This window comes from Budorcas taxicolor, chromosome 8 (assembly GCF_023091745.1).
Source record: "Budorcas taxicolor isolate Tak-1 chromosome 8, Takin1.1, whole genome shotgun sequence".
In the NCBI taxonomy this organism is placed as follows: Eukaryota; Metazoa; Chordata; class Mammalia; order Artiodactyla; family Bovidae; genus Budorcas; species Budorcas taxicolor.
The window spans coordinates 13361990-13505250 of NC_068917.1; the positions used below are offsets into that span (position 1 = coordinate 13361990).

The window sequence follows — 143261 nt, forward strand, 5'->3', positions numbered from 1 at the left end:
TCACGTGTGCGCCACGCACCCTCCCTCTGCCTGGGCTGGGGGCGCGCGGGAGGGCTGGCAGGCCGCAGGGTCCCCAGGGAGGAGGCTCCGGGGGCGGACTGGGGACTGGGCCCGCCGCCCGGACCCGGCTAGGGCCTGCGGACGCCGTGAGGGGAAGGGCCGACGGCCTGGGGCGGGGCCTGTCGCTAAGGGCGGGGCCTGTTGCTGAGGCTGGCGCAGGAAACGGGGCGAGGGGGCCGGTCCTACCGGCTGCCAGTCGGAGACTTGTTTACTCCTGGCGGGGGAGCTTTAACCCGAAGGGCGGGAGAGCGGCAGGGAAAACGCGGAGCTGGATCTGCGAGCCGCCGGAGCGGGAGTGGGGCGGAGGAGGGGCGGACGGCGGGGCTGACTGCGGCGAAGATGCCAAGGCTGCAGCGTTCCTGGAAGGGTCTAGTCAAAGACGCCCAGCACAGCTTTGTTTTTGTTGTTGGTTTGGGGAGGGTGTGTTTTTCCAATTTCCTAGCCTATATAGTTCTCTCCCCACCGCCCGTCCCCCCCCAACCCGCCACACACACACACACACACACACACACACAAACACACGCACACACACACACACACACACTCACATACACACTCCACTCGCCGGCAGTCTTTTCGGCCCTGAAATTCCTTAAACCTAGACTGGGCTCCCCTCCCCGGAGGAGAGGCTGTGCGGACGTGCTCCTAGGGATCGCTGCCTTAAGAGGTGGATGCCTGCGTGCGTTCTGTCCCGGAGCGGGTCTCTGCCACTTCTCAGTCCAGGAAATGATTCAGTTGCAGGATCGTCATGTATTTTGTGTGTCTGCGTGGGGCCGCAGTTACACAAATAAGTTAATTTCGGCTTATAGTCTACATTGCCGCCTCTTGAACTTCATTTTTGCAATTTGCACGGTAGATGAAAAAAGCCTTTGGTAAAATGTAAAGTGCTCTATAAATGTATCCATACAAAATTAAGAGGACGGAGGGCACCGTTTCAATGCCTTCCTCAACTAAGTCAGTTTTCCATTATCTGAAAGATCACCTGGTACCATACAGAGACATTAACATATCTTTTAATATTGTAACTAGTAACTGCCATGTAACCATTTTATACTTGAGGAACTGAGGCTCAGAAAGAAGTGGCAAGTCAAAAATCACCCAACTGATATACGAGCAGAGGAACATGAGTCCTTTGACTCCCAAATGCTGTCTTCCCCTCCCTCCCTCCCGTTTCTGTAGTGGAGACATGTAACGTCTCTCTCCAGCATTTATTCCTCTGGGGACGTCAGTCCTCTATTGCTTGTGGTTTGACTTAGCCTCAAAAGCCTAGTAAACCATCCCTCTGGCAGCAGTAGTCCAAAGTGGGGCATTTTAACTAAGCAGAATCAATTAGAGGCTCTCCCTGGAACGAATATGTGAATACTGAGTTACTTTTGTTTTCTGCTGGTGTTGCTGAATGGGGATGTCATAGTTAGTAGCTGCCAGCAACGGGATTCCCAAGTGTATGAAGGAAGCTGTTTTTATTGGAAGTGAGGGGCTATTTTGAGATAGGAAAGCAGGGGACTCCTAAGAAGGGGCAAGCAGAAAGGAGAGATTTAGAGTACACACCCTGACAATTTTGTTTAAACCTGAGGTCTGGCTGTGCCTGTGGCCAGTCCAAACTCCTGGATTTCCCAGTTCAGTGAGCCAACAAATTCTCTCTCTCTCTTTTTTTTTGCTTAAGTTAGCATGAATTGAGTTCCTGTCACTTGCCTCCAAAGAGAGGCTTGACTAACAAGTTTGGCACAATATTATTTCTTTATCCTTCAGAAAATAATGGAAGTTGGGTGCTGGCCACAACTATCACTTCTTCAGCATTCTAGTTCCCATGAGTCATACCAAATGTGAGTCCCATGGATATGGGTAAACAGAAGAAAATAGAATTCTTCTTCAATATTATTGTATGGTGAACAGGACACCAGCCAGCAAACCTGAATTCAGAGTTGGGTAGATAACATTTAACCTTGGGCTAGTGTGACAGTCTGAATCATGGAGAGGATAAGATTAAGGGTGTTTTTTTTTTTTTTTAATCTATATATTTATTTGGCTGCACCGGGTTTTAGTCCTGGCACTTGGGGTCATCAGTTTTCCTTGCAGCATGCCGTTCTTTTTTCAGTCATGGGTTCCACGTGGGGTATCTTTTAGTTGTGGCATTCGAACTCTTAGCTGCGACATGTGGGATCTAGTTCCCTGATCAGGTATCGAACCTGGGCTCCCTGCATTGGGAGCACGGGGTCTTAGCCACTGGACCACCAGGGAAGTCCCAAGATTGAGATTTTTGAGATGAGATTATTAGAAGGATTTTAGTGAAATGGAAAAGAAAGCTAGTGGGGCCGATAACAACTACTGTTTTAGTGGGTTCAAGCTGAAGTGTTGGAAGGGTAGTGGTCAGTTTTTGAGGAGCAACATAAAAGCTGGTCAGTGGTTCAAGGACAGCAGGGAAGAATCCTCCTTCCCATCCTCTGTCAGCTGCTCTACGGGTCTGGCGATAAAACTGTGGAGGCCCCAGAGAGCCTGGAACTGATCTGATACTAATACTGCTGTCAGATGAAGAAAAGAGAAACATTAAAATTTCAATGTATACAGTACCAATCCCTTGCCACTCCCTAATTTCAAGGGAGAGGATTCTTGGCTGGCTCAGTCAGCTGCCAGATCTCTGACAAAGTTAAGAGACCAAACTTAGGAGCAGCCTCTTTCTTCACTTGAGGAAGGAGAAGAAAGAGGAGAAGGGGTAATACGGAGACAAGAGAACAAGGGGAGGACAGCGGAAGGCAGAAGGAGGAGAAATTGGGGACAGAAGCTTGAAAAGAGGATTTTTGGAAGTTTCATTGTGTATGGTGAGATGAAATTCCTCCTTGGTTTCCTCCTAAAGAAAATGTCAACAAAGACTTGCATTATTTTTAAGGCTTTTTTGAACTGAATTGGTTTTTCTCCTGGCTGTGTCACCCAGGTTTCATAAGACTGTCCTCCGCATTTCATCACCTCTCTGGCTCACTGAGAGTAATATCGTGTCTCACCTCCTGCACCTTTCCCAGTAGCAAATCAGAGTGACAGTGAGAACTATCATTTATCAAGTGGTCGGTTAGCATGTTGGCCATGAGGCCAACGGATGCTAAAGTACATTATAGTAATGATTTTCCAGTCATTTTTGGCTCTTAGTACTCATGTCAAAGAAGCTTAGCAGATTATCAGCTAGTGAATTTCCAAACTTCTCTTTGGGTGGTTAGTTTGGATCAGGAGATCAGCCGTGAAGGAAGAAGAGAAATATCAGAGGGATGGCACTAGCTGGTTCAGAATCCAGTGGTTAAGAATCCAGGGGACATAGTTTCGATCCCTCCTCTGGAAAAGTTCCACATGCAGTGAAGCAGGTAAACTCGAGCATCACAACTGTTAAGCCTGTGCTCTAGGGCCTATGCACCACAATTACTGAGACCATAATTCAGTAGCTGCAGCTACTGAAAGCTATGCATCCCGGAGTCCGTGCTGCACAAGAGAGGCTACTGCAATGAGAGGTCAGCACAGCACAACTAGAGAGTAGCCCCAGTTCGCCGCAGCTACAGAAAAGTCCACACACAGCAACAAAGACCCAGGGCAGCCAAAAATTTAATTAATTAATTAGTTAAAAAAATAAAACAAAAACCCTAGGATGGTCTGGGAGTGGATAGAGGTCTGGTTCCTATATATGGCAGATCTTCACTCCCATGTTTGGATGCTAAATGGCTGAAAACCTAGGTGCTAGCCATTTCTCTTACCTTTGGGAATCGTTTCAGGCTTGTCACGGGTGATCTGAGAGGCAATCAATTACACTGTCAGATGGAGAAGGTTGAGATTTGGTGGTTCAACAATTTATAAATGAGAAGATTGTGAATGGCCATGTTGAAAACAAGTATTGGCAAGCTGGAGTGCTTCCAGGTGGATAACACAAAAGGGTAATTGAACAGGATTTTGTTAACTCACAGGATTTCTACTCTAATATATTAGGATTATTAAGGCAGGATGTGGCTTAAAGCTAGATGAATTGTAGGTTAAGAGAATCACTATGGTGATTATATGCATATATTATCAAGGTAAGATTATGGGTTTCACAGGCAAGTATTGGCTTGACTTTCTTCAGAAAACCAAAGATCAGGAAGGTTCACTATATTTCATCTGTATTAGTTTAGGCAGGTCTATGGAAAGAGGTCTATGATGAGAATTGGACCATAAAAAAGGCTGATGCTTTCAATTTATGGTGTTGGAGAAGACTCTTGAGAGGCCCTTGGACAGCAAGGAGATCAAACCAGTCAATCCTAAAGGAAATCAATCCTGAAAGGACTGATGCTGAAGCTGAAGGTCCAATACTTTGGCCACCTGATGCAAAGAACTGACTCATTGGAAGAGCCCTTGATGCTGGGAAAGATTGATGGCAGGAGGCGAAGGGGACCTCAGAGGATGAGATGATTGGATGGCATCGCCAACTCAATGGACATGAGTTTGAGCAAACTCCCGGAGATAGTAGAGGACAGGGGAGCCTGGCGTGCTGCAGTCCATGGGGTTGGAAAGAGTCAGACACAACTGAGTGACAATAACAACATGGAAAGACTAGAAACTTTCTGTCCGTATATGATTTCAACTTGAAAAAATTGAATTTGGAGGAGAATCTAAGTGTCAGATCTTGCAATCTATGCTGAAAACAAAAGGGAATTCAATAGTGTCTATCAATCTCCTTTAGCCTCTAAAGATTTAGAAACTGGTCTTATGAAGTTGAACATCCCACCAGGTCGTGATAGAGGCCAACCTGTGATAGCTGTACAAAACTGTGCTGACTGCAAATACAGTAAGATGTCTGGTACAAATAAGGAACAGTGTCTGCTGTTTAATTCAGAAGAGCCAGAAATTGTCACCCAGTGACTGGCAGCCTTTAAATTGCTTTTTAAAACTGGCTTTTATAGTTGGGGTTTTGTCTGATTGGTGTACGGATTTATGGACTGAAACAAACAAAAATTTTTCTTCTTTTCATTTTTGCTTGTTAAGAAGTCATTCAGTCCGTCACCCCCAGTCCTCGGCAGTGGTTAGTTAGCACGTCACTGGTGTGACCTTGGGAGGTCGCTCGCTGACTCAGTGCTCTGTGGTGCTGTCATCCCATGGCATGTATGTTGGGTTCAGATCTTCCTATGCCCTTTGCGTGTCACTTGTGCAAAACTGTGGTATTCCCAGATGATTATTCCGCCTTGGAGGAGGTAGCCAGGTTCTGAGTCATTTAATTAATTTATTTAGCTGAGCTCAGTCTCAGTGGCAGCATTCGAACTCTCAGTCTCAGCATGTAGGATCTAGGTCCCTGCTGCTGCTGCTGCTGCTGCTAAGTCGCTTCAGTCGTGTCCAACTCTGTGCGACCCTATAGACGGCAGCCCACCGGGCTCCCCCGTCCCTGGGATTCTCCAGGCAGGAACACTGGAGTGCGTTGCCATTTCCTTCTCCAATGCAGGAAAGTGAAAAGTGAAAGTGAAGTCGCTCAGTTGTGTCCGACTTGCAGCGACCCCATGGACTGCAGCCTACCAGGCTTCTCTGTCCATGGGATTTTCCAGGCAAGAGCACTGGAGTGGGTTGCCATTGCCTTCTCTGTGACTGGGGATCAAACCTGGGTTCATTGGGAGTTCAGAGTCTTAGCCACTGAACCACCAGGGGAATCCCTGAGCCATTCTTAACCATCTGGGTAGTCTGGGTTGCGGCAGACACACCTGTCTTGGGCAAGAGTTTGGTCTCACAGAAGAATAAGGAAGAGGGGCAGAATACTTATGTGGGGCTAGTGAAGAGAATGGTTGGTATTTGAGGGGATGAAGGTTAACAGCTTAACAAAATGAAACTCTGGTGAACTCTCCAGAGAAAAGGCCACTAACCCCTTCTCTGGGAGGCTGGGGAGGGGATGGAGTATTACTGCCATGGGAAAGAGAATAAAAATAGAAGGCTTGGGACTTCCCTGGTGGTCTGGTAGTTAAGACTCCAGGCATCCACTGCAGGGGACACAGGTTGGGTCTCTGGTCAGAGACCGAAGACCTCCCTTGCCGCGTGGCACAGAAAAAACTAACAAACGAAAGGCTTCAGAGCAACATGGGGCAAAAAAGTAACAATTGGTTTTTGTTTTGTTTTTAACCGCATCTGGCAGCTTGTAGAATCTTAGTTCTGCAACCAGGGATCGAACCCAGGCCCCCTGCTGTGGAAGTTTAGAGTCCTAACTCCCGGACCAGGGAATTTCCGAAAAGTAATTATCATTGATTGGAGCCTAAGGAACTAAAATGAGCAGTGGCCTCCGTGTGCATTCACAGTACACAGTTTTCTGGCACTTCTTGGCTTCTTACTGTTTGTTAGGCCTTTGCTTGATCTCTCTTTTCTCCCAATCTGCTTTTCTACTCATGTTTGTTACTGAGGGTGTGAGATAACTTCACCCCTAACCCCACTGGGGTGGGACCCAGTCCTCTTTTTCGCTTTCGGAGTCTAAGTTTTCCTGTCCTTTCCCACCTGATTTAATGTTGCTCCTCTCTTAAACAGCTCTGTGTTGTCTCATGGAGTGAGAAAGCTGGCTGCTTCTGCCCACTTTAAGAACTTTTTATGAGAAGACTCTCTCTATTTTTTTTTTACAAAGATTACACTGTGAAAGCCAAATGGAGAAGGGCTCCCAGTGAGACTGAGAATGGTTCCAATAGTATTAATGTTGGTTGAGTTGACTGGACTGCTTTCTTCACCACGTGGTATTTTCCTGTACTTGGTCTGCTTCAGAGCAAGAGCCATGCCTAGATAATCTTAAGCCTGTGCAGAATTTTTTTGCTTGGCCTCTCATTCCTCTGGTCTCAGTTACTTAGCATCTCCCTGGGGCACAGTGGAGAATGAAGCCGGAGTTGGTCCACCCCCAAATCGGTACTGTTCTGGATTTTATCTTCCTGCCCTCAACAGTGAGATAAACAGACTTTTAATCCTCATTTTTTATGTACTCACTAGAAAGCAGACAGGGTTGTTCCAGAGTGGATTTCCTGTGTCATAGAAATCACAGAAGCATAAAAGGGAAAACCAGATGTGCCTGGGCTTAAACATTCTTTCATACCCAGTCACAGGGCTTTCTGGTCTGTGTTCCTAAAGCCAGCTCATTTCTTCCCCACTTTGAATATGTACTCCTGCTCATATTCCTAGTTTCAGAGCTGGGAAGAGATAAGCAGGGATCTGGGTGTTTATGGACTGGGGTGTGTCTGTGGGTAGCTTCACACACGTGGGGGCTTGTTTGCTCAAAAATATGGCTGTGCAGGGGTTTCCCAGGTGGCTCAGTGGTTAAGAACACATCTGTTAATGTAGGAGACGTCCATGGGGTCACAAAGAGTTGGACACGGCTCAGCTACTAAACAACAACGTGGCTGTGTAGATCTAAGCAACTACTCCAGGTATATCCTTAAACTTTGAACAGCCTACTTGCAACCTATCAATCCTTTCTGTTCAATGAAATACAAAGCCCAGCTTCTCCAGGATAGCTTTACAAATTGGGTAGATTAGAGAGGAGATGCCAATTGCCACAGGCCTACCTACAAATGACTTTCTCTTTAGAGTTCCTAAGTCTTATACATTTTAACCTGAAAAGCTTAAAATAGGAGTTTTTGTCACTAGGAAACATTGTGACATTTTCTCAATCAAAAGAAAAGCATCAAGTCTGCTACAGTTGCAAAATTGGCAGTATTATGCTTTTCATTTGAAACTCATAGCTAGTTTGAGGTTGAGGTATGGAAGCTGAGTTCCAAACTGGGTAACATAGAGAGAACAGAAGTTCCTGGTCTGCGTGGGTGAGGAGCAGGGTGGCAGAGCAGTTGGGCAGCTGGTATCCTGATGGTATATAGCTGGTATTCCCAAGGGACTCAGTTCAGTTCAGACGCTCAGTCGTGTCCGACTCTTTGCAACCCCATGGACTGCAGCATACCAGGCCTCCCTGTCCATCACCAACTCCTAGAGCTGACTCAAACTTAAGTCCTTTGAGTCGGTGATGCCCTCCAGCTATCTCATCTCTGTTGTCCCCTCCTCCTCCTGTCCTCAATCTTTCCCAGCATTAGGGTCTTTTCAAATGAGTCAGATTAAAGTAGTGGATACCTGTCCTTGATTCATGATTCTTTCTTTTTTTAAACAAATCATTTATTGATGTATCTTATTTTTGGTTGTGCTGGGTCTTCGTTGCTGCGCTTGGACTTTTTAGTTGTGGTGAGCAGGGGCTACTCTCTAGTTGCTGAGCATGGGCTTCTCATTGTGGTGAGTGCTCTGTGCAAAGCACAGGCTCTAGGGTGCACAGCTTCAGTAGTTTTGACACAGGGTCTCATTAGTTGTGGCTCTCAGGCCCTGGAGCATGCAGACTTCAGTGATTGCAGCATGCCGGCTCAGTAGTTGCAGCTTGAGAGCTTTAGAGCACAGGCTCTGTAGTTGTGACTCATGGGCTTAACTGCTTCTCAGTATGTGGAATCTTCTAGGATCAGGGATCAAACCTATGTCCCCTGCCCTGGCAGACGGATTCTTTACCACTGTGCCACCAGGGAAGTCCTGTGATTATTTCCTGAATGCCTACAATATGGTAGACACTGTTCTAGAAGCTGGGGATACATAAACAAAACGACAGTCTCTACTATCCTTGAACTTACAGTCGATGAATGGAGACAGCCTGTCAGGTGGTGATAAGTGCTAAGGGGGAAAATAAAGCTAGGCCAAGGGATGGTTGGGTGGTGCTACTTTAGATAGGTGAGGGGGGGAATGTCTTTCCCATTAGAGTGCTTTTGAGCAGGGACCTGAGTCAAGTGCCAGCGCTGCCCATGTGGATACCTGGAGGAAGATCTGTCCAGCCCAAAGGAATAGCTTTGAAAAGGCTGAGTTGGAAGTCGGTCTAATGAAGGGCAAGGGGGCTAGTGTGGCTGGCATTGGGAGAGCCAGGGAAGCGTGCTAGGTTTTGGGGCCAGAGAGTTGACTGGAGACCTTGTAGTGAGGTAAGTGGGAAGCAGTTGGAGGTTCTGAGCAGAATAGTAATATGACTTAGGTTTTAAAAGGATCACTTTGGTTGCTGTGGTGCTGAGTAGAGCGTAGAGAGGCAACGTAAAAAGCAAGGAGAGGACTTCCCTGGTGATCCAGTGGTTGGGAATCTGCCTGCCAATGTGGATAGGAGTCTGTTTTGGAAATCCAGCTCAGGGAGATGGCGGTCCAGCTAGGGAAAGAGGGCTGGAAATGGAGAAATGTAATTGATTCTGGATATATTTCAGTGATTTTCTGGTGGGTTTGATGTGGAGTATAAGAAAATAAAAGGAGTTAAGGATTAAAGAACGGCCTCCAAGGTTTTGCTTGTCTCCTTGTTTCCTAAGCAACTAGAAGGATGGAATTGCCACTCACTGGAATGGGGAGAAGCCAATTGGGAGTGAAATTAGAAGTCTGACTTTGGACATGGACCTTTGAGATACTATCTGACATCCAAGTGGAGGTGTCAAGTAGATCACTGGTGTTCAAGAATCCAGGTTCAGTATCAACTGAGGCTCTGGTGGAACCCCAAAACTGAGTTCATTCCATAGGCTGCATCCTGTTCCAAATATTAATAAATGATTAGAAAGTCTTCACCAGCCCTGACATCTTCTGGGCATCTGAGGCATGCTTCCAACTAGTAATTGCCTGGACTATGGATGGAAAAGCTCTAGTCACTCCCCAAAGTTCAACAAGCAACTCATTATTCACCAGTGTTTATCAAGTACCCACCTCATGCCAGGTACTCTGCCAAATGCTGGGTGTGGCATGGAGACAAGACACACTCCTTGTCTGCATAGAATGTTCAGTACTTTAAAATATATATTTTATTTGGCTGTCCTGGGTCTTCGTTACGGTACATGGAACCGTCAATCTTTGTTGCAGCATGCAAACTCTTAGTCATGGCATGTGGGATCTAGTTCCCTGACCAGGGATCAAACTCAGGCTCCCTGCATTGGGAACATGGAGTCTTAGCCACTGCCAGAGAAGTCCCTAGAATGTTCAGACTTGTGGGAGATTAGGACAAGGGAATGGAGATTTTGGAATGATGCAGTGTTGACGGTAAGGTGGGATGAGTAGAGGTGCTACTGGAGTCAAAGGACAGGCAGGTAATCCAGCCTTGGGGAGGCCAGAGAAAGTGCTGTCTAAGCTGACTCCTGAAGAATGGGCAGGAATAGTAAGATAAAGAGATGAGAGAGACGGATGGAGAGTATTCGAGGCGGAGAAAACAGCTTGGGTCAAGCAACGAGAAAGTCTGTTCAGGCAGAGGACAGAAGTTCAGTTTAGTATGTATACAGTGCAGAGCGAAGGGGGTGGAGGCAGAGAGAGGCAACTAGTGGCTGGAGAACTAATTAAGAGCCCCACCAGGATGGATCTTAATGAGCAATGCTGGGACTTTATTATAAAAGCTACAGGAAGCCTTTGAGGAGTCTGGAGCAGAGGAAAGAGGCTGTTGTAAAAGCATGGACTGGAGGGAGGCAAGCCTGGAAACAGTCATCAGGTGATGGGAGACAGTGGCAATTTCAGATTCACCCTGAAAGTCTCCTATGAATGTGTCCATATAATATGAGAAATAAGAGACAAGTCCTGAGTCTGCTTTGCTGAACCTCAGCTTAAGGAGTGGTAAAGAATCCACTTGTCAATACAAGAGACTTGGGTTTGATCCCTGGGTCAGGAAGATCCCCTGGAGGAGGAAATGGCAACCCACTCCAGTGTTCTTGCCTGGGAAATCCCATGGGCAGAGGAGCCTGGAGGGCTACAGCCCACGGGGTCACAGAGAGTAGGACGTGGTTGAGCACAGGCACAGTTCTAACAGCTCTGAGAAGCTAATGACTTTGAAGGGGAGGAGCTACCAGATGACGTTTTTTTTTTTTTTAAGGTTTGCTTGTTGTGTTTGTTTAGTTTTGACTGCACTGGGTCTTAGTTGCTGTGAGTGGCTTTTCTCTAGTGGCGGTGAGTGGGACTGCTCTCCAGCTGCGGTGCTTGGGCTTCTCATTGTGGGGGCTTCTGATGTAGAGTACAGGCCTAGACCAGAGTTCAGTAGTTGTGGTGCTTGGGCTTAGTTGCCCCAAGGCATGTGGAAATGTCCCGGACCAGGTTCAAGGAATCAAACCATGTCTCCTGTATTGGCAGGTGGGTTCTGAACCACTGGACCTCCAGGGATGTCCCCAGGTGCCTACATTTTAATAGGGGGTCAGACTATGGGAGAAAGCAAGGTGAAGGGCAGTTCTCGGATGCGACAGCCTCCAGGGAGGGTAAGCTCTACTTTGGGGGTACCGCTGGTGGTTGGGGTTAGGGGAGGGAGCCAAGATTGGAAACCAACCAGTTATAATCTTTCTAAGCACATCCTGCTTTGCGTCTGGTATGCTATGGGGTGTGTTCAGGACTGGGCCAGGAGACCGAGTGCTGGGTATGTGTTTGGGAATGGATGTTTGTGAGGGAAAGTTCAGAGTCTGTATTAATGTGCAGAACTCTGGAATGCATACTGACAAGTACATACCTGCAGTCAAAGGGGATATTCATTCAGTATATGCAGTAAGAGAGCACATGCCTTTGGATGGCCTGTCTCAAACAGAACAAGTTCTGGGTTCTCTGCAAATTTTTGAGACTGGTGGCTCACACTGCACACAGCAGGCACTGACATGGCTGTCAAATGAATGATTGTTTCCGTTTTATTAAAGTTCAATCATTTTCAGAAATATATAGGTTGGGTTACAAGTTTGAACTGGATGTTTTAAGAAAAATAAACTCACAGCCAGGCACCGACATCCCTTTATAAAGGGTAGCAGTTTAAAAAGACTGGAATAGAATTTACTTGAAGTCCTATCTGGTGTCAAAAGTGTTCACTATTTCAGTTCATTCAACAAACATTGGCAGAACACCTCAGCCAGGTAGCACCTGGTGTTGCTGGACTCAGTTTCCTCACTACCTTGGTCTGGGTGCTGCAATTAAAGCTTAATTATATGCTATCTTGTATTTTTCCTTAATTATTGCAAGTGCATTCATTTACTTCCAACTACGCTGGATGTCCCTTGGGGGCAGGGACTATTTTATAAATGTCAGGATCGGTGAGGGACTTGGCAGAGAGGTGAATCTGCAGAAGCCAGTAAGCACCTATGGTCTGAAGAGAAAGGGAAACAGAACCGAAAGCTATTCATGAACTGTGTATGTGTGCTAAGTGGCTTCATGTCCAACTCTGGGTGACCCTATGAACTGTAGCCCGCCAGGCTCCTCTATCCAAGGGATTCTCCAGGCAAGAATACTAGAGTTGGTTGCCATGCCCTCCTCCAGGGGATCTTCCCGACCCAGGAATTGAACCTGAGTCTCCTACATTAGTAGGCGGGTTCTTTACCACAGGTGCCACCTGGAAAGTACATTCGTGAACTGTAGTAATACATAATACATCACAAGATACCTTAATAATAAGGGTGCACACATTGGTTGTTAATGAAGTAGAATATTCCTTTAATAATAAAAAGTAAAATTCAAATCTGCATTTTCCCATTAAGGGGAGGTTTTGCATATTCATATCATTGCTGTGATCCCCCAAATGCTTTGCTTTCTGTTCTTTTGAATGCAAAACAAGAATGTTTCCTTGAGGATAAGAGGGAAAAGGGGGAACCAGTCTTTGTTTGATGGCCGAATTAGCCTATAGCAGGATCTTTCAACAGTGTCACTATTGACAATTCAGACCAGGTAATTCTTTGTGGTGTGGGACCGTCCTGTGCCTTGCAGGATATTTAGCAGCACCATTGCCCTATACCTGTTTAGATGCTGGGAGCACAACTACTCCCAGTTGTGACAATCAAAAATACTTCCAGACATTGCCAAAATGTCTCTTGGGGGCAAAATCACCCCTAGTTGAGCACTGATATCCTTTAGGGACTTTGGAGTTTTTTAAAGGAGATTTTTCTTATGTTAACAAATGGTGGACCATGAGGGAATGGAAAGAATATTTAGTGTTTCTTTGGTGTGAGCTAGGCACTGTACCCATGTTTTTTATTTCATCTTACAGATAAAGAAACTGAGGTTCAGATAGAGAAAAGAACCTGCTGAAAAGCATAAAACTAGTTCGACAATAAAATCAGGATCGCAAACCAGGCCCGTCTGATTGCAAAGCCTCTAGTCCTTTCCTGCACACTCCCCACCGTCTCACTGCAAGAAAAACAGTACACTTCAAGTTGAAGGTGAACTGACTGCAAACTCAATAAGTAAGTCCAAAAATATTTTAAAACTTTTTGGGGGAGGGGATTGGTTTCTTCTACCCTTTAAATTTATTTGACTATGAATCTATATGCCCATGCATACAGGCACTAGGGCCCTTCACTACCGTTGTGGCTCTTGGTCTTATCTCTGAAAAACACAGAGCAACACAATGGAACAGCTTCAATTCTCCTCGTTACAAGTTATACAAAAGCCAGAGCCTAACGGTGCCAAAAGCAACTGGTATTGTTTACGTAAGGGCTGAAAGCTAATAGTTAACTTTCTCTCCTGTTAATTCCAGAAACAGTAAATAACGCCTCACTTTACAACTACAAACGAGTGAGCTCGAGTAAAATGTCATAAAATGGAGAAGAAAACATTAAAGCAAAGGAAGATGGAAAGGTTGGCTGCAATCTTCACTCCCTCCGGCCTTTCGTTCTCGCGCGGCGGGCCGGGGCTGCGCGGCCTGGGTCTCCATTGCCCCCGCCCAGCGTCCGTCGGTGGCGCCCGGAGCCCGATGGCGGTCTTTCCCGCCCTGGGGCAAGCTCGGCCTGTCTCGGTGAAGCCGGTCCCAGAGCCCGGCCTGGAAAAACAACAGCGAGAAACTTTGGCTCGGTTGGCGGTTCAAGTGAAAACAGGCAAACACTCAAGTTTGGTTCGGGGCTGCAGCCGCCGGGTCGGATTTGGGGGTGGTGGGGGGGGAGGCGGGGGCGTCACCACTCGGTCAGGTTCAAGGGCGCATGTGCGCGGAGTCGCTCGGGCACTTATTGAGCACCCACGGTCTACTGGCGGCCGGGGTGTGCACGCCGGGCGCGCGGCGTGGGTGTGGGGGCGCGGGGCGCGGGCGCGGGGGCGCGGGGCGCGGGCGCGGGGGCGCGGGGCGCGGGCGCCTGTGGCCGGCGAGAGGCGCGCGGGCGGCGGGCGCGCGCGGCGCCGGGCGCGGGGTGCGCGCGCGGGGAGGGCGGCTAGGGGGTGTGTCTCCAGCCTGGCCCCCGCGCTCGCTGGCTGGCGCGCGCCTCCGCTCCCTTCCCGGGCTGGGAATCCGGGCCGGGTTGTGGCCGCGGCCGCGTACGTGAGCGCAGTGTCCCGGAGAGGGAGGGCAGGCCGGCCAGGTGGGCGCGAACGGAGCCTCGGCGGGCGGGCGGCCGCAGCGGAGCGGGGCGGTGGGCCGCGCCGGGCGGGCGGGGGCCGCGGCAGCTGCAGCCGCGAACCGAGCCGAGCTGTCCGAGGGGGAGCTGCCCGGCCCGTGCCGCCACTCGTGGCGGGGCGAGGTGAGCTGCGCGAGGACCTCGCGGCGCTGCAGCCCGGGGACTGGGGGCGGCCCGGGAACTTCCCACGCTCTGCACGCCCGCGGGGGCCGGGCCGGAGGGCCGGGAGGCGGGCGCCGCCGGGGCAGCGGCCGGTCGGGGCACGGGGGCGCTGCGGCAGTGGCCGCGCCGGAGGGGGGTGGCTGCGCGCCCTCCCTCCCTCCCGTGAGCTGCCTTGTTTATCACGCTCGCCAAGGAATCCCCTCCCCAACTTTGAGCGCCGGTCCGGAGTCGCCTCTCCGCCGGAGGGTGACCTGCCCCCTCCCTGACCCTTTCCGGCTGGGCGGCCGGCCCAGTCGTTCCGGCGCCCCGCGCGTTCCTGCCCGCTCCGCCGAGCGGCCGGGCGGGCGAGTGCCGGGCTCCGGGACGCGCGGCGCGACACACCCTCCACCTCGGGGGCTGGCCCCCACCCTCCCGGTCCACTTCTGCCCTTCTGTCCACCCCCCCTACTTCCTTCTGCGCGCCTTCACCCTGTCTCTCCTCGCCGGCAGCCCCGGGCGCAGGCACTGTGGGCTTGTGGGGGCCTGGACGGGGAGTTTGTCATGTGCAAACAATTTCCAAGGCAGCGTTTTCTTCCCTGCCTGGGAGTTCGGGGCTCGGCGCCTTCACTTTAGGACGGACTCAGAAATCTAAAGACGCCCACCTGCCAGGGGACCAGGGGGCTCCGTTGCCTCTTGGTTTCAGGCGGCCTTGGCCAATGCCCGGTGACTTTGGAGAGCGTCCCGCAGGCGAGCGTTCTCCAGATGTCAGGCAGCCAGGTGCAGGGGTTACCTGCAGGCCACCGACCCCTTCTTTACACCCCGTATGGTGCACTTTGCCTGCAAGTGAGTGATCAACAGGTATCCAAGGCCTTTTTGACATCCTCCTAAGGTTTTGTGTAAACAGAGATTCCGGGTCTCAGGACTCTGGAAACACCAGAAAACAGCAATTAAGTTCAATTCCACAGGTACCTTTGGGGGACTGCACGCCTTCTCAGCACCATGCCAGGCTGTCGGGGAGAGAGCACCCAAGGAAAGGTGGAAGTGATTTGAGAGCTCAAGTTCAAATTAATGTACTCTGACTGCCTGAGTGACTAAATGCTAGGGGGCAGGGGGACTGTCAAAGGCAAGGTCAGAGCTGGGGACTGGACTTGGAGTCCTAAGTTATGAAATCAGTTATGCACATGGAAAATAACTCTGGCAAAGGCCAGAGGTAGGGGAGGAAGAAGTAACAGGTATGAGAGGTCAGAAAGGGGTTGCATATGGGAGGAGAAGAGGTTCAGACAGCTATTCAATGAGGAGGATGTAAGAGAGAGAGGAGATGATTTCCTCCAGAGTTTATCATCTCAGGGGAGAGACAGAAAGACTTGAGCATGGGAAATAAGGCCTCAATATAGGGCACCATTACCTGTCAAGCTACAAAGTGTAGAATAGGTGCCGTTGGAGTTCAGAGAAGGAATAGGGTAGGAATCACAGAACTGTTTTCCCGGAGACCCTTGAGGTGGGCCATAAGGTGCAAATGGACATGACTTCCTGAGAGACAGGAGATGTCCTTGGTCAGACCAGGGGATGTTTCTTGAGCAGTAGGAGTAAAGATGGGGAAGGACGATGATTGAGGTTGTGAACATCCTAGAAGGCCAGGCTGAGGGATTGCAGTTTACTGTGTGTACTGGGGAGACCGTCAAGGTTTCTGAGCCAGAGAGATGTCACGAGAGGGTCTTTGGAAAGATTTTGAAAAGTAATGTTGTTTAGCCTGACTCTTGGCGATCCTGTGGACTGTAGCCCTCCAGGCTCCTCGGTCCATGAGATTTTCCAGGCTAGAATACTAGAATAGGTTGCCATTTCCTCCTCCAGGGGACCTTCCTGACCCAGGGATCAAACCGGTGTTGACCCGAGTCTCCTGCATTGGCAGGCGGATTCTCTGCTGCTGAGCCACCAGGGAAGCCCTTTGAAAAGTTATGTTATGAGACAAATCAGTAGGCTGTTACAGTTGTGGAATGCCCAGGATTTGAACTGGGATAACTGGAAATGCAAAAGTGGATGAGTTTTAGAAGCATTACGGTTAAAATAATCTATTGACAGGGGCAGGGTGAAGGAGGAGATGAATGCAAATTAATTCTTTGTGGAAATTGATTACACGCCAGGGCCTTGGAGCTGCTGTGCTTGGTAACTCAAGAAATCGGAAATGTGTGTTTTGGAGAGAAGTAATTGATACTCTGCAGAGAAGTTTCTTTTGTTTGCTAAGTTGAAACATAGGTGTCCTGCTAGCAACTGCAGCCCTGAGATTGGTGGGAAACCAGGGTGTATAGGGTGGGAAAGGCTGCCGGAGCCGGGGGATGGAAGGCACCCTGATGAGTGTCTTCTTGGTCATAGGGGGTGCAGTAGAGGTTGTTGGTGAGGGGATCTGGGGTGTGAGTTGGAAGGCTTTGTTCTGTCTTGCCATCCAGATGACATCACCTGGTCCTGAACCTGAAGTGAGCAAAGCAGCTCGGAGGAATTGAGGCTCCAAAGAATATGGGACACTTTTTCTTCTAATTGGGAGGGAGGGATTGGAGAATGGCAGGAACTAGAATGGAATTCACTAAGCACATAAATTGCTGGACTTTGAAACATGCTGAGTTTTGCTCTCCACAGAGATCTTGTCTAGTCCTGGTGTCTCACTGCAGGTGAGCATGGGGGAAGCAACAAGACGAGGGGACAGCCAGACGATCTAAAAGAGGAAGGAGGAAATTTTGGGCCCAAATTTGGGATAGTGCCTTTTCCAGGGCCAGGTTCCTCCTAACCGGAGCCCTAGCCAGGTCCCAGGAAGCCAGCCACTTGCCTGTCTGTCTGCAGAGGGTGCTTCTCCTGAGCTCTGAATTCTGCTTTCCTGTTGCAAGGCTGAGCAAGGGTGATTTACTGAACAAATTCCCCAAGCCTCAACTTGCAACATCCCAGGGCTGGTGAATTTGAAGGATATGATTGCACAGAGTTGCAGAATGAGTGGCAATGTCATTGCAGCTACTTAGTCTCCCTCTTCCTCTGGATGCAGGATCAATGAATTAGCAGGGCAGACAGGCTCATATGGGGAGAGGTGGCCATCAGATTTTTTTTTTTTTCTTTTTAGGTAATATATGACTGTCAAAAAAAAAAAAAAAAGGTTGCATGGAGCCCTGGTGGAACTAATCTACTGATTACAGAACAGTGTTTTCTACACTGTTTCAACCATGACCTACATTAAGAAATAAAATTTATACCGTGAACTAGTACACCCAATCATGTATGTAAAAACCTAATTTAAGTTCATGAGTACTACCTCTTTGGCTTGGTGCAATCTCCTCTGATATTTTTATTTAATGAATTTTTATTGGAGTGTAGTTGATTTACAGTGTTGTGTTTCAGGTGTACAGCAGAGTGAATCAGTTATTCATGTACATACATCCACTCTGTTTTAGACCCTTTTCCCATATAGATCATTACAGTGTTGCGTAGAGGTTCCTGTGGTATACGGTAGCTCCTTGTTAGTTCCTGACGGCTCAGTGGCTAAAGAATCCACCTACAACGCAGGAGACAGAGGAAACACGAGTTTGATCCCTGGCTCGGGAAGATTCCCTGGAGGAGGAAATGGCAACCCACTCAAGTATTCTTGCCTGGGAAATCCTGTGGACAGTGGAGCCTGGTGGGCTGCAGTCCATGGGGTCGCAGAGAGTCGGACACGACTCAGCACAGCACAGCACAGTGTGTACATGTCAATCTCAATCCTGATACTTTTATTTTCTTTTCCATTATTTTTCATTTACAAATGTTTATTGTCTTCCACCAAGTCAACTTAATGAGCCCATAATGGATCATAACCCACAGTTAGGAAAACAGTGAAAGAGCATTTTCACATTGAAGAAGTATTGAGTAAACTGCTTCTGTGCAGAGCGCCCCTGATTAGTGCTGAAGGTGGAAGGAAGCATGAGGAAGGGACTGAACGTTTACAGGCTCCATGAGAGATAAGGTCCGCCTGTGATTAAGGAGCAAGGCAAGGTGATGAAATGCCAAGATGAAAAATAAGTAGCCACAGGGTACAAGGGAAGGAGCTATGCTTGTGTGACTTGGAAAAAACTTCTGAAATAGGGAAGGAAGTCTGGGGTGATTCCTTTGTGGTATCTCATGGTGCCTCACAGGTGGGGGGTTTATCACTATGATGCTGCACAGGTGGGGGCCCACGGCCAGGGGTTAGGGGTGTACACAGTGTGCAGAAGAGGTCCTTGTGAGAGAGGAGGGAGCAGTCAGACTGGAAAGGTTGGTTAGGATCAAAGGGTAGTGGAGGGGTTGTAAACAGGAGGCCTGAAGAATGTGTTCAGTTTGCAGACTGGGGTTGTCCCTGGGAGGTTTTCTGCCACACAGAGGTTTTCAAAAATCAGGAGCAGTCCAGAAAAACCTCTGAAGTTGGAACTCTCATAAAAAGTCAGATCAGGCCGGCCTGTGCAACTGAGTGGTGGCTGCCCCCTGGAGATGGGAGACAGCACCACCCTGGGGGGGTGGGTCCACAGATATTCAGGTTCCCCTGCTCTCCGCTGCTTTAATCCAGTTGATACCAGTTCCCTGCTCAGCTCTGCAGGCCTTTGGGTTTGTGACCTGAGTTTCCGAGACTCAGAGGCCAAGGAGGGAATTTGGGATTGCTGTCGGAGGATTCCGGTAGGAGTGTGACACTGAATTTGAGAGCTTTGTGTGCAGATGACTTGTTGGAGGCTTGTCAGTAGTCTTTTCTGAGTTGCTGCCTGCTGGCACTGTGAAATATTTTCTTGATGATTGGAATGGTACTAATCAGAGATGGCCTTGGACTGTATTCTCTGGTGAGGCCGGTTTCTAGTGACCCCCAGGATCTCTTAGTCCTCCCGCTTTCCACTTCTGGCTGGCCTGGTTAGATGGTGACTCCTGGCACGTACTTTCTGGGAACCATGTTGAGGTAATAATTTGGTGAGATGTGAGTCACAACTGCCAAGTGCCGTTTGACATTAGGTCCTCAGGGGCTTTGGTTCTGTGAGTGAATAATAAAGGAATGGCAAGGAGACGGTCTCATTTCTTCTCTTAGATCCTTCCTAGGGTGGTCTCGGAGGTGGGCTTCTGGGATCCAGAGACTGATAATCCAGAATGCGTAATGACCATGTCATAACTGGTTCAAGACCAGGTATGAATGCAAATGACTCCTAGAAAACTAGGGGGTCCATAACCACCCGTGATTGATAGTCCTTCCCCGGGGGAAGCTACAGGTGAAAGGCACTGAACAAGAACCACTCTGCTTTTTACAGATGTGCAGCCTGACTATTTTAAAATACAGTTTTTTTTAAAAGTTATTTATTTATTGGGGCTGTATTGAGTCTTTGTTGCTGGGCTTTCCTCTAGTTTGAGCGAGCGGGGGCTACTCTGTAGCCGTGGTGCTCAGGCTCCTCATTGTGGTGGCTTCTCTGGCTGGGGAGTGAGGGCCGTAGGACGAGTGGGCTTCAGTAGTTGCTGCGTGTGGTCTCAGCAGTCAAGGCTCCCAGGCTCCAGAGCGCAGGCTGAGTAGCTGCGGAGCATGGGCTTAGCTGCTCTGCCCCATGTGGGATCTTCCACACCCCGGGATTGAACCCGTGTTTCCTGCCTTAGCAGGTGGATTCTTTACCACTGAGCCACCAGGGAAGCCCCTAAAATATAGTCTTTGTAAAAAAAAACAAAGTTGGAACTGAAATACTTTTTGCCAAATTGCTTAAAAATATGTGACCATAGGATGCAAGGATAACCAGAAGTCAGCCGAATCATATCAAATTAAAACCCATTTCCTGCTTTTTTAAAAATAAGTGTCCAGTGCCCCTCTTTCACTTTATATCTGCATTTTATTTATTTACTGGCCACGTTAGATCTCAGTTGCAACACAGAGTCTTTCTTTGCATTGTGTGGGCTCCAGAACGCCTGTGGGCTCAGTAGCTGCAGTGGAGGGCTCCTCCAGTTACGGCATGTGGGGTCTTAGTTCCCCAAGCAGGGCTGGAACCCGAATTCCCTGTGTCAGAAGGCGGATTCTTAACCACTGGACCACCCGGGAAGTCCCCCATTTCCTGTTTTATATAACGGTTTGGTTACTACATCAGAGAAGCCATGCATTAGCTATGGTACACTTTGGCTTTAGTAAAGTATTTATCAGTTTCTTTACGTAGGATGGTCCATATTAAATAAGTGGTGGAATGTGGGCTGGGTGGTGGTATTAATTTAATTTGACAGTTGTATGCAAAAACTGTTAGTTAGTGGCACTGAGTCAGCCTGGAAAGGGGTCTAAAAATGAGTGCCATAGGGTTCTATTCTTGGTGTTGAGCTGTTCAACATTTTTTTTCCATCGTTGTGGATGAAGATACAGAAGGCATATTTGTCAGCATCGTTGACAGTGTATAAGTGGGAGGAATTGCTTAGTTAGTAGATAACCCAAGATTCAGAGATATACAGAATGAGGGCTCAAATTTTAAAAAGAAATTCCATAAGTGATAAATGTAAACCCTGATTTAGTTTTTAAAATTTGAATTGTAATGGTTATACATTCTAGTAAGATAATCCCCCTCCTGGAGACCACATCGCAAGTGTACATGATGCTTTGTACACAGAGATTATTTAGAGTTTTTTTTTCTTAAACTGTAATGAAAAATTGGAAACAATGTAAATATCCAGTAGAGTGACTGGGCAGGAAGTAATCCATAAGTGATTCTGATGGATGTGTCTTCATAATGGAATATTATGCTGTTAAAAATCATGGTTAGGAATATTTTAAAATAACATGGACAGATGTTTCTGCGAAAAGTTAGGGAGCATCTACAGTATGATTTCAAATCTTTTTGAGTTTTTGAAAATAGTTTTATTTATTCTGGGTGTGCTGGGTCTTCGTTGCTACTCGAGGGCTTTTCTCTCACTGCAACGAGCGGGGTCTCCTCTGCAGTTGTGGTGTGCGGGCTTCTCATTATGGCAGCTTCTCGTGTTGTGTAGCACGGGCTCTAAGGGTATGCAGGCTTCAGCAGGTGCAGAACGTAAGCTCAATAGTTGTGGCACACGGGTTTAGTTGCTACAAGGCATGTGGGATCCTCCTGGATCAGGGATCGAACCTGTGTTTCATGCATTGGCAGGCAGATTCTTTGCCACTGAGCCACCAGGAAGCCCCTATGATTTCAAATCTCAAAAAAGTGCATAGAAAATTACTGGAAGGAAATATTCCAATAATTCTAATACCAAAATATTAATATTGGTTACTTCTAGATAGATGAGCTGAGTGACTGTTTTTTTAATGTTTTAAGTTAGCTATTTATATTTTTTATAGGGTGTATGTATGTCACAGTGGGAAAAACACTACCATATATTTTTTAAAAAATACTTTATTTTCTCGAGCAGTTTTATATTCACAGCAAAATTGAGAGGAAGATACAGAAATTTCCCACATACTTCCTGCCCCTCACATGCACAGCCTCTCCAGCCATCAACATCCCCTACCAGATGGTACATTTGTCGTAACTGATGAACCTACGCTGACCATTACTAATCACCCCAAATCCATAGTTTATATTAGGATATTCTGATTTTGGACAAATGTATCCACTGTTACAGTATCATATAGAGTATTTTCACTGCCCTAAAATCCTCTGTGCTCTGCCTATTCATCCGTCCCTCTCCCTAACCCCAGGTAGCCCCTGTTATTTTTACTGGCTCCACAGTTTTGCTTTTTCTAGAATGTTATATCATCGGAATTGTACAGTGTGTTGTCTTTTCAGACTGGTTTGTGTCACTCGGTAATACGCATCTAATCTTCCTCCGTGTCCTTTCCTGGCTTGGTAGTATAATTCTTCTCAGCATTTCTTTTTAGCACTGAATAATATCCCATTATCTGGATGTAGCACAGTGTATTTATCCGTTCACCTTGGTTGCTTCCAAGTATGGGCGGTCATTATGAATGAAGCTGCTGTAAACATCTGTGTGCAAGTTTTTATGTGGATGTAATTTTTCAGCTCCTTTGGATAAATACCAAGGAATGTAACTGCTGAATCGTATGGTAAGAGAGTGTTTAGTTTTGGAAGAAACCACCAAACTTTTCCAAAGTGGCTGCACCGCTTTGCATTCCCACCAGCAATAAATGAGAGTTCCTGTTGCTCTATATCCTCACCAGCATTTGGCGTTGTCAGTTATCTGGATTTTCGCCACTCTCATTGGTGGGTAATGGTATCATTTTAATTTGCATTTCCCTAATGACTTGTGATCACATCTTTTCATGTGCTTTTTTGGTTGCCTGTGTGTCTTTGGTGAGGTATCTGTTAAGGTTTCTGGCTCGCTTTTTAAAATTGAGTTGTTTGCTTTCTTACTGTTGAGTTTTAAGGGTTCTTTGTATATTATGGATAATAGTCCTTTATCAGTTATGTCTTTTGCAAATATTTTCTCCCAGTCTGTGGTTTGTCTCTTCACTCTCCTGAACACGTGTATTTTTAAAAAACATTTCATCATTCGGGGACAGGATGGGGTAAAGGCAGATGATTCATTCAGTGACTAATCTTGAGTTATTTACCTGCTATGTGTCAAGCACTGACTGGAGACACAAACGAAGGCTCAGTCTCTGACCTGAATTTGATGATCTGATTGAAAGCAGGAGACCAACAGTCAAACAGACAAGCACAGCATAGCCCCAGTGGTCCTCCAGGTGCCAAGGATGGGACAGATCACGTGGGAAAAAGTTGGAGATTGTTCTGTTGTTCACAAGTTTAATGGGAGCCCTGAGTGACATAAGGTTTTTTTTAGAAGTTAGTGTTAGTTGCTCAGTCACATCTGACTCTTTGAGACCCCATGGACTGTAGCCCGTCAGGCTCCTCTGTCCATGGGATTCTCCAGGCAAGAATACTGGAGTGGGTAGCCATTCTCTTCTCCAGGGGATCTTCCAAACCCAGGAGTCGAACCCTGGTCTGCTGCCTTGGCAGGCAGATTCTTTACCATCTGAGCTACTGGGCGAGCCCTATTTTAGAATTCAAATCCCGTTCATAACCGGATCAGAAATTCATCAGTCCAATCCCAGGACCTGGTTTTAGTGACCTCTGCTGGTCTTGTGACATTTGGACCACTGTGGGGCTATGATTTTAAAGAAGCACAAACAAAGAAGGCTTCACCCACAGGAAGGAGCCTGGGATGCTGTGGGATTAGGGTTGACAGGCGCATACTCAGGGGCATGGGCACCCAGTAGTACTTTCCGATCTTTTCATGGTAATTGACTTTTTCATCTCTGCTCCTGGTGTTAGAATATGACCAGTGGACGGAACAATTACTTTCTCCTCTCCGGCTTCAGATTCTTCCTCTGTAGAATGATTGCTTTACATGATTCCTTACCTGTTGAATGATTACACTGAAGGTGATGAGCTTTAAGGTTCCTTTAAACCATAAAGACTGGGAGACCAGATTTCAGTTCTGTCAGAAAAGGAATTTTTTAAAAATTTGGTTTTTTTTATTTAGCTGTGCCAGACCTCAGTTGTGGCACACAGGATCTTTGGCCTTTGTTGCCATGAGGGATCTTTAGTTCCGACATTTGAACTCTTAGGGATGTGGGATCTAGTTTCCTGACCAGGGATGAAACCCCTGAACTGGGAGTGTGGAGTCTTAGCCACTGGGCCACCAGAGGAGTCCCGGGAAAGGAATTTTCCAGCTGGCAGGTCTGACCAACAGTGGAAATGTCTTCCCATGGAGTAGTGAGCTCCCCATCATTGGAGGTATTCAATGTGGGCTGAATGCTGTGGATTAAGGGTGCCGTAGAAGAGAACAAGAATTAGGCTGGCTTCCAAAGTCCTTTCCAATTCTTAGGTTATTGTGTGACTTGTCAAAGCTGAAAGATAATGTGAAATATGGGATATACCTCTAATTGTACAGTACTAGGGTCAACATCATCATTGTAGGCTTTTTAGAAAATGTTAATAAGTGGGTCCCAACATTTTCAAGAAATCTGCTGGGGTCATTTTAGAAAGGAGGAAGAGAACTATTCAATGGTGGCTCAGGAGTCAGTTTGTGGCCAGGACTGCTGAAAATTAAATTTTGTCTTTAGGAAAAGCAAGAAGACAGAGGTGGAGTGGAGATGGCAAATAATAATAAAGCAGGTTGACATATGGAAGACTAACGTGTTTATTGGGCAGTTGTGTTCAGTATAATGAATGAATCAAGCTGGGGGCCTTTAATTGACTCCTGAGGTCCTCTGCTTGGCTGTGGAGGACCTAAAAGTGTCCTTGGCTACCTCCTTCCTCATGTTTTCCAGGCAGATTTATATTACCAGGTTATTGTTGTTATTGAGCTCAGTCACTCAGTCGTATCCGACTCTGTGACCCCATGGACTGTAGCCTTCCAGGCTCTTCTGTCCATGGGAATTCGCCAAGGAAGAATACTGGAGTGGGTTGCCATTTCCTTCTAGGGATCTTCTGGACCCAGAGATCAAACCTCGAACCCAAGTCACCTGCATCGCAGGCTGATTCTTTACCATCTGAGTCACCTGGGAGGCCCTCAGCACATTAAATGCCATCCTGACATCAGGGACGAGTCTGAACCTTGTGGCTGCTCTGTGGATTTAGTGATAGTGACGACAAGGAAGATAAACTTTTGGGTGGGATTTTCCAGAGATGCATATGTTAATGTTATTTTATATTGGACAGTAAATTTGTGATTTGAATAAAAATGTTTTTGTTTTCACATTTTTATTTGTTGCTTCCATGTGGAAGTTTAATTTTGCCTAAATTTTACTTAAATATGTGGTTTATTTAGAATCCACTCTGGTTAAACATTTTAGATTTTCTTGCTGATATTTTTGGATTCCTTCTTTTTTTTTTTGTTTTTTTGTTTTTTTTTTTTTTGGATTCCTTCTTTTGTTGGGAGCACTATCAGGGCTAACTCACATAGCAAATGTTTCTCAGAAATTCCGCAAGGAGAATAGAGGTTTATCTCATCTTTTGGAGAAGAACGCAAGATTTATGTCACCAGGCCATTCATGCCGGCCTTTTGGCATTTGAAAGAATCAGTATTAGGCAAGAGAGTGGTTTTTTGGTGTTTTTAAATTTAATTTTATTTTTTGGCTGGACTGGGTCTCCGTGGCTGTGCAGGCTTTTCCCTTGTCGAGACGAGCAGGCACGCTCTCTGGTCGAGGTCCGCGGGCTTCTCACCGCAGTGGCTTCTTTTGTTGCTGAGCACGGGCTCTGTGGTTCAGGGGCTTCAGCAGCTGCGGCTCCCGGGCTCTAGAGCACAGGCTCTGTAGTTGTGGGGCACGGGCTTAGTTGCTCCCAGGCGTGTGGAATCCCCCTGGACCGGGGATTGAACCTGTGTCCCCTGCATTGGCAGGCAAACGCTTTACCTTTGAGCTGCCAGGGAAGCCCGGAAGTGCTTTCTTCATGTGAAGCAGTTTCGGGGTGCTTACCTAGGGGGCGTCAGTTTTAGATGTATGTAAAAAGCACAGACAGAACTCTGTAATTGAGAACTAAAGTGGGAAATCTTTGTGCATTTGATGATGAAGGGCTCAGGCCGCCTTTATCCCAGCATCATTTGGGTCTCACACAGTATATGGCACATCGACTGTGCTTGTTGAGTTGCTTGGAATCAGTTCCCTGGGCCACATAACAGTGAGTATGGGAAAAACTTAGGCTATCAGATTTTTTTTTTTTTTTTAAGGCAAAAACACGATAAGAAATAACAGCTCTCAGCCGTTTTTGTCCTTTGAGTATTAGGAAGCCATAAAACTCTTTTAGTAAAAACAACCACACTGGGTGGCTGTTTTTCAAAGTGCAAGGGGGCGGGGGAGTTGTTGGTGGTGGTGGAATGAAAACCTCCCTGTCCTCTATTTTTCTTCTTCAGCCGCACACGAATTGCTCCTGGTGTGCCATTCTTAAATTCCTGTGTCCTCTATCCATTTTAATCTTGTTATCTATTTTTATGGTGACTGTCGCCATGGTACTTGTGCACTTTACATAGCACAACAGAGATTTCAGATATCTCATAGGACAGCTCAAAGTTCTGCTGCAGCCAGGGAGAAAGGCTGCTGGGGTAGTTTTCTTTTTAAATTGAGGTGTAATTTGCATACAGTGGAATGCTCAGATCTGAACTGTGCCGTTTGATCAGTTTTGACAAATGCATCCGAGACAGAACCTTTCTATCACCTCCGAAGCGTTCCCTGTGACCTTTTTGAGTGAATCCTCACCGCAACCAGAAGGACCACAACTCTGATTTCTAAGACCCTAGCTAGGCTAGTTTTGGTGACCCTAGGACTTCAATAATAGACTTTTGTGTTTCTATGGGCTTTTCACGTGGCGTTTTGAAGAGGTGGAGAGTATGTGTGTGTGTTTAAAAGATCAGTGTTTTGTGTGATTAGGTGGCCCTCAGGAGTAAATGAGATTTTAGAGCTTGTCTGATGTGGTGGTCAGTTTCTTCCTTCTCATGAACCCATGGGATCGGAATTGATGTTAAAAATCCTGATCCCAGATGGAAGGGTCTGAAGCACAGCTGGTTGGCTAGGGGCCCTGGTGTGGATTATGTGTGGTTGGGTGAGAGCTGCCATTATGAGTGAGTCTGTGTGTGTGTGTGTGTGTGTGTGTGTGTGTGTGTGTGTGTGTGATGTTGGACAGCTGGAATGCTCAACTTGCACAACTGAAATCTTTCCTAGGACATCCCTTTATATTACCCAGAAGCCCTCTGACATGCCTTTCTCTTTTTTTCTTGCCTCTTCCTTGAACTGGCATATAAACTGAACCATCCAGAGTCACAGAGCTGGGATTCTAATACTTAAAGTAAGATCTGTGTTGCAAAGCCCACTGCTTTGCACCACTCTGCTTTCAGCATCCTAGGGAATTGTATGGCAGATTCAGTTAGAAATTGCCCCCAAACATCGGACTGAAATGTACGGAACAAGGTCGGTTTCTTTTTAGAAAAAAAAAAAATCACATGGTGAAATGCAATTTTCATTACAGAAGTAGTGCATGAACACATTCTCTGTAGGAAAAAAAAAAAAAACGCAAACCTTTCAGAGCAAACCCAAATCTTCCTTAACAACCACTTGTAATCCCAGTCCTTCCCTGGAGGTTAACCACTGTTACAAGTTTGTTGGTGTTCTCAGATGCTTAACATACTTGCATTTATACCTGTAGAACTAAAAAATAAGTGCGTGGCAAGTAGTATTGTGCTCTCCCCACCCCCCTTCCATCTTGGTGATGGCTTTCTGCCACTGCGGATAGGTCTTACTGATTTTACCTCCTGCATAACCTTGCTTAGAACCAGAAGGCTAAACCATTGTTTGTGGGCTTCCCAGGTGGCACTAGTGGTAAAGAACCTGCCTGCCAATGGAGGAGACATAAGAGATGTGGGTTTGATCCCTGGGTGGAGAAGATCCCCTGGAGAAGGGAATGGCAACCCACTCCAGTATTCTGGCCTGGAGAATCCCATGGACAGAGGAGCCTGATGGGCTACAGTCTGTGGGGTTGCAAAGAGTTGGACATGACTGAAGCAGCTTAGCACACACACAAACAGTTGTTTAATTTAGCCTAATTGATGGCCATTGAAGTTATTTCCAAATGCCCTACTGATACAAATGCTGTTACAGTAAACATGGCCAGACATGCCTGCTTGTCACACATGTGACCAAGGATAGATAGTTAGAAAGGGGATTTGCTGGGTAACAGGGTACTTTAATTTTAATTTTTTTGTATTTATTTATTTGGCTGTGCTGAGTTTCAGTTGTGGCATGTGGAATCTTTAGTTGAAGCACGTGGCATCTAGTTCCCTGACCAGTGATGGAACCCGCGCCCCCTGCATTGGGAATGTGGAGTCTCAGCCACTGGACCACCAGGGAAGTCCTGATACTTTAATTTAAAAAAATAATAAAGACCCATTACAGGGTCAGTTCTGAGCTTAGGCTTGATGTAGGCCAGAAGTTCTTCAGGTGGGCTCAGACACAAAGCAGTTGTTTTCTGAGAATGGGGCAGGCCCCAGGGTGTGCGAGTATGCAGTTTGGCTGGGAGGCTGGGTGTTGGAGAGAGTCCATTGAACCCCATAGTCAGTTGGGTCTAGTTCCCCGAGGACTTTGACCTGTGTGTTGGAGAAGAGTCACTGGATGGATGAGCAGCCGTGGTGGCCCCTAGATGGTAAATTCTAACTAGTTCACTCCCTAGCTGGAGACCTTCAACCCATCTGTGATAGTTCTCTGTCCATCTTTAGAATACAAAGTGTGGCTTCAACATGCAAGCCAAGGGTCAGGCCTGTGGAAACATTTTTGTGTTCTTAAGAAAAACAAAACCAAACCTAGAACACTGTCTGTATTACTCTTGTCAGCAGTTCCAGTGTGCCTGGAGAAGGATGGAGTGTGTCTCTCTGTGTTTACCCTTCTTCCCATCATCTCTAGATCTCTGAGAACTCATGGAAGACAGGAAAAGTCATCGTCAGGCCAAACCCATGCTTTTAGGAGGGTGTATGGCAAGGAAGGGCTTGGCTCTGTCCCTTTTGAACGGAGCATGCTGGTGCCGCTGGTCACCCAGCTGGTGAGGGCAAGGTCCTATTGCAGCCTTAATCATCCTAGATGCATTCACCTTCACATTTCTTATGCAGAGGTTAGAGAACAGTTCTGGTTCTGAATCCAGGGACCCCCCCACTGATTGCACTCACACAGTTGTCCAAACCCAGTGAGGCAATTTATATCGCCTTCTTTGAGGGTGTTGACCCGCTTCAGTCAATGTTGGGACCCTATTTTATCTCTCTCACTTGCTAGACCCTCCCAGGGCTCACTGGCCTTAATCTTTCCTTTGAGTGTGCCCTCCCCATGACAGCCCATTGAGCTGACTGTCCTGGGGTTTCACAAGTTCTTTCTCCATGGGCAGCCACCTGTGTCCCCAGGATGGATGATTCTCTTAAGTTTATAGGTGGTGGTGGGTAGCGTGTTTCGTTTTGGTTTAGTCCTTTTGCATTGGTGCTGGACAAAACGATTTGTTTTTTTTTGACTTTGTGATCCTGGTAGGATGACAGTCCAGTCTACACAGAGGTCCCTATGTCAGAGCTCTTCCATGATTTCTGTTTCCCCTGCCCCCTTAAATGTATTACACTGCCCTTGTCAGTGCTCAGCTTTACTGACAGCTTGTCCCCTCCTTGAGCGAAGTTTTCCCTGTAGTCTTGTCTCATCACCACCCAGAGCTTGGTGCCTTTTTTAAGGCTAACGTTTATTGAACTTTGGAGAAGGAAATGGCAACCCACTCCAGTACTCTTGCCTGGAAAATTCCATGGACAGAGGAGCCCAGTAGGCTACAGTCCATGGATTCGCAAAGAGTCGGACACGACTGAGCGACTTCACTTCACTTCACTTATTGAACTTAGCCCTGGAAGATTCTTTTCCCATTCCTTCCTGGGCTTTTCTCTCAGACCTGGGGGATCAGAATATCTAGGAAGGGAATCTTGGTGACTCTCTCTCTCTCTCTTTTTTTTCTAAATTATTTTTTAAAAATTTATTTGGTTGTCCTGGGTCTTAATTGTGTCATGCGGGATCTTTATTCCCTGACCAGGGATCAAACCTGGCCCCCCTGCATTGGCAGGTGGATTCGTATCCACTGTGCCACCAGGGAACACTTTCTTTTTAAAAAAGTTGTATTGGAGTATAGTTAATTTACAGTGTTGTGTTATTTCTGTTGTCCAGCAGAGTGACTCAGTGATACCTGGTTCTGTCACTTCCTAGCTCTGTGGCCTTGGGAATGTTGCTCAATCTTCCCACGTCTCAGCTTCCTCATCTGTCAAGTGGAGGAGGTGATCCTGCTTATCTTGTGGGGCTATTGTGAGGGATGAAGTGAAATACAGTCTGTGAAATACATAGCCAGTGGCCAGCCCTTCTGTCTTTGAGTAATGATAGCTCTCGGAACATTCCTGAACAACTATAGTCTTCGAAAGGCTGCAGGATGGACAGAATGCTGGGTTTCTCTTGCCCTTGATTCTGAACAGTTCTAATGAAGCAGATAGATGTGATCTGGGGGCTTGTGAACACCCCTAATGAAGCAGATAGACCTGATCTGGGGGCTTGTGAACACCCCGGGGCCTTTCCTCTCAAAAGAGTCTAGTTGTCTGCGTGACCCTAAGTTCAGTCTCCCTGCCTGACCTGGGGAGGGATTCCATGTGGTCCCAGGGGCCAGCAGTGGGTTACTGGTGCTGGGCAGCCACTGTGGCGACCCACCACATGCCAGGGTCGTTCTTCTCTTTTCTCAGAGTGTATGTGTGCGGCCCGCTGGTCCTTCCGTTTGGTCCACACTAACTTTGTTACTGTCACCAGCGAATGTGCTCTCATCCTCTGTCCATTTCAGAAAGAACATCCAAGAGTGGATTGCCTGGATATCCTGAGCTCAGACAGACATGCCCACTCGTTTCGCCTGTTTCTCCATCTCTCTGCAGCCTTCGAAATCATCCTCAGGCCCACGGTTATTGGGACATGCGTGTGCGTGTGCTCAATTATGTCCGACTCTTTGTGGCCCCAAGGACGGTAGCCCAACAGACAGGCTCTGTCCACGCGATTTCCCAGACAAGAATACCGGAATGGGTTACCATTTCCTTCTCTAGGGGATCTTCCCGACCCTGGGATCAAACCTGCATCTCCCACATTGGCGGGTGGATTCTTTACCACTGAGCTACATGGGAAGCTGAGAATTCCATAAATGGCCACTCTAGAGAAAGCCACTTCCTTGGTGGGCTGGGCCTGGGGCAAGCCCCCTCCCTCACTGTGCCCATTTTCACAATTTATTTATTTAAACCATCTTCTATACGGTATTCACTGAGGTTGACTTTCTGTTTTCAGGAGGAAACGTGTTTGTCTCCCTCACCCTCCAGTCACTCAGCAGATTTATTTTTTGTTGTTCGACCCATAACATTTTATTTCAACTTAACTGTGTCAAGCACTGAAAATATTAACATGCATAGTCATCTATGTTTATAAGCTTCACCCTAAAAACCATCTTTTTTAAAACTGGGCTTTGGTTTCAGATTGCTGATTATTTTTTTTTTTTGCCTTTTCCTGAAAGAAGCAGATTCTGATCCATTCATCTAATTGCACAGATCGATGACTGTCACTCTTGAGCATATGAAGTGCTTTAATAAATGAGCTCGGTGTGGGATGCAAGTGGAGCTCAGTGAGGCCTAAAGTTCTCTGATTATTCAGCAGATTATTTTAGATCACAGGTGCTGGGGTCCTGTGGTGCCCCTTCCCCTGGGTTTTCAGTGAGCTGGCGCTGCCCTGTGTGCTGGGTATGTCTGCACGGGTAAACGCATGTCCAGATCCAGGCAGCTGGGATCTGGGACTGAGGTGTCAGATTTGGGAAGGTTGCTCGCAGAGGCTGGTCACGCTGGTCACGCTCCGCCTCGCAGAGGCTTGGCAGCGGTCCTTGAACCGTCCTGGGCAGGCCACCAAGACGGAGATTTTGGCCAGGGGCGGGGGAGGAGGGCAGACTTGGAACTGTGTGCTGAGAGCCAGGTGAGGGGCCAGTCACATGGGCCCTGCCTTGGGCTCAGGGCAGAGCTGGCCAGCTGGGTGTTGAGCTCGAAGCTGGGAGCCCTGGGGTTGGTTCCCCATGGCCAGGTGGCCTCTAAGTGGAATATGTTGAATTTCTCAGTTCCCCTCCTTGCCAAAATCAGTTCCATTGTGATTCCAGTTAATCAGTAACTCACTCATGGTCAACTTTTTAAAAAAGTATTTTATAATAAATAATATTATATAATATTTTAATATATAATTATATATTATATGTTATTTATAAATAACATAATATAAATATATAAATAAAATATTTATAGATAATAAAATATATAATATTATATTATTATATATTAACACTGGCTGTGTCTTGCAGCATGTGAGATCTTAGTTCCATGACCAGGGATCGAACCCATGCCCCCTGCCCTGGAAGCGAGGAGTCTTAACCACTGGACCACAGGGGAAGTCCCCGTGGCCAGCTTCTCGATTCCCTTTAGAGTTAGTAGCTGCATCACTGATTCTGGTTGAACACCCTTTCACAACCTCAGTTCCCAGGTGCCGGCCGGACTGTGGCCACTAAGCTGTCCGAGTGGCCGGCCATGTCTGTTAGCTGTCTAGTGCCAGGCTGGGATCAGGCAGCAGAGGAGGGGACACGTTGTGGAGACCCTTCCGGACACTGGGAAGTGGCCTCAGTTTTCACGGTGAGGCAGGAAACTGAGGCTCTGAGGTGGTGGCTTGTTGCCTGACGTCGCACCGGTCAGGGTCATGGGCTTGCCTGGGGCGCGTTTCCTAAGCGGTGCCCTTGGCAGTGTGCCCAGACTCAGCCTCTCTGGTTCCATTTTGAGGAGCCGGCTTCAGTTACTCAGGTGTATCCAGCCTTTTTTTCCCCTCGGCCACAGAGCTCCTGGGGGATGGGAGGCATTTGTGCGGCTCTTGGGGAGAATGCTCCAGCCCCAGGAGCGAAGGGTTGTCCCCCAGGAGAAGGTGCCAGAGTGACAGTGTGGGGAAGCTGCCCCCATCCTGAGACAGGAAACTTGTCCTGGGAAGCGGGGAGTCAGAGTGGAGGCAACATTTAAATGAAAAATTGATCCGTGGAAGGACCTGATCCAGTAGTTAAGACTCGGAGCTCCCGATACAGGGGGCCAGGGTGCATCCCAGTCAGGGAACTAGGTCCCACATGGCACAGCCCTCCCCTCCCTCCAAAAAAGTTGATCCATGGAAGCGGGGTACAGTCCTTCTGACCAGACACGTCTAGTTCTGTTCATTATCCAGCTCTTATTTCAAGTTTTTAAGTTTTATCAGCCACTAGAATGTTCTGTCATTCGAACAGCACGTGCTCCTTGTCTCATTACCTGTAATTTCCAAGACTACACTTTATTTTGTCCTGGCTTATGTTTGGCCCTGGTGGCTCCCAGGTGGGACTCGGATTCCGGAGGGGTATTTGGGCCCTTCCCTCCCCTGTTGCTCTTTTCTGCTTGGCCCATTCTTATTTGCATGTGCATGGTTTCTCCCCCTCTCCTGGCCCGGCCCCCGGACCAGGTGGCTCCTTTCTTGGGTACCTGCAAGAAAGGGCTTTGGAGTTCCCTGGGGCCTTCGTGTTGCCTTGTCTGATCCTCACAGTGCTGTGAGGAAGGAAGTGTGAGCTTCATTGGGAAGAAGGGATCTATCAGAGGCACTTGTGTGTGTGCATGCTCAGTCGCTCAGCTGTGTCTGAGTCTTTGCGACCCCATGGACTGTAGCCCGCCAGGCTCCTCTGTCCATGGGATTCTCCAGGCAAGAATACTGGAGTGGGTTGCCATACCCTTCTCCAGGGGATCTTCTCCACCCTGGGAGAGGGCTGCCACCTTCTTACTACCTGTTGATTCTGGCCAGGAAAGTCACCAGGTGACTCACCTTCCCTACAACCCCCCTGGCACCACCCCCCACCCGAGGTCTGTTTATTTAGGATTGCCAGGGTAGGTGATTATTCATTCAAATGACTGCTGAGTTCCACACGGTTTTTCTGTTCAGTGAAGAAATAGAGCCTGCATCTCTCTGCCTTCAGAGGAGCAGGAATACAAGAGGCCTCTGTGTCTCGAGATCAGCATTTCAGGCATCACAATCACACAGCTTCCCTTTCTAGGGTGTGCACCATTCAGGGACTTACCTAAGGGGTCCCATGTTGTTAGGCATTTTATTTTTAAATTTTTATTTATTTAAAAAAATATTTATTTATTCAGCTGTGCTGGGTCTTAGTTGTGGCAGGTAGCATCTAGTTCTCTGATGACCAGTGATCGAACCAGGGCCCCCTGCATTTGGGAGCTTGGAGTCTGAGCCACTGGACTGCCAGGAAAGTCCCTGTTAGGCATTTTAAATTCTCTCCTCTGTGCTTTAGATTTGGGAAGGTGGTTCTTACGATGCCAGTTTTCCCTTTTCATAACTGTAAGTGCCTCTGATAGACTTCCCTGGTGACTCAGTGGTAAAGAACTTACCTGCCAGTGCAGGAGATGCAGGAGACACTGGTTCAATCCCTGGATCAAGAAGATCCCCTGGAGAAGGGCATGGCGACCCACTCCAGTATTCTTGCCTGGAGAATCCCATGGACAGAGGAGCCTGACAGTCTATAGTCCATGGGGTCGCAAAGAGTCGGACACAGCTGAGTGACTGGGCATGCATACACACAAGTGCCTCTGATAGATCCCTTCTTCCCAATGAAGCTCACACTTCCTTCCTCACAGCACTGTGAGGATCAGACAAGGCAGCACGAAGGCCCCAGGGAACTCCAAAGCCCTTCCATCTGAGCCCCTGTCCTGCTCCAGGGTCCAGGGATGAGAGAACGAGTCCAGGGATGAACTAGGAAAGGCTGCAGACAGCCCAGCTGACTAGGCCAGCAAAGCACTGGCCTTCTGAAGGAGCCTCAGTTTTCTCAGCTATAAAATTGGGATTAAATTGTCCCTCCGTGTTTCCTTGAGTTGCTGTGAGGTCAGGAAAAAAAGGAAGCCCCCAGATGTGTGTATCAAAGTACGTGGAATCCCGAGTGCTATGCAGGCATTCATGGGTGGTTTGGGTTAATGTGCAGGTGGGAAGCTTTCTCTGCAAACTGCTGGAGGGAACTGTCAGTGCCGCCCGCTGGCTCTGGTTAGAATGCCGAGTCAGCAGTCAGGCATCTCCCTGCCTCCTACGGGAACTCTCACATAGTTTTGGTACAGCCGAATCAGGTTTAACCACAGTGCAGGCACCCACATGTACGCACGTGCATGCGTGCCCCGTGCAGATAGGAAAACGGTGCTGGCCCAGCCCTCCACCTCGCCTGGCATGTTTGTAGGCGTGCTTTTACTTATCCCTGCTTCCTTAAACAGCATGCTCTACCTGTTTCCAAGAGCACACTGCGTAAGTCCCCTACACACAAACCTTCAAGATGCGAACTTTCAAAGATGCGAATGTGTATCCTCACGTTTCACCTCATAAATTAGTTCACGTGTCTGGCATGCATTGTCACGTGCGTGTGTCCTCTACAAGTGGTTGTACTTTTGTGTGCTTTACAGAATACAGTGTCTTTATTTGAACCCCAGGATGTCCCAAAGCAGGGCTTCCCAGGTGATGCTACTGGTAAAGAACCAGCCTGCCAATGCAAGAGACAAAAGAGGCTTGGGTTTGATCCCTGTCTCAGGAAGATGCCCTGGAGGAGGGCGTGGCAACCCACTCCAGTGTTCTTGCCTGGAAAATCCCGTGCACAGAGGAATCTTGCAGGCTACAGTCCATGGCGTTGCACAGAGTCTGACATGACTGAAGCGATTTAGCGTGCACACATGCAAAAGCAAGTGTAAAAGCAGCGGTGAGGTACATGGTACTAAGTGCCAGCCATTACATTATACTGGTGACTTTTCAAGGTACTGTAAGATTAAAACCAATTTTCTTTTTTTATGTGTGCTTATTTTTTATGTACTATTTGTGTGAAAAATATCATAACCCTATCACAGTACAGTACTATATAACTGGTTGTGTTAGCTGGATACCTAGGCTAACTGTTAGACTGACGAACACAGTGGACTTACTAACACTCTTTCGGAACTTGTTTGTATATAGGGGACTTACTGTACTTTCTTAGAACCAAGTCTAAGTGCTAAAATGCTACCCTTATTTTTGACATCTGCCTATCATTTTAGGGTGAGTAGTAGGTCTTATTTCTTACAACACATTAATTTTTTAACTGTATTTTATTTTAAAAATTTTTACTTATTTATTTTTGGCTGCACTGTGTCTTTGTTGCTGCGGAAGGGCTTCTCGTCGAGGTGGCTTCTCATCGTGGCGCACAGGCTGTCGACCACGTGGGCTTTAGCAGTTGTGACGCACGGGCTTAGTTGCTCCATGGTGTGTGGGATCTTCCCAGACCAGGGATCGAAGCCACATCTCCTGCGTTGGCAGGTGGATTCTTACCCAAGGGACCACCAGGGAAGTGCACAACATATTATTTTTTAATCTGGGGCTTTCCTTACCTATGGGAATAGCAACATCTGTTCAGAATCATGCATTTAATGGTATAAGCAGGGGCTTGCTCTCTTGGGGAGATGGAGTCTCTTGGAGTTTCAGGTCCCTGAGCCCTGTGTTTCATACAGAGTAGTGCCTGCATGACAGCTGTGAATAAAGGACACTGCTGGTTTTGTAAGTAGATGAGGAGGTAGGTGTGAAGGAAGAGGAAGTCCAGTTGTTCCTGGGCTGAACTGTGAAAACCCTTTCCTTCCCTGTGGGCAGCACAAACAGAATGGTCTCTTTTACTTGACTAGAATGGCTCTTGTGCAGTCACATCAACAGAAGTATTTGTGGATCGGGGTCATTTATTGTTTGCTGGGGAAAATGCAGTGTAACCAGATCAGGTGACCTGTTTCTGCAGCCCATATGCTGGGATATGAAAATAGCTCTGCTATTTGGGGCCCTAATTTTCCTCTTCCGTTTTGCTATTACTTCTGTTACTCAACGGTGGGAAGGCTGGGCCCTCAGTTACAGGAGATCCTGTGGAGAAGATCCAGCCCTGAACGGGAGATGGGCAGCCTTTAAGATCCTTGCCAGTCCTGATCACCTAATTTTAATTTTACCAGCAGTCTAAACTGTTATACATTGAGACAGTATAATCCGGTTTCTAAAAACCTTCAGATGAAGACAACGATTAAGATGACTTGAGGATCGAAATGGTCATTCTCTGAACAGCTGATTTAGAAATCTTGGCATTGAATCAATTACTAATATGCTCAATGCTATGATCTTAAGCTCATACCAAGAAAAACCTAAAATGCACATTATACATTTAAAAAATGGTGTCATAGGGCCTGATGTGTAACTTGAGAGACCTAGATGGTTTCACGCAGGCCCTTGGCTGCTCTTGGAGATTTTTCTGTCCAAAACCAGGCTGAGAAAAAGGTCCTCTGGGAAGAAATAATCAATATATGCTCAATGAAGTGAAGTGGTTTCTTTTTTTTTTTTTTCTTTTTTACTTTTCCTGGAGAAGGCACCCAGAAGAAAATAAAGCTTGAGAACCAGGTAGCATTTGGGCAGTGAGGACAGAGTATGACAACTTGCTTCTTTCTGCCAAGCAAGGTTCAGATGGTGAGGATCACAGACAGATTTGCATATAGTCATCAGTATGCTGTGGACGCATGCGGCATCTCTCTGTAACAGAGATCATCCCTGGGCAAGGATTGCTGAAGCATGAATTGTTTGGGACCAATGAATTGTCCTTTTCTCCACTGAATTCCATTAGACAGTAAAACATGTGGTGTGCTGCAGCATTTTTGACCTTTATGTGAGCTTAGAATGTCACGTGGAAGGACAGTAAGTGAAAACTTTACAGATTTAAAAGAAAATGATAGCAACACCGATAAAAGATTAAGAACAATATGCAGAATATTAGCCAAAGGTCTTAAAAACTCAAATCGTTGCTCTTTGCAGTGGTTACTCAGGGGGAGATCATAAAATAGAAAGCTGAGGTTTAGTGGGGAATCTCAGCAGAGGAGTGACGCCCCTGACCTTGGTCCCCAAATTGTCTATTAGGGAAGCAGCAGTCTTCCATGCTTTGGCATATGGAAGCCTTACTCCAAGCCTCACCCTCTTTAATGACAAAAACAAACAGGAAAACAAAACAACCCCTCCCCCCAAAAAACCCCTTTGGTTGTGTAATGAATCAGTTTGACTGTATGACCTGTGTCCTGCAAGTGCTACTCAGTGATGTCATAGCTTGTTGCCATGGGAGGCTAAAGAGAGCAATCATTGTGCATGAGGGCGTGCACACACACACGTGGATGTGCTGAGACAAGGGGTTGTCTGGCAACAGTCACATGTCAAATGGCGATTTGCAGCTTAGAACCACAGAGAGGGTTTGTTTTCTTCTGTCTGTTCCAGTTATTAAACTGATGGCAGATGTCCTCATTAAGAGCTATTAGCACATCAGAAGATGTTTGCTGAGTTTGGAAAAGGGCTCACCCCTTTTGGACATGGACCAAAATACATCTCCAGTAGCCAACCGCACCCTGAGGAGGACAGCAGAGGGGATGAGAAGCAAAGAGAAGCAGGTTCTCTTAAAACTCTACAGCAGCCAGGAAGTCTTTTTTAACATGAGTTTATATTTTAGTCAAAGACTTCTGTAACTCGAGAATGTAACATTGTAAAGTTGGATTTGCCTACTTGTTGAAACACTGTTGTTGTTACCCTGAAATAGATGTTTCTTGATTTCTCTTTATGGTACCAGAACCCTGTGGCAAGTTAGGGACTGACTGGCTTATATGGAACATCTATAGCTCTGAAGAAAGAAACTAATAGGGAAGTGAGTAGAAAGTAGAGATCAGGGAAGGAGGATTTGAAGGAGGCAGTGGTTATATTGATAGAAACATACTGGGAGAGAGTTGGGACCCTCGATCTCAGGTATAAAGTGAGAAGCAGTCCTGGAGAGCCCCTGGCAAATTCCGTATTACCCTGGCACCTCTGCCTGGCTGCATGGCAGACCTTTGTACGTGTGTGCATGCTAAGTCACATCAGTCATATCTGACTCTTGGACTGTAGCCCGCCAGGCTCCTCTGTCCATGGGATTCTCCAGGCAAGATTTCTCTAGAATGGGTTGCCACGCCCTCCTTCAGGGGATCTTCCCAACCCTAGGGATCAGACAGGCATCTCTTACTCTCTTGTTTTGGCAGACGGGTTCTTTACCACTAGTGGCTCCTGGGAAGCCTGGCACACCTCTGTAGGTGCTTGAGTTCACTTCTGAATTCCTGAAGGACTTGAGGGATGGCGTTATCTCCCGAGCCGTGCTCCTGATTCAGTAGCCTACATTTAATCTAGAGTCATATTTTTTCACTTCCATGCTATCAGTCCCCAGTGTAAATTTGGCTAAAATTTTCCTTAACTTTTGGGATTGATTCCATATCTCTCTGCGCCCTCATGAGGGCAATATGTGTATAAAGTTCTTCCCAAACCACTAAATGATTAACAATGACCTGGACTGTTAAACAAGATCAGAGGAAAGCACTGACCTTTATTTTGTAGGTAGGAAGCTAAGGTGCAAGTGGAAAAGGGATTTTCAAGGAAAGAAAAAAGCACAGGAGATGGATGCAGAAACTTGCAGGATTGGAAGCTGGGTTTTATTTGGTTTTGCTTTATTTTTTTCCTATCAAGGTTCACTGACATAGAGAAAAAAATACCATGTAGGTCAGAAGCAACTTGAGTGTTTTCTTTTGAGAGATCTCACACCTACTGGACTAATGGCAGTATCATGCCCTTTGACACCAACGAGGCAAGAGTTCAGTCCCCTGGGACTGCCTTTCATGGTTGTGTTGCCTTGGCAACCTAAGCTGGCAGTGGCTCAGTTTCCTCATCAGAAATGAAAGACCATATGTTTGTCTTAAGTTGTTCTGAGGATTAAATTAGATACAGTTTGTGAAAGCTCGTGCTATTGGGCATTTAATAAAGGCAGTTTCCCTTCCTTCTTTCTCTTCTGCTTTTAAAAATTAAGATTTGAGCTCGCTATAAATAAAGCAAATCATAAAATGTATTTCAGGGTGGAATTCAGGCCAGTCAAAGGAGAAAGGCCAGAGAATGCATGTGGAAAGAAGCCGGAAGTGGGCATGTTCACCAGCTGTGCAAATCCAGCAGGCTTTGGAAGGTGCAGCTTCACAAATCAAATAAAAAGTGTTCTTTACGTTAAAAAAAAAAAAGGCTTAGGAAAAAGAAAACATCATCAGAGACTGTGAGCCAAATATTTCAGGCTCCGTCTGAAGACTGGAAGCCCAGGAATTTTGGAAATGCTACCCTTTCTTCACGTTCAGTGGTAGAAACCTCAAACTTCCTGCTGTGGAAAGTGGGGGTGGCCGCTGTGTTTTGTGTGTGCGTGTGTGTTTTTTTTCTTTTGGTCAGGAGCAGGATTCTTTCTCTGGAAGATTGCTGCCATCTGACGTCTCTAAGTGGCACTGTGGCTTTGCTTACAGCTCATCGACATTAAACAGCGGGTTATGGGCATCCCTGGTGGCTCAGTGACAAAAAACCTGCCTGCCAATGCAGGAGACATGGGTTCCATCCCTGGGCCAGGCAGATCCCCTGGAGAAGGGAATGACAATCCACTGTAGTATTCTTGCCTAGGAAATCCCATGGACAGAGGAGCCTGATAGACTATTGTCCATGGATCACACAGATTTGGACGCAGCTGAGTGACTAACTCTTTCTGTGTGTGTGTGTGTGTGTGTGTGTGTGTGTGTGTGTGTATGCGCGCGCACACGTGTGTGTGTGTCCACGCACGCGTGCACATTTCCGCCTGGGTGCTCAGAGTCACTCCATGTCCGACTCTGCAACCCATGGACCGTAGCCTAGGCTCCTTTGTCCGCAGGATCCTTCAGGCAAGTATACTGGAGTGGGTTGCCTTTCGCTTCTCCAGGGGATCTTCCCAATCCAGGGATCCAGCCTGTGACGCTTGCATTGGTACCACTAGCGCCACCTGGGAAGTGCTTAAAGTGAGAGTTCGAGGCTCGTGTTTCTGGCTTGATGCCTGAAGATGACAGTAGGTGACTGGGTGGACACTTTTTTTTTTGATGATGAAGAATTTACTTCTTGTGTTTTTCTTCCTTTTGATGACATGCATAGTAAAAAAAAAAGCTTTCCAATAGTGTTACTACATATAAAGTCACTAGGTATCTAGAGAGGAATTCTGTAGGGTAGTCTGATTTTGACCTTTTTCTTACCTCTTCTTTGCTTTCTAGTGAATTCATGATGGAGATACCATACTCCCTGATTCTAGCCTGTGAAGCCCTGAGTAAAACATTTATTAAAACGTGCCAAACCCTTCTCCTCCATATTTGCAACTGTATTATTAGCAGACAGGCTGTGGAGCATGGGTGGGATTTCCCAAGAGCAACTTTGTTGACAGTTTTGATTCTCAGAGGCCCTAGAAGATTGACTTCCTCTTTTCTGGAATGGTATGGGCTTCTGAAGGTCAAGGGGTTCCCCCTCAACCACCCCTGCCCTGGGGCTTATAGAGTGCCAGGTGGTTAGAACCCACCTCTCAGGCAGTAGGATTTTGACCAAAGGAGCATCAGCAAGCGTCTCGTCTCGTCACCTTTCTAGCCCTTCCACCATAAAATGCAGAGGACAGGGCTCTGGTTTCTGGAGTATGATCCGTGGAGGGTGCGCTGACACCTCTGAGCAGGCAGAAATAATATGTCCAGTTTTGGGAGCAGCTCCTGCCCATCATGGGGTGACTGCACAGGCCTGCAGTGGTCTTCCGTGGGTCCATGCAGGCTGTGGTCCTGCATTTCTATCAGCCCTGAGTTCACAAGCAGCCCGAGTTGTTAGAGGCAGTGTACAAGCAATTGGGAGGCAGTGAGAAGATCTGGGTTTGGAATCAGGACACCAGATCCCATTTATCTGACACCAACAACCTTTATCGCCATGAATAAGTCTCTTAAGCTCCCAGGGTTAGTTTCCTTAAGTGGAAAACAAGGAGAGTTACCGTGGCTCATTTCTGTGGCTGTCTGCAGCTTTGAAGCCAGCTCAGTGTGGGATTCTGTGAGTATCTCACAGACACCCTCTTGTTCTAACTTGGTTGTTGTTCAGTCGCTAAGTCATGTCTGACTCTGTGACTCCATGGACTGTAGCCCGCCAGGCTCCTCTGTCCATAGGGATTCTCCAGGCAAGAGTACTGGAGTGGGTTGCCATTTCCTTCTCCAGGAAATCTTCCCAGACCAGGGATCAAACCCGTGTCTCCTGCATTGGCAGATGGATTTTTTACCACTCGCCACGCAGGGAGGCCTCTGCTCTGACTTCGCACTATCTTAATAGGATCCTGACCTGGAAAGTGACCCTTGGTGTGTATGCTGAGGGTCACTTTCCAGGCACACTAAGATGCTCGCTGTGGGCAGAGAAGTTTCGGTAACACAACCCAAGGGTGCAGCCATTAGGCACAATAATAAGGGATTTGTTAAATTAGCAGTGATGCAGCTGCCTAAGAAAACACAGCCGTGTCTCCCAAAAGAGTTTTTGTAGAATAACATTTAATGATACAGTACAGCTGACACAGGATAGGTGAAAATTCCCCATTTACCAAGCCATGATCCTGTTTTTTGTAGAAATGCAAGTATGTAAACCCTCGTGTAGCAGAAAGCCTGGAACACTGTCCAGGAAACATGGGTGTTCTCAATGTCCTACTCGTAACAGATGTTTAGCTTTTGTAGAAAGAAAACCGTTGTAAAAATTACTTTAAAATGTCTCATCGTTTTTTATGGACACTCATGGGCTCCAGCTTTGTGGGGGGCATCTTCCTGATTCCCCAGATACTGGATAAAGGACCCTGTGTCTCCTTTGTCTCCCCAGGAAAGGCAACAGCATGGCCAGCGTGTTGTCCCGGCGCCTCGGCAAGCGGTCCCTTCTGGGAGCCCGGGTGTTGGGACCACCTGGGGCTGCCCCACCCTCGGAGCCTCAGGCAGAGCTGCTGGAGGGGGCGGCTCCCCAGCCCTTTGTTGCCTCCAAGGATCCGTCCTGCCAGGAGCAGCCTAAAGAAGTCCTCAAGGCTCCGGGCACCTCAGGCCCCCAGCTGGTGGCCTTTCACCCCGGGCAGAAGGTAGGTTGATCCCCAAGTAGACAAGTGTCCGCTGTCCCCATGCTGGGGTTCAGCAGCCCAGTGGTATCCCAAATGACAGGCCAGAAACTCTCTGGGCACTGACTTGAGTGCAGACCTTTTCCCTGCAGCCATATGAGCCCCTTGGACAGCAGGCTTCCCAAGAGAATGAGCCATTCTTAGCAGATCCAGAGCTCCTGCATGACAATTCTGGGCTCAAGCCTGCTCAGAGCCTCAGAGCTCAGTTTCTCTTAATCTGCCCCAGTTTACAACTTTACAAAAACAAGGGAAAGGAGCTCAGATTTATGAGAGAGAGAAGATCGCATCCCACAGTCATGTATGGATGTGAGAGTTGGACCATAAAGAAGGTTGAGTGCTGAAGAATTGATGCCTTTGAATTGTGGTGCTAGAGAAGACTCTTGAGAGTCCCTTGGACAGTAAGGAGATTGAACCAGTCAATTCTAAAGGAATTCAGCCCTGAATACTCATTGGAAGGACTGATGCTAAAGCTGAATTTCTAATACTTTGGCCATCTAATGCAAAGAGCCAACTCACTGGAAAAGACCCTGATGCTGGGAAAGACTGAGGGCAGGAGGAGAAACGGACAACAGAGGATAAGAGGGTTGGATGGCATCACTGACTCAATGGACATGAGTTTGAGCAAACCCCGGGAGATGCTGAAGGACAGGGAAGTCCATGGGGTTGCGAAGAGTTGGACACAACTTAGCGACTGAACAACAACGAAGATTGCACCATTGAATTACCTTGAGACGTTTCAGGAGACGAAGGTGTCTGTTTAGTTGGAAAGCCATTTGGATTCTCTTTTCCAGTTTCTGCTCCTCTGTGTTATCACTAGATCTGTTTGGCCTCATGTTATCGCTAGATCCCGATGAGTGGGCTTCTCGTTCATTGCCTTCCCAAGAGCTGATAATAGAGGCTCTACTTTCTGCCTCTGTTTTAAGACTTGTGTGGTCCAGATCTTTTTTCCCACAAGGTGAGGACCCTGCCAACTGCTAGGCACCTCTGAAAGCGGTCGGTCTGCATTTTCATCACTACCATCTTGCTCCCAGGTAGACTCAGGATTTTCTGAAGGCAGAAATGCAGAGTGTGAGCAGTTCAAGGCAATAGTTGGGAACCAGCAGATATATAGAACTTTAGAGGCAAGTCAGGTTAAGATCTCAAGAGGATGGATACAGATTCCAAATTCATTTGATTTGAAATTTTAATCCATTTACATTTAAAGTAGTTAGTGGTAGGTAAGGACTTGATATTGCTATCTTGTTATTTTTTTTCCTGTTTTATAATTCCTTTGTTCCTTTCTTCTCTTGCTGCCTTCCTTTGTGAGTTTTTTTTTTTTTTTTTTTTTGGTAGTCCTGTGCTTTGATTTCTTTATCTTTTGTATGTCTACTAGAGTTTTTTCTTTGTGGTTTCCATGACGCTTACAGAAAACATAAGTATTTTAAGATGATATCAACTTTAGTTGTATATAGACTCCAAGTTTAAAACAAGTCTCAGAAATGGATACTTTTGCTCTCTCCATCTAAAGAATTTATAAAGATTTGTTTCAGTGAGAACTGATCCACTTTGGCTGGTCTGGATGTTCAGGTAGGAAGCAGGTACCCAGCATCTGCATGAACTAAAGATGAGTCAGAGAATGCAGTTTGTTACAGGTAGCTCCTGGGTCCCAGAACCTAGAGCACATGGAGTGAGAACTGCCAAGTGCTGACCACTGGTTGCTCTTTCTCTCTCCAGGTTTGTGTGCGGTACGGGGGTCAAGAGTCCACAGGGCTGGTGGAGCGGCACAGTTGGGCAGAGGATAAGGTGACTGTCTGGCTGTTGGACCAGAAGTTACAGATCTGCTGCAAAGCAGAAGAGGTGTGGCTGGCCGAGCCACCGGGCCGCAGTCCCCAGGTGCCACCTCCAGAGCAGGGAACCCAGGCGCCAGCCTACAGGCCTGTGTCCAGGAACATTGATGTCCCAAAGAGGTTTGTGTGGGAGAACCTTGGCTCTGAAAGACATGTGGGTTTTGGGATGCCTTGGGTTGGGGAAGGAATGTAGAACTCCAGATATCTGTCTACTCCTGAAGATACCAGTCGGACGATATACAGTGAGAGTTTTTTTCCTTTTGGAAAAAAACCTAGATGGGCATCTTTTCTTCCCCATAACTCTGTTATTGTTGTTTTAGTCACACAGTCCTGTCTTGACTATTTTGCAATTCCATGGACTGTAGCCCACCAGGCTCCTCTGTCTATAGATTCTCTGGGCAAGAATACTGGAGTGGGTTGCCATTTCCCTTTGGATCTTCCCAACCCAGGGATCAAACCTGAGTCTCCTGCATTAGCAGGTAGATTCTTTACTGCTGAGCCACCAGGGAAGCCCTGGTAACTCTTTGTTAAGAGTGATATATATATATATAGCTTCATCTGGCTGAGGGCTATTTTTTTCCCTTTTCTGCTTTAACTAAAATTAGTTCTTAGTTTTTCATGATGAGAGAGAAAAAAGTGGCTTGGATCAGGAGGCAGCAAGCATGTCCAGAATGGGCTAGATAGTAAATATTATGTTGGCTTTGTGGGACATGAGTTCTCTGTCACAGTTACTCTGCTTGGCTGTGATCTTGAGAAATCAGCTGCAGACAGAACTTAAACAGGCGGGCATGTTGGGCTCCAATTAAAACTTCACTTATGGATACTCAAATTTCAATTTCGTGTAATTTCCATGCGTCATATGTCAAGAAATAATATCCTTCTTTTGATTTGTAAAACCACTTAAAAACTGTTAAGCCAGGGACTTCGCTGGTGGTTCAGCGGTTCAGAATCCACCCGACAATGCAAGGAACACAGGTCTGATGCCTGGTCTGGGAGGATGCCACAGCTAAGCCTGGGAGCTACAGCTGCTGAGCCCGAGTGCCCTGGAGCCCTCGCTCTGTAAGCAGAGAAGTCGCTGCAGTGAGAAGCCTGCGCCCGACAAACTAGAGGGTAACCCCTAGCTTGCTGTAACTAGAGAAAGCCCACACACAGCGAGGAAGATCCAGCATGGCCAAAAACAAACAAATAAATAAGTAAACTTTTAAAAAGCTATGCCATTCTTAACTTTCAAACCAGGCAAAAACAGACAGTAGCCTCAGTCAGGAGATTACAGAGCCCCAGCTAGATATTTAAAACCATTGATTTTGAATGAAAAATGTATACTTTGCTTTAGAAGTTTTAAAAAATTATTAAAAAAAATTTTTTTTTGATCCCACTGCACAGTATGTGGGATCTCAGTTCCCTAATCAGGGATCGAACCCCTGCCCCCTGCCCTGGAAGCGTGGAGTCTTAACCACTGGACTATTAGGAAAGTTCCTGTTTTAGAATTTTATGACATGAATTTTTCCCCTGAGGATACAAACTGTACTGTGTTAGTTGCTCAGTCACGTTCGACTCTGTGACCCCTTGGACTGTAGCCCACCAGGTTCCTCTGTACATGGGGATTCTCCAGGCCAGAATGCTGGAGTGGGTTGCCATTCCTTTCTCCAGCAAATCTTTCCAACCCAGGGATTGAACCTGGGTCTCCTACACTGCAGACAGATTCTTTACCGTCTGAGCCACCAGGGAAGCTCTATGTTATATACTCTATGCACATTGATCTTTTCAGATTAAAAAAGAAAATCTGCTAGTGAGATTTTTCTATGCTGTGCTATGCTTAGCCACTCAGTTGTGTCTGACTCTGCAACTCTGTGGACCGTAGCCCACCAAGCTCCTCTGTCCATGGGATTCTCCAGGCAAGATTACTGGAGGGGTTGCCATACCCTCCTCCAGGGGATCTTCCCAACCCAGGGATCGAACCCTGGTCTCCTGTATTACAGGCGGATTCTTTACCGTCTGAGCTACCAGGGAAGCCCTAGAGTTCTGAAGTGGGTAGAGAATCCCTTCTCCAGGGGATCTTCCTGACCCAGGAATCAGACTGGGGTTTCCTGCATTGCAGGCGGATTCTTTACCAGCTGAGCTACTAGGGAAGCCCCGAGATTCTTCTATACAGGATATGTAAGCAGATGAACTCCCTGCCCCTGCAATCTGTTTGTGTATCTGTGCATGTTACTGTTATTGACAGTATATTCTGTGTCTTGAGACCAGACCAGAGCAGTAAATAACATTTGTGATTGTGGATTCAGTGGAACACTGGCAAAGAATTTGTCTTTCTATTCTATAGAAATAAAAATACAAATAATCATTCAGAAAGGGGGCTGCTGAAATGTCTAATACATTACTAGTCTCAGTTTAGCTGCTTCATGTCATATAATTTAGTGGATCTGAATTGTAAAGAATAAATTGTATAATACAGTCCTTTGAAATAGAGGTGCCACCTGGAAAATTATTTCAGACTGACTTTTCATACTTTAGCATTACCTTGTTGATGGCTTTCATTTTATTTTCAAATAGTGTAACTTTATATGGATTAAGGAAATTATGTGTAAAATTTCATAGATCTCTGCTGTATAAAGCATTGAGGTTTGTTGGGAGATGTATTTTAGTATTTCTGGAGATTTTTTGCTCATTGGCTTATGTGCCAGATTCTGTTGACATTCAGAAGCTACCATATTATCTCATCACTGATACTGAGGGGAAGGGAAGGGAGTTGGTGAGTGGAATTGTTCTCCCTTAAATGTAAATATAGAGACTTCCTGGTGGCCCAGTGGCTAAGACTCTGTTCCTAATTCAGGGGGCCTGAGTTTGATCCCTGGTCAGGGAACTAGATCCCACATGCTGCAGCTAAGCTTGAAGATACTGTGTGCTGCCACTAAGACCCAGCACAATCAAATACATTAAATAAGCAAATAAATATTTAAAAATTTAAATATAAAGCTAGAAAAGGAAGGTAATGATAGTGCTTTCGAATTCTAGCCAGGTGTCTTGTATGCCCTTGCTTTATTTCATTGCTTGGGCATGTCTTCCTTTCCCTCAAATAAAATGCCCAATTTTAAGCTGCAGAGTGAGAGTTAGGCAGTGAATTCCATGGAGGATGGGGCTGCCTCTGGGTGTCAGCAGTGGGATGGGGCCCAGCCTGCTTTCCCTGGGGTTGACGGGTATTATCAGAGACACTCAGAACTGAGTACTTTTCATGAAGATGGGGAGAGGTCCGAATGCTTTATTTAACTCTATTACTTGACCACACACCGACTGATCGGAGTAGGGGCCCAGACAGGACATTCCAGGACCGTAAGATGCTCACGTGACCTGCTGTGTCGGGAAGTAACCTCTGGCTCTCACCCGTCTGAATCCAGGAGGTCGGATGCGGTGGAAATGGACGAGATGATGGCTGCCATGGTGCTCACGTCACTGTCCTGCAGCCCCGTCGTACAGAGTCCTCCCGGGGGCGAGGCCAACTTTTCCGGTGAGGAACGGGGCCGAGTGGGTTCTGGGTGCGGCCGAGGCTTCCTCTCTTTCGGAGTTCGATGCTTCCATTCTCTCTCCTCAGTTTCCTCCTCTGGGGAGAAGTTTCCTGGTGCGTTGTGAAGATGGTTGAGTGCGAGACTGAACCTCACTGGCCACCTGAGTAAGTTCTTCCACGGGAGTAAGTGAGCAAGGCACTCGGGCTGCACGAGGCCAGGAGAGGAACGTTTAGTTGTAAAGGTAGGAACGTACTAAATGATCCCCTCGTGGCCTCAGCCGATTCACGGCCCCCTTCCAAGTGCCTCATTCAGCCTCGTAAATTAGTGTGGAATAAACGATCTGAAGTCTGAAATAAATCTAATTGCTTAATGCAAACCAATAGAAAGACTTCATAACAAATTTATAAATTAAAAAAACGCTAGCACAACCCCCCAAATACATTATGAGTAATATGGGAGGAAGGTGGGTTGCTGGATATTAGTAGTTTGACAAGGTTTGCGGTGAATCTGAACCTTTTTTTCTTTTTTTTTTGAAATTTGTTATCTGGCTGGCCTAACTTACTCCCAGGGAATGACTTTTTTGTTGGTGAGATCTAACTGAATTGTGAGCTTCTTAAAACCTTATAGGAAAATAATGGAGTCAGTTTTGAACATATCAGGTGGAAAGTGGCCTTTACAAAGCGTGCCTCATAAGTAATCTCCCTACTTAGAAAATAAATTTAAGGAAGTGATAAGATTTACTTATTTTACCCAAGGCCTGTCATCAATGGCTAGACTGCTAGAAGAAGCTATTGCGGTCTTACAGCACCAGTTGAGGGGCAGAGCATCACACACCCGTTCTGTGAACACCTGGGGCCCACACCAGCAACACAGGAGGAGAGGAGTCAGCTAAAAATTATTCATTTATTTGGTCATGCTGAATTTTAGCGGTGGTGTGGAAACTCTTAGTTCTGGCATGAGGAATCTAGTTCCCTGACCAGAAATTGAGCCTCAGCCTCTTGCATTGAGAACTCAGAGTCTCAGCCACTAGACCTTCAGGGAAGTCCCATAGAGTCAGTTTTAAGGTCTCAGGAAACTACAAGTTTAGGAGATTGAGGAGGCTGGTCAACAGGAAGAAGATCCAGGAAAATATCATAAAGGGAAAGAAAATCATTGACTGAAATTCCCCTCAGCTCGTGTGTGTGTGTGTTTGTGTATGTGTGTATGTGTATAGTCCGTTCATATATGTTCACACACAGACCCCAACCCTAGCATATACCCATCTAACTGATAATATGCTGTGATACCTTAAGTTCCCTTGATAAACATTTTTTTATTGTCTGTTAAAGGGATTTTCCCAGAACAACATATTTCTGGTCTTCCGTTGAAGTAAGTGGGAAGATAAGGCCTCCTTGGCAGCTAATTATGTTGATGTATTTTGGAAGGTGAGGTCTCTACAACAACCAAAACCTTGCTCTAATCATGGTTGCTTTTTGCAGAATCCACCCATTCCTCCTGGTGTCTGTATTGTTAGGATGGCTCTGCGTGGGCCTGTGGAGAGCAGAGGGCATTACAAGGATTTCTTAGAAGTTCAGGGTGCATTGGCCTGGGAACACTTTGTTTTCCTGGTACAGAATCTCTGTTGACCCTGCCCTAGAAAATTGTATGATCTAAGGTGGAGTGATTTATGTTCCTCTTATAAGATATATGGGGCTTCCATAGTGGCTCAGATGGTAAAGAATCTGCCTGCAATGCAGGAGGCCCCAGTTTGATCCCTGGGTCAAGAAATGGCAACCCACTCCAGTATTCTTGCCTGGAGAATCCCATGGACAGAGGAGCCTGGTGGGCTACAGTCCTTGGGGTTGCAGAGTCAGACATGACTGAGCGACTAAAACTTTGTTTCACTTACAAGATACCAGTTAATTTATGAGGTTCACTTTTTAGCTTTGTTTTGTATTTTTCCTTATGTGCCAATTTGCCAGTGTTGGCACTGAGCCACTTGAGTGGCTCCTCCGTGCAAGACGGCTGTATTGTGGGGCGGGCCTGTTCTCTTCTCCTGTCCTGATGCCAGATGTCGCATTCTTCCCCTTCGCCCATCTCTCCCTGATGGATTTCCTTAGTGGACTTGTGAGAATCATTGGCGGCTCCTGATTGCTTTCCTGAAGGGCTACCCTATTTTTAGCCTCATGTGTAGATGCCATAAACTCTCAATTTCCAGGAAGTCATACCTTTGAGACTCGACAGTGATGCTTAGGGAAGGCAGAGTTCATTTGGCCCATTCTGTTTGGGCAGGCTTCTCCTAGCATTTAAGACTTAAATAAGGAGAACCTGCATTGGAAATATGGAATGCTGGGTGTCTAGGTTAGCCTGAAAGTGGATTGGAATATGGAGTAGGATGAGAGGAAAGCAGTGGGATGCTTATCCTGGCCTCGGGGGATGTGGTCGATGGTCTCAGAATCCAGGGTAAGGAGGCCTTGTGGACCACTGCCCATGTGGAAGTTGGGGCTTGGGGACAAGGCCACCATACCTGAATGTGTCACAGGCTTTTCCCCTTTTCTTGCTATTTCTGTGGATCAAAATTTCAGGTTCTCCTGTTGTATAAATCGGGCTTCTCTAGTGGCTCAGTGATAAAGAATCCACCTGCCAATGCCCGCTAGCCAATGCAGGGGATGCAAGTTCAGTACCTGGGTCAGGAAGATCCCCTGGAGTAGGAAATGGCAACCCACTCTAGTATTTGTGCCTGGAAAACCCCATAGACAGAGAAGCCTTGTGGGCTATAGTCCATGGGGTCAGAAAGAGTCAGAAACGACTTAGTGACTGAACAGCAACAACTAAATGAGGTAAACTAGCACATTATTGACCAAAGAATTTTTGCAGAACCCAATGCCTGTGGCCGCCGATTTGTTATGTCAGTGAATATGAAACATCTCCGATCAATAATGTTCAGGTAACAAAGGACGTACTAATGGGTCTCTGGCCAATGAGTTGTCAGTACTGGTTTATGGCCCAGGCACGGAAGAGTCTGGGCTGGGCTTAAAGCAACCCAAAGGGAGGCAGTTTTAAAACTGAAAATTTCACACGTCTGACTGATCTTCCTGTTCAGACGTGTTGCTGGGAGCAGGGCAGCGAGTTCAGGCCCTGTCGGGCAAGCAGGCCTCCTGTCACCTCGTGATGAGTCTGAACTGTTCTCGGAGCTTGTCTTTCTTGCTCTAAGCGTGTTCCCTGTGGATAAAAGCAGGAGCCAGGTCTGGTAAAGGCTTCACCTCCTGACAGCTGTGAGAGCTGGCTGAATGGTTTCTTTTCTCACGCAGGTTTTGATGTTCTTGCCTGGGTTTAAATTATCAAAAGGCATCTTTTAAGAAAGCCTGGTTAACAAGGCCTTCTCCTGGCCTCTGCATCCTACTCCACTGCTGGGAAAACTTCCCAAATGTACCCAGCCCGTTTGTCTGTGCGCGGGGTGGGGTGTGGGCAGGAGAGGCTTTTCCTCTCCCCTCTCCCTGCTCTCCTCTTGCCTTTAAAGTGAGAGGTACCTTTTGATTAGGTTATCTTTCCATTAATAATACAGGTCTCCCCTGCTATCTGAAAGCAGAGCATTTCTGTGAAAACTTTCGAAAACTGAAATGGTATAAGGCAAAGAAACAATTACCTTAGGACGCCTCTTGGCTAACGGATGCACAAAATACATTGTGATAAAGCACAGATACTCGCAGGTTCAGTTCAAAGCTCTGGGGGGCTGAGTGCTGAGATGCTGAGTGTGGTTCCTAGGAAGGGGCCTGGACTGTTTGGGGCGCCCTGCCTCTGTAACAGCTCGCTGCAGAACCAGCATTGAAAACTGTGTCACCTTTTCTCATAAGGTGAAAGTCCTTCTTAGATTCCTTTCAGTTAGTGAAAACAGGTCCTGATGCAAGGTTGTCACTCGGTACTCGTGGGGGTTTGGTTCTAGGACCCGTGCGGATACCCAAATCCATGGATGCTCAAGTCCCTTGTGTAGAACAGCATTGTACTTGCTTGTGAGTTATGCACGTCCTCCTGCGTATTGTCAATCATCTCTAGGTTACTTACAATACGTAACACAAGGCAGATGCTGTGTACGATGCTGTAAGTAGTTGGAAAGACAGTGTAAATGCCTTTTAAATGTTGCTGTTTAAATATTTCGTTGCTGTGTGGCAAATTCAAGTGTCGCTGTGGGGATCTTTCTGGAATTCTTTTTCCTAAATATTTTCAGTGCGGAAACTGGGGATTTGGAGGGCTGACTGCAGGTCTTGCATCTGAAGGAAAAGGTATAAATTGAACTTTTGAAAACTGGGGGACACCTGCACACAAAATACAGCTACAGAGTGTGTCTGGCGGTCAGTGATGATCAGCACAGCTGTGGCAGGAAGGGTCCATGAGAACAGAGCAGTCTGCCACCCGCAGACGGTGCTGCAGTGAAGGGGCCCATTCCTCATTTTTACTGAAGCCCAGAAAGGGGAGGGGTTTGTTAGGGAAAGGGTACTTTGTCGGTTTTTTTTCCTTCCCCTTGGAGTACAAAGCCAGGCAAGCAGAACCTGGCATTAGATTCAGGAGCTCAACCTTTTTAAGAAAACACTTTTTATTTATGCATCTATTTTTGGCTGTGCTGGGTCTTTGTTGCTGCTCAGGCTTTTCTCTAGTTGTGGCTGCAAGGGGCTACCTTCTACCTGCAGGGAGCCAGCTTCTCCTGTCACAGAGCACAGGCTCCAGGGTGCTTGGGCTTCAGTCATTACAGCTCCCAGGCTCGAGAGCACAGGCTCAGCAGTTGCGCCCAGGCTTAGTTCTTCCTTGGCCTGTGGGATCTTCCCAGACCAGGCATCAAACCTGTGTCTCCTGCATTGGCAGGTGGGTTCTTTACCACTGAGCCGCCAGGGAAGCCCAGAAACCCAGACTCTGAACTAGGGTGCCCTGCCCCCGACTTGGGCTGTCTGCGGAATGTGGCGTGAGCAAAGGGTCAGGCACCAAGCATCCTCTGTCCTCTCCCCTCCAGCCTCCCGCACGGCCTGCGACCCGTGGAAGGAGAGCGGCGACGTGTCAGACAGCGGCAGCAGCACCACCAGCGGGCACTGGAGTGGGAGCAGCGGCGTCTCCACCCCCTCGCCCCCCCACCCCCAGGCCAGCCCCAAGTACCTGGGGGATGCCTTCGGCTCTCCCCAGACTGATAATGGATTTGAGACCGACCCGGACGCTTTCCTGTTGGATGAACCAGCTCCCCGAAAAAGAAAGGTGCGTGGCCTGAGCTTTCAAGCTCAGCTGCAGAGGGGCCAGGCCTGGTTTCCCCGGCCTTCTCAGGCTCTATCCTGTTTCAGTGATCCGTTTTTAAAAAATTAACTAATTAATTAGGCTGCACCAGATTGTGGTTGTGGCATGTGGGATCTAGTTCCCCAACCAGGGATCGAACCCCGGCCCACCCTGCATTGGGAGCTCAGAGTCCAAGGCCCTGGGCCATCATTTCAGCTCTCGTTTGCTGCTTCTCTTTGCTCTTGATATTCCCAGAAGCCCGCCCCTCCTCTCCAATGCCACATCATTGGCCTCACCTCTGCCCAACCCGGCTCTCCTGCAGAGACCTCCATCAGGTCTTCCCCTGTCCCCCAGCCCTTCTCCCCTCCCCCACCGCATCTCCTCTCCTCCATCCCCCTGCCCCCAAGCCCACCCCCATCTCCGCCCCAGACCGATGCCGGCCCCCAGGACCAGCTCTCTGCCCGTGTTTGTCAGTCTCTCTGGTCTCTGGGAACCCCTTTACTCGATTGAGCCTTCTGCTGGGTCCTGTTGGATGTGACTGGAGCCCCACTGGGTGAGGCTGAGTGGACGGACATGACCTCCTCATCCCTTGTTCCTTTCCATCCAGAACTCGGTGAAGGTGATGTACAAGTGCCTGTGGCCCAGCTGTGGCAAAGTTCTGCGCTCCATCGTGGGCATCAAACGGCATGTGAAAGCCCTCCACCTGGGGTAGGTACGCGCGCAGAGCTCCTCTGCCTAGGGCGTTCTTCAGACCTCCTCCACCCGCTGATTCCCCGAGACCCACACCCCCAAATGCTTCTGAGAAACTGGCTGGCTGAGGACCCCACCCATCCCTGATCCTGGGCCCTGTGGAACAGCCCCTTTGCTGGGATCTTTGCTGGGAAGGAGGCCCTCCTGCGTGGTGGGTGTTGATGCTGTTGATGGGTATGTCTTCTCACTGTGGAAGGAAGATGGTTCAGTTCTGGGCACTTAGAGGATGGTTAGTTACTTAGAGCCTGTTGCTTCCCCTTGGGGAGCTGGGGCTTCCCTCACACTGACACCTGGAGCCGGAGCTGCATATGGCCAAGGGGACCGACTTATAGTCCTTCCCCTGCCGGAGAGTGTGACCGTGAGCAAGTGGTGTCCAAAGAGGACCCGGGGCAAAGCGTGAAGCAGATCTGGCCAGAGGAGAAGCTTCGGTGCTAGGGAAAATAATTCCCCTTATGCCAGGGTGCAATCCCTGGGAGCCCGTGTCGGGACCTGGGCTCCCACCTGTCCTCCCGGGCTTCTCCTGTGACTTGCTGGTGGCCCTGAGCAGGTGCTCCCCTCATGCCTCGCTGTCCCCTGTGTTTGGACCAGGACAGCTTGCCCCTGGTCGTCACCACATCTCTCTCCCCTGCAGCGACTCCGTGGACTCCGACCAGTTCAAGCGGGAGGAGGATTTCTACTACACAGAGGTGCAGATGAAGGGGGAAGCTGCTGCAGCTGGCGGCCCCACAGCCGACCCGGCTCCGACTCCCAGCATGACCAGCCCACCCCTCACCATCCTGCCCCCACCGCCTCCTCCCAAAGCCCAGTCCTCAGGCCCGGATCACCCTGGCCTGGAATCTTACCTGCCCTCCGGTGCTCTCAGCAAGTCAGCTCCTGGCTCCTTCTGGCACATTCAGGCCGACCATGCATACCAGGTATGGGGACCCCCTGGGAGCTCAGCCTAGGGGCCGTGAGGGATTCCGTGCCTGTCACTGGTCAGCCTGATCACAGGCCACTGACCACACTGATTGGAGGCTGAGTCCTCAGCTGAATTACCCATCTCTTACTTCTTTAAGGAAAATGACTTCACACTCAATAAACGCAGGAATTCCAGAGTTGTACCTTGGTGACTGTAATGAGTGGTTACTGAATCTGACTGAATCCCTGAGTGACCAGGTTGATGGATTTGGACGGGGGAATTGGTCCATCCTTGGTTATAAGGGGAGAGACTAGGGTAGTAGGGTTTCCGAGAGCAAATCCCCAATTCTCAGAATTGTACTACATTAGATAATCTGGGACTCAGCGTTTTGAATACCTACTGTGTGTCAAGCTGCAGGGTAAGCTTTGCAGTAGAATAAGATATATAATTCTTGAGCTTGTGAAGTGTACGGTTTAGCTGGAGAGAGAAATGAATGTGTAACTTGATTAATTATAATAAGTAGTTAAAATATCTTACTGGAGGCACAAGCAATTGTGGTGGGTACAGGAAGGACCAGGTTTCCCTGGTGGCTCAGTGGTAAAGAATCCACCTGCCAATGCAGGCGATTCGGGTTCGATCCCGTTGGGAAGATCCTCTGGGGAAGGAAGTGGCAACCGGCTCCAGTATTCTTACCTAGAAAATCCTATGGACAGAGGAGCCTGGCAGGGTACAGTTCATGAGCCGGACACAAGTTAGTGACTCAGCAACAATAGCCGTAAAGACCAGGGTATTATGCCCATTGGGTTGGGAAAGCAGGCATGGAGCAGGTGGCATTTCGGGGGTTTTCTACTGCATGTAGTAGGTGCCGAAGACTCTGTTTGCCAAGTGCAAGTTTTTCTTAAAATCCTTTGATGCCTACTGCTTGTTTTTTTCCGACTGTAGGTTGATTTGCAAGTTAGTAATTAAGAAGCAGTGCTTTCCATCGGAAAGCCTTTAGAGAGCGAGCCAGCTCTCCTCATTAGAATGAGTGGTCATGAGTGGTCACTCAGCTATTCCAACTCAGGTGGCCCTTCAGGCCGCCAGCTGTCCCTGTGACATGAGGCCTGGAGAGGGCGGTTGGTGATTTTAGAAACAAACCTTGACCTGGAGAGTCGCTGCTTCCACGCGGTTGCCCCAGGGGTGGCAGGCGCTTAGCACGGTGCCTGTGCCCCAACTCACAAGGCTGAATTCCTGGGGGAGCTGCCCTGAGCATGTTCTTGGTAGGTGATCCCGCCAGGAAGTTAATCTGCGGAGATGATTAACTCATGAGGCTGCCACGTAAACCAGCTCCAAGAGGAGAGCTCCAAAATAAAAGACTGGAGCCCGAGACAAAGGCGACTCCAGAGAGCCGGTGCTCTGCTGTTTCTCTTGGGAGGGGCATTTTGGGGTGTCCCAGGACTTTGTAGTGTGAGGTGCACCTGTTGCTGCAGACCGTGAGGCCGCTGGGGTGGGAGGAGGGCCCTGAGAGCTTCCTGAGCTGGGCCCTGGCCGACGCGCTCTGTCTCCGCAGGCTCTGCCGCCTTTCCAGATCCCAGTCTCCCCGCACATCTACACCAGCATCAGCTGGGCCGCTGCCCCCTCCAGCGCCTCCGCCCTGTCCCCGGTGAGTGTGCCCAGCGCTCTGAGCCCCTCAGCCCTTCCAGGGGCCCCGGAACCAGCCGAGGGCTCAGCCGCACACACCCCATGCTGGAGGCCTTTCCCCCTGAGCTCGTTGCCTCCTGCACCCCAGCTTCTTGAAGGTCTTCATACCCTTGCCCACCCAACCCCACCACCACCAAGAGTCACAGGTGCCCATGGAATGTGGGAGGGGCGTGCTGGTGAGGAGCACCCAGATCAAGTTTATTGCCAAGATCCTGAGGCTAGGTGTGATCAGCACCCTCTTTAGTCCTGAGCCGCCGGGGGTGCTTGGTAAGGTTTTGATGCCAAGAGGAGGAGGCAGAGGACATGGGGAAGCTGGAGAGGAAGAGGGAGGGTGAGAAAGGAAAGAGGGGCGTGTGGAGGGCTGTGCAGGTGGATCAGAGCTCTCCGGGCCACTGTGGACCAGCGCATTAGGTTGCTTGTCCCCGAACTGAAATAAATCGGAAGTTATTTTGAATCCCCATGGACAGAAGAGCCTGGTGGGCTACAGTCCATGGTGTTGCAAAGAGTTGGACATGACTGAGAGACCCTTAGGGTGTTGCAGTCTGAAACGCCTCCTGCAGGAAGGCATCACCACACACTGTAAAACCCACGTGCCCGAAGGTGCCGCTGAGGCTGTACCGTCTCTCTTTCTTCCTCAGTATGGTAGCTTCTTCTAAATCTGCAGGTGGCAGCCCACGAGGGGGCCAGGCCGAGTGGCTCTCCTGCTTGGAGCCCCTTCCCCTAGCTGGAGTGTGCCTTTCAAGGCTGGCTCCTCCCTCTCCACCTCCACTCCCTCCTTGATCCCTGCTCACCTCTCCCTGAAGTCTCCTTCTAGAGAAGGCCTCCTGGCACAAGGTGGGGTGGGGGTAGCTGGCTATCCCCCGGGACGGTCCTTTGGCCTTGCACTTCTGCCCTCGTGCTCATAGCCGCTCTGCCTGTGCCCAGGTCCGGAGCCGGTCGCTAAGCTTCAGCGAGCCCCAGCAGCCGCCGCCTGCCATGAAGTCTCACCTGATCGTCACGTCTCCACCTCGGGCCCAGAGCACCACCAGGTGAGCCTGTCCTCTCCCGAGATCTCCTTGGGGGCTCCTGTCCCCACCCGCCCCTCGTCCCTAGGGCTGGTCCCAGGGAGCCAATGGGGGACGTCTCAGATGCGAGCGAGGCAGTCGGTCCTCCGGCCCCGGTGGTTCCCCTTGCTGGCTGGCCAGCGGGTGACCATCCCCTCATCGACCCGTCTTGCAGGAAAGCCCGCGGGGAAGCTAAAAAGTGCCGCAAGGTGTACGGCATTGAGCACCGGGACCAGTGGTGCACCGCCTGCCGCTGGAAGAAGGCCTGCCAGCGCTTCCTGGACTGAACCACGGCCCCTCCCGGCGGCCTGGGGACACAGGCAGATGGGTCCCAAGCCCCACAGCAGAAGCCTAAAAGCTACAGAGTGGACACGGGGAGTTTGGGCTCTATTGGCTAAGGTTGAATACTCAAAACATTTTCCCCTCCCTCATGGGAATGTTTTAGTTTTTTTTTAAAAAAAAAAAATAGAAGCAAAAAATTATTTTTTTTTCTTCCCCTAAAATAAGAGAGAGCCAAAACTGACCAAGGGTATTCTGCAGCAAACCAGAGACCAAAGAAATGACAGCCCCTCCTCTCCTCCCCACAGCCCATCTCCCTAGGGGATGAATGTGTACCGTATGGAAGGAAGGGACAGCTCATTGTGTTTCCTGCTGAGCTGGTGGATTCTTTGCTTTCTCCACTCTTTCAGAAGGGACTGTGAGCAACATGGATTTACTTTTTTTTTTTTTTAGAAAAAAAAAAAAGGTTTCTGGCTGATGACTCAGAGAACAGGACCTGCTGAGGCTGGGGTGGGAAGACGGGGCTGATGTGTGAGCTTTTTGAGGTGCACCCGGCCCCCTTTCTCCACCCAGATCTAGGAGAAGGGAGAGATTGTCCTCACCCGGCAGCTTCCATCAGAATGCAAGGAAAGCCCTTTTTCTGGTGCCAGCTGCTCCGATCTGGGGTCCCTCAGGTCAGGTTGCAGCCCAACAGATACAGTGTGGCCTCTTCTCCAAGCCCAGACTCGTAGGTTTGTAAAAAGACTGTCCCCAGGAAGCTGAGCCAAAACGCTAAAAAGAATTCACGTTGTACGGTGTGGCAGATCAAGACTACCTTGCCCACTCTTTCCTTGAGAAGAGACCAGACGGTCTCTAATACTTCTCTAATACTCGGTGAGAGTTCTTCGCTGTTCCCCGAGTGAACCACACCCACCCCTCCCCACCAGCTCTGGAAGACACCCTCTCAGAAACACTTTGTTTTCACTTACGGTGTATTCAGGAGCCTCTTTCTGATAAAAGATTCCCCCTTTGGCCGAGAGATCCTGCCCTGAGGTAGGTCCCTCTTCGTCTCATGGGAACCAGGGATTTTCCTGTGTTCCTCCAAGGCCATAGGGCCGGGCTGGTGAAGAGAACAGACAGAAAGGTAGGTGGCAGCTCCTGCCACGGTGAGAGGGCGCAGAGCTGTCCCGTGGCTCCACGGGCTCACCCGGCCCTTTGGGGACCGTCTGGTTTTCTTCCTAAGGCGACAGGCAGGACAGGACTCTTCAGGGGGCTTCTGCCTGGTCCAGTCAGTGTGATGGGGAGGGTCAGTTGCACGTGGTGCTGTGGTCCCAGACACCTGTGCGTGTCTTTTCTGGGGAGGTTAGGGGGCCTGAGGAGGTCACATGACAGGAACTGGGGTTGATTTAGCATCTACTGGAGACCTCAGGAATGGAGGGACCCCAGACTGCGTGACCTGAGAGCTGAATATGTGAATCCATTTTTGTTGAGGAGGGACAAGTTAGAGGCAGGGGGTTCTGTGCCTGGGTGAGCAGGGCTGGGGGAGGGCACGTTTTTGGCTCAAAGCCTCACCTTTCTGCCAAGCGACACTGGCTTGGGGGACTCCTCAGGGCCCGCGTCCCAAATGTCAGGGGCTCAGGGAACTCTACCACGAGGCCAGCTCTCTGGGGTTTGCACAGTGGCATCCAGCCTTTGGCTGTGAGCAAAGCTGTCCTTCCCGTCCAGGCGGGCTCACCTGGCTGCAGGAACCTGATAGATGTCTTTCCGTCTGTGACACGCACGTGTTGGAAACCGGCAGACGGGAATAGGGGGTGTGATGGTGTGAAGGGTGATGGTGACCTGGGTTTGGTGACAGAAGGGAAAGGCACTCTTACACATGAGTGTCTTTGGTGGTGATGGGATATATTTTTATAACTTACTTAAAAAAAAAATGTATGTGGAATTCTGTCCCTCGGTAAAGCTGGAAATCAGGCCAGCAAGAGGTGCTGGGTTCTTCCTCCCGCTCCTTCAAGCTCCCAGCTTCCCAAAACTGACTCCCGGCTTCCTGCCCTGTGCACCTGTAGGTCCTACCCGTGTGAGGAGGGGGCCTTTGAGATGGGGGTGGGGGGAGCTCTGCCCAGCAGCGTCTCCCCTTTCCTCCTTACTCAAGGCTTTTGCTGGTCTCCCCTTTGGAGACACTATTTTCATTTCCCTCTCAGTTTGGACCATGTAGGTACAACTGGATATCAAGATTTTCTCTAAGTAAGGCAGGCTTCTCGCGTTACTGCTCACAGGGCAGAAAAGGAAGAGAGAAGAAATTGATGCAACAATTTCAAAACTGAGGTTTTTTTTGTTTTGTTTTGTTTTTTAATGTTCTGGTGTGGCTTTCCCTGCTGGCCTTTGCTCCGGCCTCCTTCCTGGTGGTGGTGGCCTCCTCCAGCCTCTCTCCTCCCACTGCTCCATCTGTGGCTGTCGTGTGGGTTCTTGACGTGTGGTCTGTCCCAGGGTTGTCCCATTCGTCTCTTCTCGGAGGGCCAGGGGTGGTTTGTGAACTGATCCCACCAACACGCCTGTTTTCTTCACCTCTGTGTTTCTCTCTCCTTCCTGGCCCATCCTGGGAGGCAGAATCTGATGGAAGGTAAGAGGCGACAGGTGCGCTTTGGAAACTAACAGGACGGATTGGCAAAGCAAGCGTCTTGGGAAACTCTTTACTCCGGGGATGTTATGCTTATTCACAATATTTTGGAAGTACCTTTGGAGTCTGTGGTGCCTGCTTTGAGCAGCCTTAATGATACTGAATCTGCACCCATGCTTGCGCCTTCAGTGCAAAGAGTCCAGTGAATGGCGGTGGTGGTAGTGGTTGAGTCACTGAGTCCTGTCTGACTCTTTGCAACCTCATGGTAGCCCTACAGGCTCTTCTTGTTCGTGGGATTTCCCAGACAAGAAGACTGGAATGACTTGCCATTTCCTGGTGGTCAAGTGAGGTCACAGGTGCAGAGCACAAGGAGCAACGGGTGAGTAACATGGCTTAGATCGACTGATCTGACTTCTAAGCTGGCTGTGAAAGCAGTCCTGTAATTTCAGAACACATTCTGAGCAACATCCACAATGTTGCAGTTGGCCTGAGGCTAGATTCTTTGAAGGACATAATGGATTTGGATGTGGAAACTCTGACTTGTCGGAAGAAATCTGTCCTGTTACTTTCTGGTCCTCACAGGTTCTGACTTTACCAGGGGCAAAAAGAAAGAAAAGGAGAAGGAGATAAATCCCATCTGTGAACTTGTCTTTATTGGCGCCTTTTCCCCCAGCTGTCTTCCAAGTATTATTTTTACTGTTAAAAATTTTTTTAAAAATGTGAAATATAATGTTTTTACAGCAATATGAAATATATTTTATAAGGAATAAAATGGTACATTGTCTGATTTGATGTGTGCCTGTGCCTCCGCCCTCTCACCCTGCAAAGGATAAGATTATCGTTGTCCTTGGTGTTAAGCAAGCAGTAGCCCCGGGGGAGGTGCGTACACTCCTTTGCTTATAGCAACAGCAGGCAACATTATCAGGGACCCGGCCAAGTGCTTACATGGATAACCCACAAAGGGATTACTGTTGTCAGTGATTTTAATTTTATTTTTAAGATAAAAAAAAATTATTTTTAAAATTTAATAATTTATTTTCATTTCATCACTGCCATTTTACAGGCAAGGAAACTGAGGCCCAGAGGTTAGAAAACTCACCCAAAGTCATCATCTGGGAAATGATGGCACTAGGATTGTAATCTAGGAGATAACCCTTTTCTTTTTTTTTCTTCCTAATCTCTAATTTTAATTTTTACAGTTTAATGGATTATTACAGTGCAAACACCTAAGAATCCACCATTCCTTCAAAAAACAGATCGTGGCCAGCATTCCAGAAACTGCCATTGTACCTCTGTGTTGTGCTTAGTCCCTCAGTCGTGTCTGACTCTTCGACCCTGTGGACTGTTGCCCAACAGGCTCCTCTGTCCATGGGGATTCTCTAGGCAAGAATACTAGAGTGGGTTCCGATGCCCTCCTTCAGAGGATCTTCCCAACCCAGGGATCAAACCCAGGTCCCCCGCATTGCAGGCAGATTCTTTACCATCTGAGCCACCAGGGAAGCCCTCTGCTGCTGCTGCTGCTGCTAAGTCGCTTCAGTCGTGTCCGACTCTGTGCGACCCCATAGACAGCATCTCACCAGGCTCCCCCGTCCCTGGGATTCTCCAGGCAAGAACACTGGAGTGGGTTGCCATTGCCTTCTCCGAGGGAAGCCCTCTAGCAAGGTGCTATTCCTCTTTTCCTCATAAAAGCAACCACTGTTCTTTGACTTTTTACATCAATGACTTCCTTGATTTAGGAAAATAACCATTTTCTCCCTTGCTTTCATTGTTGACAATGGGGAGAAGCTCCTGGCTGTGGACCTGAATTTGTTGGGGGTGCCAGCAGGTGCCTAAGGAGAGAATGAGCCACCTTCTGCTTGTGCAGTGCGTGCTAACCCTGGGGAGTAACAGGGGCTGCCCCTCCCTACCCCCACCCCATCAGCCCATGGGTTTTGCGTCCTGTGATGGCCCACGAGGCTGGTTCAGAGCTGGCCTGGGTGGAAGGGGAGGTGGCACAGAAAGGTCTGTATCGCCCTGGGAGGGGGTTCTAGGACCCCCTCACAGCTCCCAGAAGGAGGTATGAAGCTGCTCGGGGAAGACCTAAGAACTAGATTACTGCCAAAGTCAATCTAGCTCAGCAGCCTGCGGGAGAGGTTGTCCTTGGCCTTTTCCTTCCCCTTGGTGTAGATCAGAGGGCCCCTTTCTCCCCCTTCCCCTGTCCTTGCCCCACTTGGTCTCTCTGAAAAAGACTAAGAATCACTGTGGTTTCCCGCCGCTGCCCGCCACCCCCACCCTTCCTTCCCACGCCCCTCCTTTAAAAGCGTTTACTGCCTTTGGGCCGGACATTGTCCATTTGCAGCTCTGGACCCTCCCAAGTCCACTTTTGTGGGTGCATCCGAGGACCTCCTAACTTCCTGGCTCCCAGTTGGGTCTGACCAACAGGAGACGCCAGGCTAGAGTTGGAAGGGAGAGAGCTGTTCAATCTCGCCGATGGTACTACCCTGCACAGTGAGTGGCTGTTTCCCTCCTGACCACTAGAGGGAGCTACAGTCCTCACTGGGTTCCAGTAACCCCTCACCTCACCAGGCGCCCCCTCCCCCGAGTTCCCCAACAGAGCCCTTTACCCTCCCTATTGATTTCCCACGGCCCCCTATCTATCTGTATAGATGTTTGACCCACCTCAGTCACTCCATTTGGGTGGATCAGAGGTTTCTTGGCTGAACTGATATTACCCATCTTAACATGTTTTGAGTTAATTTCGACCCCATCCAGAGGGTCCCAAACCAGCAAATGCTACATCACCTGGGAATTGTTAAAGATGAAACTTTCTAGTGAGTCAGAAACAGGGTGGGGTGCAACAGCCTGGCCCCTCCACCATCCCGCCCGCTGGGTCCAATCACACAGCTCGGGGCTTTAGATCTGGGGACCCAGCACAGTTGGGGTGTTCCTGCTCGACACACTTCACATAAAACAGAGTCACATGCGTTTTGCCTCTGGCTCCCTGGAGAGGCAGCTCTGGAGTCTGCGCTCCCAGTTAGAGAAGCAGCCAACCCGTTTACTAACCATTTGCTCAGTAGAAGTTTAATGGAGAAATATCTGTTTAAAACAATCGGTCAAAAAGAACAGCTCTTTTACAAACAAGTTACGGCAGTGACGAGTCAAAACCCCAGGCTTGATTTCCTGTTCCTTGAACCCACCACCTCAAAGAAGGAAGAGGTGGGTGAGAAGGAGAGATGGGGCCGTTTAAATGTTAGCTGGAGGAATTACAAAAATACACTCTGATGTAGCAACAGGGTTGTCATGAAACATGCCATGGGTGGGGAGGGGCCAGGAGGAGTCAGGGAGGGAAAGACAACCAGATGGGGCAGGGCCCTGGGGTGGCGGCCTGGAGGCAAAGCTCGCCTCAGTGCCTTGGGGAGGGAGGCGTCCTGATGCCCAGCCGGCAGGTTTGGGGCTGGAGACATGCTGCTTTGGGGATCGCCCGGACACCTGGGGAGACATAAATTAAAATGACAAATTAATGGCAGATTAAAATGGCAAATCTGACAGTTTTTCTGACCCTTCAATTCGATTTTCCCTAGTGCCTGAGAAATAGAACGGGGGCAAAGAAAAACTATCACTGGGACTTTCCTGGTGGTCCAGAGGTTAAGATTTCATGCTCTAAATGCAGGGGTGCTGTGCTGTGCTTAGTCGCTGTCGTGTCCAACTCTGTGCAACCCCATGGACTGTAGCCCACCAGGCACCTCTGTCCTTGGAGATTCTCCAGGCAAGAATACTGGAGTGGGTTGCCATGCACGTCTCCAGGGCATCTTCCCAGCCCAGGAATCGAACCTGGGTCTCCCACATTGCAGGTGGATTCTTCACCCTCCAAGCCACCAGGGAAGCCCAAGAATACTGGAGTGGGTAATTTATCCCTTCTCCAGCAGATCTTCCCGACCCAGGAATTGAATAGGGGGGTCTCCTGCCTTGCAGGATTCTTCACCAGCTGAGCTACCAGGGAACCCCTAAAGGTGCAGGGCCTGGGTTCAATCCCTGGTCAGGGAACTGAGATCCCACATGTTGTACAGTGCGGCCAAGTAAATTATGTTAAAAAAGGTTTATAATCCACATAATTAGCCCCAAAAGCAGCAAGAAGGGGTCCTTGACTCCTACACACCTGTTTCCCTGGCCCATAATCTAGTGTCAGAACCAACAGAACAAAGGGGAAGCCTCCTGCCTAGAAACAGTTCTCTTATCCCTGGTATCAGTATTTGGAATCTCTGTGTAGGAATTCATTTCTTCAGGCTAAAAAGAGCCCTCATTTGTGGCTCTCATATTACAAGCGCTAACTTCACTGATTCCTCAGCAGGAAGGAATCTGTTCACTCTCCCCCATCTAGAAGGTCAAGATCCAGGGCAGTGGAAGAGAGGAGGGGAGCACAGGGCCAGGAAAACGGACGCTAGGTATCGGGATCAGTCGCGTACTCTTCACAGGTCTCTCTAGGACTGGTCCTGCACCCCAATGTCCCTTTTTTTTTTTTTTGGTTCCATTTGTTATTTTTTTATTGGAGTGTCATTGCTTTATTATGTTGTTAGTGTCTGCTGTAGAACAAAGTGAGTCAGCTATGAGCATACGTACATCTCCTCCTCCTGAGCCTCTCTCCTTCCCATCTCGCCCCATCCCACCCCTCTCAGTCGTCACAGAGCGCTGGGCTGAGTTCCCTGTACCATACCGCAGCTGCCCACTAGCTGTTTTACGTGACAGTGTGTATAGTCAGTGCTGCTCTCTCGATCCAGGCCACCTCTCGCCTCTCCCTGCTGCGTCCACAAGACCATTCCCTACAGTCTGCGTCTATTCCCACCCTGCAAATAGGTTCCTCTGTACCATTTTTCTAGATTCCATATATACCAGTGTCCAGGACATCATTACACTTTCTGAATAAGGGTTCTTTATCCCAAGAGTTGGCTTCCCCAGTGGCTCAGTGGTAAAGAACCTGCCTGCCAATGCAGGAGACACAGGAGACATGGGTCCTATCCCCTGGAGGAGGAAGTGGCAACCCACTCCAGTATTCTTGCCTGGGGAATCCCACGGATAGAGGAGCCTGGTGGGCTGCAGTCCATGAGGTCACAAAGAGTCGGACATGATTGAGCACACACACACACGTCCCATGTGTTGGGTGGCGCCGTTTCGTCCAGCATTCTAAATATAGGTTGGTGTTGGGTGTCTCAGGTGTCCAGAACAGCTCTGGCAATAGGAGTCCCCGAGACGGGGAGAAATCTCAAGCATGTGTGGGGCTGGCTGGGGTGTGTACAGGCGAATAAAGACAGGCTTAAGGGACTCATAAATACACATCCACACTGGAACTCAGCAGCCATGAATGTGTGGAAAAAAGAATCAGCAAGATGGTCGCAGGAGGAGAGCAATCGATAATACCCAGATGAGCTGCTTAATATCACCAGCGTTTCCATCAAGAACTTTATATCTTGAGCAAAGCCACAGGCAGAAGCTGGTTATCCGTTATGTTCCAGTGCCTCTCAGTTGGAGGCTTAATAGAAAACTAGAAAAACCAATTGCCCAAATAGGGGCTCAAATAGTTTTTCTAAAAACTAAGTTGATTCCTGCTAACATGACTGATTTGAAACTGTCTTTATAAGGTAAACGGTCGTAGTTCAGGCTTAGACGTGTCTTCAGGGTGCCTTGATGGTCCCTTTAAAGAAGAATGTCCCTAAAGTTTAGGAGGAAGGTTCGGTGGGGGCAGCGGGGTGGGGTGGGGGGGGACATATGTATACCTATGGCTGACTCATGTTGATGTGTGGCAGAAACCAACACAATATTGTAAAGCAATTATCCTCCAATTAAAAATTTAAAAAGAGAAGAATTCCTTTAAGATTTGGAAGAATTCAGCCCATGCCATTTCTGAAAGATTATTAGGTCTCGTGTAGATATGGCTTTGGAGAAATGAATGCTTATTAGGGATCCAAGAATATGACTTCAAACCCAGTGCAGGTTAATTCAGGGCCTTCAGAGATTAGTCATTCTGCTAAAATGTACACAGCAGCCTTTGGCTCGTCACTGAATACATATATACATATTTGGCAATGGGCGTTTTGCAAACAAGCCAGCCTACCTGCAAAGTGTTATGTGGGCTGCCTTCCTGCTGCAGTGTGGGTGCTCAAGATTCACATGTGGATTAATATACATTGAAGGAAGATTATTAACACTCTGGCCACCTTTGACATATAGGAAGCAAAGTAAAGCAGCCCATGCACAAACTTTTTGCTTTTATGCCTCTGTGTCAGGCAAAAGCCCCCACTTGGGTGACAATGTCTGTGGAGTTTCAGACCAACTGAATAGTTCATTCTGTTAGGGGAAGCTTCTCTCTTTAAGGAGAGAGATGAGATACCGCATGTGAGCCTATGCGCTCTGTCCTGTCTGACTGTTTTCAACCTCATGAACTGCATGCAGCCTGCCAGGCTCCTCTGTCCATGGGATTCTCCAGGCAAGAATACTGGAGTGGGTTGCCATTTCCTCCTCCTGGGGATCTTCCCAACCCAGGGACTGAACCCATGTCTCCTGCATTGACAGGCAAATTCTTTACCACTGAGCCACCAGGGAAGCTAAGATGAAATCCTGCAGATAATCATATTCCTACATATGAATTAAGGCACATATGCTTAATGATTGGAATTCTCACAGGTTTTCAGAGAAGTTCATTGTGCTAGGTCCCTCTGCCACTCAAAGTTATGTATAGGTTAATGGGCTGAGGAAAGCCGAGTTTGTAATGACTGGGAAATAAGTTAGGATCTCTGATATTTATGATCTGATCTGCATTGTAGGTACATGTATAAACAAGTGCCTGGGGGAGTAAGAACAGACAGGCAGGAAGATAGGAGGAAAGGCAAGCAACAAAAGAAACACAAAGCAGAAATGGCACCTGGGCACTTTCCTGGTGGTCCAGTGGTTAAGAATCTGCCTGCCAAGGAAGGGGACATGGGTTAACCCCTAGTACAGGAAGATCCCACATGCTGTGTGGCAACTCAGCCTGTACACAACTACTGAAGCTCTCACACCCTAGAACCCGTGCTCTGCAACAAAAGAAGCCGCCACAGGGAGAAGCCTGTGCGCTGCACTACAGAGTAGCCCTCAGTCGCCGCAACCAGAGAAAACCCATGAGCAGCAACGAAGACTGTGCAGCCAAAAATAGTAAATAGAAATTAACACCAACCAACCAACAAACAAAAAACCGGACCTGGCACTCGGAAAGACACAAAAAGTGAGGAAAAATGATGATCCTTTAGTCCCTCTCCTAAAAGTGACTCAGGTCATTAGGGCCAGATTCTCAAAGCCTTGCTCAGGTGCCATCGGCTACAAAGCACCAGCCCACCAGCCCAAAGTGATCAGGTGAACAAGTGATGTGTGGCAGAAGGACACACAGAAGGTGTCCTAACAAGAACTGGTCCTAACCAGAGCTCCTTGACTGGGGGAGAGTGGGAAAGTTGAAAGGTTGACATGGAAGCCAGTCACCTTGAGATAGAAGGAGGAGGGGAGGGGACAGCTAAACCATCTTTGAAGGTGAAACAGCAACATCACAGACATAGATCAGACTCTGCAAATGGCTAAGTGCAGGTCCAGCTCTGGGTCCTTAAAGTCTCCGGGGAAAGGTGAGTGAATGGTTTCTATGGCAACCAGATAGGAGGCTTGGTCCACTTCATTGTCCCCATAGTAACTAAGCTCCTGAAGAGCCATAGAGGAATTAGTTATCTTAACACACTACTATTATCCCCATGGTAACCAGTCTCTTCACCGCAGTGGTGAGCTGTTGGGAGTAATCCCAGGAAAATTTTTGCTCCCAGAAAGAAAAAAAAAGGCCGGTTGGAGCAGTCTTAGGAGCTGAACCCCTGAAGGAAGTGGTGTGGAGTATGTATATGTGTTTGGGTGCCAACATGTTTCCCGGGGAGGAAGTTTAAGATGGGCTAGAGGACGTTTCTTCTTGCCCCCAGCTCATTGGGGCCCCACTCACTCATGGGCTGAAGTGGACGGTGCAGCCGGGAGGGGCTCCCCTTCCAGCTACGCATTACCATTCTGGTGCAGGGTGCGCCGACGCTGGCTGGACTGCATGCTCAGGACCAGGTACTGCCGCATAAACTCACTGAACCGCTTCTGGTTAGCCAACTTCCGGGCCGACTTCCGGGCCCCGGTGAAGCCCCCGAACCGCTTCTGCAGCTGCTTCTGCTCGATATCCCCCACCTCCTCCAGGCCGGGCTCTGTCCTCTTCTGCCTTTGAAAGAGGCTCCTGACCCGGGGCATTCGCTTCAGATGCTGCATCTCAGAGGCTCTGGCCTGGTCCGGAGCAGCTGCCACGTGGTCTGGGTCAGCAGGGCTGAGCTGCCAGGAGCCCCTGGCCATGACCTTGGTGCATGGAGTCCAGAGAGGGCTGGTGAAGACCTTCTCTTCACACTCGAGGATGCACACCTGCCCAGAAAGAGGTTGGAGGAAAGAGAAAGACCAGGGACATCTGTTAGTCCAAGGCAATGAGGAGATCAAGTGCTTTTGCTGTCTACTTGAGGGCTTCCCAGATTGCTCGGTGGTGAAGAATCCGCCTGACAGTACAGGAGAAGCAGGAGGTGCGGGCTGGATCCCTGGATCAGGAAGGTTTCCTGGAGGAGGAGATGGCAACTGCTCCAGTATTCTTGCTGGGATAATCCCATGGACAGAGGAGCCCGGCAGGCTACAATCCATGGGGTGGCAAAGAGTCAAGACACGACTGAACGTGCATGCATGATCTGTTTTGGTACCAATCAATGCAAGGGCCTCTGAAGCACCTTTTCAGTACCATGGAGCCGCTTTACATATAGTTACTTAAGTTCCTAGAATTTCAGAGTTGGAAAGAAGCAGAAAATGAACTGGCCCATCTCTGTCATTTCAAAAAGAAAGTTGGGTCTTGGAGAGGTGAGGTGAAGTTACCCAGGTGACCCAGCAAGTTAACAAAATGCACAAACAAGAGTTATAGTCTTTGTTGGCTTTTTGGAGCCAAACATAGCTCATCCGGATCATCCATAAAGAAACATTTTATTCTGTTCTCTTATCCGGCCTGGGAGAGGTCAGAGTGACTTAAGAAACTGGGGATGTTAAAGCATGCAGTCACTCAGTTAAATCTGCATGGTTATTCTAAGGTCACCTGGTAAAGATCAACCTTGGTGTGATTCGTTTTTCATCTTGCATACATTCATCATCACTATCAGTGCATGGGTTATAGAAAATAGGGATCAAATAGAGAACAGACTTATGGTTGCCAAGGGTTAGGAGCGGGTGGAGGAAGGATGGACTGGGAGTTTAGGGTGAGTAGGTGCAAACTATTACGTACAGAATGAATGGACAGCATGGTCCTACTGTATAGCATAGGGATCTAAATCCAATGTCCTAGGATAAACCACAATGGAAAAGAATATAAAAAAATTGCATATATAATAACCGAGTCACTTTGCTGTACAGCAGAAATTACTACAACATTGTCAATCAACTATACGCCAGTAAAAGAGTAGAAAAGGGGGGTTAAGACCCTTTGGGATGGAGACAGGTTGGTAATCTGGGACTGTCCGACACAATTCAGTGGACCTGCCAGCTCTCTAGGAACCCCTGCAGCTTCTGTCTCTCCTGGCATCTCCCACCTCTCGTCTAGACCACCAGCCTGACCATGATGTTCCTGTACCTTCCTGACTGGCCCTGGCCTTAACCCTTCCCTCCCACATTCCTGTCTGATTGGAATCTCTTGGAAGCCTCTGCCTCCAAGTTTTTTTCCTATTGTTTTGGCTCCAGGCTTCCTGGGTGACTCAGGTGGTAAAGAATCCACCTGTAAAGCAGGAACCACAGGAGACGCAGCTTCAATCCCTGGTTTAGGAAGATTCCCTGGAGAAGGAAATGGGAACCTGCTCCAGTATTCTTGCCTGGAAAATCCCGTGGACAGAGCAGTCTGGTGGGCTACAGTCTGTGGGGCCGAAGAGAGTCGGAAATGACTGAACGCCCAAGCACACTTCACCCCGAACACTCCTCTCTGTGTTTTTGGGGTCAGATGAAAACCCCACTTCAGCCTGACTTTGACATCATGGTGAGCAGGAAGCTGCAGAGCCCTTCATCAAAACTTGGAGTCTTTTTTTTAATTGAATTTTTAATTTTTTTGGCTGCACCATGAAGCATGTGGGATCTTAGATCCTGGACCAGGGATCAAACCTGTACCCACTGCATTGGAAGCTTGGAGTCTTAACCACTGGATTACCAAGAGAGCCCCAAGCCAAGGGGTCCATCCCTGGCTTACAGGGCGTCAGGAGTTACTGCTCTGGTTGGACAGGTGCAGGATGTGAGAAGATGTGTGTGTGCCCCATTGGGGCTCTCTGGGGAGCAAGCACTCCCACCCGGGTGTTCATAGTGGCACACATGCAATGTGTTCCAACGTGATCTCTAACCAAGTAGTGAGATACGCATGCAGCTTAAATCACAGACTTCACCAGCTGTTCCACCAAATCATCAAAACCTGTCCTTCAGTCTGACTTCTCCCGCTTGCCTTTACTATTCTGACCCTGCCCTCCTTTTGTTGCTGCCAAACTTCTCCAAGATGTGGTCACGCCCCTGCCTCCACTTCAGCATTTTCCACTTTCTCCTCCTGACTTCTGTGTGAGGGATCAAATCTCCATCTTTGGGGGGCAGGGGATGGGACACACAGCGCAGCCTGTGGGATCTCAGTTCCCCAACCAGGGACTAAACCCATGTCACAGCAGTGAAAGCCCGGAATCCTACCAGTGGACTACCAGGTATTGTTGTTGTTTAGTTGCCAAGTTTCGTCCAACTCTTTTGCGACCCCACAGACTATATAGCCCAGCAGGCTCCTCTCTGTCCGTGGGATTGCCCAAGCAAGAAGACTGCAGTGAGTTGCCTTTTCCTCCTCCAGGGGATCTTCCCAACTCCAGGATAGAACCCAAGTCTCCTACATTTTCAGGCGGATTCTTTACTGCTGAGCCACCTGAGAACTCCTAAATCTCCATCTTATTAAAGAAGTCACGTCAGGTGTTTGTTACTAGCTGCTGCTGCTGCTGCTAAGTCGTGTCAGTCATGTCCAACTCTGTGTGACCCCATAGACGGTGACTTTAATTCTTATCTGATATACTTTTTCAGTATGAGTGGAACAGGTTTGAATGAAGTACTGATTGTAGCATATATATCAGTACTTCACTCCTACTTTTTTCCACCTCAAGTCTTTTTGCTCTGTCTCTCTCTGAACGTCACCTTATTCCCCAGCTGGTTCAGGTTCAGACCCCTGGAGCACGCCCCTTCTCGGACCCCGTTTCTCCATCTGGTCAGCATGTGAGTCTGCCGTCTCCTTTCCACCCTCTGCCTGATTTCCTCTTGGGGGTGCTGTGAAGCAAGGAGAACAGGTGACTCCTATCCAAAAGCCCCAAACTCCCTGATGGATTTTGGGGAGAAGTTTTTATAGGCAAGGTTTGGGGTAAAGGCTGCAGGGTGTGTGACTTTGTTCTGAATGGCTGGTGGTAACAGATGTTCCAGGAATCTTGTACTCATCCCGAAGTCACCATGATCCACCTGGATGGGGGCCTTAGGTCCCACAGACAAATTCAAAGGTCGTCGTCATTCCGTCGATAGTCGTGTCTGACTCTGTGACCCACAGACCGTAGCATGCCAGGCTTCCCTGTCCTTCCCCACCTCCCGGAGTTTTCTCAAACTCATGTCCACTGAGTCGGTGCCGCTATCCAGTCATCTCATCTCCCATCATCCCCTTCTTTTCCTGCCTCCAACTTTCCCAGCATCCGGGTCTTTTCTAATGAGTCAGCTCTTTGAACTCAAAGGTATTGTTATGTATATTCCTTGAGGCGGAACCAAGAATGGCTGCACTGTTGTTTGACTGCCCCTCCCTGCTCTTGGCATCCCCTGCCTTCCCTGATTAGCAACTTCCCTTTGGAACTCAGGGCAGGTTCAGGAGACTGAACGAAACCTATTTCCTACAAACAAGAATTGGGGGACACAGAAAGGACTTGTACCCAGGAGGACCCCTAGGGTCCTGCTCCATTTCACAAGGACACTGGCAAACAACCTGTAATGGATAGGACAGCCCACCCCAACAAATAATTATCCAGCTTAATACATCCACAGAGTCTGAGAAACCCTACTCTACAGAGTCAAGGAGGAAGCAGAAAGCATGGGTAACACCAGGAAAGTCAGCAGAAGTGAAATAGGAGGGAAGTGGGAAGGATAAAACCTCTGATCACATGACATAGCCCTAGAAGATACGACATAAACTGGTGAGAACCACTAGATACAAGATGGTGGAAGATTCAACTTCCAGTGAACCTTGAGCCTCTTCATATGCTCGCTGTGATATTAGCATCTAAATGACACACCTACAGGCACCAAGAAAGTTCAGAGGCTGATCATAAAAGGTCAAAAAGTGGGCACTGGCCCAATTCCAGAAAATCTCTATCCCTTTTCCAAAATAGCTGGAATAATTCTCGTACTCATTAGCCCATGAAATCACCCAGCCCATAAAAACTAACCACCCCATGTTTTGGGGCCTCTTGCCTTCTGAGATGGACCACACTCTGTCTGTGAAATGTATTTCTTCCAGGGCCATTCTCTCCTTTTGAGACAGACTGCATTCTGTCTATGAAATGTGTATCTCTAAATAAATCCACTTGTTACCTATCACTTTGTCTCTTACTGAGTTCTTTCTGCAAGGACACATAGAGTCTAAGCTTCATTAAGTCCTGAGACCAGGTGTGCAATCTCAATGAAAAGACAGTGGATTCAGGGGCTTTCCTGGTGGTCCAGTGGTTAAGACTCTGCACTCCTGATGCAGGGCACTTGGGTTCCATCCCTGGTCAGGAAATTAGATCCCTCATCCTGCTACTAAGGGCGTCCCAGGTGGCTCCTTGGTAAAGAATCTGCCTGCCAATGAAGGAAGCACAGGAAACGTAGGTATTGATCCCTCTGTCAGGAAGATCCCCTGGAAGAGGAAATGGCAACCCACTCCAGTATTCTTGCCTAGAGAATCCCATGACCGAAAGAGCCCGGAGGACTACAGTCCATGGGGCCAAAAAGAGTCAGACTCGATTGAGTAACTGAGCACACACTCGCTCCCACATGCCACGATGAAAATCTAGCATGCGAGAAGGAAAACTCCAGTGTGCTGCCACTAAGACCTGGAGCAGTCACATAAAAAAAAAAAAAAAAAAAGGAGTGGGTTCAAGTTCCATCCTGGGGTTTTGCTGGGTTCAAGTCCCAACCTGACTTGTGTAGTCATAAGCGTAGACTTGTAGGACTCAAAAGGACTTTTGAACACACTTGGTTCAGCCCTCACATGGATAGGATCCTCAAAGTGCTTGTTGCCTTGTTCTGCTCTGTCCATTTACAGGAACAGGTGGAAACTGTTAAGCCTAGAGTCTCTCAGATCTTCTGCAAGCCCCTGGCTTTCTAAGCCCAGATGGTAATTATATTGCATGTCAATCAGAGAAAATGAAATTCTATGATCAAACCAGATGTATAGCCCTTCCTGAGACTCAACATACTGTTAGATGATTAGGTACTAAAAAACGGATCTTGATTCTTGATTTAGGAGAAGGTTTTGGGGCAAAAAAATGAGGAATCCAAATTGACGGCAACATTTGTAGCACCAGATGGGCATATGAGCTTCCTGACTACACTCTCTGGTCTGAGGGACTCACCAGCCTGTTTGCGGAGATGGGTTAATGGCCCATTAAGTGAGCTGGACACATTTTCACAGCCCACTCTGATGACATTGCTATATTCAGACACAGCATGGAGGAGCATCTGGAAAGCCCCAGATTGGTGCCAAATTGATCTGTGAAGCTGGGCTTCACATGGGGGAGGGAAGTCAATGGGCAAAGGGTCAACTGAATGTCTAGGATCAAAGATTAGTGAGCCCAACGGAAGGAGAATAAACAGCTCGTTCAGACTGTCACGTTTCTGCCTCTAAGGAATCCAGCCACTTCTGACCAAGAGACATTTGGGACCTACTTGCTTTGGGAGGGTCTGCCAGTATATCAGAGAGCCAACGCTAGTGGGCCAGCAGATGCATAGTACAAAAGAAAAACGTATTAGGAACTCCTACAGCAAGTCAACTATTAAGATTTTCTGTGTAATGAAGACAGAAACTACCAGGAGTAGTAACTCTTCTGCTGTTAATAAAGTTTTAGGGAATTTAAATAAGTTTCCCTAGACCTTTCTTGGCTTCCCTGATGGCTCAGCGGTAAAGAATCTGCCTGCCAATGCAGGAGATACAGGTTTGATCCCTGGGTTGGGAAGATCCCCTGGAGAAGGAAATGGCAACCCACTCCAGTGTTCTTGCCTGGGAAATCGCATGGACAGAGGAGCCTGGTGGGCTACAGTCTGTGAGGTCGCAAAGAACTGGACATGACTGAGTGACTAAACTTCTACAGCAACAAGACAGACCTTTCTTGGGTGTTACCTTCTTCCTGGTCACTAAAATAACTCGGTGAATCTAGTTTTTTTCTTCATAAGCTGGTAGGGTAAGTATCATTCTCAATTAGCTGACAGCCCAGGACTTTCCAATCATTTGGCTTGTGTGCTAGTCATTTACTGACCAAAATGATAGTCTAACAAAAGGCAGGCATGCTTGGACCATTGCCCTGGAGTGAGAACAAATGAAAGTCCTGATGAAGCCAAGGGTCCGGAAGGCCCTGGGATTAGGTTAGGATTCCATCATTTGGTGGAAGGATTGGGGTGGGGGCGGATAGTGACCCTTGCCTAAATATCTGAGTCCCCCCATCTTTCACAGAGGGGACATAGTCAAGGGTTGCAAGATTTGGAAGTGAGATGTGGTTGCCTCGATTCTAGGCATTTCATAAAACTTAAAAAAAATAGGTTAAAAGTGAATACAAGCTAGAAACACCCAGGCAACCAGGTCCTCTGGGGGTCAGCAGGCACTTGCAGAGGTCATCCATCACTCTGAAGCGGGAACTGGCCATTTTCTTAGTGTTTTCCAGACCCCAGAGATTTAAGATGCTATGGAGAAATAGAAACAAGCTCCAAATTCCTTCCTGGCTTTGAAAGACACCTGTGTAAAGCCTCTACAGCGTCTGCACCCATTAGGAGACTAAAAGGTCTTGCAATGTTACAATTTCCCTGTGCTTGCGTGCTAAGTCGTTTTAGTCGTGTCCACCTCTTTGTGACTCCATGGACTGTAGCCCGTCAGGCTCCTCTGTCCATGGGATTCTCTTGGCAAGAATATTGGAGGCGGTTGCCATTTCCTCCTCCAGGGAATATTCCAAACCCAGGGTTTGAACTTGTATCTTTTTCATCTCCTGCACAGGCAGGCAGGTTCCCACTAGCACCACCTGGGAAGCCCTCCAGTTTCCATGGGACCTGTTTATTGAGTACTGCCCTGTTCCACACTGTACTGTGTGCTGGCAAGGCCCAGATTAACTGGCAAAGACAGCGCCTAAGAGATAGCCCAGCAGGTGCAAGTAATTGTCAGAGAACAAAGGTGCTAGGGGCTGGCTCAACTGGGGACTGGTGGAGAATCAGCAAAGCATCCTCTCCTCAGAGTAGTATTGAAGGGTTTATTGGCTGGGGGAGGAGTCGGAGGTACGAGCAAGATGGCAGGACAGGTTCTTGGAGCTGTGGGGAGGGAAGGGAAGCATGGGTTTCCCAGGAACTATGAGCCCAGGAAAGAGGAGGCAAAAAGTGTACCTGCTGCCTGGGAAAGCAGACGCTGGGAAGGGGAAAGGACATGGAGGTAAGAACAGGGAATCTTGGCTATCACTTGTGTTTGAGGAGGGCAGGAAGAGAAACGGGGCTCTAACAGGCAGAAAAGGAAGAGTCAGAATGGAGAAGAGAGCGGGGTTCACCAGAGAGGACGAGGAGGGGAAGCCTGCACATTGGCGAAGGTTTCTGTGGTTAGGAACCGCTGACGACCTTGGGGATTGGCTAAGGAGTTAAGGCACTTCCCAGGTGGGGCAGTGTTAAAGAATCTGCCTGCAGTGCAGGAGACACGGGTTCAAGTCACGGGGTAGAGGAGGTCCCCTGGAGAAGGAAATGGCAACCCACACCAGTATTCTTGCCTGAAGAATCCCATGGACAGAGGAGCCTGGTGGGCTACAGTCCATGCGGGTGGATACTACTGAGCAACTGAGCTCGAGCACAGCAAAGGGGCGAGGCAACCGTGAGGGGTCCAAGTTGCAAATGTGGACACTCTTCCAAAAACAGGACCACAAAGGGAAGGAAAGAGCAAGTGGGAGATGGGAAAAAAGAATTTCCAGCAGGAAAATCAGTGGTACACAGGAAGGGGGGAGAAGAAGGAGCAGAAGCAGATTCTGAGATGACAATAAGGAGGCTGGAGGGAACCTGCCCCTGGTAGCCTCTGTCATCTCATGACCGGCACCCAGGGTCAAGGTGTCCCGGGAGCCAGAGCATCACAGTGCTTCACAGTCAGGCATGATGTTTGCTCTCGACAAGTTACCTAAATCTGTGAATGCTTTACTTTGTAAAAAATAAAAATAAAAAACACTAATGCAGACTCAGTGTTATCCTTACAGTTGAGCTCCAAATACTTTTTTTCTATTGTAAAATCCAAATACCATCAAATTTATACTGAAACCATTTTTAAGCATACAGCTCAGCGGCATTAAGTACATTCACTTTGTTGCGTTACCATCAACCCTTGCCCCTGTCTCTAGAAATTTTTCATTCTCCCAAACTGAAACTTGGGATTTATTAAACACTAGCTCCCCTCTCCCTGTGTCCCCAGCTCTTGGCAGCCCCATTCTACTTTCTGTCTCTGAATCTGACTGTTCTTGGAACCACAGGTAAGTGCAATCCTACAGTATCTGTTGTTTTGTGATAGCATACATCTTCAGGGCTCATCCAGGATGTAGCCTGTATCACAGTTCCCTTCCTTTTTAAAAGCTGCATAATCCGTTGTCCGCCTCGGCCATGTTTTGTTTGTCTCTCGTCAGTCACTTGAGTCTTTTCTACCTTTTGACTATCGTGAGTAATGCTGCGATAAACATGGGTGTACACAGGTCCTCATGCTTTTTTGGAGTGGGAGATAGAGGGTTGCAGTTAAAGCTTGTGATTCAGGAATTGTGCACAACTTTCAGTCTTTATCAAGATTGCGATGATGATGAGATTATTCCTTAATCAACTCCTTCACTGGTTTACCTGTGAACTAGCCATCTGCTCTGTTGACTGAGACCACGGGAAAGCGTTTTGTTTTGGGTGAAATTTTAAGCCTCTCTGGCCTGCACAGAAAAGGCGTGTGGGTCTTCTGTGTTCTAGCCAAATCCAGCTTGCCTCAATTCCTTACATGTCACTCCCCTCCCTCCAAAAGGCATTTGCACATGGGCGCTCCTCCCCCACTCCAGTGCCTTCCTCATTACCTGGGCACCTGGGCTCACCCCCTGCCTCTCTGATCATCTTTAGGTCTCCTTAGAGGCCTCAGTTCCTCCCAAAGCCCCCTCCTCCCCTCTAGACTAGGTTGGGGTGCACTGCTCTTGCTTCCCCATTTCTCAGTGATTACTCTCAGGAAAGGATCCTGGGTTCTTCTCTGCCGCTGTCTGTCTGCTCACCTTGGGGCCCTTGGTCTAGTTCAGTGCTTGGTGCATAGTAGGTGCTTGGTGCATAGTAAGTGCTCAGAAGACCCACAATAACTGAAGGAGGAGAATGGATGATCTTTTGAATGGGTTCTCGGGATGCTTCTTCATGATTTGGTGGTTATTACTGTTCAGAAAACAGGCTCGAAAGCCACTGAGGTGGCATGGGAGGAGCGTGGTGTTTTGGTGGGTCAGGGGGCTGTGTCTGTTCACGTTTGTGTGTCAGCCCCATGTGGGTACTTGGTTTCTATATTTGTACACTTGCCTCAAGGGACAGGAGGGAAAAGGTGGCTCTTAAGATTGAGGAGTTCCAAACATGACATCTTTTGAAAGAAGTTTTCTTGACTAAAAAGAAAAAGTAATCAAGTTATATTAGATTAAGTAGGAGAGGAATAACTATTTAAATGGTAGTGAAAGCAGTGGAGAAAGCAGCTGACTTAGTGAAATTCAGTGCTCAAATAAACAAATTAAATATGAGATAGCACCTAAGTGTTCACTGTAGAATTGTCTATAATATCAAAACTAGATGATAACTTACACGCTCAGCAGGAGGGATTGGTTAAGCCAAGTATACTTAAATTAAAATAATGTTAATAATGAGAAACTTATTTTGGTATAACACAGCAAGTGAAAAAACAAAGATTTTTTTCTCTGACCGGTGAGATTAAAGGTGACTTTAACTTTTTCTTTTCATAGGTCTTGGAATTTGCCAAATTCTCTAGAATGAGTGTGCATGCTTTTAATAATAGGAGCAAAACAGCAGCCTGGCTGGGTCTTGACTCAAATGTGGAAACGTGGGACGATGACAGGGTTTGCTTTCAGAAGCTGCTGTTTCACAGGGACCATCTCACACTAGGAGACTCACGTGACCTGGGCGGGGAGAGGAAGATAGGGTCCAACCTCCTGGACCTACCTCGAGGTTGAAGTTGTCAAGAGTGGGGTGGAGCTTCTCTCTGCAGACCAGACAGTCCTTCTGACAGCTGCTGGACACGCTGGAGAAGAGGCTGAGCAGCAGGAGGTCACAAAACAGGATTTTCATGGTGCAGGAGCCGGAAGCCAGATGCTACAACACAAGTGAGGGTGGGCACCATTAGCACAGCCCTTCTCTGGGAGCCGGTAGGGGCTGGAGACCCTCATCCAGGGCACAGTGCCCTGGTTTCCACTTCCCAGGAGGGGCTGGACGGTCAAGGGCACAGGTGGCCCATCCTGTCTGCCAGGGGTGATATTCACGCACAGGCTGGCATCTGGGTTCTGGGGTGGGGATGGGGAAGCAGGCACACCTGTTACTCCTGCCATCCAACTGGCCTCCACGTGTACGGATGCTTCCAGGGAGCTGAAGGCCCCACTTGCAAGGCCCACTTGTGGCCTTGAGACAGCCCCTCCCAGCCTCACTTCTCACAGCTCTTAATGGGAAACACTGGTACCTGCCTTGCCCTAGGGCTGTTGCAAAAATGAGAGCCATAAGAATGTTTTGCAGAGTGTGAGATGTGTAACATAGGAGGTTTATGAATGACTCATCCTCCCCTGCCTTGGCCAGGAATGCCCTGCAGCCCCAAATTCACTCTTCTGGGAAGCATCTGCTAGGTTTCCTGTCTGGTTCTCCTCCTTGATGGGAGCCAGCTCTCTGCACACAGAGCTAATATCGTTCACCTTTTTATTCTGTGCAAAGCACAGGGCCAGGCAGATGGAGTCATTTATTGAAAAACAACCAAAGAGACTATTCTAAGGTAATAGCGCCAATGATTATGAGTTAGATCAGTCATTTATATTCTTTATGTAGAATTGCCTCACGGAGAAGGCAATGGCACCCCACTCCAGTACTCTTGCCTGGAAAATCCCATGGATGGAGGAGCCCGGTGGGCTGCAGTCCATGGAGTCGCTGAGAGTTGGACACGACTCAGTAACTTCACTTTCACTTTTCACTTTCATGCATTGGAGAAGGAAATGGCAACCCACTCCAGGGTTCTTGACTGGAGAATCCCAGGGACGGGGGAGCCTGGTGGGCTGCCATCTATGGGGTCGCACAGGGTCGGACACGACTGAAGCGACTTAGCAGCAGCAGCAGCAGCAGCAGGATTGCCTCAAAGATGTGCCTTAAAGAGGGATGAATTGGGGGACTAGGATTGAACATATGCAGTACCATGTGAAAATAGACAGCTAGTGGCAAACTCTCACTCGTTATGTTTCCCTTTAAACTTATCCTGTGATCAAGTCTCCGGCATCGGAAAGCTATTTTCTTGGACCGCATCACTTTGGGTCCCTGTAGAATCAACTTTATTTGGAGGGTTAAATGGAAAGGGGAATGAGGGAACTTTCTGGAGATGTGAAATGTTCTTGATTGAGGTGTAGGTCACAGGGGTGTATACGTTTGCCAGAAATTCACTGAATTGTACATTTAGATTCTGTGTGTTTCCTTGCATGTAAATTTCACCTTAAGTATTCAGCATAGAAAAACAAATAATGGCCTTTATTACTTTTTTATTAGACTACACTGAAACAATGTATAAGCCTTACTATGCAAAGGCAGTCTGCAGACCCGCAGCATCTCCTGGGATCAAGAATTTCGGTCCCTACCCCAGATCTACTGAATCTGGATCTGTCTTTTTAGTAAGATTCTCAGGTGATTTGTACACATGCTTAGAGTTTGAGAAGCAGAGGTAGAAAGTGGGTCTGCAATGGAGCTAGTCAGTGGGAGGAGGAGAGGGTGTGACCCATGGCCACGGGCCCTGTAGGGACACCAGGCCAGCTCTTCTTGAGCATCATCCATGCTTTTCATACCAAGAGTATGTCGACTGAATCAATGGTCAGTGCTTGTTAAGTTATTGAGGTGACATCTGAGATGGGTTTGAATAACGAGTGAGAGTTTGCCACTAGCTGTCTATTTTCACATGGTGGTGTATATGTTCAATCCCAGTCCCCCAATTCATCCCTCTTTCCCCTCTCCCCTGTGTCTGCATGCCCACTCTCTACATCCGCATCTCTGTTTCTGCCCTGCAGGCAGGTTCATCTGTACCATTTTTTTAGATTCCACATATATACATTAATATATGATATTTGTTTTTCTATTTCTGACTTACTTCACTCTGTATGACAGACTCTAGGTCCATCCACATCTCTACAAATGACCCAGTTTTTTTAACGGCTGAGCAATATTCCATCACATGTATGTACCACACCTCCTTTATCCATCTGTTGATGGACATTCAGGTTGCTTCCAAGGCCTGGCTATTTTAAATAGTGCTGCAATGAATGTTGGGGCACACGTGTCTTTTCTCAGGGCATATGCCCAGTAGAGGGATTGCTAGGTAATACGGTACCTGTGCATAGCACAGGTCAGTGCTCTGAAGACCTAGAGGGGTGGGCTGGGGGTGGGGTGGGAGGGAAGTTCAAGAGGGGCGGAATATACGTGTTCCTATAGCTGACTCACTTCACTGTACAGCAGGGACTACCACAACATTGTAAAGCCGTTATACTCCAGTTATCACAAAAAGAGTTTGCCAAGAGGACACAGAAGATACAGGAAATGGCTTTCCAAAGGCACAGGGACTTCCATGGTGGTCCAGCCGTTAAGATTCCATGCTGCCAGTGGAGGGGGTATGGATTTGATACCATACCTGGTCAGGGAACTAAGATCCCACCTGCCACACGGCACAGCTGAAAGATAAGCAAACAAAGAGCAAAGACATAGAGGAAGGGAGAACACAGCAGGGGTGGGAGGGGATGGTGAGCAGGCAGCCTTCCCGGGGCTATCTTCCTAAGGGAAGCCCCTTCTGAGAGAGAGAGAGGCCCGTTCCAGGTGAAACAGGGTCATGTTTGCCATCCACAGGGTTCAACCTCTACCCTTCCAGTTGGGAGGTCTGTGCTAATGAACAATGAACTTGAACATGTATTCAAATGTTGTTTAGTTGCTAAGTTGTGTCCAACCCTCTTGTGACGGCATGGACTGTCTTTTCAAACGAATATGCCTCAAATGCATCTTTCTCCTATATCCCAGGGGCTAGTACCTTAGTTGAGATGTATCACCGTGGTTATTGTGATCACCCTCTAATTAGTCCACCCAATGATCCAGCCTCCCACCAACCCATCTCCACGTCTGATGATTCCCTCATTCTTTAATTCTCTAGTCCCCCGTGGGACTCAGCCCGGCTCCCACCCAACTCTCTGGCTTCAGCTCCTGTCATTCAGCCTTGAATCTCCTCGAGTCCTCATGAGTCACACATAATATCAGGTCCCTTCATGCCTCTGTGTCTTGGTCCCTGCTCTTCCTTCTGCTCAGAATACCCGACTCCAGCTCACACTTTATACAGGAGTTATCCCCCGAGGGAAGCCCTCCCTGGTCTGAGTTAGATGAGTCCCCTCTGTTTGTGTGGCATTGTGAAGTACATCACAGTGGGAAGAAGTGAGCCCAGGGGACCTGTCCGTCAAACAGGCACAAGGGACCTATAGACGGGGTTGCTAGGATTCCTGTTTTCTTTTAAAAAAAAACTTTAATTTTATAATTGATTAACAATGTTGTGATAGTTTCAGGTGTACAGCACAGTGATTCACTAATACATATTTTGGATTCTTTTCCCCATGTAGGTTATTACAGAATATTGAGTAGAGTCCCTTTTGCTATATAGTATAGTGTGTATATGTTAATCCCAGTCCCCTGATTTATCCTCCCGCGCCTGCCACAGCCTTCCCCCTTTGGTAACCATAAGTTTGTTTTCTGTCTGTGAGTCTGTTTTGTAAATAAATTCATTTGTATTATTATTTTTTTAGATTCCACATATTAGTGATATCATATAATTTGTCTTTCTCAGTATGATAGTCTATGCTGCTGCAAATGGCACTATTTCATTCTTTATGACTGAGTAATATTCCATTATATACATGTATGGCTGCTGGTTTATCCATTCATTTTTCCGCGGACATTCAGGTTGCTTCCACGTCTTGGTCATTGTAAATAGTGCTGTTATGAACACTGGGGTGCATGTATATTTTTGAATTACGTTTTTTCCTGGATACGTGCCCAGGAGTGGGATTGTAGGAGCATATAGTAGCTCTGCTTTTTGTTTGTTTGGACTTTTTTTTAACGGAGGGATTCGTCTTTTTTCATCTTCTCATCCCTGCAGAAGACTGCCTGGGTCTGCAAAATCCCATATCAGCAACTCAACCTCTCAGGTTCTCATCTGTAAAACTGGGACAGTAAGAGTAACCATCTTATAGGACGATTAATGGGTTGATATCTTTAAAATATCAACCTGGCACAGTTAAAATAGCACCCAGCACAGAACAATATAACAAACGTTTGTCAAAGAAGGAGCCCAGGACATAGCCTTCACTCTGTAATACTATTATTGTCTGCTGTGTGGCGCTTAGCACTCTACTCTGTAAGCCTGACTTACGTGTCTATTTCTCCCACTGGGCTGTGACTTCCTGAAGGGCAGAAACCATGTTCTGTGGTTCTCTGAATTTCCAGCACCCAGCACAGGGCCAGGTGCTTAGGCCGTGCTCAAGAAAGTCTAATAGATGACAGTGGAGTCTCACGAGTGTCTCTCCTTCACAAATGAGAGTTGGGGCGTTTTAGGAGGACCCCCACTTCCCTGGGAGCCTGGGATGCTCAGGCATAGAAGCCACTTCAGGACCTGCCTGACAAATCGCTGTGCTAAGTCGCCCAGTCGTGTCCTACTCTTTGCGACCCCATGGACTGGAGCCCGCCAGGCTCCTCTGTCCATGGGGATTCTCCAGGCAAGAATACTGGAGTGGGTTGCCATGCCTTCCTCCAGGGGATCTTCCCAACCCAGGGATCAAACCCAGGTCTCCTGCAGTGCAGGAGGATTCTTTTCTGTCTGAACCACCAGGGAAGCCCGTGGCCTGACAAGGTTCTGGTAGTTAATTGTTCCACTCCAGGTGGGAGGGCTGGGAACAAGTTTTGCTCCAGAGCAAGGCCAGATGCCATCCAAATCTGGAACCGCATGCATGTTCTGGAAAAAGGCTAGTTGCCAGTGCCTGGGAGGCACGGTTGGGATGCTGCTATGTGCTAAGTCTGCAGTGGTGCAACCTGTTGGTAGACAACAGGTAGACTCATCACCACTTATAGGCTCTTTGGAAGAGAACATATCTTTTGAGTTCCAAACAGTCACCTTATCAGCAAAGGTCTCAAACTGAGGACTGCTTGGTTATATCCTTTGTTTAATTTGGTAGTTGCCTTTAAGCTTCTTTACTCAGTTTCATTCTGGGCAGAGAGACAGTTGTGTCTTTGTTCAGCATGCTATGTTCTCTCTGGCCACATGGTGGGAGTGTCCGTACGTCACAGAAGGAAGGGAAAAGCCGGGAGAAAAGGGACCTTTGCATTTCCTTCCTAATACAAAATTGCGATCCCTAATGTTTGCATAGGCTGAGCTGATAAATTCTGACAGATGTTAATGAAATGCTCTCCTGCTGAGGTTTTTCCATGAACTTCATTAAATGTGGCAACTTGCTCATTCAGCAAATGTCTGGCGGATTGACTGTTACTCCTTATCTCAAATTCTGGGTAAATGGGTTTTTAGGATGAGGTAAAGAAAGATGAGCCCCTGGGACCCTGAGCATATGTTCCATTCCATACCTTTTCTGCATGTGAAACTGTTTGGCCCTTGGGGAAACCTTATCAAATCTACTTGTGGTTAGCCCAGCCCTTACTGCTGATCCTTGGTACACCAACCTTTCATTTTACCTCTGAGCTCCTTACTCAACCCTCCAAGTCCCATCCCTTGCAATTATTTATTTTAAATTTTAATTTATTTTTCAGAAATAAGAAAATCATTTTTTAAAATTCAGCCGGTTCTCTTATTCTACTCCCCCAGGCTAATCAAGGCATGTGATTAATAATATAATGTTAAAATTGCATCCTGGGCAGTGTTTCACTTAAGTTTAATGAAAAACACTTGGTAGCAATTGAGTGCTGGGGAGGTGTGATTGGTTATTATCCTTGTTTATGAGTTAGCATTAGTTTAAAGAGTAGCTGATGCTGGAGGCTAAAGTGTTTATTTCTTTTTTGTAACAATGTTCCATCCAGGACTTCCCTGGTGGGTCAGTGGTTAAAGCCTCCATGCTCCCAAGGCAGGAGACACCGGTTTGAGCCCAGGTCAGGGAAGTAAGGTCCCACAGGCTGTATGGTATGGCAAAACAAAACAAAGTTCCATCCATACTGAAACAGAAAGATTGATGAATGTCAGTGGGCATTTAGCAGTAAAAGAAGCCAGGAAGCCAGAGATTGCTACCCTTCGCTTTTAACAAGTGACTCCACCAATTAATGAAAAATCTTTACTCAGTGGTATTCATTCTGGTCTGCAATTTAAAGAATCCTAAAAATTGGAATTACCACACAGTCCAAACTTACAGGTGGTTTCTAGTATTTAAATGAGATTAAAATAAATAAAAGATCAAAATATATGTAATTATTCTCATAAAGGGGCTTGCTTCCCTGGTGACTCAGATGGTAAAATATCTGCCTGCAATGCGAGAGACCCAGGTTCGATCCTTGGGTCAATCCCCTTGGGAAGATCCCCTGGAGAAGAGAATGGCTACACACCCCAGTATCCTTGCCTGGAGAATTCTATGGACAGAGGAGCCTGGTGGGCTACAGTCCATGAAATCGCAAAAAGTCAGACACGACTGAGTGACTAGTATATATTCTCATAAAGGGGACACACTTTGTTGCTTTGGGTGATCCTCACAACCCTGTACTGGTGTGTTCTAGGTTAAGACTTTTTTTTGAGAAGTCTTAACATCTGTGTGCTTTCTTTGTAGCTATGCGTCAGTTAATGGCAAGAGAAATGTAGACGAGTAATTGATTTCTGAGTTACATTTATATTTGATCTTTGCACTTTCTAATTGTGTGATTTTGGGCACATTTCACCTTTGAGAGCCTCAGTCTTCTCACCTGCAAAATGGGGGGAACAACAGATTTGTTGTGGTTGTTTTTTTTGTGCAGTAGAGACTATCAGTAAATAAAATTTCCCTGAATGTGTCTAAATTTTAACATGGTTTATATTCACTTTGTGAACCAAACTCAGCTAACACTTCCTTGTGGGGATGCTATGCATCCGAACATCTTGTATTGAGTAAAGAAATGTTTAATTACCTTTTATTTCAGCCACAGCACTCTTTATAAAGATAAAATACCACTGTATTTAGCTTTAATCTATTTAATCTATTTGTTTGTAATCATGCTTCCAAGGGCAATATAATTAGTTGCTTATCTGTTTGGAGGATTACGTATGAGGCTTTAGCGGAAGCTAAAAGCTAATTGAGTTTTGTCTTATGACCTATGAGAAAGCCTGTAATTTTAGTGCTTTTAGTGGAGAAGGCAAGAGGGACTGGGCTTTCTGCTAGAGGCATATCTCCCTCTATCCTTCTCATCAGCCACATGTATGATTGTTGTTCTTGCTGGTAACAAAAGTTTTATATTCTTATACAGTCCTGTAAAGCGACTCTTTGGCACCCTATGGACTATAGCTCACCAGGCTTCTCTGTCCATGGGATTTCCCAGGCAAGAATACTGGAGTGGGTTGCCATTCCCTTTTCCAGGGGATCTTCCTGACCTAGGGATTGACCTGGCTCTCCTGGATTGCAGGCATATTCTTTACCATCTGAGCCACCAGGGAAGCCCAATACAATCCTATAATCTTAATATTATCCCCTCTTTGAGAGGAATGTATGTTTATAGAGGTTAACAATTTACTTAAGGTAATCTGGCTTATAAAAAGCCAGGACTTAAAACTCAGGTGTTTTGACTCTAAAACATGCTCTGGGAAACCATAAACTCCACATACTGGTCCTGCTTTGGAAAGGTTGACAAATTCTGGTGGCATCTTATTGGGATGGTCTCTGTTTGTATTTAACAGTAATTATATTATTATTATTATATTTAGCACACTCCTCTGTGCCAGGCACTGTCTTGACGGCTTTGTAACCATCCGTCCTATGGGGTAAATGTTATTGCCCCCGTTTTACAGTTGAGAAGACTGAGGCTTGAAGAGGTGAAATAACTTGAAGTGGCAGAGCTGAGACCCCAACCCATCTGATTTCCAAACTCATGTTCTCATCAGACGTTTCAATGATCTTGGCAAAGGGACTTCCCCAGTGGTCCAGTGGTTAGGACACTGATTCCATTGCAAGGGGCATGGGTTTGATCTCTGGTTGGGCGATTAAGATCTCACATGCCTCACAAGTTGTGTGACCAAAATAAGAAGAGAAACAGGATTTTGGTGGTTTTCTGTCTGTTCCTGCGGGTGAATTCATTGCAAGGAGCTCCTTTTGTCCTGAACTCTGGGTGTCCCTCTCTCATGATACACCTTTTTTTTTTTCTAATTGGAGGATAATTGCTTTAAATGTTACATTGGTTTCTTCGGCACACTCTAATCAGTCGTGATTATTTATATCTCCTCTCCCTCTTGAGTGTCTCTTCTGTTCTCCCCTACCCTGTCCCACCCCTCTATGTCGTCACAGAGCGCCAGGCTGGGCTTCCTGTGCTATTCAGCAGCTTCCTGCTAATTATCTATTTTACGCATGGTAGTGTAAAAATGTCATTGCTACTGACACCCTCTGTATTGCTGCCTGTCCTGAGTTCCTGAAGGGGTTTTTCATTGCCCACCAGCATGAGGGTTTGTCTTCCTCATTTCTTTAATCCATCGCAACCCCGACTCCTACATTGAGCTTTTGCTTATTCACCAGTTGTGACTGAATCCCTTTTATTTCTTTTCTTCCTCTAATAGACTTACATCCAAAAAGGTTCCTCCTCTGCTTCTAAATTCCCACCTGGAAAGAGTGGGGGAGGTGGGTGTAGAGAAGGTGGAGGGCCAAGCATGTCCCCACCCCACACAGACCGGGTGTGCTGGGAGCTGGTGGGCAATGAATGAACAGAGCCCTGTGCCTGGGGAGGAAGAGGCCTGGGCTCCAGCTCCAGCTCCGCCCTCACCTTTGGGATCCTGAGTCTTGAGTGCTTAGTCATGTCTGACTCTTTGTGACCCTGAAGACTGTAGCCCACCAGGCTCCTCTTATGGGATCTTGAGCAAAGCCCTTTCTCTGGGGCTCTGTTTAGCCTTCTCCAAAAAGAGGCAGTTGGGTTAGATGGTCAATATTAATGTTTTTGATTTTATAAGTGGCCAGATATTTGTTACAACAGCACACCTGGGGCTCAGAGCAGAGATGGACCCATTTTCTTTTTTCTTTTTAAATTTTGCTTGTTTATTTTTGGCTATGCTGGGTCTTCATTGCTTTGAGGGCTTTTTTCTAGTTGCGGCCAGCAGGGGCTACTGTCTAGTTGTGACTGCGAGCTTCGTATTGCAGTGGCTTCTCCTGTTGCGAAGCTCGGGCTCTAGGGCTTGCAGGCTTCAGTCGCTGCGGCTCCCAGGCTCCAGCGCACAGGCTCAACAGTTGCGGCACGCTGGCTTAGCTGCTCTTCAACATGTGGGAACTTCCCTAATAAGGGATCAAACCTGTGTCTCCTGCATTGGCAAGTAGATTCTTTACCACCAAGCCACCAGGAGAGCCCTCTTTTCTTTTCTTTTATTTTTTTAAAAGTTTTTTATTTTATTTTTTAAATTTAATTTTATTTATATTATTTTAAAATATTTTGGCTGCCCCCTGACCAGGGATTGAACCCAGGTCCCAGAAGCGAAAATGCCGAGTTCTAATCACTGGACCACCGGGGAATTCCTAAGAGGCACATTTACTCTCAGTGCTGTTGCAAAGGTGGGAAGGGGTCGTCCCACCTTGTCTTGGATCTTCCTGATTCTGGCCTGCGGTTCCCTATATAAAAAAATTTTTTTTTCCCCTCATTGCTTTTACAGTAAAACCACTTAATGTTCCTTTCAAAAACACTGGAAAATACAGATCAGCAAAAGAACAATGGGTACAGATCAGCGGGCGTGTGTGCTCACTTGTGTCTCTCTGCGGCGCCATGGACTGTAGCCCACAAGGCTCCTCTGTCCATGGGATTTTCCAGGCAAGAATGCTGGAGTGGGCTGCCATTTCCTCCTCCAAGGTTTCTTCCCCACCCAGGAATCAAAGCCCTGTCTCCTGCATCTCCTGAAGCCTAGTACCCTTTTTTCCCTCCCAGTATTTATTTATTTGGCTGCACCAGGTCTTATTTGCAGCATGCAGACTTTTAGTTGTGGCATACATTCAGGATCTATTTCCCTGACCAGGGGTTGAACCCAGGCCCCCTGCATTGGGAAGGGGGAGCCAGGAGTCTTAGCTACTAGACCACCAGGGAAGACCAATAATCTTCAAATGTCTTTAACTTTATACCTCAAGCAATCAAACCGTTTTGAGCAAACCTTTCCAATTTATTTGTTACCTACATTATAATATCCACTAAAGTGCAAATTAAGAAAGATAAGATAACCACAGAAAAAATTCAACGTGTTTCCCAAAGCCCGCGGGACTGTTGGGCACACACACCCCTTTCGGAGACCACCATCCTGGACCCATTAATAGAGAGTGACATTGGCCAGGAGCTCTGAGGACAGGCTGCCTGATCTGTTTCCCAGGCACTCAGCACTGCGGGCTCTCATCAGGAATCCAGGCACGTTTCTCGGCTGAATGAATGAAAGGATGAATGGGGACTGGGTGGAGGGGTGGAGAGTGAGCTACGGGGAGGCTGGCTCCCAGCCTGGGTGGCTAGGCAGAGCCTGGGTGTGTGCGGGTGATCCGCTGACAATTTCACTGAGACTTAGACTCCTTGGAGGCCGGCTCCACACGTCACTCACCCAGTCAGTCCCATCAGAGCTGGCGATGCTGTGTGTCTGCAACACTGAGACATCATCCAGTATCTGAAAAATCTCAGGATCGTAGAAAATCAACATCGAACGTGATCATAGACTATCTAGGAAGATGCCCAGAGAACCGGCTTGCCCCCCAAATAGGCGTGCCATACATCTCACAGCTAGTTTGTGTTTAGAAGGAAAGTGGCATGTTGGTGACTAGGAGGAGCTAAAGGCATTTAAATAGAAGTGTTTAGAACATTGAGGTTGCTTGATGAGCTCCCAGCCATTCAAGCCGTGAAAGCTGTTGTTACGCCTGTTCTCTAGCCAGATTCTTATCAGGTAGATTTCCTTCGTGGGAGCTGGGGCTTGCGGGGTGTGTGTGGGTCTCACTGAGTATGGATAAAAGTATAGAAAACTCACCCCAGATCTCCCATCCCTACTGTGTGTGTGTGTGTGTGCACATAAGCATGAAATAGACATATAGATAAGTTTAGCTCTGTCTGGCATACAGTAGGTTTCAATACATGTCCATTCCTTTGCCCTCTTTTTGTGCCTTTGTTCTGGCGGCCACCTCCCTCTCCAAAACCCTTGGGTCATCCAGATTCTATCTCCTTCCCTGACCGGCTTGAAATCCTGGACTCTCTGAGCAAGCGCTCCTTCCTCCAAATGCCTACAGCGCTTGCTGTCTGGACTACGAAATTTAGGACTTAATTACACCCAGCCTTGCATCCTCCTCGAATTCTTTCACTGTGTGTTGCTCCATCCCCACCCCCTTAGTTTGTAAGCACCCCAGGTTCGTAGAGGGCCGTGCACTGGAGCCAGCAAGGCTGGCTCGGTCCCCTCTTGGCCACAGCCTGAAACAGATTATTTAACCTCTCAGCTTCAGTTTCTTCGACTGCGCCATGGAGATAATGACACCATCTCTCATAGCTGTCGCGGAGGATAATGGGTGTGAAAGCGCTAAGATGTAAATCGTTGTGTGAATGTAAAGGCTGTTATTATCACCTCTGTTGGATCGACCCCTGCTTGGTGGAGCATAATAAGTACCTGATTGATTGAATACAGAATAGCTTCGCGACAGCTCCTGTCTTGGGCTCCAGAAACACCGCTTTGCGCCTGATCCTGCAATTACTCCCTTTGTTGATAATGCTAAATCTGCATCCTCTAAATCCCCTGTACCCTCAGCCTTTAGCTGATAAAGCCAGGGAGAATGGAACTGCGCCCAAGGACCCTGCAGCTGCACCAGAGCGCCCTCAACAGGCAGCACATGGAACCGCGGAAGCTGTTCCTTCTACCAAGGTGATGGTTGGGGGGACAGTCTTTCCAGGGACTCTCCCCGGCAGAAGACTCAGCTAGTCCAAAGGAACGCGAATGCTTTTTGTGAAAGGTATTGCAGCATCATCAGTGGAAGGGTGCAGACCTTTTTCCCTGCCACACTTTATAATTGAGAAAGAGGAGCGTGCCTGCAGCAGCCACCCACAGGCAGGCAGAGAGCAGCAATTTCCTTCGGAGGTTTTGAGAAGAAGCCAGGCAGTCACCCGTCTGCCCTCCCGCCGCCCCCCCCCCCCCCCCCCCCCCGCCCCTCGCGCGCCTCAAACCCTCTGTGTTGAAAACTCCGGTTTCGGCTTGCTGGCAAATGCCATGCAAAGCTCATCTTTTGTTAGTCTGCCGAACAATGTTATTGGTTATAATTGGGGCAATTATGGGCTGCTCGAGGAAGCGAAACACAGATGTTGAAACCCAGGATCAGGGTATTCAAGTCCAAAGCTGCTTGCTTTAAATAGTCCGTTTCCCGAATCATCCTGACTTACTTGAAATTCCCCCAGAACTTGGCCATGTTCAGAATGAGATGCGGGAGGATAAAGATGGGTAGCGGTGGGAGGGGAAAGCCAGACCCGCAGGGAGAGGGACGCACAAAGAGAGAAAGAGGAAAAGGAGGCTGAGCGAGAGCCAGAGTTTGGATGACTTCTGAACGTCATTTTCGCAGGACCCCAGCAGAAACCTTTAGGTGGCAGAGATGGGTAGGAGGAAGAAAGATGCAAAAAAGAGAACAGACCTCCGAAAGAATGAGGGTCTCGAGACCAAGGTCAACCCTGCGGAAATACACGGCGGAATTCACACACAGCGACCGCGATCGGCTGGGTACCGGTCAAGCCCAGGGCAGGCTCCGACTCCTCCACATCGCCACTAGCGATTTGTATTCGGTGCCGAGGGGAGCGGGGTTCCCTCGGGATGAAAAAGCCAAATCGCAATCGAGTTCAGTGATATGTTGAAAAGCAGCCTGCACCCACTGTGAAAGGAAGTCAGTCACAGAGAGAAACCCCTCCTAAAGTGTGCCTGGAGGGGTAGGTCGGGGGTGGGGGGCGCTTCCGGACGGTTGCCTTGCAAGGCAAGCCCCCCTCCCCCCCCCCCCCCAATGCCTGCCGCTCCCCCAGCCTCACTTCTACAACCACCTCTTCGCCGCGGACAGTAGTGACAAAGTAGGGACCACACCTGGGGAATGGAAACTTTTCCTCCTTCCCAAGTTCAGCTCTTCTTCTGCGTCTCTCTCCAGAATAAAAGCCTTAGCCCTCCCCTCCACCGCTACCCCCTCAACCCCCATGAGAGCGCGGAAAAGATGAATGAATAATCTAAAGGGAGGCCAGCAGCATCTACACTGGACAAAGGAGAGGGGCTGGGGAGACAGCCTTGCCGCCCGCCCGCCCGCCACTTCCCCAGGCTCCCAGCAGCGTGTCTTGGGGCGGAGGGCTTCGCGCGCAGTCGCCTACCTGCGAGCTGTCAGTAACCGGGCTCCTCCGGGTGTGAGGCTCCGCGGTGTCAGCCACACCGGCATATATATCCTCCCCCCACACGCACAGCCCTCCCCTTCCCTGCCCACCTCGATGACACATACACACGGCTGACCCCCTTAATCAGGCGAGCAGCGGAACCTACAGCCCTTCCTGGCTGTTCCCCGCCCGCCTTGGCTCTGTGCTCAGACCTGTGACATCTCAGGCGCTCCATCAGGCCACCCCCCAACTGCTTTACCTGGACGCTGCTCAGCCAGGATCCCACAGCTGCCTCCGCTCTGCTTCCAGAGGCGCTGGGAGGACTGACGGGGAGCTCTGGCAAGTCAGGAAGGAAAAAAAAAAAAAAAGCCTCCTGGTGACAGTGACGAGGCAGACCCCAGTCCTGGAGTCTCCTTGAGCAACCTTTTCTCCTGAAGAATGAAGAAGCGGGAGTGGGCAGAAGCGGGGGGAGCTCGCACTGGCAAAGACAAGCCCAGAGCTGAGTTCAGATGAGTCCCCTCCTGCTATCCCCGCCCGCAGGCAGCCACAACGAGGCCGCTGGAGGGAACGGCCACCCCTGCCACGGGGCGGCCCGGGTGCCTCCCAGGTGCTCGCAGTGGAAGGTGTTGAGATCCGAGACTCAGCACTTCATGCCTGAGATTCTGATTAGAGCGAGCTGGCTCTGTGAACCTCAGGCCTCCTCCTGTGTAGGGGAAAGTCAAATACCTCCCCGGATGGCAGTGCGGGTAGAAAAAGGAGGTTCTGGTTGTGTCCGGATCTACGACACCTTTAATGAAGGCGAGTTCTGCGCGCTCTTCATCTCTTCCCATGGAGTCAGACCGACTGAATCTGAAGCTCCCTCTGCCAACAGCTTACTGTCACAACAGAGTGCTTTTAAACCTGCTGCTACACTTCAGGGTGTCGCCACCCAAGCACCTGACCTGCAGCATGCAGCGTCTTTCCCTTCGCTGTGTGAAAAGAGCTCATGGTCAGCTCATGCGGGCTCCTCTGGCAAGAAGGAGGCCATGGTGTAATTCCTCTGCTGCCAGGAAAGAAGGACAGCGGAGCCTGGTCTGCTGTGGTCTGTGGGGTTGCAAAGAGTTGGACACGAGTTACAGATGGAATGACAACAGCAGGCTCGGCAGGGAATGTTTCCATTCTGCACGCCCTTGTGCCTCCCTCCTTTCCCAGCTGCAGGTGAATCACACCAGGACTTCCTCCTTGGCTGTCCCAAGAAGATCCACAAATATTCCAGAATCCCAGGGTTCGAGCCTAGTGCTGCAAGGATCTTCAGCACTCTCTCATGTCTCGAGTCTGGGTCTTGCGTCAACCTGAGACTGGAGGCAGAAGCGTTAAAGAAAGCATCTGCTCTGACTCCTAATGGGTACAGGGTTTCTGCTGAGGGCAATGGAACGGTTCTGGAATTAGATAGGGCTGATGTTGCGCAACATAGTGAATATACTAAAACCTCCACTGAATTCTGTCCCTTAAAACAGTGAACTTTATGCTGTACGAATCATATTTCAATTTTTTGAAAAAACAGCAAGTAAGAGAACAAGCAAGCAACATCTGCCCCAGGTTACGAGCAACAGGTTCTAAGAATAAAGCCTCCATTCATCTGTGTAGAGAGGCCCAGGAGACTGGCATATGCACAGTTTTCCGCTTAGGTTTCTATTGCCCAAATCTTACACTTCGTTACGATAGGGCAAAGCCACCGCTGTGAGCTCTGAGAAGTCAGCATGGCATGTGATCAGGTTTGCATCCTGATGTATGTTGGGGACTGGAGCTTGATTTCACACACGCTGTGGCAGATGTTGCTGGTGGCCTACCCAATACCCATTTCCCTGTCTTCCTTACTACACAGTACCCCTGGTTTTTTTTATTCTAGGTGGCAAAGCACTCAGCTAAAAGCCTAGCTTTCCTAGCCTTCCTTGTGGCCAAGGGTAGCCAATGAGAATCAATCTGCCAGTCATTGGGTGGAGCTTCCAGGGAAAACTTTTAAGGGGAAAATTTCAACTAGAAGAGGCCTCTTCTTTACCCTACTGCCTGCCTTCCTGGAAACAAATGTGATGAGTGGAGCTTCAGCAGCTATCTTGGATCATGAGATGGCTTTGAGGATGAAAGCCATGAACTAAAGACGATGGAGCATCAAAACAGAAGGATTCTGGGTCCTGGATGACTCTGGTCTGCCATACCAATCCTGGATTTCCAGTTTCTAACTTTTTTCTAAGAGAAAAAAATTCAGATGTTTATTTCAAATGTCAGGATTCGGTTTGCTCTTTGCTCCTAACAAGCCACACCAAAGTCAGAGGATTCGTTAAATAACAAACCACTTACTTGGTTCTTGATCCTGCAGATTGGTTACTTAGGCTGGGAGGGGCAGGGCAGCCTTGGTCTCAGGCGCCCTATGACTCTGCAGTTGGCTATAGATGGGCTGGTTGTTGGCTGGGGGCACCTTGGTTCTCTCCCAAGTGTCTTATCCTTCCTGTGTCTCTCTCATCCCCTGAGCAGGCTGGTCTGGCATGGTCTGGTGTGCAAGTTCAAGTAAGTATGTCCCAGCCAGGCAAGCACCAAGCAGAAGCATGTAGAATTCCTGGGGGTTACCTAAGCCTGGTGCTGGCCCTCCGCTTGCTCTGACTGCATTTATTGGCTGTGTGTGTGCTCAGTCACATCTAACTCTTTGTGACCCCATGGACAGTAGCCCACCAGGCTCTTCTGTCCATGGACTTTTGCAGAATACTAGAGCGGGTTGCCGTCTCCTCCTGCAGGGGATCTTTCCGACTCAGGGGTTGAACACGCATCTCTTTTGTCTCCTGCATTAGCAGATGGATTCTTTACTGCTGGGCCACCTGGGACTGTCATAAGTCCAGTCCAGAGCCAGGTTGGGTGGAGACCCCCAAGGTCAGAGGACAAAGACGTGGCTATACAGAGGCTGTTCACTGGAACCATTGCTAACTTTAACCACCACGTTTTGTTTCAGTCACTTTCTTGGGTTTTCTGTTGCCTGAAGTCGAAAAACATCTTCCATGGTCTTCTTACTTTTGAGCATCTTCCTATTCGCTGGGTGTTGGGTGGCCAAACACTCTTCTTCCCTTGAAGTGGAGAGAAAGAAAAAGCAAGAGTGAAAAGTCATTTAACGTCTCTGCATTTTTCTTTGTTTCTTTACCAAATAGAAGAATTGAACTGAATGAGCTGGAAGTTCCCGTTGGGTTTAATGAAGCTGCATCTTGTGGGGGGCCGTTTCCTGTACCACCTGGAGAGAAGGGCAGAAATGAGCCCAGAGGAATTTATGGTCACAGTTGTGTCTGTGTATGTGGGGGGAGTGTGGGAGTGTGTGTGTATATGAACCTTGCCTCTGGGAAGAGCAGGAGCCAAGTAGCAGGGATACAAACTTTGTGGGTACAACTTGGGTGCTCAGGGTCACTTAAAGGTTTTCTCCTCTGCACTTGGTGGATGAATTATGGCACCCTGAGGCCCACGGGCTTCCCTTGGAGGTGGGACTTGGTCTTGGAGCATCAAGCTGCCCTCTGCTCTTCTGAATGACAACACCCACTTACTCAAATCATTGGAGCAGAAAAGTCATCTCTGTCCATACCAGCTCCCCATCCTCTTGCAATCAAGGTGCCCAAGCCAGGTGGCTACAAGCTTTAGAGCCATTCAGTTTTTTTTTTTTTTAAAATTTTAATTTCATATTGGAGTATGTGCTCAGTTGCTTCAGTTGTGTTCAACTCTTCATGACCCCATGGACTGTAGCCCAGCAGGCTCCTCCGTCTATAGGAATTTTTTTCCAGGCAAGAATACTGCAATCGGTTGCCAGTTCCTCCTCCAGGGGATCTTCCTGCCCCGGGGATTGAACCCTACTCTCCCGCATTGGCGGGTGGATCTTTTACTCCAGCACCCCCTGGAAAGCCCATATTGAAGTATAGTTGATTAAGGATGTTGTGTTCGTTTCTGAGGTACAGCAGTGATTCACGTATGCTGCTGCTGCTAAGTCGCTTCAGTCGTGTCTGACTCTGTGCGACCCCATAGACGGCAGCCCACCAGGCTCCTCTGTCCATGGAATTCTCCAGGCAAGAACACTGAAGTAGGTTGCCATTTCCTTCTCCATACATCTACATATATCTATTCTTTTTTTCTTTTTGATGGTTGTGTATGGTTTATTAAGTTGTGCATTAGTACAGACACTGGGGCTTGCCCATGGTGTACAAGGCCCTGACGTTCTGCCAATTTTTCTTGAGCAATGACACCAGGACGTCGACCGCTAAGTGGGTGTTGTACACAAGCTTATCATCTGTTATCTTCATGCGGCCAACAGCCACTGCCAGACACAGCACCTTCTTCATCTGGAACTTGATCGTGGACTTCATCAACTTTGGCCACCATGGTCTCATTGTGGGTCAGCAAGGAAGGGAACTTGCCAGCCTTGTTCAGGCCTGGGCACAGGATTCGTGGGATCTGCTTGATCAGAGACTCTGAAGCCAAAAAGGCATCGTATTTCTTGGCCAGCTTCTTGACCAGTTTCTTATTCTTGTTGAGTTTCTTCAGTGCCTCAGTGTCCATGTGGGGGATATCCACAGCCTTGGCCTCAACACGATGCTGCTGGTCCCCCAAGACACACACGGAGAACTTGGGGCGGGGAGTGGACTTAAGCCTGACGGTGCCCGGGAAGCGTTTGTCCTTCTGAGGGTCATAGTTCTTCAGGCTGGTCTGAAGCTCCACCGTCTCCAAAAACTTCCGGCACTTGCGCTGGTTCCCATGCAGGACTTCCCGCACCTCCTCGTAGAGGGTGTCGGGGGAGACTTTGCTGCTCATGGTTCCCCACGTCGCAATAACTGGAAAAGAGCTCTATTCTTCATTCAGTTCTAACAGATAAGCCTGGAGGCGGATTTAGAAGCTCTTAAAACAATCACTGGCAAATCTCAGTCGAGGGAGCTGCAGGAGGAGGCAGGCAGGCAGGACTGGGCTCCCACCATGAACTCCTCGACCTTCCACCCACCCAGGACTTGTCTTTCTCAAAGGAAGGAGCCTCTCATCGCCAGGGATTTGGCTGCTGGGAATTTAGTGATTAATTACGGCACCTACCGCCGATTGGTCTCCTTAGTAACCACACTAGCAGGGTCCCAGACGGAGAAGCTGTTTCCTATTTTCAAAGAGGGCAAACCCTCTCCTCACTGTCAAATACCTTCAATCAAAACACAAATGGATTTGAAAATCAAGAGACTCTCCTGTCTCTCTCCAGCCTCTTTTCTCCAGCAGTGGGATTTGATGGTTTTGCAGGGAAAGCTGAGTGATAGTGATTGTTTTAAATGAAGAGTTAGGGGACTTCCCTGGTGGTTCAGTGACTACGGTGCTATGCTTCCAATGCAGGGGAGCCCAGGTTCGATCCTTGGTTGGGGAGCTAGATCCCACCTGCCATAAAGAAGATCAGAGATCCTACAACTAAGACCTGGCACAATCAAATAAATTTAAAAAAAAAATAAATGAAGAGTCAGGCAAATCCAGTTTCAAGGCAAAATAGCCCATTGTTGTGGTCTTACAATCCAGAGCATCCAGCCAAGTGCTGGGACTGGGAAGCCAAAGGGGTGAACTCAGGTGTCCCACCCTTGAGAAGCTAGCCTGGGGCACAGGCTAGCTTAGAAATGAGAGAATGAGGGAGTACATAACCTGGTGCCAACTGCAGATCTGCCCGGAAGTGAGAGAGCTGTTTGGGTGAGAAGGGAGAGATGGGATATATTTTCTTACTTTTTGAACAAAATGTTAAGATACTGAAGGTCAATGGCAGGTTCTGAGTGGGTAGGAAGGGGCATCCGGGCTTCATTCTGGGCAGCGTCAGGATTATGGGATATACAGGTCAGCTTGAGCGGCTGGCTGAACAACAGACGTTCGTTTTCTCCCTGTTCCGGAGGCTGGCTGGCTGGGCTTTAGAGGCTCCAGAGGCCTCTCTCCTTCTGTCTTCTCCTCCCTGTACCTTCACGTGGTCTGGTCTCTCTGTGTTCTGTATCTTCATCCCTTCTTAGAAGGACACCCGTCATACGGGATCGGGGCCCACCCTGATCGTTCTATTTAACCTTAGTCACCTCGCCTAGACTCCATCTTCAAACAGTCACATTCCGAGGTCCTGCGGATGAGCACTTCAACAGACAAATTTGGTGTGTGGGGGAGGGCATGTGTATTAATAACAGGGGGAAGTGATACTGTGCCCATCAGATAAGGGGGATGAAACCCCAGAAAGGGAACTAAAGGTCACTGGGCCACTGGGTGACTGCTGTGCACAGTGGGTTCCATCCTCCCCCGGGGATACCCAGGCCCTGGCTGTCCTGCTTTGCTGTATCTTGGTGCGCCTGGTACCTGCGCAGTTCTCAGGGCCATGTCTTAAGAGTCCTGTCCCCATGAGGAGGTGTATCCTGGAACTTGGAAAGCGGCGATCTTGGAACCGTAAGGCTTGGCATGCTTAGGAGGAAGAAGGCCTCCAGGCACTTCACAGGCTCCAGATTGCCGACCCTGAGTTTTGTAGGATGGTAGGTTAGCATATGAATACCGGGGGCTGGGGGTGGGGGGCGCTCATATGCTTATGTTCCATCACTTTCTATAAATAAATGCTACAGAACCCCTCTGGAGCTGCCGCTCAGACTCAGTCTCATCCAACTCTGCAACCCCATGGACTGTAGCCCATCAGGCTGCTCTGTGGCATTTCCCAGGCAAGAGTGCTGGAGTGGGTTGCCATTTCCTTCTCCAGGTCCGGAGCCGGTCCCTCTGTTAAATTCGGCATAAGTTATTTATTAATACATAATAAAGGTGGCTTTATTATAGTTTAATATAATGTATTATTTGTTATAATAATAAATAATAAGATGGCTGCCCGCATTTTGTTGCAGGCTGGTGAACTCTTAGTTGTGACATGCGGGATCTAATTTCCCAGCCGGGGTTTGAACCCCGGGCCCCTGCTTTGAGAGTTCAGAGTCTCAGCCGCTGGACTACCAAGGAAGTCCCAAATTAGGCACAGGGTGTGAAGATAAGCTCATTGCCTTTACTCCCTGGGGGAGGCCCTTAGGTCTCAGCCCGCTTGCCACGTTTTCATCGCCTTCAGGAATCCTCACTCACTCACCTTGATATCCACAGGGATGCTGTCCTATCCACTCTGACGCATCCCGCCCACACTACCAGAGTCACAACCTCATCATCCCAGCTGCTCAGCTTATAACCTGAGTGTTTCCCTCCTCTCTCTTTCCACATCCTCTGCATTCGGAGAGTTATCAAGTGCCATCATTTCACCTTTATTGCCTGTACACAGCCCCTTGCCCAATATTTTAAATTAATTTCAAAAATTAATTTCTTTAATTGAAGTGCAGTTGATTTACAATGTTGTGTTAATTTCTGCTGTAGAGCAACATGATTCAGTTATACATATATATACATACACATTCGTTTTTTAAACATTCTTTTCCATTATGATTTATCACAGGATATCAAATATAGTTCCCTGGGCTATACACTAGGACCTTGTCTGTTATCCATTCTACATATAGAAGTTGACCTCTGCTCACCTCCACCCCGTACTCCATCCCTCCCCGAGCCCCCTTGTCCTTGGCAACCACCAGTCTGATTTTTACGTCCATGATTCTGGTTCTGTGCCCAACGTTTCATTTACTTTTATACAGTAGGTCCTAAGTTATCCATATAAAATGACTAAGGGTGTTACTTAGTGTGTACATGTCCATCCCAAACTCCCTAATTTTCCCTTTACCCCGTCCTACCCCCTACCCCAGTGTGCCCAATAATGCCATTTTCATTTTGCTTCATTAGCTTACTCCAAAATCCTTTACATCCAAAATTTAAAGGCAGTGGATGATAACGGTTTGAAGCAGTGGGCACACTGCAAGGCCCATTCAATTTGAACTCCAAAGATCGGAGTTTGAGTCCCAGCTTTGCCCCTGCCCTGCCATGTGACTCTGGCTAAATCTCTCCTGCTTCCAGGACCTTGTCCACTTATTCTTTAAAATGGGTCTAGTAATACCTAACATGGTATAACATTTATTCAGTCAATGTAATGGAAGGGGCTTTGAAAATGCTAAGGTATCACAAAAATACTTGTTGTTTTAGTCGTGTCCAACTCTTTTGGGACCTCATGGACTGTAGCCCACCAGGCTCCTCTCTCCATGGGATTTCCCAGAAGAGTACTGGAGTGGGTTGCCAAGACCTTCTCCAGGGCATCTTCCTGACCCTGGGATCGAACCTGTGTCTCCTGCATTGTTAGGCAGATTCTTAACCACCAGGGAAAGTGAAAGTGAAAGAGGCTCAGTCATGTATGACTCTTTGCGACCCCATGAACTATAACCTGCTAGGCTGTTCTGTCCATGGAATCCTCCAGACCAGAAAACTGGTGTGGGTAACCTTTCCCTTCTCCAGAGGATCTTCCTGATGGAGGGATTGAACCCAGGTCTCCCACATTACAGGCAGGTTCTTTACTGTCTGAGCTACCTGGGGAGCCACCACATAAATACTATGACATATAATTGCCTCTCAAGCTCATCTCAAGTACAGCCACATCTTACAACTAATTAAAGTGTTAGTCACTCAGTCGTGTCCGACTCTTTGCAACCCCATTGATGGTAGCCTGCCAGGCTCCTCCATCCATGGGATTTTCCAGGCAGGAATACCGGAGTGGGTTGCCAGTTCCTTCTCCAGGGGATCTTCCAGACCCAGGGATCGAACCCAGGTCTCCTGCATTGCAGGCAGATGCTTTACCATTTGAGCTACCAGGGAAACCTTACAACTAATTAAAAAGTTGCCCTTTTCCTCTCCTGAGCTTCTAGAACCTTTTCCAGGACAATTGCTTGTATTCAGATTTGCAGTTTGCGTTGCCTGGTGCGCCCCCTGCTGTTCCCTGCCAGTTTCACATCTTGCCTGTCTTAGGAGGATTGCAAACCACTTGCGTGCTCAGCTGCTGAATCATGTCAGACTCTCTTTGGCCCCATAGACTGTAGCCTGCCAGGTTCCTCTGTCCATGGGATTTTCTAGACAAAAGTATTGGCTCAGGTTGTGATTTCCTGTTCCAGGGGATCTTCCCCTGGCCCAGAGATTGAACCGGAGTCTCTTGCATCTCTTGCACTGGCAGGCATTCTTTGCCTCTAGCACCACCTGGGAGGGCTTCCCACATAGCTCAGTTGGTAAATAACGTGCCTGCAATACAGAATACCCTGATTTGATTCCTAGGTCAAGAAGATCAGCTGGAGAAGGGAAAGGCCACCCACTCCAGTATTCTGGCCTGGAGAATTCCACGGACTGTATAATCCATGGGGTTGCAAAGAGTCGGACACGACTGAGCGACTTTCACTTCACTTCACTTCACCACCTGGGAAGCAAATAAACCACTTGAGGGATGCATTTATATTCTCTCCTGTTCCTCTTCAACTGAGCACAGTGCCAAGCATCCTGAAGTCAACAAATCTCATGTATATTGATTGAATATCAGCTATTTCATCACACAAGGCACATATTAATAGGCAAGAGATTCAGTGAGCTATAATAAAAATCCCTGCACCCAAAGAGCTCACAATCTGGCTTGGAAGACGAGTTGTAAGAGTGGAAAAGGGTGTGTAAAACTGTTCCAAAAGATACATTGGTGTGTGAGGGTGATGAGTCCCCTCCCGCCTGGGTGGTGGGAAAGGCTTGGCTGAAAGGGAAGCTTTTGATCTGAGTCCTGGAGGATGGGTGAGATCCGGATAGATGTATAGGCCAGAAGGTGGATTACAGTGCACAGGCCAGGTGACCTGGAGTGGAGAAGGCTTGGCAGAAGAGGGTGATCGGACAGAAAGCTGGACCAGCCAGCTGGGTGAGACAGTGGAAGGCCTGGAATGGTAGCCTCAGTGATTTGTGCTCTGTCTTGGCAACTGGAAGACTTGGGGACTTTTTGCTCAGGGGGTGATAGACTCAGGGCAGTCTTCGAGTGTTAAGGGAGGGTTAACACTGATTCCTTACTTTTAAAATAATTTTATTTCCTTATGCTTGGCTGCGCTGGGTCTTCATCACTGCACGGGATTTTCTCTAGATTCCGAGTGGGGGCTACTCTAGTTGTGGTGCGTGGGCGTCTCATTGCGGTGGCTTCTCTTGTCGGGGAGTCTGGGCGGTAGGGTGCGCAGGCTTAGCGGCCCTGGGGCATGTCGGATCTTCCTGGATCCGGGATTGAATCTCTGTCTCCTGCATTGGCAGGTGGATTCTTTACCACTGAGCCACCAGGGAAGCCCCTAAATGCTGATCAGAGAGAGCAGAAGAGTGTGATTTCTCCTCTTGAGGCTGTTCCCCCAAGGGTGACTCCAACCTCAAAATGCTGTCAGAAATAGACATGCAAGCAGTCAAGCAACTGCGCGGAAAGTTTTCGGTTTTTTCAGCAAATCGTGTCGCGTGAAAATCTCTTAATCTCATGACACCTCCTGTTTCTAGATCAACTCACATCTCTCTTTCGCCAGTGCAGTCAGGGGCCTGAAACAGCTACAGCCAGTCTGAGCCTGCCCCTCCTCACGGGAGGAGGGCCCATTCATCCTCCCTCTCCCCAAAGTTCACAGAATGCCATTTCACGAAATGATGCTGTTTGTCACACAAGATGACTATCTTCCCAAAGCTATTTCATGGTTTTGGGAGAGGAGAATACAAAACAGATTTTATACATATATATATATGGCTTCCCAGGTGGAGTGATGGTAAAGAATATAAAATATTTTTCTATTATGAATCAAAACAATTTTCTTTCTAAAAAAATATTTATTTGTATATGTGCATGGTGCATGCTTAGTTGCTTAGTTATGTCTGACTTTTTTGTGATCCCATAGACAGAAGAGCCTGGTGGACTACAGTCCAGTGGGGGTCACAAAAAGAGTCAGACGCGACTGAGCAAAAGAGCTCTCACCATGCACATACATAAGGACATATATATATATTTTTTTTTTGAAAGAGAAACTCATTTTCATTCTTTGCAAAAATGAAATAATGGATCTCTGAGTCCATGTTTTCACCATCAGTTAAAAGACATTACCTAAGAACTTTGTCCTGCTGGTCTCCCTCCCTCCCATGGATCTCCCCACCCTGGGCCTCTGTGGACCACACTCGTCATGCACACAGCTGGTACCTCTAGCTCTGTCTGCCATCATTACAATCAAAGAGCTTTCCCTAAGCAACAGGAGCTGGTGCCGTCAGAATTACTTGCAAAATGTATCTTGTTGAATCACAGGAGCACAGCGCTTAAAAAAAAAACCCCAAAGTCGCATCATCGGTTGAAGATAATGGCATTGTTCCTCCGAGGGAAAGGTAGGCGATGAGCCTCTTGTGTCATATATTACAAAACCGAGTGCAGACCTCCAGGAGGGGAAATTTCCAGACACTCAGCTGGCTTGCCAGAACTTGGTTCTGCCGCTTTGCCCTCCGATGGGGAAAGAGTTCCCCAGGCCTGGCCCGGGGGAGCCCAGGCTTTGGTCCTAATGACAGATAAGACTAAATGAGTTTGGGGCTTCCTCCTGAGCCGGCACATGTGTATTACCGGCTGCCACGTGGCCTCCATGGGGCTGCATCCAGGACCTGAATGTTTTATTGAACCATTAATAGTGAATTTTCTGCTTGGATTCCCTGCTGCTTGGAGACAAAAGGCACCAGAGGGCTCTGAGTCAGGGTTCAGGATTGGGGAGGGGAAGATGTTCTCATTTGCATTGTCTAGCTTTGCGCCTGTGCTTCGTCTAAACACAGACCATCCCCTCCCCTCCAACACAACTATCCATACTCTGGTTCATTCACTCAATAAGCGCGGGGGCTACCGACCTCCTCTGTGCCCATCACCATGCTCAGATCTGGGTACCAGACAAGAATGAGACAAGATCCTGTCTGTCGCACAGAGTAACCGTTGAAGCTTGAAAAACGCATTTAGAATTAGCACAAAGCAAAACATGCTCCAAATATGAAATATTGCAGAGGGTTTTAAGTGAATGAGTTAGTAGATTGTGAAGAGAGAAGTCAAAGGAAGGCCAGATGATTAAGTATGACTGGATGAAATGGCATGAATACAGGCACTTCCTTGGGTGTCCAGTGGTGAGACTTCACCTCCCAATGCATAGCGTACAGGTTCCATCTGTGATTGTGGAGCTGAGATCCCATGTGCCTCCAGGCCAAAAATCCAAAACATCAAACAGAAACAATATTGTAACAAATTCAATGAAGTCTTTCTTTTGAAAACATTATCTGGACACAGATTAGGGGGAAACAAGAAAGACATCACCATGATGATTTTCCCCCTGCTTTCAGAAGTTTATTTCATATTGTTACAGTAATCTTTATAGTATAAAATAGGGAGAAAAAGCTTAAATTTGGATGAGAAAAACCTTCAAGATACAGCCAGTCTTTGCAAGCAATACAGAATTTTCTCATACTGAAATGTTTGCTAAATGAATGAATGTTTCACCACACAGTTATTCCAATAATTTTCAGGGGTGGAAAGACCACTTATGGAACAGAAAATGGTATCTTCCCCCAAAATGAAGAGAGTGTTTTTTCTTCTGACTATGTAAGCAATATGTGTTCATTGTAGCAAATAATTTTTAAACTATACCAAAAAATAGCATAAAAATAAAAATTTATCTGGAGACCCATGTAGAAATAGTCAACTTATCTTTGACAAAGGAGCAAAGACAGTCTTTTCTTTTTTTAATTTATTTTTTACAAAGTATTTTGCTCCCATTAAACAGTTTTTTTTTTTTTTTGTAAAGTATGACGATTTATTTCAGGCTTTAGATCCCAATCAATTTCAGAAAACAAAATCTGATTCCTCTCTTCCGTGTGAGGATGATTTCCTGGAGGCTGAACGGTTCTGTGCCCTTAGGAACATGTCTCATCAGGTTCAGAACAAAGTCCCTGACGCCCACTGTACCCCAGCCCCCTCACCACCATGGGGCTGAACAAATGCACACACATAACGGAACTTGCTGTGCTGGTCTTTGTTGCACACGTAACTGAGCTTGCTGTGCTGGTCTTTGTTGCTGCATAGCTTTTTCCAGTTGCAGTGTGTGGTGTCTACCCTCTAGCTGCAGTGCACAAGCTTCTTGTTGTGGTGGCTTCCCTTGCTGTGGAGCATAGCTCTAGACCTCATGGGCTCCTGGCTCTGGAGCACAGGTTTAATAGTTGTGGCACATGGGCGTAGATGCCCCATGGCACGTGGGATCTTCCCAGATCAGGCATTGAACTCGTGTCTCCTGCACTGGTTGGTGGATTCTTTACCACTGAGCCACCAACGAAGCCCCAGTTTTTTCAACAAGTGGTGCTGAGACAACTTGACATCCAATGAAAAAAAGGAAAACAGAATCTAGTCACAGGCCTTATACTCTTCTCAAAAATTAACTCAAATCCATCATAGACCTAAATGTAAAGCACCAAACTGGAAAACTCCAAGAAGATAACATGGGAGAAAACTTCGATGACCTTGAGTATGAAGGTGAGACACCTGAGCAATGATCCATAAAAGGAAGCACTGATGATCTGGACTTCATTCAAACTAAAAACTTTTTTGCAAAAGACAATGTCAAGAGAATGAGAAGGCAAGACACAGACTGAAAGAAAATATTTACAAAAGACACATCTGTTAAAAGAGTGTTATCCATAATACAGAAAAACTCTTAAAATTCAACAATAAGGAAACAACCAGAATAAAAAATGAGCTGAAAACTTTAACAGACACTTCACCAAAGAAGGTGAAAGTGAAAGTGAAGTCACTCAGCTGTGACCGACTCTTCAAGAGTACTGGAGTGGGTTGCCATCTCCTTTTCCAGGGGATCTTCCCAACCCAGGGATTGAACCTGGGTCTCCCACATTGCAGGCAGACACTTTACCCTCTGAGCCACCAGGCAAGCAGGTATAAGATGGCAAAAAAGCACATGCAAATATGCTCCGCATCATATGTCGTCAAGGAACTGCAAAATAAAACAGCAGTGAGATACCACTACACACCTGGATGTGTTTAGTCGCTCAGTCTCGTCCGACTATTTTGACCCCATGGACTGCAGCACTCCAGGCTTCCCTGTCCTCCACTGTCTCCTGGAGTTTGCTGAAACTCACATCCATTGAGTCGGCGATGCCATCCAACTATATAACACTCTGGGAAAAGCAAAACTGTGTAGGCAGTAAAAAGTGGTTACCAAGGGCTAGAGGGTAAGGGGAATGAATAGGCAGAGCGCAGAGGATTTTAGGGCAGTGGAAATATACGGCACTAGAACAGTGCTTGCATTTATCCCCAGTCGGAATATACAACACCAAGAGTGAACCCTAACGTCAACCATGGACTTCGGGTGATTAGTAATTGTCAGCGTAGGTTCATCAGTTACAACAAATGTACCATCTGGTGGGGGATGTTGATGGCTGGGGAGGCTGTGCATGTGAGGGGGAGGGGGCTATGTGGGAAACTTCTGTATCTTCCTCTCAGTTTTGCTGTGCATATCAAACGTCTCTAAAAAAATCTTTTTAAAAATTGTCTTTAGTTCTTTCAGAGACAACTTCTATTAGTATTTGACTGCATAGAACTAAACTTTTCTTTATGTGCATATCTTTTTTAAAATATAAATTTATTTATTTTAATTGGGGGTTAATTACTTTATAATATTGTATTGGTTTTGCCATACATCAACATGAATCCGCCATGGGTGTACCCATGTTCCCCATCCTGAATCCCCGTCCTGAATCCCCCTCCCTGTACCATCCCTCTGGGTCATCCCAGTGCACCAGCCCCAGGCATCCTGTATCCTGCATCAAGCCCGGACTGGTGATTCATTTCATATATGATATTATACATGTTTCAATGTCATGTGTGCATATCTTTAAAACTCTGTGCTTGTGCTTAGTTGCTCAGTCATGTCTGATGCTTTGCAACCCCCTGGAGTGTCACCCATCAGGCTCCTCTGTCCATGGGGATTCTCCAGGCAAGAATACTGGAGTGGGTTGCCATGCCCTCCTCCAGGGAATTTCCCCAACCCAAGGATTGAACCCAGGTCTCCTGCATTGCAGGTGAATTCTTTACTGTCTGGACCACCAGGGAAGCCCACACAACATATCTTTAAGACTCTACCACCACATTCATAGCAGCATTTTTCATAGTAGCCAAAAGGTAGAAACAACCCTAGTACCCATCAGCAACGAATGGGGGAACAGAATGTGTATATACATACAAAGGAACATTATTTAGCCACGAAGGAAGGAAATGCTGGCAGAGGCTACGACATGAATGAATCTTGAAGACAGGATGCTGCATGAAATGAAATAAATCTGTCACAAGAAAACAAATATTGTAGGATTCCACTTACAGGAGATAACTAGAGGGTTCAAAGTCATAGCAACGTAAGGCACAATGGTGGTCGCCTAGGAGCTGTGGGAAGGCCTTCCCAGGTAGCAGTAGTGGTAAAGAACCTGCCTGCCAACACAGGAGACATAAAAGCTGATTTGATCCCTGGGTCGGGAAGGTCCCCTGGAGGAGGAAAAGGCAATCCACTCCAGAACTGCCTGGAGAAGCCCATGGACAGAGAAGCCTGGCGGGCTACAGTTCCTAGGGTCACACAGAGTTGGACACAACTGAAGCGACATTTAACAACAGGGGCTGCAGGAGGGGAGATTGAGGAGTTGTTGTTTAATGGGTACAGAGTTTCAGCTGGGAAAGATGGAAAGTTCTGGAGCTAGATGAGGGTGAAGGCTGCATGGGGAGGTGAATGTGTGTAATACCACTGATAGTGCACGTGCACGTTAAAGCTCAGTCGTGTCTGACCTTTGTGACCCATGGACTGCAGCCCACCAGGCTCTGTCTATGGGATTTCTCAGGTAAGAATGCTGGAGTGGGCTGCCATTTCTTTCTCCAGGGGATCTTCCTCCCTCAGCCATCAAACTCACATCTCTTGTGTCTCCTGCTCTGGCAGGCCAATTCTTTACCTCTGAGCCACCCGGGAACGCCACTGAACTGTACACTTAAAAATGGTAGAAATGGTCAAATTTATGTTCTGGATTTATATACGTATTTTTAAAAATTGAAGTATATATAGTTGATTTATAATATGGTGTTTCAAGTGTTCAGCAAAGTGATTTGGTATGTATATATATATATATATATTTCCAGATTCTTTTCCATTATAAGTTATTCCAAGATATTGAATGCAGTTCCCGGTGCTACCTTGTTGTTCATCTATTTTAGAACTCTGTACCTGTTAATCCCATAGGCTGTGTATATTTTACCACAATGTGCAATGTTAGATTAAAACTCTACCACTATATACACACATAATATACATACACTTTGATTGCAAGTAACTGAAAAGCTCACTCAAATTGGTTTCAGAAAAGGAGGGCTTTAGATTTTGAAACTGTAAAACATATTTTTGGCTGCATTGGGTCTTCATTGCGATGTGCCAGCTTTCTCTAGTTGTGGCCTTTGGTATTAGGGATCTTAGTTCCCTGACCAGGGATGGAAACTCTGTCTTCAGTATTGGAAGGCAGATTCTTAAATTCTTAACCCACTTAACCACAGGGAAGTCCCCAAAGGAGGACTTTAGATATAGCAATGCCACCTAAAACCCATTGGCAGGCATGTGGCTGCCTTTTTAGGGGACTGAGATCAAGAACCAAAGCTCCAGAAACAAGGAGATGCTGTCTGTCTGTCTGTCTATCTATCTATCTTTGGGGTTGCCTGCTTTCTCTGTTCTGCAAATTTCTGGGTATCTGATTCTTCTGTTTCTTCATCTGGGTTGTTTTCCTATTTTTCCAAGCCTGTGGTAGAAGGTGGCTGCCCTTAGCTTCGGATTTACTTGTCGCCTTTAAAATAAACAACCCAAACTCAATTTCTAGGCTTGAGTGATCAACCTAGAATAACATTTCTAAATCCTAATTGCAAATTCCAAGAAAAGAGGTTATTTGCTCCCAAGGGTATCTTGAAAAATTTCAAGCCCATAGAAAAGTTGAATGAATAGAACAATAAACCTTTTTCTTGTTTATTGTTGATTAATGCTCGTCAATTAGCATTTTGCCATGTTTTTGTGCTTTCCCTTTCTCTGCCTACACACACACACACCCCACACACACACATACACACGCGAGCACGCGCATGCCGATTTTTGTCTGAACTATTTGAAAGTAAGTAGTAGATATGAGGTTCGCCCTTAACGTTCTTCAGCATTGCCTCCTAGGGTAAAGGCTTTCTTCTTCTGAACCACCCTTATCACACCTAAGAAAATTAGCCACAATTTAACAGTATCAGGTAATATCCAATATATATTCAAAGTTTCTCAAGCATCCCAAATTTCCCTTTATGATTTTTAAAACTGAGGATCCAATCAAGGTTTTTAAATTTTTTTAAATTTTATATTATAGCTGAGTAACAATGCTGTGTTCATTTCAGGTGTACAGCAAAGTGATTCAGTTATACTGTATCTGTTCCTTTTCAAATTCTTTTCCCACTTAGGTTATTACAGAATATTGAGCAGAGTTCCCTGTGCTGTACAGAAGACTCTAGTTGGTCATCCATTTAAAATATAGTAGCGTGTACATGTCCATCCCCAACTGCCAATCCATCCTCCTCGCCGCCGCCCCCCACCCTGACCAACCATAGGTTCATTTGCATCATTTTTCTTAGATTCCACATAAAGGGATATCATATAATATTTATCTTTGTCTGTCTGCCTCACTTCACTTAGTATATAATCTTCAGTCAAGGTTTTCATGCTGCCTATTTCTGGTCATTTAAAAATCTAGAACAATCACCCTCCTTCTTTTGTGTTTCTTGATACTGACCATTTTGAAGCCTTCTGGCCAGTTGTCTTATAGAATGTCCTTCATTCTGAATTTGTCTGGTGTTTCTTCATGGTAAGATTCAGGTTAAACATTTTTTGGTGAAACAATGACCTTGGTGATGTATACTTACTTCATCACATCAGGAGGCAATTTCTGGTGAGATTAATCTTGATTATTTAGTTAATATAGAAATCACCAAGTCTTTCCATTGTAACTCGATGTTTGACTTTTCTAATTCATAAGAAATCTGTGGGATGATAGCTTGGAGACTGTGAATATTCTGTTTCCCTGAAACTTTCATTCAGTATTCTTTGATGAGCTTTGCTTAAATTAATTACTGCATTAGAGGTTGCAAAGTGATGGTTTTCTATCAGTCCTTCTTTGTTTTTAAATGGCATTCTTACACAGAAAAGTTTTCCCTATTTTCCTTCTCTTCCCCTCCCCCCTACTTCTTTAGGAGGATTATAGAATTTATAATCTTAAAAAAAAAACCCTTAATGTATTGCAAACACTTACTGTAATTATTCTATTTTGACACTCAAATTTCCCCAAATTTGGCCTGTGGGAGTTCTTCAATTGGCTCGTGTCCTAAACTGATCACACGAATACTTTGTGTTTTCTGGTACAATATGTTTCAGAATTATCTTGTACTTCCTCACCCCAGATCTGGGACCAACCAAAAGAGAGCATCTGAATGAATGGCTTAACACAAATCTGTTACCCCTCATTCTCAATCCCAGTGGCGGTGGAGGGGTCTGGGGTGTGGGGTGAGGACCTTCCTGGTTGGTGTGCAAATGAATGGAAGACACGCTTCCCATTGTTTGAGGCTTTATACTCAGACTCGGGAGTGACAGAAGACACCTAGAAAGACCCACACCTCAAAGCAATAGGTGAGTGTTGACTTGTGAAAAAGGTGTCATAAAATATCTAATGCATAGATACTGTAACAGCTGTGAGACGTCATTTCGACTTGTTTGAAGTACTTGGTGCAAAAAGTACTGACCTAGGAGCCAGAAAGACTTGAATGATAAGTAATACTTTTAAATTGAGCATCTGTTGTGTGCCAGGTATGTTATAGACAGTATATGCTTTAATCCTTATCACGCTTTGTTGCAGATTGTGTCCTCCCTAAATTTATATGTTGAAACCCTCATCCCTAATGTATTTAGAGATAGGTTTTTTTTTTAAATTCATGTGTTTTTAAAAATAAATTAATTTATTTTTGTTTTTATTTATTTTGTTGGTTTCTGCCATACATCACCAGGAATCAGCCACAGGCATACATATATCCCTTCCCTCGTGAACCTCCCTCCCTGCTCCCACCCCGCTAGGCTGTCACAGAGCTGCAGTCCGCGCTCCCTGCGTTACACAGCAAGTTCCCTGTTTTACACACGGTTGCGTATATGTTTCAGTGCTACTCTCTCATGTCCCACCCTCTCCTTCACCCACTGTGTCCGCAGGAGAGAAGGCTTTTAAGGAAATAATTAAGGTTAAATGAGGTCATAAGGGTGGAGCCCTAATCCAGCATGGCTTTGATAAAAGGGTTTACATAGCTTAGAGGTTTTATTTAATTAAAAAGATAAAGATTTTATTTAGTTAAAAAGATAGAGATTTTATTTAATTTAAAAATATGCAAATTATTTTTATTTCTTTGGAAGATTTCTAAGGAAGAGTCATAAAATGCCAGTCCTCATAGTTGGAAATTAAGAAAGAAATGCGAAAGGAGATCTGGAAAAGTGGGTGAAGATGGACAGGCACTCCAGCTGTGGGGGGAAGAGTTGGCAAACAGATGCAACAGGAAGAGGCAATGGAGCCCTGTGTGTTTGGGAATCAGAGTAGATCCGATTTATCACAGCTGACTTGTTGTTGAGTAGAGTACATTCTGCTGGGTATCCAACTGTGGCCACCATTAATTGGAGCAAGTAGCCTGGATTCTGCAAGGTCACCCTGAAACCACCCGAGGCCTGATGCAGGCACACTTTTTCTGGCAGTTTTGTACTATGGTTGTGATGCTTTCTTCCCAAGGAAAAGTTTTAGTTTTTACCATGTAATAAAAATCACCCATAAGAGTCTTAATATTCAGTTCAGAGCATTGTGCATTTATTTTCAAGTACTTCAGTATGGATTACATTCTTTTATACAAATTAAAAACCCACATGCTGTTCTTCAAACTCAATTAAAACCATACATATATTAATAAATAACCTACTTAGTTGAATTTCATTTCACTGGGGATTTGTACTGACTCCACAGCCTTTGACTGTTTTAAGTACCACGCTGGTTTGCCAGTAGGGGATATGGTAAAAAAAAAAAAAAAAAAGCACAAAACCGACTTCTCAGTCTGGGAAGATTAAGCTTGAGAGTGAATAGGATTGTGTTTTGAAATGGTTAAGTGTGGTAGAGAAATGGAGCACACGTTTGCTTTTCAAATTCTGGAAGCGTTTCATATGCGAGAAGCTTATGGACCCATTATCCCAAGAGGTGGTAGTGCCTGAAAATGGAATTTCAAAGATTAAGATAAATGTGGAGATGACAGTCATAATTGGTTATTAAAGAAAACTAAATGTTTTGAGTCACCCTTCTCTAAGGCTATTGCCAGGGCATAGATTTCTAGCTGCTTAGACAGTCACATTTGTTTGTTTATTTTTGGCCGTGCTGGGTCTCCACTGCTGCTTGCAGCCTTTTTCTAGTTGTGGCTGGTGGGAGATCCTCTCTAGCTGAGGTGCACAGGCATCTCATTGCAGTGGCTTCTTGTGTTGAGGAGCATGGGTTCTAGGTGTGTGGGCTTCAGTAGTGTCGGCATAAAGGCTTAGTTGCCCCAAGGCATGTGGGATCTTGCTGGACCAGGAATTGAACCTGTGTCCCCTACATTGGCAGGCAGATTCCTAACCACTGGCCCACCAGGGAAGTCCCAGAGTCACACTTAATGCACTCTTTCTTACATCCTTTAGAGGCAGTTTGTACTAAGAGGAGCATCTTGCTTTCAGAACACATGCCCATTGATTTCTTTTTCTTCTTTTTTTAAAACAAAATGATCATTTATTGTTGACTGGGCTTAGGAGGTGGTTCTCACTTGGAGTCTCTCCTGAGGTTGTAATCAGGTAGTGGCTGGAGCTGGAGTCATCTCAAAGGCTGTCTGTTTGTTAGCCTCAAAGGCTGGACCTCAACTGGGGTGAGGGTTGAAACCCTATCCTTGGGCTCTCCATTGTTACTTGGGCTTCCTTACATCATGGTAGCTGAGATGGAAGAGCAGGCATGTCAAGAGAGGAAGAGCCAGGCTAAAGTACCTTGGAAGTCACACAAAGTCACCTCTGCAGCATTTCTTCATTAGAAGTGAGTCTCTTAAGTCCAACTCAACTCAAAGGTAGGGGAATTAGACTCTGCCTCTCAAAGGGAGGCCTACTGACTTTTAGGAAAAGATGCTGGTTTCATTCCCGCATCTTGATAATAATTACACCTAACATCTCTCCCATGCTATTCAATCAATCAATTATTCATTCATTCAGCAAATGTTTATTATGTTGGGCATTTTGTCCATACTTGATGTCTGAATAGGGCTTTATAGTTTCAAAGCAACTTTATATCCATTATTCTACTTGATATTCTCAACAACCCAGGTATAAAAGGCTGAGTGTACTGTATTACTTCCGTTTTTTTCAGATAAAGCAAGAAGAGACCAAGGAAGTCATCCAAGTCTCTGGGCTGGTGCCTGGTCCATAATCACTCATTCCTAAGTCTGCCCTGTTCTTTCCACCCATCACCCAGAGCACCACCATCTCTTTTTCTCAGCGTGGCCAACACTGGGGAGGGGTATAGACAGACTTGCTCTGAAGTCAGATGGCCTGTACGCTGGGTGACCTCATTATCACCAAACCAGAACACTCAAGAGTGAAAAGTAACGCTACTTGCCAATTGTACTGTGATAGCAGGCTTAAATCAAAACCATTTCAGGAAAGCTAGACATGGGCACTCTACCCACAATAGTCAAATTTCACTGCAACCCAAGTGCCCGGAGTTCTTTATTTCCAAAATCCTGCCTTAATTTAAAAATGTCTATCTCTTTAAAAAATGTGTAAATTTCATTTAAGTATAGTTCATTTACAATGTTGTGTTAGTTTCTAATGTATAGCACAGTGTTTCAGCTTTATATATACACAGAGACATATAAATTCAGATTCTTTTCCCTTGTAGGTTATTATAAAATAATGAATATAGTTTCCTGTGCTATGCAGTAGGTCCTTGCTGTTTACCTATTTAATATATAATAGTGTGTATATGTTAAACCAAATGTCCTAATTTATCCCTTCCCCAGGCTCCTTTCTCCTTTGGTAACCATAAGTTTGTTTTCTATGTCTGTAGGTCTATTTCTGTTTTGTAAATAAGTTCATTTGTGTTTTTTTCTTTTTAGAAAAAAGAAAGTGATATCATATGACATTTCTCTTTCTCTGTCTGACTTACTTCACTTGGTATGATAATTTCTAGGTCTATCCATGTTGCTGCAAATGACATTGTTTCATCCTCTTTTTTGACTCAGTAATTTTCCATTATATCTATTGCAGATAATCTTCATCTGTTCATTTGTCAATGGACATTTCAATTCTTCCTTGTCCTGGCTATTGTAAATAGTGCTGCTATGAACATTAGGGTGCAAGTCTCTTTTTGAATTATAGTTTTCTCCTGATATATGCTCAGGAGTAAGACTGCAAAGTCATGTGGTAACTGTTTTTAAAAAAACTTCTAGTTCTCTTAAAGCAAAACCAGAGAGCCAAGAGAGCCATCAGTACATGAATGGTCCACATTTCCCAGGATAAGGCATGAGGGCGTCTTCTTACATACTTCACGTGACTGCTCCACCAGCTTCGGGAACCTGGCTTATCCCATGTCAGCTGAAGCCCCTGTATGGGTCTGGGTTGATGGGCAGAGGCCTGTGGGGAGACCGTCCAGCTCTGCTGAGCTTCTATTCTGCTGCAGCATTGGTTGGGGAGGCAGGAAGACCATGCTCGAGAGAGTTGAAGTTCAGGATAAAGGGGAAGACCGGGGTACAGGGTGAGGAGAGAAGGGCTGTCTCAACTGGTGGCCTAGAGTTCAAGCCTGGAATTAGGATGGGTAAGTCAGGGATGACCAAACTGAGGACAGTGGAGAGCGGTGTGGCATGGCCTGGGGTGGGCTGTGGGGCAGGTCAGGGTCTCCAGAAACAGGTAGTGAGGAGGAGTCTGGGGTGTGAGATGTGTGTCGGGAATCAGTATCTGTGAAAGAAGCCAGAGGGAAGTGAGATCAGGCAGAGGAAGAAGTCAGTGTGATGCGGGTCTGATAAGATCCTCGTTATTAGCTCAGCCGAGCACTTAGGAGTAAAAATTGCCCATTTGCATTACCCGTATTGGGCAGAAATGCCTGAGTCTTTACCCCCTGCCTCAGTCAGCGGATGCAGGCTACCCGGGAAGTATGTGACCCTGGGCGACACAGGCGTGTACAGTGGAGGCAGACCCCGAAGGAGCTGAGAGCTGATGGCCATGTTTTGACCACGCATCCCACAACTGGGCCACAGTTCTTCCTGAAAGGGAGTTGGGGGGTGCATATCCCATGTCCATCCCAGACTGTTACAGTAGGGACAGACAAACAGGAAGACAATTTCTATTTTACTTATTTATTTTTTAAATTTCGGTTGTACCAGGTCTTTGCTGTGGCTCGCAGGCTTCCCTAGTTGCAGTGTGCAGGCTCAGTTGCTCTGTGGCACGGGGAATCTTATTTCCCCAACCAGGGATGGAACCCATGTCCCTTGCATTGGAAGGCAGGGTCTTAACCATTGGACCACCAGGGAAGTCCCGAAGTTTTCTATTTTAGATTAAGTGTGGTCTCAGATTTAAAGGACCCAGACCTGGAGCAGATTCTGCCACTAATGTTTGGGTGACCACAGGCATGTCTTTTTCCCTTCCCTGGACTGACCTTTCTTGTGTGTAACAGTGAGTTTCCTGAAATAAAGTTGGAACCAGCCGCCATCCTGGCTCACAAAGTTACCCGGGCTGGGCAGGCTTTTCTGCCTCTTAGAGTGGGTTGAATTTTAAGCCTTTTTGCTGTTGGGTTGGGATATATGCCACAGGCTCTTCAAGGTAAACTAGAATACCCCCTGGAGAATAATGTTTTAAATGGCTCTACAGGAAAATTTATTGTGACTGTTAAGTGGCTAAAGAACAGAGAATCCCTAGGGAGTGATCCGATGCCACTTGTCAGCGTTGGAAAAGCTTTAGCCTTTTGGTTAATGGGAAAGAGCATGCAGAGTTTGGGGTAATAACTATGGTGTGCCTAGCATTTGTGGAGAACGTTTTTGTGTCTTTCCTGTTTTTTTTTGGATTTTACTTCCTTCCCGAAAACACTTCCCTGGCCTCTTTTGTGTCTTGTAAGCTTCAACTTGAAATTGCACATTTGATGTGGAAGGCTTTTTGCAACTAATGGATTATCTGTAGATTTCCATTATTCTTATCTCTTCTTCCCAAGGTAATTAAAAGATGGCTGGGCCATTGAGTGATTACAAGTGCTTTATCCAGTTATCTATAGTATTTATCTTTCTCTGCATGGCTGAATAGCCTCCTTTCTCTAGTTGACGAAATCTTGGCAGATTACTGGCTCAGGATGGCAGGTCATCCCGCGACCTGAGAGTCTTCCTGGTGGTCAAAATTCCAGGAGACTGAGGTGTCTGTGTCTTAAAATATTCTGCCCCCTGGACTCCCCTGAGAAGAGATGGAAGGTAAAGGGGAAGCCGGGGACTTTGGAAGGGGTCGAACTGGGAACCACTTCCGGTTCTGTAGCCAGTGGGAAAATGCATTTGGAATGTGATTCTAAGAGCCTGTTGGAAATGGACCCCAGTGTAGAAAGACTGAGCAAGATGGGTGTGGCCCAGGGGTGGGAAGAAGGAAGAGGAAGTGGTGTGGGAACTCTGAAGTGCCAACCAAATGTGGTCCGCTCTTACTTAATGCCAATAATACTTCCAGAAACTGGACCTCCAACCCTGGGAACATCCTGCAGAGCCCCATGACCTGCAATTTCCACTTCGCTGCTGTGCCCTAACTGAGCCCTTTAACAGTGTGAACTTGGACCAGTGTAAGAGTTTCCCTCCTGAGCTTCCTGCCTCCGTCTCTGCTTCAGAACACAACCTCTTCAGTGCCTCTGGAGCAGTCTTACTAAAACACAGTTATTAATACAATCCTCTCCTCTGGCTGAGAAACTCAAATCCCCCACCCCCTCTGAGGGCGGCTGACTTCCTTAGCAAGCATTAGACCTTCACCTTGTTTTTGCTTTTAATTTTTATTTTCTTTGGCAGTGTGAGAAGTATGTGGGATCTTAGTTCCCCTGCCAGGGCTTGAACCCATGTATCCTGTATTGGGAGCTAGGAGTCTTAACCACTGAAGTCTCTCAGCTTGCTTTTTTATTTTTATATTCTGTATCCCCTCTCTTCCTCATTTTATAGAAATTCACAGTTTTATTTTATTTTTTAAAGTTTTTTTTATGTAGACCATTTTTTAAAATATTGAATTTATTTCAATATTGCTTCTGTCTTTCGTTTTGTTTTTCTTTTTGGACTGAGGCATGTGGGACCTGAATTCCTCCACCAGGGATTGAACCCGTACCCCCTGTGTTGGAAAGTGAAGTCTTAACCCCTGGACCTCAAGGGAAGTCCCCTAGAAAGTCACAATTTTAATTTGGCCGCTTCCGTGTCTTTATGAATAACCTGCCCTCCTGGTCTGAACCTTCTTCTTTTTCCTCCCTCCTCCTTTAACCTCATCTATAGGATTCTTAACCAACCCTAAGACCAAGTTCTGAGGCCACCTTGTTCAGAATGCTTATCAAGACTGCTCTGAATCCATCATTTTCTCTTCTGTGCTGGCACAATACTATTATTGCATGTGACCCAGTTTGCTTCGTTTATTGCTTCTTTTTCTGCCTTTCCTGTGAACTGCTGGTAATTGAGGGCAGGGAAGGTGTCTGATTGATCTGTATATGCCACATGGCATCTGGACACTCAGTGACAATTTTTTATAACTGTTACAAATTGTTTTATACGTTACCTTGTTAACAAGGTTCTGTCTCCTTTGAATCTTGGGCAACATTGATTCTCTTCCTACAAGCTGTTCCTCTTGAGGAACAAGACCCCTATCACAAACTCCTGTTTTTTATTCTCTGTAAGGCCAATGCTATTCTGCTTCCAAATGTTCCTCTGGATGGCTTAATAGCAGTTAATATCATTAGCTCCTTCCTGTGGCAGAAGCTGTGATTTCAAGAGTACCATTTTCGTTGTCCTGGAGCCCAGCATGATAATCCACCACAGTCTGGAGGGTTGAGTCATTGGGCTTATGTCCCCATTTTGCAGATGTTAAAAATGGAGCTCAATAGTTACTTCCCAAGAGGTACGGAGGCTAAAAATAAAATCACTGGCAAATGAGTACTTTATAAAAAAGTTTAAACCACAAGATGAAGAACTGAGATGATCCTTCACTCATTACTTGATTTTTGGATGTTGTTTAAAATACCGGTTATCTGTAATGTTAGCAAGGTGCATTCTAAGGCACTTCAGTAGTGTCTGACTCTTTGTAATCCCATGAACTGTAGCCCACCAGACTCCTCTGTCCATGGGATTCTCGAAACCAGAATACCGGAGTGGGTTGACATGCCCTCCTCTAGGGGATTTTCCTGACCCAGGGATCCAACCCACATCTCCTGCACTAACAGGCAGGTTCTTTACCACTAAATGTTAGTAATAAGGGTTCTCAAAAATATTTGCCTGACCCACTAGAGTGAGTGAGAGGTGGACAGAAGTTAAGTGACTGGCCCAAGGTCACACACCTAGTAGGTGCCATTTTATACATATGACACAGCATTCATTTAAGGATGTTCTGCTTGAAGCTAGGGGTGTTAAGGAAAAGGAGATTTTCTTCCTGAACAGATAGACTTGCCATCTTCTCAATACATTATTGGGGCTTCCCAGGTGGCACTAATGGTAAAGAACCAGCCTGCCAATGCAGGAGGCATAAAGAGATGTGGGTTTGATCCCTGGGTTGGGAATATTCCCTGGAAGAGGGCATGGCAGTTTTGCCTGGAGAATCCCCTGGACAGAGCAGCCTGGTGGGCTACAGTCCATACGGTCACAAAGAACTGGACATAACTGAAGAGACTTCAAAGTGAAAGTTGCTCAGTCATATCTGACTCTTTGTGACCCCATGGACTCTACAGTCCATGGAATTCTCTAGGCCAGAATACTGGAGTGGGTAGCCTTTCCCTTCTCCTGGGGATCTTCCCAACCCAGGGATTGACCCCAGGTCTCCTGCATTGCAGGTGGATTCTTTACCAGGTGAACTACCAGGGAAGCCCAAGAATATTGGAGTGGGTAGCCTATCCCTTCTCCAGCACATCTTCCCGGCCCAGGAATCAAACTAGGGTCTCCTGCGTTGCAGGCAGATTCTTTACCAACTGAGCTATCAGGGAAGCCCTGAAGTGACTTAGCACAATACGTCATTAAGTTGATTGTCAAGGCCGTAGCTGTTGACTAAATGGGTCCCCTGACTCAGTCACCCATACCTCTTTCTAAAAAGACACAGTTGGCTCTCCTAGACTCTGCCTTTGGGGTATCACACCGCAGCCAGCTCACCAACACTGCCCCTGGGAACAGGAGCAGTGTGAAAAGCAGTGTCACCAGGGGGAGCATAAACTCTCCCGATGGGTCAGCTGGGAGAGTTGCTGGAAGATTCCAAGAGATAATGGCTGTGAAACGCACCCCACAGCTCCCAAAGCAGAGTAAGCATTTAATGAATATCACACACTGCTGTTATGTTTATTCATTCCATATCCAGAACTGTAGTATGAACTGCACAGAATATTCAGCTGAAAGAAATGTTCAGATCTCCTGGCTGAACCTCTTCAATGATGGAATCCCTCACAGATGCTCTAGACTAGAGTCTTGCTGCCCGTTGAATCAGTCTTACTGCATTTTTAAAAAATCCATTTTATTCATTTATTTTTAACTTTTTATTTTGTATTGGGGTATAGCTGATTAGGGTTTCCCTAGCAGCTTAGCTGGTAAGGAATCTGCCTGCAATGCAGGAGACCCCAGATTCCTGGGTTGGGAAGATCCCCTGGAGAAGGGACAGGCTACCCACTCCAGTATTCTTGGGCTTCCCTGGTGGCTCAGATGGTAAAGAATCCGCCTGTGATGCGGGAGACCTGGGTTCGATCCCTGGGTTGGGAAGATCCCCTGGAGGAGAGCATGGCAACCCACTCCAGTACTCTTGCCTGGAAACTCCCCATGGACAGAGGAGTCTGGTGGGCAACAGTCCATGGGGTTGCAAAGAATTGGACAGGACTGCATGAGTAAGCATAGCACATAGCCAATTAACAGTCAATGTTGTGATAGTTTCAGGTGAACAGCAAGTGGACTCAGCCATACATGTGCATGTATCTATTCAGACTTATTGCATTTTAATAGCATTTTTATTTTTAATTTAATTTAAGTGAATTATTTATTTGGCTCACTGGGTCTTAGTTGTGGCACGCAGAATCTTTAGTTGCGGCGTGTAAGATCTAGTTCCCTGACCAGGAATGGAGCTCAGGCCCCCTGCATTGGGAGCTTGGAGTCTTAAGTCGGTAGACCACCAGGGAAGTCCCTTAACAGCATCTTTAAAAGAGAGGATCGTGTTGAAATAATCTAGCTATGCCCTAAGTGTCTCTAGGCTGGGGGGACTAACTGCTTCCCCAGGGTCAGCTTCGTTAGTTCTTCCTGACTTTGAGTTCCTCAAATCAACTCTGCCTCTGGTGATGAGCTACCCTTGGTAGGCGTTTGGCTTTTTGGTGTGACACGGAGGAAAGTCTCTCCTGCTTTCTCAAGAGCAATCTTTCAGTTATTTGAAGACAATCATTGTTTCTCCCCTGAGTCATCTTTCTGCCTAAAGGAGCCATTCACCATAACCCATGACTTTCTGAGCCATCACTATCTTGCTTCTGTGCTGTTGGACAATTCTCACATATATAATTAATGCGGAACCTCCTTCCTGAAAGGATTAGACAATAATAGCAGAAATGCAGCAAGGTTAGGCTCTGTTCCTACCTGCAATGGGAAATTAGGATCAGGAAAAACGAGGAACCACAGATGAGAACTCTAAGGGTTAAAGAAGTTGATGTGATCCAGCATGGAATTTGGCTCTGAGCTTCTAAAGAGCAAGCATAAAAAAATAAGGACAGTAAGTTAAGGGAACTTATTGTTAAAAAAAGAGGAATGCGTGGAAGACTCTCTTAGGAGTTGTATTTTTTCTTGATTCTAAGCTGCTCAGGCATGCTTTTGTTCCCCTAAATAAATTTTTTATTTTGGAATAACTTTAGATTTACAGGAAAGTTTCAACAACAGTACAATATTCCTACAGACTCTCCTCTTAATTTCCTCTACTACATTTGCCAAAACTGAATTAACATTGGTACTTAAGTATCCATTAGACTCCAGCTTTATGCACATTTCACCAGTTTTCCCGCTATCCTTTTTCTCATCCAAGATTCAGTATTGGTACCCAGGTATTGATATAACCAGGACTGAATCTTGAATTTAGTCTTCTGGTCTCCCTAGTCTCCTCTGGATTGTGTTTCTCAGGCTTTCTTTCACCAAGGTTTTTTTCTCTTTTTTAAAAAATTGCTGTTGTCCTTATTTTCAGGAAGGTTGAATCATTTACTTAATAATGAGATTTTTAAACAGAAACAGGGTCACATTTCATATACTGTCTCTGTGCTGTGCTTAGTCGCTCCGTCTTGTGCAACCTTTTGTCAGCCCATGAACTGTAGCCCGCCAGGCTCCTCTGTCCGTGGGGATTCTCCATGCAAGAGTGGATTGCCCTTCCCTTCTCTGGGAGATCTCAACCCAGGGATCCAATCCAGATCTCCCGCATTGCAGACGGATTCTTTACTGCCTGAGCCACCAGGGAAGCCCAAGAATACTGGAGTGGGCAACCTATCCTTCTCCAGGGCATCTTCCCAACCCAGGAATCAAACCAGGGTCTCCTGCATTGCAGGCGGATTCTTTACCAGTTGAGTTACTAGGGAAGCCTCTGTTTCTGTAGTGATATTCAATGAAAATTGATGTTAAAACATTTAAAAGGATATTCAGTGAAGATGATTCTGTACCTCAGACTATTGGGGGCCTACAGTAGGAAGACTTTCGGTGGTTTTATCTGAACAATAAGGAGGGTTGGGATTGGAAGTGGGTGGCTCTAGGCCCTCCTTAAATATCACATCTCTTAGCAAGGCTCTCTAAAAGAGCAGGGTGGTTGGTTCAAGCTTGTGTTCCCAGACAACGGCCTGCACTGATGGCATCTCTGCATCCCTGTTGCTAGTTCTGAGCAAATTCTTATCTTTCAGGAAACTAGGTGATCACGCAGTGGCTTGTTGTCATGTGGGTGCAAAAATCCACCCTCTTTAAGTTTTTTTTTTTTAAGATTTATTTGTTTATTTTGGACTGTACTGGGTCTTTGTTGCTACGCACGTGCTTTCTCTAGCTGCAGCCAGCCGAGGCTACTCTTTGTGGTGGAGGACAGGCTTGAGGTGTGCAGGCCTCAGTAGTTGCAGCTTGTGGGCCCAGTAGGTGTGGCACATGGGCTTAGCCGCTCTGTGGCATGTGGGATCTTCTTGGACTAGGGATCGAACCGGTGTCCCTTGCATTACGAGGTGGATTTCTAACCACTGGACCATCAGGGAAGCCCTTGGTTAAGTTTTAAAAGGTGGTCCATGCTGCTTTTCTCTATCACTTCTTTCCTCCTTCACTCCCTCTCTTGCTCCCTCTCTCTTTTCCTTCCTGCCTCCTTCCTCTGTCTCTCCTCCCCTCTCTCCCTTTTACCTTCTTTCCTTTCCTTCAAACTTAAGAATGAGTGTTCGTTTTCAGAAGTTTCTTTCCTCCAAGTTATTTTCACCTGAGCGTGACTGAACAATCTGATTTGGTGCCGAGTCTAATACCCTATAGAAAGTGGGTCATGGGAATCATGTGGTGGTGATGTGGCAGTTGGTAATCAGGCTGGATAAAAAGGGTTTGCAGAAAGAATAAATCACCGTGCACTGGAAATGTGGGCAATTCAGGGGGAAACTGACACTGTGGTCTGGTTGAAGGAGTCCTTCCAGCAAAGCAGTCAGGTCCTCTGCCAGGGTGAGAATCTCTCAGTGCTGACCACACATGTTGGCCGCTTCACATGGTTTGTTGTAGAATCCTATGACCTTGGCAATGTGAATGAGTTCTTCTGATCTAGGTGAGCAGGAGTTTCAAGTATCAGAAACAGCATGGTGTTGTTTCAGCAGAGATGTTCATCTGCAGAAACCTGGTTAATAGTCTAATCTCAGATGGCTCTTGAAATCCAATGTTGCATGTTAAAAAAAAAAAGGAAAATTTTATCATCATGTGAATTGCACGTTACTGCAATTTAATTGCTTGTCTTAGTCCTTTGGGGTTGCTGTAACAGAAGACCATAGGTTGAGTGGCTTATCCACAACAGAAATTTATTTCTCTCAGTTCTGGAGGTTGGAAGTCCAAGATCAAGGTGCCAGCAGATTTCGTGTCTGGTGAGAGGTAGTTTATGAGTTCATCAGAAACCATTTATTCTTGTGTCCTCACATGGCAGAAGAGTGAGGGTGCTCTCTGGGGTCTTTTTGTAAGGGCACTAACCCCATTCATGGAGGCTCAACTCTCATGACCTAAGCACCTTCAGAGACCATCCTGAACCTAAGACCATCACATTGAGGGTTAGAGGTTGTTTTTTTTTTTACATTTTATTTAGTTATTTAAAATTTTTTATTCATTTATTTTTTATAAACTTGTTTATTGAGGATTAGGTTTTGAATATACACTTTTGGGGGGCACACAGACATTCAATCTGTAGCAGTAATCATGGAACATTAGTGGGTAGATGGAAAAACAGACATTTCAGTCTAGCTGGACACTGTGATATATGTTCAGTATAAGTCGAAAAATAATATTTTGTGGATCTACCATGTGGCCAACACTATGCTAGACATCAATGATACACAAATGAATAAGACAAAGTCCTCTACCTTGAGGGGCTAACAGCTTAGGAGGAGACAGCACAACAGAAGTTCAACATAATGTGTGATAAACATTAAGAGTGAGGCAGGTTTAAAGTATTGTGGGAGTGTGGCTTTCAACCCAACCTGAGCGTTTAGCTTCTTGAAGGTGACACCTAAGCTAATCTTGATGTAGAAGAAACTTGATTTCCCTGGTGGTCCATTGGCTAAGACTTTGTGCTCCCTGGTCAGGGACCTAGATCCCACGTGTTACAACTAAGACCCAGCATAGCCAAATAAATACAGAAGTGCTGGGGGAGAAAAGGAAGCTTGGAAGAGGAATGCAGCAGCCCCAGCAGGAGCACACAGGAAGGCGGTGCACAGTGATGTTGGAACTACAAGCAGTTCCACCCTCCTCAGGTGTGGAATGTCCTTCCGTCAGTGGTGGAATAAAACTGGAAACACCACCACTGAGTTTGCACTTTGGCTGGTGAAGAATCATGAAATGTTATAATCAGATATGATTTGTGTGTGTCTTTAAAGATGGAATGCATGCTGAGGATTCTGATAAGATGTTGGCTGGAGCCCACTTTAATGATGCCCTGTCCCCTTCTTTCTGCTGGGATCATCAGTTCATAAGAAAAGGATGGTTCACTGCTGGAGCCTGGGAAGAGACTCTCAAACACTCTGGAATTTGAGTGGGTGTTGGTTGGTTGAGGGTTGAATTTGGGTACCATTTTTGGAATTATGAAGGAAAGTCGAAGGACCTAAGAGGAAGCCAGACTGTCTGGCAAAGGCTAAGCCAGCACCCACTGATGAGAAGGACTGTTGGTTTCAAGGACCCTGGTCGCCCTCAGGGAGAATGTCCCTGCTGGGTTGAACTGCGCTCTGTGATCTTGGGACAGGACTCTTCATCCTGTAGTTCTGAGAGTTTGGGTGCCTCTTTAGGTGCTTCAGTTGAGAAGTCCCAGGTCACCAGGCCATGTGGGTCTGACCTACAGAGGAAGCAGTTCCTTCTGAAGCAGCCAGCTCCCCACTGCCTGCAGAAGCCCAGTGTTATGACGTGCATTAAGTGATGCAAGTAGGCGAAAGTGAGAGTTAGTTGCTCAGTCGTGTCCAACTCTTTGTGACCCCATAGACTGTAGCCCACCAGGCTCCTCTGTCCATGGGATTTTCCAGGCAAAAACACTAGGGTGGGTTGCCATTTCCTTCTCCAGGGGACCTTCCTAACCCAGAGATTGAAACTGCATCTCCTGCACTGGCAGGCAGATTTTTTTTTTCTTTTACCACTAAACCACCTGGAAAGCCCTTGGATTATTGTATACATTTATTGGATTTTGCATTCATCATAGTTAATTTTTATATTGTAATGCCAAGAAAACCAGTGAAATGGAGAACAGAATATTTTATATCAAAGCTGTTTGGGAACAGTGAAAGCAATATTTAAGAGAATATTTCTAGCTTAAAATGTGTCATAGTATTTCTCTAGTTTACAAAGAAAGATCGATGGCTTGGGAGTGGTTCATTGAAGCACAAAAATAGAGGTGAAAACAGTATAAACCCTGCAAGTCCAATGTAGTATGTGACTCTATATGCTAGAAAAAGCAAAACCATGTTGTTTGTCAAAAGAGGAGTGCAAAGAAGCAGTGTGATGATAAATTAGAAATTGGATTTTGTTCAATTGATCATCTATTTCCCCATAATATGTTGTCTGAAACTTTGTTGAGTAGTGATATAGAGCCATCAAAGTTCTTGCAAATGAAGCATAGAAGCCTCTTTAGTAAACCTCCACCTGATTAATTTTATCGTTAAAGGTAGAAGGGAGACCAAAACTAGAGGCATCATCTAGAATTGCAATCCTCCGAGCAAAATGAGGTGTTATTTATGCTATTGAAGAGAAGTGTATAAAACCAGCCAAATGTGATGACAAATGTGCTTGGAGAGAAAGCATAACGAGTTATTGAAAAATTCATTTAAAAAATGATGCAGTTAAAAAATGATGCTGTTGGATACCACAGGCAGTATGAAAGCACAATTACCATCCCGTATAGTTGGACAAGACTACTGATGTAGAACAAGTGAAATAGCTCTTGAAATACGTGTGTTACATACATGAGAGAGAAGTGCTTGGAGACTTGCTGTCTTGTTTCTCACTTAAAAAAGCACGTGTTGCAGAAGAGATTTTTTCACATAGCTGCTGATTAGTTAGTTCATGAGTGATGGTGTAGACTAGAAAATGAGTGTCGGGACCTCCTCTAAATATATGTAGCTATTTGTAAAGCAAGAAGGGGCATTCCAGATGTAGAAAACAAACTTATGGTTACCTGGGGATGAAGATTCAGTTCAGTTCAGTCGCTCAGTGGTGTCCGACTCTTTGTGACCCCATAATCTGCAGCACGCCAGGCCTCCCTGTCCATCACCAACTCCCGGAGTCCACCCAAACTCATGTCCATTGAGTCGGTGATGCCATCCAACCATTTCATCCTCTGTTGTCCCCTTCTCTTCCTGCCCTCAATCTTTCCCAGCATCGGGGTTTTTGCAAATGAGTCACCTCTTTGCATCAGGTGGCCAAAGTATTGGAGTTTCAGCTTCAACATCAGTCCTACCAATGGGCATGAAGCAGGGGGACATAAACTGGAAAACTGGGATTGAAATATACACACAACTATATATAAAATAGGTAACTAATAAGGTCCTTGTGTATAGCACAGGGACTCTGCTCAGTGCTATGTGGCAGTCTGAATGGGAGAGAATGGATACATGTATATATATGGCTGAGTCCCTTTGCTGTTCACCTGAAACTATCATAACATTGCTAATCAACTATACCCTAATATAAAATAAAAAATTAAAAAGTTAAAAAAATAACTAATAAGGACCTACTGTATAGCACAGGAAACCCTAGTCAGTGCTCTGTAATGACCTATGTGAGAAAAGAATCTTAAAAAGAAAGGATGCATGTATATGTATTACCAATTCACTTGGCCGTATTGCACAAATTAATGCAATGTTGTAGAGCAACTGTGCACCAAGAAGAAAAATTGTAAAAAAGAAAATACAAGGAAAGCATAGAGATTATATCTGGAATTAGAAAAAAGAAAAGTCCTCTGTAATGTCATGCACATGTTCACACTGCTCTATTTACCGAGAACAGTTGTTGGTCAACAGTACACAACAGTACCTACACCTTCAGCATGCCTTTTATTGTCTGTATGCTGACACTTTGATGTCTGGGGCCTTGCTGACACTGGAGGGACTGCTCCTCCCAGGATAGCTAATTCCTAGAGAAAGTAAGTGAAAATCACCAGAATTGCCTCTCATGTGCACACCAACCAATTCAGAGCCCTCGGTAGCTCAGACGGCAAAGAATCTGCCTGCAATGCAGGAGACCCAGGTTCGATCCCTGGGTCGGGAAGATCCCCTGGAGAAGAGAATGGCAACCCACTCCAGTATTCTTGCCTGGAGAATCCCATGGACAGAGGAGCCTGGTGGGCTACAGTCCCTGGGGTTGCAAAGAGTTGGACACGACTGAGCAACTAACACACCCCCAAACACCTTCTTTGTCAGGCTCTCACACTCCAGGCCACCATCCATCAGCACCAAAACCTCCAACACAACATAGCAGAAAGTAGAGACTTGTGCTCTGCCCCAGGGCCTGCTGAAATATTTATTTAGCCACTCCTAAACCTGGTTAGATAGCATCACTGACACAATGGACATGAATCTGAGCAAACTCTGAGAGATAGTGAAGGACAGGGGAGCCTGGCGTGCTGCAGTCCATGAGATTGCAAAGAGTCAGACAGGACTTAACAACTGAACAACAACCAAAAGACCCGGTTGCTTTGCCCTGCCTTACCTATTCCTTTCCATGGGAGCTGCAATAAAGGCTCTTGCTCAGAGGCTTCTCCCTCTGCCTTGTAACCAACCCTGGGGCTTCCTCATGTGCTGCCTGCCACCCCCCCAACCGTGCCCCGCCCCGGCATTGGTGTGGTGTGCCCTTACTTCTTGGGATCTATATCAAAAACCTATTTTTTATTTTTCAAAAAACTATTTTTTATTTTACAGTGAGTCCTTGCCGGTTGTCTATTTTTTAATATTTATTTGGCTGCACGGAGTCTTCACTGTGGCATACAGGCTTCTTTCTAGTTGGTGCATGGATTCAGAGTACTTGGGCTTCAGTAGTTGCTGCATGCAAGCTAGTTGCACCTCAGCATCTCAGTTCCCTGACCAGGGATCGAATCCCTATCCCCTGCCCCGGAAGATGGTTTCTTATCTGCTGGACCACCAGGGAAGTCCCTGGTTATCTATTTTAAATATAGCAGTGTGCACTGGTTGATCCCAAATTCCCAATCTATCCCTCCCCCTCCAGCCCTTCCGCTCTGGTAACCATAAATTTGTTCTCCAAGTCTGTTTCTGTTTAACAAATCTATTTTTTCAATGGCAATCTTCTCCTAATCTGTTGGCCTCATCATACCTAAATAATAATAAAGTCTACATTTTCAAACACATCTTGATCTTGATTTAAGGTTAATACAAATTGTGAAAATTACGAATCCATCCAGGTTGTACCCAGTGGCAGCCTATTTTTTTTTTAATGCAGGATGTCAAGAAATGGGCGCCAAGTACCAGACTTCTTCAACCCTGAAGTACCCTAGCTGTCACAGAGAACACAGTTCTCAAGTTTCGAAGTTAGGAAGGAAATAAAAACATTTCTCTATGACACTGATAAATGTCATAAACTGCATTTCTAGGACTTCAAGTGTTTTTGCTCAATTGTGTATTTCAGCATTGTGTTTATTGTCTTGAGAGCCTGAGCCTACTGCCTCAGGGCTGAACAATCATGAATTTTAATACCGAAGATAAAATACCAGAACTTCTCCGTGATGCAAATAGCTCAGTTGCAGAAAGTCTGTCTTTTTCTCCAGCACTTGCTGATTTTTTTTTCTCAGGGAGAAAGAAATCAATGATGTATTATTGGCCATATTTTAAAATTACCTCCAAGGGCTGCAATGGAGCATGACAAGCTACTTTCTAAAGGGTAGATTAAGAATCCATTCAGCACCAATTCCTGAGTGAGAGTCATTTCTGCAGCTTTGAGTGTGATGTGCGTATTGACAGAGCATCTGATGCAAAGCTGAAAGAAGTCTTCAGTGAGTCATCTCTTCATGATTTCCGTGTCCCTGTTCAACCCAAATACCTAGCATTATCTCAGAGCCAAACTCTTCCTGCCATTCTCAATAACTTATAATTGGTACTTAAGAGTTTCATAATTAGGTAGAAAAAAGTAGAGAGGAGAAACCAAGTCAGTGTGGAATCTGGTGACACAAACTTTGTCATCAAGTCAAAGAATTAAATATTTCAGACTCTCCACTCTTCCAATTGATAGGAAATAAGCAGTATTGATTTTTTTTAGCAGTATTGATTTTAAAGATCTAGTTCTTATTATTAAAATTATGATGGCTCTCTTTAGAAATAACCTAAAATTTGGCTCATTAAGTAATCTGTAGTTGTCCAAAGTCAAGGAGATCCTGGTTAAGCGTAACAACTCTTCTTAAAGAATTGTCCTTCTGGGACTTCCCTGGTGGTCCAGTGGCTAAGCACTCTGTGCTTCCAATGCAGGGGACCTGGGTTTGATCCCTGGTCAGGGAACTATATCCCACAGGCCACAGCTAAGACCCAGCACAGCCAGATAAATAAATAAATGTTAAATTAAAAAAAAGAATTGCCCTTCCTTTCCTTACTAGATCAAGTACATTTCCTTATTCACCTAGGATCATTTCTCTCTCAAGAGGGTCTGTAATTGTTAAAGTTCTCCAGGGAAGAAGAACGAACAGAACATTCATTCATTCATTATTAAGAAACTGGCTCACATGATTATGGAGGCTGAGAAGTCCCAAGAGATGTAGTCTGAAGGCCTAAAAACCAGGAGAGTCAATGGTGTAAGTTCCATCTGAGTCCAAAGGCAGAATAAAACCGCGTTCACCATTAGAGAGAGAAGAAATTCTATCTTGCTCAGCCTTTTGTTCTTTCCAGGCCCCCACTGAACTGGATGTGGCCTACCCACACTGGGGTGTGCCGTCTGCTATATTCAGCCTCCTGATAATGGTAATCATATCTCCAACCACCCTCATAGACACACTCAGAATACAACTTAACCAAACGTCTGGGTGCCCAGTGGTCCAGTCAGGTCGGTACATAAAATGAACCATCACAGGGTCCTTAGCCCTCCCAAACAGAGGTTTACTTGTGGCCATTCCATAGGTCTGTGACACAAGATGCAGAGGAAGGCCAGCAGAGAACAGAGCTTAAGTTCTCTTTCCAAGAGGCACCACAACCCACATGAGTCCTGTACTGACAGGCCTTTGTCATGACTGTGCCATCAGCTTCCCAGGTGTGACTAGAGCCTAGATGTTTCTGGGTCTCTTATCCTCAGGAAAGGACTCATATATCAAGGTCCTTAATTGCCAGCAACAAGAATTGATTCTGCTTCATATTAGTAGCCAAGTGATTTCTTATACACTTATTGGGAAAGAAATGCTTGTGCACCATTGGTGGGAATGTAAATTGGTGCCATCATGAAGGAAAGCAGTATGGAGGTTCCTCAACAAATTAAAAATGGAACCACCATATCATCCAACAATTCTGCTTCTAGGGATTTATCTGAAGAAAACAAAGTTACTATCTTGAAAAGATATCCTATGTTCACTGTAGCATTATTTACAATAACCAGGACATGGAAACAACCTAGATGTCCACTGATGGAAGGATGGATGAAGAAGATGTGGTCCGTGTACACAATAAACTATTAATCAGCTGTTAAAAAAAAAGAAGGGAATCTCGCCATTTGCGACAAGATGGATGGACGAAGGCACTGTGCGAAGTGGAGTAGGTCAGACAGGGCAAGGCAAACACTGTGTGATACACTTTGCATATATTGAGTTGGCCAAGAAGTTCTTCTGAGTTTTCCTGTAACACCTATGGAAAAACTTACATGAACCTTTTGGCCAACTCATTAGAATCTGAAAGAAAAGGAACTCAGAACAGATTGGTGGTTGCCAGACGTGAGTGGTAGAGAGTAAGGGAAATGGGTGTAGGTAGTCCAAAGGTACAGACTTCCAGATGTAAGATAAATAAGTCCTGGGGTTGTAATGTACTGCATGGTGACTGTAGTTAATATTGCAGTATTATATGTTTAAGAGTTGCTGAGACAGTAGACCTTAAAAGTTCTTATCTAAAAAAAAAAGCAATTAGGACTGTGAGGTGATTGATGGATGTTAATTAGATTTACTGTGGTCATCATTTTGCAGTATATACATATATCAAATCTTTATTTTGTACACCTGAAATGCATTTAATGTCAATTGTAGCTCAATTTAAAAAGGAAAAATATAAACCGGTAATAAGAAAATAATCCTTTTTTATTGGAGTATAATTGCTTTGCAAGTTTGTGTTAGCTTCTCCTGCACAATGAAGTGAATCAGCCATTTGTGTACAAATATCCCATCCCTCTGGAACCTCCCTCCTACCCCCCTCTCCAGCCCCCGCTTCTAGGTTGTCACAGAGCACCAAGCTGAGCTCCCTGGGGTGTACAGCAGCTTCCCACTAGCTATCTATTTCACACATGGTAATCACCCAGAACCAGACATCCTGGAATGTGAAGTCAAGTGGGCCTTAGAAAGCCTCACTATGAACAAAGCTAGTGGAGGTGATGGAATTCCAGTAGAGCTATTTCAAATCCTGAAAGATGATGCTGTGAAAGTGCTGCACTCAATATGCCAATAAATTTGGGAAACTCAGCAGTGGCCACAGGACTGGAAAAGGTCAGTTTTTACTCCAATCCCAAAGAAAGGCAATGCCAAAGAATGTTCAAACTACCACACAATTGCACTCATCTCACACGCTGGTAAAGTAATGCTCAAAATTCTCCAAGCCAGGCTTCAGCAATATGTGAAACGTGAACTTCCAGATGTTCAAGCTGGTCTTAGAAAAGGCAGAGGAACCAGAGATCAAATTGCCAACATCTGCTGGATCATCGAAAAAGCAAGAGAGTTCCAGAAAAACATCTATTTCTGCTTGATTGACTATGCTGAAGCCTTTGACTGTGTGGATCACAATAAACTGTGGAAAATTCTGAAAGAGATGGGGATACCAGACCACCTGACCTGCCTCTTGAGAAACCTATATGCAGGTCAGGAAGCAATAGTTAGAACTGGACATGGAACAACAGACTGATTCCAAATAGGAAAAGGAGTACGTCAAGGCTGTATATTGTCACCCTGCTTATGTAACTTATATGCAGAGTACATCATGAGAAATGCTGGGCTGGAGGAAGCACAAGCTGGAATCAAGATCGCCAGGAGAAATATCAATAACCTCAGATATGCAGATGACACCACCCTTATGGCAGAAAGTGAAGAGGAACTAAAGAGCCTCTTGATGAAAGTGAAAGAGAAGAGTGAAAAAGTTGGCTTAAAGCTCAACATTCAGAAAATGAAGATCATGGCGTCTGGTCCCATCACTTCATGGGAAATAGATGGGGAAACAGTGGAAACAGTGTCAGACTTTATTTTTTGTGGGCTCCAAAATCACTGCAGACGGTGACTTGCAGCCATGAAATTAAAAGACGCTTACTCCTTGGAAGAAAAGTTATGACCAACCTAGATAGCATATTCAAAAGCAGAGACATTACTTTGCCAACAAATGTCCGTCTAGTCAAGGGTATGGTTTCTCCAGTGGTCATGTATGGATGTGAGAGTTGGACTTTGAAGAGGGCTGAGTGCCAAAGAATTGATACTTTTGAACTGTGGTGTTGGAGAATACTCTTCAGAGTCCCTTGTACTGCAAGGAGATCCAACCAGTCCATTCTAATGGAGATCAGTCCTGGGTGTTCTTTGGAAGGAATGATGCTAAAGCTGTAACTCCAGTACTTTGGCCACCTCATGCGAAGAGTTGACTCATTGGAAAAGAGTCTGATGCTGGGAGGGATTGGGGGCAGGAGGAGAAGGGGACGACAGAGGATGAGATGGCTGGGTGGCATCACCGACTCGATGGACGTGGGTTTGGGTGAATTCTAGGAGTTGGTGATGGACAGGGAGGCCTGGTGTGCTGCGATTCATGGGGCACAAAGAGTCGGACAAGACTGAGCGACTGAACTGAACTGAGTGTATGTATGTCAGTCATACTCCCGATTCGTCCCGCCCTCACTTTCCCCTCAAGTGCCCACATGTCTATTTTCTAAGTCAGAAAGAGAAAGACAAATATCGTAGATTAATGAAGGTGTGCAGAATCTAGTCATTCTAATCATTCTTTAAAAAAAAGGATATTAGGTAGCTCAGAGAAGCACATGGAGGAAGTTGCTTGGAAAACTAGTCTTGGAGGCTGTATAAGCAGAAATCAGGATTAAAATTACTGCTGTAGACTCGTTCTGTCTGTCTGACCAGATGACCCCACCATCAAATGCTGCATGTGTGGGCAGCACCATAGACGCTGGACAGGGTAATAGTTTTGTTGCCACGTGGCTCAGGAGTTCTGTCTTGGTACAATGCCATTGCCTCCAGAAAACCCTCTCGGTAATTTTTATTTCTTTACAAAATGCCCCCTGGGTTAGAGTCCAGGGCGGTGACTTCAGACGATGGAGTCTAGATTCTATGCTCATGATTGACCTGCAAAGGGACCAGGGGAGGTGACTTTCTGCAATTTTTGGTTATATGGTTCTAAAAATAAAATGGTTCTAAAAAATAAATGGTTCTAAAATGGTGGTTGGGTTCTAACTTCTACCAGAACCACAAGATAGGAACTTTTCTGCATATAGTCAATACAGTGAGGACAATATTGAGCAGTAGTTAAAAGTGTGGACTCTGGAGGTCAAATTAGGTACAAATTCAAGGTCTACCACTCACTCACTCTATGACTTTTGTTAAATTATGCAACATCCCTGTGACTCAATTTCCTCATCTGTAAAAGGAGGAGACTAATAGTACCTATCTTGTAGGGTTGCTATAAAGATTTTATTACTTTTTAAATTTTTAAATTGGAGGATAATTGCTTTACAAGATCATGTTGGTTTCTGCCATACAACAGTGCAAATCAGTGATAACTATATATGTGTGTGTGTGTATACCTTGTAAAGCAATATATATATCACTTTTGGATATATATATATATATATATCCCCTCCCTCTTGAGCCTCCCTCTCGCCACCCCCCATTCCTCCATTCAGGTGATCACAGAGGGCTAGGCTGGGCTCCTTCTGTTATATAGCAGCTTCTCACTAGCTAGCTATTTTACACGTGGTAGTGTATATAGGTCAGTCATCCCACCTTCTCTTCACCCTGCTGTGTCCACTAGTCTGCGGATTTTATTAGGTAGTATAGATAAGCATTTGAAACAGTGCCTGATGCATGATGGTGGTGGTTATTTAGTTGCCAAGTCGTGTCTGACTCTGTGACACCATGGACTGTAGCCCACCAGGCTCCTGTGTCCATGGGATTTCCCAGGCAAGAACACTGGAGTGGGTTGTCATTTCCTTCTCCAGGGAATCTACCCAACCAGGGATCAAACCTGTGTCTCCTGCATTGGCAAGTGGATTCTTTCCCCCTGAGCCATCAAGGAAGCCCTTGCCTTTCCATCAGCCTCAGTTCAGTTGCTCAGTTGTGTCTGACTCTTTGCAACCCCATGGACTGCAGCACACCAGGCTTCCCTGTCCATCACCAACTCCTGGAGCTTGCTCAAACTCACATCCATTGAGTCAGTGAAGCCCTCCAGCCATCTCATCCTCTGTCATGTCCCCTTCTCCTCCTGCCCTCAATCTTTCCCAGCATCAGGGTCTTTTCTAATGAGTCAGTTCTTCACATCAGCTGGCCAAAGTTTTGGAGCTTCAGCATCGGTCCTTTCCATGAATATTCAGGACTGATTTCCTTTAGGATTGATTGGTTGGATCTCCTTGCAGTCCAAGGGACTCTCAAGAGTCTTCTCCAACAACACAGTTCAAAAGCATCCATTATTTGATGTTCAGCTTTCTTTATGGTCCAACTTTCACATCCATACGTGGCTATTGGAAAAACCATAGCTTTGACTAGACGGACCTTTGTCGGTCAAGTGATGTCTTCCATAGGGTGACCCAAGTCGTCATTCTCGAGAGTCTGGAGCCACAGTGACCCTGCCTGTGTCAGGTGGCTCTGGCTCTCCATTGACTTAAACCACTGTTTATGTGTATTATTTAGGATGCTTTTGTCTGCATGTCATAGAAAACCCAATTAAATAGCTTAAAAGAAGGTTCATTCAATCATTCACTCATCTAAAAAATGTTTATTGAGTGCTAACTGCATATTAGGTACTCATTCAGGTGCTTAGGATTGAGCAGTGAACAAAGTTTCCTGCCCTTGTGAGAAGTTCTGGTTGGAGGAGGTAGGAAGGAAGAAAATAAACCAACAAACTGCATGTAGAGTCTTAGGTGGTGATAAGTGCCAGGGAGAAAAAGCAGGTTAGAGTAACCAGGTAGGGTTACCCTACCCTAGAGGTAGGGCTTGCTATTTTTAATAGAGTGGTCAAAGAAAGATTCCTTGATAAGGTGGTGTTTGGGCAGAGATCTGAAAGACATGGGAATACCTGGGAGAAGGAGTTCCCTTGGCAGATTCAAGCGAGTCAGGTTGTTTTGACAAACTGTTTCTGAAATTAACTAACAATGTTGGGTGAACAGAAACATCGCCAGGCAGGCTGGTACAGAGAGCGCTGGTTGACCCCTCACTCCGTTTCCTTTATTGTTAACATCTTTGTAACAGCGGCACATTTGTCAGATGTGCAAAAGCGGCATTGCCACATTAATTATTAATAAACTGGTAATCAGTTTATTTATACTAGACATTATTCAGATCTCATTCGTTTTTAAACTAATGCACCTTTTCTGTTCCAGGATCCAATCCTGGCTACCACCTTGCATTTATCTGTTACGTCTCCATAGTTTCTTTCAATCTTGACTTCTGATCAGGCTGCTGTAACAGAGTACCATAGACTGGACAGCTTGTAAACACAGAATGTGTTTTCTCGTAGTCTGGAGGTTGGGTAGTCCAAGAATCAAGGCATTAGTGGGTTTGGTGTGTTTCCTGGTTATAGAGGGCTATGTTTTAGCTGTGTCTTCAGGTGGTGGAAGGGGCAGAGGAGCTCTGTGGGATCTCTTTTATGAAGGACTAATCTCATTCATGGGCTTCCCTGGTGGCTCAGAGTTTAAAGCATCTGCCTCCGATGCGGGAGACCCAAGTTCGATCCCTAGGGTGGGAAGATCCCCTGGTGGAGGAAATGGTAACCCACTCCAGTATTCTTGCCTGGAGAATCCCATGGATGGAGAAGCCTGGTGGGCTACAGCCCACGGGTTCGCAAAGAGTCGGACACGACTGAGCGACTTCACTCACTCACTCACGCAATCTCATTCATGGGGGCTCCACCTTCATGACCTAATCTCCACCCAAAGGCCCTACTTTATAGCATCATCACCTTGGCGTTAGGATTTCAGCATGAGAGTTTTAGGAGGAGGCATAAACATTTATTCTATAGCAGGTCTGTAACAGTCTTTTTTTCCCCATCATTTTGACAGTTTTGAGGAGTATTGATCAGGTAGTTTGCAGAATGCTTCTTAATTAGGTTTTTGTCTGATGTTTTTCTTATGGTTAGGCTGGCTTAGAGAAGAGTACCCAAGAGGAGAAGCATGCTTCCTGTCACATCATATAACAGGATACATGATATCAACATGGCTTATCACGGGTGGTTAACCTTGATCACGGCCGAGCTTGCTGGGTTTCTTCAGTCTCAAGTTACATTTTCCCTCTTTTGACATGGGTGATGTTTGGAAACAGTTATAAATCTGGTCCACACTTGGGGTGGAGGATATGGGGGTGAAGGCTGAGAGTCGTGGATTCAGCTCCATCTCCTGCAGGGGGCATCAGCTACATAAATTATTTGTAATGCTTCTGTAAGGACAATTTGCTTCTTCTTCTTCCCCACTTATTTATTTACAAAATGACTCACTTTGGATTATAATCCAGTGCTATATTTATCTCATTACCCAAATTGTTCCAGCTTTGACCATTGACATGTCTTCTCTTATTTTTTAAAAACAATTTCTTACTTTCTGGCATGGCAAGACACTCCAGACTCATCTTACGTTTTCCACTCCTCAGCCCTAGGCAGGGAAGTGGTATTCATTCATTCAGTTACATATTTTTTGGCCACATGTAGGACCTTAGTTCCCCAACCAGGGATTGAACCCACGGCCCCTGCATTTGAAGCATGGAGTATTAACCACTGGACTTCCAGGGAAGTCCTGGGAAATGGTATTCAGATAACAAGATTTGGGGGCTAGGAGTTGTTGGTGCTACTTGGGTGTTGGCTTTTTTGTGAACACAGCTAGGGAATACACGTGTATATATTAATGTTAATCCATGTGAGTACACATATCTACAATTGTTCCATATCTTCCCAACTGTACTATATATCTGTATCTATAATAATAAGGCTAACATGAGTTCATACTGATGTCTTCAACTCTTATCCAGTATCACGTGGCTCATCCCAGTCGTCCTTTCTTACCTGTTGTTTCCCTCTTAGACATCAAGAACCCTAGCTCCCAGTTGCTCTGTTCAGTCCAGCATATACTACTTTCTCTTGTTGGTGCTGGGTTCTCTGGACGTGACAGCTGCTCTGTGGTTCAGAGAATCTAGTTCATAGATACTTCAAGACCTCCTGGGACCAACCATTAGGTCTTTTCTTCCTCAAAAGAAAAATGGTTATGTGCCAAAGAGGGGATATGGCTTTGCTCCACAACTTTGGGGCTTCTGCTAAGATTCTCTATCTTGGCTTACCATGGCCCCCATAGAGCATCCCAACCTGGCCCAGGCACTTGAAACAACATGGGCCACACAGGGTCACGAGGCAGGCCAAGTGGTATTGCTGCTTCCGTGAAGGGTGGGTGGCTCCTTCTCTGAGACCTGGGGCTCTAGGATTGGGGCAAATAGCAGGGGAAATTCAGGATACTATATATATATTTTTTAATTTTTATTTATTTATTTTGGATGTGCTGGGTCTTTGTTGCTGCGTGTGGGTTTGCTCTAGTTGCAGTGAGCGGGGGCTGCTCTCTAGCTGCAGTGCACAGGGTTTTTGCTCCAGTGGCTTCTCTTGCTGCAGAGCATGGGCTGTAGGAACGTGGGCTTCAGTAGTTGAGGTACATGGGCTTAGTTCAGCTCAGTCGCTCAGTCGTGTCCGACTCTTGGCGACCTCATGGACTGCAGCACACCAGGCTTCCCTGTCCATCACCAACTCCTGGAGCTTGCTCAAACTCATTGAGTCAATGATGCCCTCCAGCCATCTCATCCTCTGTCATCCCCTTCTCCTCCTGCCATCAATCTTTCCCAGCATCAGGGTCTTTTCCAATGTGTCAGTTCTTCACATCAGGTGGCCAAAGTATTGGAGCTTCAGCATCAGTCCTTCCAGTGAATATTCAGGACTGATTTCCTTTAGGATGGACTAGTTGGATCTCCTTACAGTCCAAGGGACTCTCAAGAGTCTCCTCCAACACCACAGTTCAAAAACATCAATTCTTTGGCACTCAGCTTAACAACTCTCACATCCATATATGACTACTGGAAAAACCATAGCTTTGACTAGATGGACCTTTGTTGGCAAAGAAATGTCTCTGCTTTTTAATATGCTATCTAGGTTGGTCATAGCTTTTTTCCAAGGAGCAAGCGTCCTTTAATTTCATGGCTGCAGTCACCATCTGCAGTGATTTTGGAGCCCCCAAAATAAAGTCTGTCACTATTTCCATTGTTTCCCCCATCTATTTGCCATGGAGTGTTGGGACCAGATGCCATGATCTTCATTTTTTGAATGTTGAGTTTAAGCCAGCTTTTTCACTCTCCTCTTTCACTCTCCTCTTTCAGGCTTTTTAGTGCCTCTTCACTTTCTGCCATAAGGGTGGTGTCATCTGCATATCTGAGGTTATTGATATTTCTCCTGGCGATCTTGATTCCAGCTTGTGCTTCTTCCAGCCCAGCATTTCTCATGATGTACTCTGCATGGAAGTTAAATAAGCAGGGTGACAATATACAGCCTTGATGTACTCCTTTTCCTATTTAGAACTAGTCTGTTGTTCCATGTCCAGTTGTAACTGTTGCTTCCTAACCTGCATATAGGTTTCTCAAGAGGCAGGTCAGGTGGTCTGGTATTCCCATCTCTTTCAGAATTTTCCACAGAAAACTAACATCCATTCAGAAAACTAAGATCATGGCATCTGGTCCCATCACTTCATGGGAAATAGATGGGGAAACAGTGGAAACAGTGTCAGACTTTATTTTGGGGGGCTCCAAAATCACTGCAGATGGTGATTGCAGCCATGAAATTAAAAGACACTTGCTCTTTGGAAGCGTCTTTAAGCAGCACAGAGAACATAGCCAATATTTTATTACTATAAAAGGAGTATAACCTTTAAAAATTGTGAATTGCTATGTTGTTCACCTGTAAATTACAATGCACATCAATATATCTCAATTAAAAATAGAAAAATTAAAGCTAAGTGTGTTATAGCAGAATGGTAGAGGCTCAGATCTCCAGTGAACACAGAACTACCACACCACACCTCTGAACTTGTCTTAACCTGTTGCTGTTGTTCAGTGGCTATGTCGTATCTGCCTCTGCAACCCCATGGACTGCAGCATGCCAGGCTTCCCTGTCCTTCCCTATCTCCCAGAGTTTGCTCAAACTCATGTCCATGGAGTCAGTGATGCCCTCCAACCATCTCATCCTCTGTCGCCCCCTTCTCCTCCTGCCCTCAAACTTTCTCAGCATCAGGGTTTTTTCCCAATGAGTGGGCTGTTTGCATTAGGCCAAAGTATAGGACCTTTAGCTTCAGTCCTTTCAATGAATAGTCAGGGTTGATTTCCTTTAGGACTGAATGGTTTGATCTCCTTGCTGTCTTATGTGGGAGAGATATAACCTATCTTCTTAAGGCCTTGTTGTTTCTTGGCTTCAATTAAGAGCAATCCAGTGCATGTCTTCATTAATACAAGGCTCTGTATCCCAGTCATCGTCAGCCATAGGTCATGCTAGGGACATGCTTCTCAAGCGTCAGCATCACCTGCAGGGTTGGTTAAAACCTAAATTGCTGGGCCCTGCACCCAGAGTTTTAGATTCAATTGGTCTGGAGTGGGGCCTGATAATGGACATTTCTAACAAGTTCCGAGATGCTGCTGCTGCTGGTGGACCAGGGACCACAGTTTGAGAAGCCCTGGGCTAGGGCAATGGGAAGAACATAGGAGGTTTTATGTAAAAGGTATGATTTTTCAGGCTATAGTTTCTGTTTAAGCAAGATCTTTGATTGTGAACTCACACTTACATGATGAGAAGCAAATAAATTGGGAGCCTCCCGGCTTTAAAAAATTTTTTTATTGAGATATAATTTATCCTTTTAAAGTATGTAATTCTTCAATAGCTTTTCATATGGGCTACCAAATTAAAAAAATTTTTTGTTGTGGTAAAATATTCATAACATAAAACAGCTGCTTTGACCTTTTATAAATTTATTTATTTTTAAAAATTTTATTGGATTATAGTTGATTTACAATACTATTGAAGTTTCAGGTGTAAAGAGAAGTGATTCAGTTATAGATACGGTTTCAACCATTTTAAAGTGTGCCGTTCAACAGCAGTACGTGCATTCCCACTGTTGTGTATCCATCGCCACCATCCATCTCTAGAAATGTTCATCTTCCCCAGCTGAAATTGTGTGCTTGTAAAAACAGCCCCTTCTTCCCCTTCCTCCCAGTCTCTGGTGCCCCCAACTCTGCTTTCTGTCTGAGAATATGACTACTCTAGGTCCCTCATGTAACTGGAATCATGCAGTACTTATCCTTTTCTGACCAGCTTATTATACTCATCATGATGTCTCAAGGTTCGTCCATGTGGTAGCCTGTGAAGAATTTCTTTCCTTTTTAATGCTATATAATACCCCATTGTGTGGCTAGACCACATTTTGTTAGATCATTCATTCAGACATTTGGGTAATTTCCATCTTTTAGCAATTGTAAATAATGCTGCTATAAACATGGACCTATCAAAATTTTAATTTAAAAATTTCAATGTTAGCTTTTTCAATTTTATCTTTGATGGTGTGGATCACAACAAACTGTGGAAAGTTCTTCAAGAGATAGGAATACCAGACCACCTTACCTGCCTCCTGAGAAATCTGTATTCAGGTCAAGAAGCAACAGTTAGAACCAGACATGGAACAACAGATTGGTTCCAAATTGGGAAAGGAGCACGTCAAGGCTGTATATTGTCACCCAGCTCCAACATACTCTGATGTATATATGCAGAGTACATCATGTGAAATGCCGGGCTAGATGAAGCACAAGCTGGAATCGAGAGTGCTGGGAGAAATATCAATAACCTCAGATACGCAGATGACACCACCCTTATGGCAGAAAGTGAAGAGAAACTAAAGAGCCTCTTGATGAAAGTGAAAGAGGAGAGTGAAAACATTGGCTTAAAATTCAACATTCAAAAAATGAATATCATGGCATCTGGTCCCATCACTTCATGGCAAATAGATGGGGAAACAATGGAAACAGTGACAGACTTTATTTGGGGGGCTCCAAAATCACTGCAGATGGTGACTGCAGCCTTGAAATTAAAAGATACTTGCTCCTTGGAAGAAAAGCTATGACCAACCTAGACAGCATATTAAAAAGCAGAGACATTTCTTTGCCAACAAAGGTCCATCTAGTCAAAGCTATGGTTTTTCCAGTAGTCATGTATGGATGTGAGAGTTGGACTATAAAGAAGACTGAGAATGAAAGAATTGATGTTTTTGAACTGTGGTGTTGGAGAAGACTCTTGAGAGTCCCTTGGACTGTAAGGAGATCCAACCAGTCCATCCTAAAGGAAATCAGTCCTGAATATTCACTGGAAGAACTGAAGCTGAAACTTCATTGGATGCTGAAGCTGAAACTCCAATACTTTGGCCACCTGATATGAGGAACTGACTCCACTGGAAAAGACCCTGATGTTGGGAAAGATTGAGAGCAGGAGGAGAAGGGGACAACAAAGGGTGAAATGGTTGGATGGCATCACTGACTCGATCGATGTGAGTTTGAGCAAGCTCCTGGAGTTGGTGATGGACAGGGAAGCCTGGTGTGCTGCAGTCCATGGGTCTTGCAAAGAGTCAGACACGACTGAGCAACCGAACTGAACTGAGGTTTTACTCCTGGGTTTATATCCAGGAAAGACAAAAACTCTAATTGGAAAAGATGCATGCAGCCCAATGTTCGTAACACCACTATTTGCAATAGCCAAGACATGAAAACAACGTAACTGTCCTTCAACAGATGAATGGATAAAGATGTGGAATATACAATGGGATATTAACATAAAAAGAATGACGTAATGCCA

General features: G+C 46.7%; 2 protein-coding genes and 1 pseudogene across 2 annotated transcripts; 1 reads left to right on the forward strand and 2 right to left on the reverse strand.

The window, feature by feature from the left end:
* The first annotated feature begins 14402 nt into the window (after positions 1–14402).
* Positions 14403–61661, forward strand: ZNF395 (zinc finger protein 395). Its single transcript, XM_052644928.1, has 10 exons — positions 14403–14513; positions 42816–43062; positions 44812–45044; positions 48320–48429; positions 53409–53644; positions 54267–54367; positions 55041–55323; positions 56857–56949; positions 57912–58015; positions 58206–61661. Exons 2-10 carry the CDS (start codon positions 42829–42831, stop codon positions 58315–58317), a joined length of 1506 nt encoding a protein of 501 aa, XP_052500888.1. The 5' UTR covers positions 14403–14513; positions 42816–42828; the 3' UTR covers positions 58318–61661.
* A 2623-nt stretch (positions 61662–64284) lies between these two features.
* PNOC (prepronociceptin) lies at positions 64285–79535 on the reverse strand. Its single transcript, XM_052645421.1, has 3 exons — positions 79410–79535; positions 68939–69332; positions 64285–64370 (listed from the first exon to the last, which is right to left on the reverse strand). Exons 1-3 carry the CDS (start codon positions 79533–79535, stop codon positions 64285–64287), a joined length of 606 nt encoding a protein of 201 aa, XP_052501381.1.
* A 17639-nt stretch (positions 79536–97174) lies between these two features.
* Positions 97175–97814, reverse strand: LOC128052764 (60S ribosomal protein L10a-like; annotated as a pseudogene).
* Positions 97815–143261: the final 45447 nt, after the last annotated feature.

Coding starts and splice junctions, on each gene's coding strand:
- PNOC (XM_052645421.1), bottom strand. CDS start 79,535: ATGAAAATCCTGTTTTGTGACCTCCTGCTGCTCAGCCTCTTCTCCAGC. Junction 69,333..79,409: donor TTGACAACTTCAACCTCGAG/GTAGGTCCAGGA, acceptor CTTTCTGGGCAG/GTGTGCATCCTCGAGTGTGA. Junction 64,371..68,938: donor GCGCACCCTGCACCAGAATG/GTAATGCGTAGC, acceptor ATGTCTCCCCAG/GTGTCCGGGCGATCCCCAAA.
- ZNF395 (XM_052644928.1), top strand. CDS start 42,829: ATGGCCAGCGTGTTGTCCCGGCGCCTCGGCAAGCGGTCCCTTCTGGGA. Junction 48,430..53,408: donor GGGCGAGGCCAACTTTTCCG/GTGAGGAACGGG, acceptor TCTCCCCTCCAG/CCTCCCGCACGGCCTGCGAC. Junction 53,645..54,266: donor CAGCTCCCCGAAAAAGAAAG/GTGCGTGGCCTG, acceptor CTTTCCATCCAG/AACTCGGTGAAGGTGATGTA.